Raw genomic sequence first — 144,179 nt, 5'->3', positions numbered from 1 at the left:
CAGTTCTAATTGTAAGTCTTTAGCACAAAATTGGAAAAACAGATTCTTCCTTTTTGGTAAAGAACTTTGTCTCTACCCAGACTGTGTCTCCAATAAATCAAGAGACTGCAGGAGATTTATCTCCGACTTTCCAGCCCAGCCTGTTAAGTTCCAATGCCACTCCAGTGCTCAAGAAAAGCCAATGGGGAGAAACCCAGGTGAGACCTGACTGCAAGTTTGAGGCTTCTCCAAATTCTGATCCTTCATATCAGCCCACACGGCTGTTAAAAGTTCTGCTACTTTTTTGTCTCCTTAGCAGAATCCCTCTGCCTATGGCAAAAAACAGTTCTCAGCCCATACACAGACTTGGCAGATGGCCCACGGAATAAGAGTGGTTGCTAATCTCCACTCACACAGAAAGGACTCCTTCCCTCTCTCTCCCTCTTTCTCTCTCTCTCTCTCTCTCTCTGTGTGTGTGTGTGTGTGTGTGTGTGTGTGTAGCTATATGTGTATATATTTGTGTGTGTATGTTTGTGTATGTGTATGTATGTGTATATATATATATGTGTGTGGGTATTGATATGTGTATGTGTATATATATACATACACACACACATACATATATAATGTATTAGCTGTTAGAGTAGGAGGAAGATTTGTTCCTACCTTCTATATCCTGCAGGGTTGCACTCCATCACATCAGGTAGAAACTGGTTTATGAGATTAATTTTATTAATTCATTCAACTAACATTTATTGCTAACCATCTATGTGCCAAGTATTGTTCTAAGTGCTGCAGCTATTTTAACATTCTTAGTCTTAGTTCTACCATTTAGGGAGATGTAACATTGGGACTGGAACCAGTTTCTGCATGGGAGGTGTATCAAGAGTTCTGTTTTGAACAAGCTCACTCTGATATGCCTATTAGGCATTCAAGTGGAAGTAAAATGCACGCAGCTAGATACACAAGTCTGTAATCTGGGGGGGGCTCCACCAGAATAAATTTTGGGGTCATGAATATATGGATACATTTCAAAGCCCTGGGTCTGAATGAGATCATCTGGGAAATGAGGACCGTAGGAGAAGTTTTCCATGGTACTGAGCCCAGGGAAAACCCAACATGTAAAGATGCAAGAAGACAAACCAGCCAGCAAAGGAAACAATGAGAAACCAGCCAGTGAAGGAAGAAGTACACCAAGGCTAAAGTTTAACAGAAGCCAAATGAAGAAAGCATTTCAAGAAAGGCAACGATCAACTGTGCTGAGTGCTGCTGAAAGAATAAGTGGAGACAAAAATGTGGCCATTGGTTTGGCAACTGGTGGCCTTAAAAAGAGCTGTTTCAGTAACGTGGTAGGGCCAAAAACCTGACTCAACTGAGTTAAGGAGAAAAAAATGGAGGTAAAGAGGTTGTAGGAGGAAAGGTCCCCTTGGCCAACCCAGTTCTTCCCACTCTTCCTTGAAAAATGCACTAAGAATTTAACACCCTGAGATAAGGAGGAAGTGTCTGAAACAATCTATGCTATCTCCTTATTCTGAAACATTTGTGCTCATCGAGACAAGTGGTGCCCAGGCTATATAAAACCCAGGGCAAAGTACTTTTAGGGTCACTCAGCTGTGGTCCAATGTGAAGTACATGCAGACAAGATTCCAATCACCTTGGGCACTTTCCTAGGCCTTGAGAGAGTAGCTTACCATGGATCTTAAGCTTCTGTTTATCCTTGATGCCAATCTTTGAGTAATAAATCAGCTTTTCCTGAGGAAAAAAAAAAAAGATTGTGGTATGATCTTACAATGAAATACTATACAGCAATGAAAATGAGTAAACTACTATTACTAGCAACCACAATTTTGAAACATAATGTTGAATCAGTGAAACCAAGCAAAAAGGTATGTCCTCTACTATTATTGTGATAGTAATGATCTGTGGAAAGGAAGTGGGGTTATGACTTGAACGGAGCATGAGGGGTCTGAAGGAAGGCTGGAAATGTTCTATTTATTTTTATGTGAGTGGTACTTAAATGGGCGTGTTAACTTTGTGGTAATTCAACCTATTTTCATGTATGCTCTTTTTTAGATATATACTTTCATAAATAATCTTTTATTTAAATATGCTTAAATACTTTATTAAAATAATTTTTAAAAATTTATTAATGTAGTTTTTATGTTTAAAACAAACAAACACCAAAAGGCCCTACAGGGAGGAGCTAAAATTGACTTCATGGAATGCAGATAAGGGAGGATTTGGGGGAATTATACCACAAGAGAAATGGGGAAGATTTGGGGGCAGAGGAGCTGCCTTCCTCATCATTCACCAAATGATGTTTAGTAGAAAGTCTAAGTCACCTGCGTATACTGCCAAGCCTCCATGTCTCCTTCCTACCCTCCTGTTTGAGAAACGGAAAATCTCCATGTTTCTACCACCCCCATAGTTCCAGTAAAGGGTTTACAACTGAGGGATGATCCCTAGAGCCCACGTGCCCTGGTTCCCTTGGAGGAGACTAACCTGAAATTCATTAGTCTCTTGTGGCTAGTTCAGGTTGATAAACGCCCACAAAGAAGTTTTACTTTCGGCAGAGAATTGCAAGACTACTCCCAGCAACAACTCTTCCCACAGCTGAAGCAAAGTAAGGGGGCAGCTGTCTGAGGAGTGATCTCTCCTCACCAACCCCGATCTCCAGCAACAAATCAGAAAGCAAGCCACACTGCCATGTTCTAGAAGCAGCACTCTTTCCATATTCCCAGAACATAGGCATCATCTCCTTGGGTACTTCAAAAAGCTAACTCCCTCTGCACTCACACTAGAATCTGTAGGATTATCAGATTTACAGTGAACGTATCTCCATAGTTCTTAATATCGAGGCTCCAGATTTTCAGTTCCATGAAGGATCCTGCTGTCTTGCTCACCATTGCGTTTCCAAAACCTGACCTGTGGTAGGTATTCAACCTTTGTTGAATCAATGAATAAAAGGAGGGAGGAGAAAAAAGTCATTTTATTAGGATATAGCCTTGAGAAGGACTAAAGGCCTTTCCCCTGGTTGGAGAGGCTCCTGCCTTTCCCTGGAGTGACCAATGGCCAGACTTGAATCACTCACGGACCTGATGTCCTCAAGTTACTTAATTGACTTTCTGGAACTAGAAACTAGACTCAGGCTCATTGCTCCCTAATTCTCTCCCTGCTACCAGCAATATGATGCCTGTCATCTGGATTCAGGACATCAGGATTTAGCAGAAGGAGCAGAAGGTCATGGCCAGCTTGATGCCCACAGTGCTTGACTTCACCTTTGTATCCCTTTGCTCCAAAATAATCCATCTAAGTTTATAAGCACTGGATCGGGGAGCCATGTTCTCTCAACTTCAACCCCTCCCTCAAAGCAATTAAATTAATACTTGCCAGTTGCTCTTTAGTTTATAAATCTGCAAGATGAATTTAACAGACTGGCTGATGGGGTACAGGCTATATTTTTAGACTTTTTTTTCCTTTTCCTTTTTCCAAGAGCAATGCTAGCACTCCAGTAATGCACCATTTGATATTTTAGCATTTCAGATATTTTACAGTAAATTACTTCAGTTTATGGCACTTTGCTTCCTTATATAATTGTTATAAATAACCTTCAAATGACATAAAAGCCATAAACATTGCAAAACTGAAAAGTAAATTATAGATATTTCAGTGCATACAAGTAGGAACTCAAACACGTTAAGGCAAGCGAGGAAGGTAAGTTTGTTTGTTCTCTCCTTCCCTAACCATCCATCTCATATTTCCACAATAAATAATCCACAGTAAATAAATGCCGAGGAACAGAAGGGATCCTTAGCATACTTTCTGAAAGACTCAAGTGGCCCTGCAGGTGGAGGCTGGCTCCAGAGCCAAGGAGCCAGAGATCCATGCTCAGAGAGGCTGCGTTTAAGGATGCTTTATGGCTGCCAGGAGGATTAAAAGGAGAGCAGGACGGAGACTCAAGAAGGGGTTTGCACCAAGCAAATACTCAGTCTACACCACACTCCCCAGGGTGACTTAGAGGTGCTTGCAAGGGCTTGCTGAACTTCAGGCTTGCCCATACATCATCATCAGTGTAATCGCTACTATTTATTGAGTGCCTGCTCGCCGTGTCATGCCAGGCACTTTACAAACATTTTCTCATTGAATCCTTTATCACACAGAAGATGTGTGGCAGAGGAGGACACAGGTAGGTAGGAGTTTAAAGGAGAAAAGAGCCATTCGATCTGACCATCACTTTCATAACAGACCTCAGTGGTGCTAAATGATATTCTATCTGTGTGTTACATAATTGAAATATTACTTTATTCAATGTAGATATATAAAATATGGTCTGATTTTTGTCAAACTTGTTCAATGTTTTATCATTTGCTTAATTAACAAAGAGAGTCAGAACATGGACGTGGTTTGTGTTGTTCTCAAACACTGAGAAACTTTGGTTATATCCCGATTTGACACATGAGAACCCTAAGGGATCACAGAGGTTAAATTACTTGTCTGAGATACAAAAAGGTGAGGAGGGAAGGACATCCACAGCCAGTTCTGTCTACTTCTGAAGCCTGCGACCTTTTCTCTGACGTATGTGCTTCAAGAGAAACTGTCTGAGGCACCTGCCGTGTGAGTCCCCTTTGCACAGTAGGGCTGAACTGTCCAGATCACTGGAATGAGGGGCACTCTCTAATGGGTGACAGTCTGTGCCCAGAGTCAACCAAAATTTGTAGTCAGGGTCCGGTCTCCTGTAGAAAGGCAAGCACCCTTCCCTTCACCTCTGTAGCATCATAGAAACACACTTAGGAAAGACAATATCTTAGACTCGTAGAATGTCAGAGTTGGAAATGACTTGCGATTTGTAATGGGTGTAATGTGCTTGTTTTACCGATGAAGGAACTGAAACCAATAAGACTGATTTGCCCAAGGTTATACTGCATGTTAGTAGCCAAATTAAAATTCAGCCCCAGAGCTTCCAACTCTTTTTGGCCAGTATGTTTTATAGTATACCTTCTAAAATTCTTCTTCTCTAGAACATCTAATACACACTCTAGAATTCTTTCTCTAGAATATCTTCTTTAAAGTGGATTTCTTATCTGTGACACATTTTTTTCCAGTGGATAATGTGTTTCTTTGGCCCAAAGATGTAAATAATTTTATATTGATTGATGAAGCATTTCAAAATTTTTGTACTTAAAAATTGTACAGAAAACAAGTCTTATAGCATAAGTGATATTTAACTGGGATTATTTCTTAATTGGCTCATAAACAGCCTACCTCAAAGCCACCAGGTTGACTGGCTCCAAAGAAAACCAGAACCATAAATCTCCAGCATACATGTGCCATCTATATATACTCAACCTTGAACCATTTACTTCAACTTACTCCTGGCAGCCAGCCCACCCCACCCTCAATATTCCTGACTAGGACTGATTGCTGATTTCATCACACTCATCAGCTTCATTGCTGGTTTTTTTGTTTGTTTTTGTTTTTTTTTTTGTTTTAAGACCAAGTCTTGCTCTGTCACCCAGGCTGGAGTGCAGTTGCATGATCTCGACTCACTGCAACCTCTGCCTCCCAGGTTCAAGTGATTCTCTTGCTTCAGCCTCCCAAGCAGCTGGGATTACAGGTGTGTTCCACCACACCCAGCTAATTTTTGTATTTTTAGTAGAGACGAGGTTTCACCACGTTTGCCAGGCTGATCTCGAACTCCTGCTCTCAGGTGATCTGCTCACAGTGGCCTCCCAAAGTGCTGGGATTACAGGTGTGAGCCATCACACCTGGACTACTGCTGATTTATGTTTGTCTTCTGATTTGATGACTTACACTGTTGTTTCCCCGACTACGGTCTTGTCTATCATGAACAAGTATGTCCACCTCTGATAACCCTCATAACACAGCCAGAGGATACTTGGGTAAAAACCCTTTCTGCAACCACCTGGCCTCAAAACCTCTCACATCTGTGCTTCAGTTACAGTCTGACCTCTAGTTAGCATTAGCTCAACTGACCAAATTCCACAGAACCAGAAAATCTTTCTGCTCTACCTATCCCACTTCTAGTATTTTATAACAAAGGATGTTATGGTATATATACTATAGACATGTGTCCTCTGATTTCTAGCATTCGTGTAAACTGCAATCTAGACATAAACACTGTAATTTATGTGAAATAATGTATTAGTCAAGGGGAAGCTAACTGCTATAACAAACAATTTCAAAAGTCACTGACTTAACACTGTACAATTTTATTTCCGTTTTATGAAATATTCCATTGTACGTGTTTCTGGTCAGGCAGTTCTCCTGGGTGGCTCTCCTCCATGCAGTGATTCAGGGACCCAGAATCCTTGCAATCTGTGACCTTTCCATCTCTTGCAGTCCTGTGCTGTTTGCTCATATCCAGCCAGCAGATGGGGTGAAGAAAATGTGTGATGAGATGTGCAGAGTGTTTCATAGCCAGGCCTGGCGGTTACATCCATTTGATCTGCCCACGTTCTACAGGCCAGACTCAGTCACAGCAGAGACTGGGAAAAGAGGTCTAGCTATGTGCCCAGTAAGAAAAGAAATAGAACTTGAGGAACACAGAGAACTCTCAATTTAGCAGAAACTGCAGGGGAAGGATGGTTACTTGAACACACAGTATGGTAGGTAATGGAAAGTTATGTTTAATAAAACACAAGTAACTTAAGGGATACAGATACTCTTCAAAATGGCTCTGAATGTAGATTCATCTCAGAGGTTGATGAATTATGTTGAAGAAACACTTGTGCATTTCAGATTACTAGCCACACTGTGTAGGAGACAGAAGTAGACTCCACCTCTTTGCTAAACGTGGAGAACATTACAATGGCTTTAAACTTCTACTAGGGATTATGTTACATGGTGAAAGAGTCTTATACTCTATTCATACAGTTTCAGGGAAGCCTCATTGTCTTTGCCCAAAACCAACTGGAAGAATGGTCTTCTAATGCAGTCTCCAGCAATGATCCAATACGCCAGTTAACATATGAGATTAGAGCCCAAACCCATAAAAATGGCGATTACACTCTCTGATTATTGGTTTATTTTTAAGGAAATATCATGAGTGGTCATGTACTGAGTGAAATTCAGGATTACTGGTCATTCTCTTCCACTCAAATATATTCACTCCTTTATGGCCACTTTCGGTGGTTTTATGGTTTCCCAGGGACCCCATTTCTTAAATGGAGAATAGAGAAATTCTTAGCTTACCAGCTAACAATTTTTGGGAAGTCATAAGAGCTGGCTTGTCAGTGGACACAGATCATGTATGCTTTGCATTGCATGATCTCTGAGATTCCCCACAAGGGCAAATATTCTATAAGGCAAAATAACCCCTGAGAGGGTGATACTCAGTCTAAAAGCCAAGAAGAGAAAACCCTAATATAGAAGAGGGAGGGAACTGTAAACCAACATTAATATGACAACATAACATAATGAACACAAAGTGATGTTGGATGGCTGCTCTCTTTCTGGGTAACCAGATTAGAACTGTCTATTAACGTCTCATGCCTGTGATAATCTGGGAGACTTTTAAGGAGAAACAATTACTGGTTCAAGGCTCTTATGCTGGCTATGACACTGCTTCTTTGATATCTCCCAGTCCCATGAAAATGCCTTGATATGAAGAGGCAGCTGTGAGATCTTCTGGCTCAGCCCCCACACTATTTGGAAATGTGGTCTAGAGCAAGTGGACCTATTGACCTTGGTGATGATGGTGATGATGATGATTATGACGATGAAATCAGCTTCTCTTTAACATGCAGCTCCCAGGGAACTTCTAAAAATACGATTTTTATTTTTAAGACAGCAACGGTATTTTCTTTGTTTGTTTGTTTAGAGACAGCGTCTCACTCTGTCTCCCAGGCTGGAGTGCAGTGGCACAATCACAGCTCAGTGCAGCCTCAACCTCCCAGGCTCAAGCAATCCTCCCACTTCAGCCTCCCAAATAACTGGGACTACAGAAGCACATAACCACACCTGATATATATATTTTTTAATTTTGTAGACATGGGGTCTTGTTATTTTGCCCAGGTTGGTCTTGAACTACTGGACTCAAGTGATCCTCATGCCTCAACCTCCCAAAGTGCTGGGATTACAGGCATGAGCCACTATGCCTGGCCAAGAAAATGAGATATTAACATAAAATAAAAATGCTGAAAATAAGCCAATGTTCCATCCAATAGGCAAACACATAACAAATATATTTTTTTAATCAACAACTTCAGATATTTAGAAATGACCATATATATTCCGTTTGAGACTTCTTTTATATTAAATATGTCCATTCTATTGTTCCAGGTCTCATGACATAATTTACAATATGCATTTACTTATCTCTAGTCCTCCTCAAATGAGGTCCCATGAATAACAGATATAGTCTGGCCATTTATTGTAGATATAGGTTTTAATTTCTCTCCTTTAATACTAGACTTCTATTAATAGCGGCATAGTATGTATCTGCTTTTACTGATACGGTCAAAATTGGATAATTTCTACCAAACAAGGTAAGACAATTTTTACTATATTAAGCAAAGTTGTTTCTTTTTATCATTTAGGGGAAGGAGAAGTAAGCCTCTATAAACGTTATCTTTATTGTATAAAAACAAAGAGAAAGGCATCTTACAGAGGGGGATGTCAAGAAGGACAGGTTCAGCCAAAATCCTACATCGCTATCTATTCTGTCCCAATCTTTGCTACGAACAGGCAACATTTTCTCCATCTTATTTGTATAAAGTAAAATGAAAACAGTGTCAAGAACCTCATTCCAATCAGGCTGTTTTCTCTAAACCACTTGTAGAAATTCAGGAGCCCCTACTCCCAAGGACCTCAAAATGGGATGCAATTTTTGCCTTTTATAGGCAAAGGTGTGGAAATTGGTGTAACAAAAAGTAAAGTCCCTCTTGTTACTGACTACAGGAATCAGACAAGTTACTGTCTTCTTCCTTCTCCAAGCCTTCATTTTTCCATCTGAAAAATGAGAGAACGAATCCCAGCCCTATACCAGTACCGTCCAATAGAACCTTCCCTGATTAACGGAATGTTCTGTATCTGCACTGTCCAATATGGTGGCCACTGCACCCTGGAATCACTTAAAATGGGATTAATAAGATTGATGAACTAAATTTTAATTGTTTTAATTAATTATTTTAATTAAAATAAGATTGATGAACTAAATTTTAATTAATAACTGAAATGACACATGCAACTGAAATGCCATATGGTGGCTACCATACAGGACAGCATCAATCTGGATCTTCTTGTCGAATAAAATAAGTAAATTATATCTGTAAGGGTATACGGGTCATCTGAAGGGTGTTTTATGATAACTTAGGTGCAGAGATTTGGCTGGACTGAGAGGTCATATGATCTCATCTTCTCCATTTTGTCTCTTAGTTCTACATGAGGCCTCCTGACTTTAGAAGAATGAGATTCTACTGTGGAATTCATCTCTAATTGGCTCTGAGTGCAGCTTCTCTCCAGGCTTTATTTTCTTCCTCTATAAAAAGCCAGGGGCTTGTTTAATTTTGCTGACGTCTTTCAATCTTAACTACCTGTGCACCCTAAGGAAACATGGATGAATGAGAGACAGACCTTTGGAACACAACACACACACACACACACACACACACACACACACACAAACACACACACACAAGCAGAAGAAAGCTAGAGGGCTGGATGTTGATGCTGTGGCTGCCATGAGTCAGAAAAAACCTGTTACTGTGGGAAGGGCAGGGCCAGAGGAAGAGAAGAGTAATAAAAACATTACCTGCACAGGATGGTCTCTAAGGCCACCTGGAGGGCCAGGCTGCAAGTGTATGCAGAGGCCCTGAGGGGCTTTCTCTTTTGCATATTTGGCCCCTTTAATGGCTGGAGACTGTGCCCTGCCTGAACCAACGGGACCCCGAGAGATATCCAATGTGTCAAGCCTGTTGCTCACCTGATAATCCCCTGGGGATGCCAGCTGGTAGTGCTACCTTCAGGGAGGAAAAAAAGGAATAGCTACTCTCATCTACAGAAAAGCAATATTTTGCCTTTAGAGTTCTTTTTTTTTTTTTTTTTTTTGAGATGGAGTCTCACTTTTTTGCCCAGGCTGGAGTGCAGTGGTGTGATCTTGGCTCACTGCAACTTCCACCTCCTGGGTTCAAGCAATTCTCCTGCCTCAGCCTTCCGAGTAGCTGGGATTATAGGCACACACCACCTTGCCTAACTAATTTTTGTATTTTTAGTAGAGATGGGGTTTCTCCACGTTGGCCAGGCTGGTCTCAAACTCCTGACCTCAGGTGATCCACAGGCCTTGGTTTCCCAAAGTGCTGGGATTACAGGGATGAGCCACTATGCCTGGTCTCTTTCTACTTTTAAAACCTCTCTCGTTCCCTCTTTTCCAAAATGAAATCAAGTCCTCATGGAAACCCAATGGGCAGCCATTAGTACCTCCATTGTCAGATAAAACAGTCATGCATGAGGGAAGAGCCTCTGCCAAGGCCACACATTGGCCAATGCAGAGACAGGTTTAGCAACCCCCGCTCCAAGTGCCCGAAGCCCTGGTCCAGTGCTCACAGTGCTGCAGCACGGGGTACCACAGCAACCTTCCTGCTTTGTCTCAGACATGGGTACCAGGAATGTTGCTGATGGTGGCTGTGCAAGGCCTGGAGGCTGAGCCACTCACCCTGGCTTCCCTGGAGGAAGTTAGACAAGGAACAGGGAAGCAGTCCTTCATGATGCCATAGGTAAGACCTGGGCATGGTTGTGCTTGGGACAGAGTTTGGAGAGGAACTACTTGGCTGTGTTTTAAAGAACGGGCAGAGTGTTCATGCCAAGACCCCCATGGAACTGGGGAGAGTGAAAACCCTCCATTCATTCTTCCTCAGCCCCTGCTTGCAGGCATCTCAGCATCCTTCAAGCCAGATAGATGAATCTAAGCCTCCAGTCTCCAGGGCTGCTTTTCCAGTCCCCGCCTGGCCTCAATAATGGCTGTAGTCTTTGCACTGTCTGAATCAGCAGGGCCTGCTAAATGCATGGCTGGGGACTTCTGATACTAATGGCTTTGGATTCAGTTCCAGGAGCTATCCCCAGCGGGGATCTCATTCTTGCTGTGCTGGGCCTGGGTGTCTCTTGGGCAGATTAGTTTTTGATGGGGCAGGTATTGCACCATTTCCATTAAGTACCATAATGCAGACATCATTATCGGCAGGTGCCCTGACCTCTCCTTGCTAATGAGTAGCCATTGACATGTAAGCCATGTAAGCATTATTCCCCTTATGAACCTTTTTCCTTGCTGCACCACCCCCAGCCCTGTCCCCACACACCCTTGTTCCCCCTCCCTCTCTTGCTGGATGGACCCAGGACACTAGAGAGCTTGAAAAGAGGATGGTCAAGTCACTTAGGTCCTTAGAATGATGAAAAAACACTGACCCAGGAGTCAGGAGACAAAGGTCCCTTCTCAGGGGACTGGCAGCAAGACACTCATCTTCCTGGGTCTCTGTGGCTCATTATTCAAATGGGTCTAATAATGCTTACTCTACCTACTTTGCAGGGATATCGTAAAGATCAAATGAGACTAAAAGTAAGAAAAAGTTTTGAAAAGTTAAAAGCTCTGGAGGTTTAAATGGGATTTCTTTTAAGCCAGTTGTAAAGGAACGCAGCATTTAAAAAGTACTCAGGAAAAGGGGAAATTGGAGGTAAAAAGGAAATCGAGTGTTTTCCGTATCTCTGAAACAAGGTAGGTCTTCCTCATGGTATCCCTGAGATGAGATGAGACACTGGGTACCTATCTAATGGTATCCCTGAGATGAGATGAGATGCTGGGCACCAGCCGTTCACACCTTGGTGTCCCTGAGTAGTCACATGAGAAAATGTGAATCCTGTTGCTCAGGCAAGTAGTTTAATGACAAGTCTTGTCCAGATCTCCCTCTGTGACAAGCAGGGTGTCTAAGAAGAGGATGTGGCACCAGGGTGAGGATCACTTGCTTGCGAGCTCAGCACGAGAAGCTGAAGGGATGATACCAGTGAGTAGCAGCACCTTGAGAAAACGGAACCAGGCAGGGCTTCCCACAGAGCTGACCATTTGAAGCCACCATGAAATGAGGGGTCTCCAGGTTTAAGAACATGGTGCAAAAATAAGGAAACCAGGAGAGAAAGCCAGTAGGACTTCCTGACCAGGAAAAACTTGTGCAGTGGCTTTCAATGGAGTGGTGGAGGGCTTCCGTTGGGTGGGAAGGGAGTCTTGAGGTCAAGACTTGCCACTGTGACCAGGCTTGGCTAAGATCATTGCCAAGATGGCAGGAGGGGGACATTCTCACTGGCTCACTTTCTTCAGGGCTGGGACATGGAGATCAAGGAAAGGAGGATCCTAAGGAGTAGAAACTAAGGCAGAGGGGAAAAAAGGAGAAGAATGTCATCGGGACCAACCTGCTAGGTATTAGGCAAAAACAGCAAAGGGCTTTAGCCTTTTCAAGGCAGTGGGGAGAATTCTTAATTTGCATGACTCAAATTTCAAATCAAGTGCAGTCCATAATCACCAACTTTTCCTCCTCTATGTTCCAATGTTGTGCTAAAAACTATGGCAGGTGCAGAGATAAGTAAGTGATAAAATGTGCTCTAAAGGAGCTGATAAAATATTTGAGCAAATTAAATATTTGAGTCACATTTTATTTTTATTTTTTAAATTGTTTTCAGTGGAGAAAGAGCTTAATTAAAAAGCATTTTAAAGCAAAAGTAAATTTCTATTATAACACATGAAATGCTACTTAATGAGATCATCAGTGATAGAAATCTTTGTGAGCTAGAATGGCCCAGGAATGATTTACTAAAGGACTTGAGTAAGGTTTAGAGTTAAATCCAGTGTGAACAATGGAGTGAGCAATGAGGTGGAGGCCAGGATGCATTTTAGTGATAGAGGAATAGATGAGAATCATTAATACCTTCCTTCCCCTTCTTTCCTCCAAGTCTCTCCCCCCTCTCAACTAAACTAACTTCCTTCCCTTCTTCATTCCTTCCTTCCTTCCTTTCCTTCCTTCCTTCCATCCATCATCCATCCATCCATCCATCCATTCTTCTCTTCTCTCTAGCTCGCCTGCTTGCCTTTCTTTCCTTTCCTCCCTCCTCCCTCTCCTTCCCTCCCTCCCTATCTCTCTTTCCTTTCTCTCTTTTCCTTTCCTTTCTCTTTCCTTCCTTCTTTTCATCCATCCTTTTCTTCTGCCTAGCTTCTCTCTAGCTCACTTGCCTGCCTTTCTTCCTTCCCTCCCTATCTCTTTCTCTCCCTCTTTTCTTTCTTCCCTTCCCTCTTTTCCTTTCCTTTCTCTTTCTCACTCTTTCTTTTCTTTTTCCTTCCCTTCCTTCCCTCCCTCCCTCCCTTCCTTTCCTTCCTTCCTTCTTTTCATTCTTTCCTCTTGCACTCGGTCTCTTTTGCTCTTGATACATTCAATACCATCTAAGTCTTCTCTAACTCCATTAGGGTTTGATTTCCCCTTCAGAGTTCCATTTAGCATCCATCTCATTCATCAACCCTTGTCTCCCCGACATCTCAGCTTCCAAGTTAGGACATCTCATTACTGTTACCTGCTCAGCACTAGGGAGACACACATCCACACATCCCACCCGGCTGCATCCTCTACATGATGTGTGCACAACATCAGTGACACTTAACAAATGTTCAATATGATACATTACCCTCTTCCACCCCAAGGGATTTCAGAACAAAGAGCCTAATGCAAGAACTGCCCCTAGAGACACATATTTGGAACTCATTGCGTATGAACTCAGACCCATTAGAATGCAATCTCCACATTAATTTTTTTTAAACAGGACTCTTAAAGCCACATGGTGTTAAAACTGTCTCGCCAATAAGCCACACTAACCAGCTCATCAATTTTTCCCCAGCCCATCCTCCCCACAGGCAGTTCCACTAGTAGTGAAATGAGCATAATCAATGTGTGCTTATTCACTGGCTCGCTATCATTTGTGGATTACCCACCTCCTCGACGCAGCAGTTGATTCTGCCTGTGACCTGCTGCAGGGGCTTTCTCTGTCCTTTAGCACCCTGGCCAGACAGTGGGTAAGGAGCTGAGAGGGCACTCAACATCAAGCCATTAGTGGCTTCAATGAACAAAAGAATGGCAAGGAGCAAGGCAAGGGTACTTGCCTGCCAAGACAGGGCTTGGGGAGCAAGGATGGATCCTCCTACCACCATGAGTAACTAAGACAGAGCTGGTAAAGATTCCTTTCAGTGACTCATTATCGCCAATGAACTTATGCTGGTTGGGATAAGCTGTGTTGGGGAAACCAGGTAAAAGGTGGATGTGTAAAGGTGAAGGTTGAAATGTGAACACTGGAGAAGCTTCTTGAGCAATGTAAACACAGATACAATTGCTTATGCTCAGATACAAATGATATTGCCACCACCACGTCTCCTAGTACTTCACCAGTTCCCCTGGATAGGGCAGAATTCAGTTTTTTCAGGTTTGCTCCATGAAAACCTCTAGTGCACTCTGGCAGGTTATGGGTGTGCGAGGAAGACTTCCAGAGCTCTGGTTCTGGCCTATTTTATTCCTGGGGAAACCAGTAGCTGGACCTGGCTAGCCACCAGTAGGAATCTAGCATCTCTTCCACCGCATAATCAGATTCTTCAGGGTCTTGGCCAGGAATAATAGTCTCTGAACTAAGCTTTATGGAGCTTTATATACTAAGCTTTATATACAAAGCTTTATATACTAACCTTTATATATAAAGCTTTATATACTAAACTTTATAGGGCCAGGGTCAAAGGGCACAGGTGCCATCATCTCAAAGAAGCCCAAGTGGCAGTCCCTTCAGGAGGCAGTGATGAGTTTCATCTCTTTACTCCTTTAGCATGAGACTGAGAGTCAGGCAGCATCTCTTGCCCAGATGCTCTTCAGCGTGGCTATAGCCTATCACAGTACAACTCCTCCTGGCCTTCAGCCACCAACTGTTATTCTGCAGGACTTTCTGAACAGCACTCAGATCGTTTAGGTACTGACAAACTTCCAGGACAAAGTGCCCTATGGTGGTAGAAAATAGAGAGGCGGCAATGAGGCAGAGCACTGTTGCTACGAAAGGTATGTACCATGCCAGAATGCAGTGAGCCAGACCATGCCATCAGTGATGCAGAGGCTTAGTGCCAAGTGTATTTTATTAGAACCATATAAACAAACTCTAGTGCTCATCTCTCTCTGAGTGTTAAGTTGTAGATAAAAACCTCAAGGACTCTGGTTAATATTCTCCCAAACCAGTGTCCACGCTCAAGGCTTCAATCTACTGTCAGGCAGCTTGACAGTGCTTGGAGACAAGGGGCCTCATCTATAAAGGGTTGCAGCAGAAGGAATGAACAAGGACCAGCGTGCGGGTTAAGCATAGCGTTTCCAGGAGGATATCTTACAGAATATTCTCACATCTACCTAAGTTGTGGGGCAGGCAAGGGGAGGTAGGCAAGGAACAGGAAACCATGTCCTGGATGTTTAGGAACTGGGAAAAGAGTGCAATTTTACCTTGTGTTTAAGGAAACTCTTCTGGTGGAAAAATACAGAGAATCCAAAAAGTCACTATAGGCCTTGTAGACTGCTGGTAGACTGCCTGTGACCATCCATGGCAAAGTGTGGGACCCTCAGGCTCTTGGACAAGGCCCCTCCCTGACATCAGAAATCTTTAGCACCCCTGCTTCCCCGAATCTCCAAGGTGTCTCTATGCCGCATAAAGGTAACATTGTACTCAGGTGCTTACGTGAGCCCGTGCAGGATCTTCTCTGTTAGAGTTGCTAGGTCTCCCGAATCTCTCTAGGGGAAGAAGTCCCCAGAGCTGGTATTTCTCCTCCATCCTCTTATTCTGTGATATAGTTTGGATGTTTGTCTTCTCCAAATCTCATGTTGAAATGTAATTTCCAGTGTTGGAGGTGGGGCCTAGTCGGAGGTAATTGGATCATGGAGGTGGATCTCTCATAAATGGCTTAATGCTGTCTCCTTGGTGGTGAGATGAGATCTGGTTGTTTAAGAGACTGGCACCTCCTCTCTTGCTTGTTGTCCCTTGCCACGTGATGCACCTGCTCCCCCGCTTTGCCTTCTGCCATGATTGTAGCTTTCTGAGACCCTCAACAGGAGCAGATGCTGGTGGCACGCTTTCTGTACAGCCTGCAGAACCGTAAGTAAGCTAAACCTATGTTCCTTATAAGTTACCCAGTTTCAACTATTCCTTTATAGTAATACAAAAATGGAGTAGCACATTCTGGCTCCTGGGTCTGGATATTATCCAGTTAGTTTGGGTTGCCTTGTGCCAAAGAACTGTCAAAGTCCAGGAGGCCTAAAAGATGGCCACTGGGCCTGGAAGTACAAGAGGTCCCAGATCTTCTTTGTCCCAAGTCTTCCTTGGCTGCAGAGGTATGAGAGTTGAAGTAACTCCCACAAGCCTCAAAGATGACCTGGAGTGTGAATAGCTCCACTGGGGAACAGGAGCTGATCTGGGGCAGAGGGAGATGTGAGGACATCTGGATGTTCTGAAGCTGAGATTCCTCTCAGAGTGACCTCGCTCCTGCCACACGGTGGGACAGCAGTATTCCTTGGTGCAACGAAGACCAAATCTTCTGATTTATTTTGCAAGAGAAGTAACAAATCTTTCTTTTTTAAGTTGGAATATTGACTCTTCACAAAAACTTATAGGTGGTGGTAAACAAAATCTGTTTTCCAAGTGCACACGGCCCGCAGGACCTCAGCTGGCAATATCTATTTAGAGAACACAAAGTCATATTGAAGGAAACAAACCAAACCAGGATTAGGGTCGAGGAAATGATGGTCTTAACAACATCAGCAATAAAAATAGGATTTTTGGTTCAGTATATAAGCAGAGGACATCCAGCAAATATGCTGGAAAACCATCATAGACAACTTCCTCAAACAGAATCTTCCAATGACTTTTTATTTATTTATTCTTTATTTTTGCTGTCCCTTATATAGCTTGCATCTTGACATGCATGTATCTTTATAATACATTCCTTATCTGGGAGGCTTGATTGGACTTGCAATGTCTTGGAAGATGAACAGGACCAGGTGGTCATTTGCAGATAGCTCAAACTCCCTGCAGGAAGGAGGCTTCCCTCGCATGGGCCATAACACACAGATATTTATACTTATGCTTCAGTATGTATATGTGCATACGTATATAACTATTGTAAAAACACACATGCAAAGCCACCAGCCAGCCATAGGCAGAGTTATGAACTTTGAGCTGGCTTGTGAATTGCTCCATAAAAGGAAAAAAAAAAGGAAGAAACGTTCTGAGGAGCAACCCAGAATTGCAGCAAAGCCTGGTGATATCCGCTTGCATTTGAGATCCCAAATGGAATGGAAATTAGCAATGAGGCAGCAGCTTTGGAGTGGGGTTGGGAAACACAGTAGAGGCCTCTCTTCCCTGAGAAATGAGGAGGCGGCCTGGGTTTTGCAGCTAATCATGAGATTGTTTGTAGTAGGCAGAGGATGGAATGTCTGCTTTTTTTTTCCCATTAGCCACCCTCAGAAGCCACCCTGCTGAGTGTATCAGCCTTCCCAAGCCTAATGAGGCCCTGACAGAGGGAATCCAGAAAACTATTGGGGAGCCCAGGCTTTTACATTCCCTCAATGGCGCATCATGAAGTTGATTTATGTCAAGCTCTGCAGAGATAATTCACTGCCAAGGCAATTTACTAATCCTTTAGATTATGCATTTTGTGTGTCACCCAAATTGGCTCCTCCATGCGGCGTGGCACTCGGGACCGTAATTGGTTTGTGCATATTCCAATCAGGAAGAAGATTCATAAACTACTGTTGAGGAAGAATGGATCACTTGCTTTTGACTTTAATGCAGAGAGGTTGGCTCCTGGGATTTTGGAATAAATATTTGATCTTTAAAGATCATTTTGTAGCTTGTAGGCGTCAACCCAGCCAGGTTTTTAGTGTTTGTTTATGGTTTACACCATATGATTCAATAAACTCTGCCGGAGACACATGTGCATAATTAAGTTGAAAAGCCAGCCCCAACTATACTGCAGGACTTGCTGCTCAAATCACAGTTTATGCACCAAATTCTATTTATTCCTATTGAAATGTTCTCCCCCACACTCAATGACTCAGAATCTGGATGACTGCATGGGCATCTCTGTTTCCTTTTTGACGGCAGTCTGTCTCCTGATGCGAATGTTCCTCACACGGTCTTCCCCATTATGCTAATTTCCAGTGGTAGATTTAAAAAACACAAATGTCAGCATCTCCCCAAACCATTAAATAGGGCCCCTATTTCAGATACAGCCCTTACTACGTTATGCTTAGTATCAATATCACACAAATGAGAAATGGGGCAGGGGGGTTATTTACTATTCTCATTTCATAGTCTTATAGGATGAGGTCTAAGAAAAATAATAGCTCATTCTTTTTTGTCTTTTCTTCAATCAAAACATCATAATAGATCCTTCTTACACAGTAGTTCCTACGTTCTAGGCTCTGTTCAAAGTGCTCTGCCAAGATCAGTTCAGTTAATCTTCACCCACAATCATATAATGTAAGTACTATTGCCCTCTATGAGGAAACTGAGGCACAAAAGGTTAAATGAGTTAAGCTGGTTTCTATGTTAACCAATGTGCCATATTGTCTTTCAGGCACATTTGTATCACAGGACCAAGCAATGAAAACAAACATCACACAGTAAAGCACAAACTCTAATCACCTTAGCTTAGAGTTCACCTTACTTTGCAGGTCAACCTCAAGAATGAGCTCAAGAACATGCTCCACCAGAGCTAACAGTTTCATTATTAGAAAATAAAGGTTCTGAATTAAGTTACTCTCTTCTGTTTACTCTTTAAGAATAGAGCACTTTCTGGCAGGGATGGAATACATCTCCTTAAGAACTTATTTATAAGATCCTAGTGAATATTTTCTCAACTTAGATGAAACGAGGAAAGTCAAAACCACTCATTCATCCAACAGATATTCATTGAGAACCTATTACCTGCCAAGTCCTGGGCCAGCCACTGGTGACCTGGTCATGTATAAGACACATCCCCTGTTCTCAAGAAGATCCTATGGATGGGATTATTTCTCCCAGTCCTGGCTCTGTCCAGGACCTGAAACCAATGCTCTGGAAGCTGAACCAGTACTGGAGAAGAAGAAGACAAGAACAGGAACCATCTGAGAAGAGGAGGATGACTTCTAGTAGTGAGTGCAGTTTGCCAATGTGGATCCTAAAGCTCCAGGGGCCAACCCTACTCATTGTTTGGTTTGTCTCTTTTGGGAACTTGTCTGAACCTCCTCACAGATGACTGCAGGGAAAATGAATAAGTGTGAAAGCAAGGCAGTGCAGACACCAAAATGAGGAGCTGCCATTCCATCTTCACTGCCAAATATATGCAGGGCAAAGGATCTGCAAAGAATAGCAATGTCTGCATTGTGTATACAGAAAAGAGTCATGGAATTGCAAGAGCAGGTGACATTGTCTTTCTCTCTCTCTCGTCAATATTTCTCTCTCCCCTCTTCCTTTCTCCTTCTCCTCCTCCTCTTCCTTTTTCTCCTTCCTCACTCTCTTCCTTCTTTGCTTTCTCCCACGTTTTTTCTTTTTTCACTTTCTAAACAAGCAGCTTTCCTAGATTCTGTGTACTCTACCAAATTTATGAAATTCCGCTGAAGATTATTTTTTATATCTGTAATATTTCCACATGACTAATTGCATTTAGTGAAAAGCTGACACTAGACAATTTCTTGGGCTCATTCAATGTTGGATTTATTAAAGCCCCAAATCATCCATCATCTCAAAATTTGGCAGGTTATGTTTATAAATAAATTAAATTAACAAGTGTGTGCTGTGCTGGGTATTTGTGTGTGGGAGGGGATGCAAATACAGACATGTAGACGCCCATCTATAGCTGGGGATCTGCTCCACAGTGAAAACGCCCTGACCCGCACAGCCTCGAGTTAGCTAACGCACAGTGACTTTTTCAAAAGAGATGAACTCAATTCGTAACTGAGAACTAGATCTGATTTAATCAGAACGCCCAACTTTTCAATCCAAAGGTAGACTGCATCTCACTGGCAAGTGTGATGTAATGAAAAACAATCGGCCTGTGGTTAAAGTTGCACACAGCAGCCAGGAGATCTGGGTTTTAGCTGTGCTCTGACACTGACTTCCTGTACAGACTCAGCCTCACTTTCTCAGTTTGCGTTTTCGTTTTGTCAGCTGTGAAATAAAGATGCAAACACTAGTAAGGTCATGAGCTGAAAGTTCAACAGAGAGAAGAAGGTATCTAGCAAAGACAGGTCAATATGAATGCAGAGAATGAATGGTTAGTGCTTCTTTACATGTGTTTACCCACTGGTAATGGGGAACAGTATCTTTTTCTCATAACTGAATTGACAGACATCAATGCAAAAATGGGTCCTTACCTTTGCGATGGACACATGTGACGAACTGAAATATCACTTTAAAAAGCTACCTTAATGGGTGTGGTGCCTTAGGGAGGTCAAGAAGAGAGAGGTAGAAGATGAATGGCATAAATTAGCAAGCTAACTAATCATCCTCATTTTATTACCAGGAAACATAGGGTAGCTTCTTCTTACTATTATTGATAGTCTTAATAATAATCACCATCTCCGCCACCATCAATAATATTTCATCAGCAGAAAATATGGGGCAAATAGAGATCTCATGATATACAGAGGAAAATAAAAACTCTACTAGGCAGAACAGGCTATCTTTACTAGACATTGCAAGTGTATTTCACCAATTAATTGCGATATTTATCCAGATCTGGCAATAGCAGTTTGAGGATACAGTGTTAGATTGATGCTATCACTGACTGTTATGGAACCCTAGGATTAGAAAGGACCTCATAATAACATCTCGTCCATTCCCCCATTTCATCTAAACTCAGGATGGCAAATATATTTTAATATCACATGCCACTCTGATTGATTGACAATGACTGCCTAGAGTGCTTCATTGAGAAGTGTTTTGAGGCTGCCTATGAGCTCCAGGAGAGAGATGGCTGTGATCAATTAGGTGTGTCTCCCATGAGCACTCATGGGAAGATTAAGTGCTCATGCCATATCTTTGCCATTCTCCAACATCACTATTCTACAAAACAAGAATTATTTTTCTGACTGTAAAGTTACTCTTGAAAAGACCCTGTTTCTGTCTAGAATTCCTATTGTATGGCTTTCATTTTGAGAAGATGCCTCTTTATGTAAAACTTCAGTCCATTAAGATACATTTAACCTGAATTTCTCTTGCATAATTCTCAGTGAGGATGGAGTATCCCTGGGCACATATGCCTCATGAGAACAGAGATTGTTTTACCCAGAGATTGTTTTATTTATTTACGGGCTCAAAATCCCAGTGTTAGTGTCAGGATCTCCAGCACATTCTGGGAGCTGCCTGTATAAATCTTGGTAGGGTTGTCCACTTAGATGTCTCTTTTCTTATAGGACTGAGGAGGCTTTGGGGAAAAAAGTGATCCTAAGGAAAGAGACAAAGGGACAAATAAGCTTAGTCTAGTAAGAAAGCCTTAGAGGTTGTTGAGTAGGAATGACTCAGAACCACATGATACTTCCCTTTACATCTGTCTCCCAACCCAGTCCACCATAGACTGTTGTCTGAATCCTGATGGCTGGGGAAGGAAAAAATTTGATCTGTGAAATCAGGGTTTCCATTCAAACTCTATAAATTACTGGCACACAGGAGTTCTTCATTGATCCCCCATGTGACATGCAAAATACAAACGGAAGAGAGGTATTTTCCCTCTTTCACGACAGTGTTGGTAAAACTCCTCAATAATCTCGCTGATCCTAACAGAACAGACGGAGCACTTACTGAGAGGTTGTGATGCACTAGGTATCAGGCTGAGTGTTTACATACATTTGATCCTCACAGCAACCTTATCAAATAGAAAGCACTGTTACATAAGGTCTAATGTAGTCCAGGTAGAAAATGGCAAATCAAGATTTGAACACTGGGTGATGGACTCTATGGCCTGTATTCTTGATGCTGCTCTCCTGCTTCCAGGAGTGGGACCAGCAGAAGTAGAAGTGCTATCCAGTGGGTGGGTTCTGCTAAATGGGCTCAGGTGGTGGTAGGGAAATCAGTGCTTTGCAGTGTTTGCCCATTTCTGTGGTGTACATAGGCCACCATGGCCATTGTCTAGCTACCAATGTGAACGTGGAGTCAACAGCACATTCAATTAACTCTCTGAGCCAGCTCCTGCCTGTCACTGTGTCACGTGGCCCTAATGGCACACCCTGAAAAATTCTGCACAGGCAGTGGATGTCAGCAGAAGAGAGGCTGGTGCTGTAGGAAAAGGCGATGTCTGGCATCAGCCTGAAGGCAGCCATGGAGAACAGGCTAAACACACTGTATGCCAAGAAAATGGCAATTGTCAAACACAGACACAGGGATCTATATAAATCTCTTATTATTTAGAGGAGAAACTGAGGTCCAGACAGAGAAAATGACTTGTCCAGGTACTTTGTGTGATAAAGCTTGACTTGGAGAAAATGAGTATGTTACTTACCAGGGATTTCTTTTTTTTTTTTTTTTTTTTGGTCTCTTCATACTAAAAAATCTCAGGAGGTTTTTAAGAGCCTTTTTATAGTTTCTATATAGTTTGGGAACTCTGCCAGCCTCCATGTATTTTCCATACTTCTCTTTAGGTCTCTAAGTTGCACTGTCCTCAAATGGACTCTAAAAATCTTACTAAGCAGAGGATGATGGGAAAACAGGAATCCCTGCCAGTTTTTGGCCAGAGGCTATTGATTCTACACATTGATCTAGGCTCGGTATCTGGCTTTCCAGGCTCCAATATTACATCTCTATAAGAGAGTTTGAATTTCTTGGTTCTCCTCTTAAATCTACATTGTCAGGGCTTCCTGCCTCCAAAGCAGGACTGCATGCCTCGCTGCACCCAGCTACTATGGCCCAGACTTCCAATACTGTGCTAGATGAAATGAGTTAGAGACTGATTCAGACTGACTTCATTCAGGGGCTGGTGATTTCTGAGATGGAGTCAAGCCCTTAATGTATCCTGCTCCTGCTTTCCCAGTCTATTAATTCCTCTTTCTTTCCCTCCAGTACTGTGCCCTCGACACAGCTGGTTGCAAAAGAACTGGAGCGAGAGGGAGAAGAGAGGGAACAGTTAGTTTAAAGGAGCTGATTGGATGTGTCCTCACTGGAAAGAGACAGGCAGAATAATGGTTCCCCCGAGGTGGCTGTGCCTGATTCCTGGAAGCTATGAATGTGTTACCTTACATGGCAAAAGAGACTCTGCAGGTGAAATTAAGAGTCTTGAGATGGGGAGATTATCCTGGATTACCAAGTGGCCTAATGTAATCACAGGGGTCCTTATAAGTGGGAGGGGAAGCAGAAGGTCAGAATGATACAATGAGAAAAGACTGGAGCTGCCGTTGCTGGCTTTGATGCCGAAGGAAGGGGCCATGAGCCAAGTCATATGGGCAGTCTCTAGAAGTGGGAAAACACAAAGAAAAAGATTCTTCCCTAGAGCCTCAGGAAAGTATGCAGCCCTGCAAATGTATCAATGTTATCCCAGCGAAACCCAAGTCAAAAATCTCACCTATTGTATGGTAATCAACTTGTACTATTTTAAGTCTCACATTAAGATAATTGTACAGTCATGAACTTATGTGGCTTTAAACTACCAACTTTGTGATAATTTGTTACAACAGCAATAGGAAAGTAAGACAGGAAGCAATGACTTCAACTCTTGCACAAGATTTAAAGTAAGTTTTGGGCTATGCCCTCATTCTGCTATTGGCTTAGGAGTGGAAAGGAAGTTGTCTGCCACTCAGCCAGCTCTGTTATTTTCTTGGCAATGTTTTAAGACTCCTCTCCAGAGAGATTTTCCCCAAAAAACTGCACAGAATTGAATTAATCATAATCTTAGTTCGTGGAACACTCATTTTTGGCCTATGCATGGTTTCCTTTTTTTGAGACGGAGTCTCGCTCTGTCTCCCAGACTGGAGTGCAGTGGCGCCATCTTGGCTGACTGCAAGCTCCACCCCCTGGGTTCACGCCATTCTCCTGCCTCAGCCTCCTGAGTAGCTGGTACCACAGATGAGTGCCACCACGCCTGGCTAATTTTTTTTTTTTTTTTTGTATTTTTAGTAGAAATGGGGTTTCACCATGTTATCCAGAACGGTTTTAATCTCCTGACCTCGTGATCTGCCTGCCTTGGCCTCCCAGAGTGCTGGGATTACAGGCGTGCACCACCACACCCGGCCAGTTTCTTTGTTTTCTAAATTAGGATTCCAATATTAGAGTGGCTAGGAACCCTGGCCCAACAGAAAATGATGGAAAGCTGGGCATAATGTCTACCGTGTGCATTTCATAGGCTATTTCTTTTACCTAACAGATGCCCTAACGCTTCCTAGTCCAACTTGTAACCAGGAGGTCCCTCACACAGGAAACTTCTTCATACTGACGGACTCCCTTGTAGTTCTTGGGTGACTTGTATCCAGTTTATGCCTGCTGGACCATCGCTCTGGCACTGGGAGCCTGACCATGTTTTCTCCCTGGTGTCCCAATTAACCCCTGGCTAGGGTAGTCCCTGGTTCTTCAGATTGAAGGTGCAAATTCAATGTACAGTAGGAAATAAGTTCAATAATTTATCATTACTTACAGACCTGGGGAGGGTACAATGAGCTAAGAGGATCCATTTCTGGGTCACAAAATGCAAGAATGAAGAGTCAGAGAGACAAAGAGAGAGTGAGAGAGAGAGAGCACCCAGTTTGCTGGGTGAGAAACATGTCTTTGAATTCTTCTCTCTGGCCGCCAGCTGGAACCATTTGTGTATGTTCCCTTCCTAACATGTCAGCAGCAACCTTTACTCTATTGTTCCCATTACATGTTTTTATTTAGTTAGCTAGTTCTGTTTCATAGCCTGACAAGCACTTACAAATCCTCTACCCAAAACAACCAATAACTTAGCTGCAGCTATGTGGGGCCCCCATTCCCATTCCACACTAGAAGTGACCACCATTCTGAATCATTTTTTTTTTCACTTTTGGCTTTCTTTTTATAGAGTTTTATTGTATCTCTATATTTTCCTAAACAGTAATTACTTGTTGATAACTTTATAAGGATGTCGCGCTATGTTTAATTGGGATTTATTTTTGGTTAACACTAGATTACTGAGATGCATGCATATTGTTATGTGTCACAGCTACAGAATATTTCACTGAATGCACACCTTACCCATTGTCCCACAGATGAGCATTTGGTTGTCTCCAAGTGTTTCTTTTGTGAATGGTGCTGTTATGACTATTCTTGTCCATGCCTCCCGTGGCACATTCACAAGAGTTCCTTTTAGCAGTAGATGTAGAAGGGCAAGCTCATGAAAATCCTTTTGCATAGATTTTGGATACTTTAGGGCCAAAGTTAATATGGCGGCGAAGGGGGGGGGTCACTGGGTGTTCTTGCTTAAGATGGAAGTGGCTGAGGTTGAACAGCTAAGACAGTCAAAAAGGCAGGGGAAATTACCACGGAGTCAATTCCAAGGTCTCAGTCATATTACAGAGGCTCGCTCCAAGGCGAACGGAAGTAGGAATTCCATTTGAGAGTGTCCAGAATGAAGAAATAGGTTTTTTGTTTTTTTGTTTTTGTTTTCTTTTTTTGAGACAAAGTCTCACTCCATTACCCAGGCTGGAGTGCAGTTCTGCGATCTCCAGTCACTGCAACCTCCGCCTCTTGGGTCCAAGAGATTCTCCTGCTTCAGCCTCCCAAGTAGGTGGAATTACTGGTGCATGCCACCACGCTCGGCTAATTTTTGTATTTTTATTAGAGGCAGGATTTCACCATGTTCTCCAGGCTGGTCTCAAACCCCTGACCTCAAGTGATCAGCCTTCCTCAGTCTCCCAAAGTCCTGGGATTACAGGTGTGAGCCCCTGTGCCTGGCCTGAAACAGACACTTTTAAGAAAGAGTGGGGTCTTCATGCTAAGGAGAGTGAGGCCGGCAGCACTTTAGAGGCAAACCCTACGGACCTCTTCATCCCTCTTGTCCCTCAAAAATTTTATTAGGAACTCCTATGCATCTGGCTTAATTCTAATCACAAGGGGGCTTAAAAGAAGCATGGCGCTCATTCACTATTTGCAGTATACTCTCACGGTAGTTTCTACCTAATAGGGAGGCCAGTTCTCTAGTCCTCCCATTTGGGAAGGCCGCAAGGAAATTTCTTATTAACTATCTCATGTTCAATGTTATATCATCAGGGCACCAATGAATGAGAATCTTTCTTTGCAGGCTTCCAGTCACCCATCTGTCTCCCATTAGAAGCAGCATCTGTGGGCATCAAGGGCGTGATAATCCGTGAGCAATAGCAGCAGGTACTGCGCTTCCGTGCAGGGAAGATGCATCTGGACAGGAGCACATCCTGCCCACTGCCCTCCCAATCACCCTCCCAGTGACCAGAGCCGACCCTGCCTCTGCTGCAACCCCACGTCATGCCACACTTCACCGTTCTGTGAGCTGATAGCTGGCTTCCCTCTGTTGTGGTTGGAGCAGGCAGAGGCTTCGCAGAAACACAGAGGCTACATGACTCTGGAAAGCCATGATTCTCCGGGGAAGACAAGAGATTGTGGTCACTGCTGCTCTAAACGAAATGCTTTTCAGTGCTTATATCTTTCTTTCTCTTTATTCTCTGGCCCCCTTGACTCTCAACTGCTACTCCTGCCCCACTTCCATTCCTCCCTCAGACCTGCCATGTCCTCACCTCAGCAGCCAGAAGCGACCAGAGACCCTGAATGTTAATTCCCCAAAAGACGCCCATGGAGCAGGGATGACCATCCCACCACTGCTCCCGCTTGGAATGTCAGCAGCCACCGTGACAGTTCTGGGAAACTGGGACCAAACTAGGGAGGGCACTGTCAGACTTGCGAATATTTTTTCAAACAGGGGATGAGAACAGATTTGGGGATGCTTTTTCAAACAGGAGAAAAAGGCTCCAGGGACCTGGGCTATTTGATCAAGTGGGAGAATTGGAAGGGTTTGAGTGCAGCCTCTCTCCTGGAAGCTGGGTGGCTGGGGGTCTCAGGACAGCAGATTGGAGCTGCCAAGAGAATGTTGAACTTTGGAGAAAACTTCTGGCTTCTGGGCTCAGTCTGTGATGGCAGCTGTTCTGGGATGACCCCTGCACACCTCACCCCTGCCATCCTCCCAATGCCCTTCCCCACATACACCCTTTGAAGATGACAATGTGTGGTGTTTTGTGGGTTCAAGGAATGGGAAATCTGAAAAGAGCATGGGATATGGCTCCTGATCATACCCGTCAGAAATCCAAGCATAGGAGTAAGATGATATGCCAGAGACTGAGCGTTGCTTAGGAGCAGAGAGAGGAATAGGGAGGTCCCAGCCACCCAGCTGGTGTGCTCTTTCCTGCTTTTGACACCTGGAGAGCTCACAAGGCAGTTTTGCTGGGGAACAAAGCACCGCTTCCTATAACGTGAAGAAAACTACTAGACACTGCACTTGTGTCTCAGGCACTAGAGACAGAGAGACCCAGGGGAAAGAGATTTGGAGCCAGGTGTGAGAGAGGGCACAGGACAGGAGATCGGAGCTCTAGATCTTGTTCCTTCCACAAATATTTATTAGGTGTCAACGTTATGCCAGCACTTGGCTAGGTACAGTGGCGAACAAAGCACTGGGTGGCAGCACTGGGTTTCCTCCTGTGTCTATGGCTCTGGCGATCCCAATCCCTCAGGAAGCTTACAGTTTAATCAAGGAAAGGGAGTCACTGAACACCCATTCTGTGCCAGCCACTGCTAATGGTGTCATAGCCTTCACCTGACAAGTGTTTACACCTTCCTGAGACATAAACTTATTCCAAGAGGTGAAAACTGATGTAAGACACCCAGCTAATAAGAGGGGAGTGAGCAAAGCCAACCAAAACCTGCCTGATATCAAAACCTGGAGAACATTCTAGCCAATCCTGAGCAGTATTTAAGGAAGTGCCATGCAATTTGTGAGTCTAAAGAAATGAACAGGATAGAAAAATCTAGCAGAGCACATATACAGGAAGCGTGAGAACTTCATAGATAATCCCGTAAACAAGTCACTGAGTGTGATTCTTAATTACTCCTGCCTTGGTTTCCTCACCAGGCCCTGTCCCATTCCTCCCTCCCAGCACCCTGCAATCTGTAGATCTTGATAAGGAGCTTTATGCCCTCTATAGACTGCCCATCTAGTATTTCACCTGGACATACCAAGATTGGGAGGAGCATTACGCTGTCATTATAGAAAACTAGGCTAGCACTCAACTTCCCAGGCTGATTCAGCTGGTTTATAATAAATACAAGGCAAGAACCCAAGTCTCTGATATCCTAATCCAGAGCTCTTTCCACTAACCTGGAATGTTTCAAAAGCCCTGCCTTGCATTTTAGCACATGTCCAGTGAACTCGTTCCTGTCCTACGAAGGCTCATCTGTCTACTCAAAAGACCTAGGTCTCAGCAGGTACAGTGCCTATATATTAAATGTGTCCAAATTCTACTGCTTGGTAACCATTTGTGGTAGACTGAAAACCATGGCCACAGTCTTCTGCAGCTCCTACTATCAAGAAGTAATATCTGTTTTCCCACTCCTTGAATCTAAGTTGTCCTTGTGACTTTGACCCATAGAATGTGGTGGAGGTGATGTTATAGAAGCCCCAGAACCCAGGCATCGTGGGTCCTTACAATCTCTACCTTCATGTAACCTGAGGCCACCATGCTCTGAAGAAGGATGAGAGGATGTCTGAAGGACAGGAGGCCCATGGACCGAGACAGACCATAGAGACAGAAAGGTCCAGCTGAGTCCCCAGGCCTGTAGGTAAAGCCATCTGAGATGAGCACAGACCAACCTCAGTTGACTCATACCCTGCTTTTTATTGTTATTATGATTTTTGCTATTTTAAGCTTTTTGACAAGCATACCTCAGGCCTTACTTTGCATCTACCCTTTCCTGAGTCCTCATGCTGGTACTGCCATTGTCTAGCCGAGGGACTCAACAAAGCCAATTCAGCTCCTTGAGCCTTTACTTTCTTACCTGTATATTGTGGCTGATAATATTATCTACCTCGTGGGATAGTTTTGAATATATGATGAGATAATCCACATGGAAATGATTTGTAAACTATTAAACAATATAGAAATGAAAAGCCTGGCACTACCACAGGACCTGGAATATCCCACTAAGATCACATGATCAGAATTTATGAGAGTTTTTCATAAACTAACTGACAGCACTACTGAAGGGAAAATAAAGAGAGCTCACAGCCAGGAACTATTATGTCTAAATCCTTAACACATCAAAATTACAGGCTTTTATGCATGATTCGGTACAACCTAAGACCCTCTCCAGGAAATGCCTTGTGGTCAGCAGGGTAGGCGAGGGTTTATAACTTTCAGGTGAGACAGAGAGAAACCACTGAAATTCAGCAGGAGAGAGAAAGGAGACCCTTATGATTATAAATTAGTAAATATCAAAACAGCTATTTGAAATGGAAAGAACTGCGGATATCATGCATATGAAACGGTTCAGTGTTTCTTTAATACAAAATTAGAGATCACTCATTTTTGAGACCTTAATTTTTTCCACTGACTAACCCACAATACTGGCTTATTAGGAAGGAGCTGATTTCATCATCATATCTTTATTTTTTTCTCCTGCTCTATTCTTTATCTTTGATCTGAGAAAACAGGCTCATTCAAGTGCTCCTGTACAGCAAACCTTTTCATGGCGCAGAATTAGAAGCAGATTCCATCAACTAACATTACTTTAGACCAAAGTGAGACTAAGTCTGTTTCCTGATTTCATGGGTTCAAAGAGGTCTAGTAACTTGCCCGTGGTCACATTGCTAGTTAATAGGAAAAGGGTTCAACAACTAGGTTTTTGCCCACTCGGTTGGGCCACTGTGGAAGAAGAAGCATATGACTTCAGGATTTCCAGTTAAATGATGAAAAGAGCAGGAATACCACTCAGGCAGAATTAGGACCTGTCGTTTCCTAACCAATTACTACCTTGATTCTGTTAGCTTTTGTCTGGGAAGGCAGCAGAACACTGTTTATGGTGAGAATGACTAATTTCATACACAGTTTAACTAGGTGGTTCAATCAAACTGTTCTTTCCTATGAAATTTGATGGTGGGAAATGATTACCATATAAAAAAGGTTTCACTCTGTTTGATTGAGTGATTTCTATAAAACGTCTATAGCATAATTTCATGGCTGTGAACGTTAATTTCACAACAGCCAACTGTAATTGGGTTCCCAGGCAGAAAAACAGAGCCCTCTCATCTACAGATTTTGCCTTTCTTGTGTGGGGTTGGGTGGAGGAGGGGACATGGCAGGCAGGGAGTGGAGGGAGGTGGGAAGGGAGAATGGATGGAACCTCACTTGAATGTGCAGATAAAAGTTTAACTTTCTGCTCTGAAAACTCCTGCAATAAGAAACAATACATTGCAATGCTGATTTGCTCCTGTAAGTGATGAGGAGCTGCAAACGCAGGCTCAGCTGGATTTATTTATAAGGGAAGAAAATTGTGCACCGGATCACTCAGGGAAACTGACCATATTAAACATGACAACATTTGTACAGCTTCTTGCCTGCCTCTCATTTCCTTGGAACCTCTGGGTCTTACTGGTAGGGGGGATACCCCTAAACCACGGGGCTGAGGAGGGCTCCTGGCATCTGACGTCCACAGCACTAAGGGACCAGAGGGTGATTCTGAGCAGATATTTGCCTTAAAAAGCTAATCTCCCTACCCAGACTGTACTGCCTCCCCATTTTTCTCCTGCCTTTTAAATACTGGGGTAATTCACCAGGAGAGATGGAAGAATAAATTCTGATTTCTGCAGACAATTTTGCCCACAGAGAAATGCCTAACTTATAAGGGCAGTTTGTTGTCGTTGTTGTTGAATTGGGTATATACCAGGAGGGACAGTCAGACTCAGATATATTGAGGAGATTCAGACCCATGGCTTCTGCAGTGACCTCTAGAATCCTGTCTTCTCCCCCACTCCTGGATTCACTGCTCTTCTTCATTGCAGTGGAGCAGAGCGGCTGGAGACTGAGGATGAGCCTTCAAGGGGTCTTGAAAAATCCCTTGCACAAAATTATGTCCCCACCACTGTGAATAATTCTGTCATAAGAGCATCATTCCCTGGAGTTTAAAGTAATTTTTGGTTTGGAAGAATTGTTTTTCAGATGGTAAACATCTCTAGAAAAAGCAAAAACTGTAAACCTTTCTTGGTTAATTCTAGGTCCCTAAGAAATGAAACCCAGGACCAAGACGTGGTTCTGGGGAGCTGGACACTCAAATCTGGAAACAATGCACTAATAACAAGGATCTGGGCAAATGCCCAAAGGGAATGCCATTCAGCTCCAGTTACCTGTTGGTGTCCCAGGGCCAGTGGACTCTTCCCAGCAGCCCTTGGCTACCTATCTGGAGCAACTGGGTGCAGGTGGGGCAGGGTGAAATAGGATGACTCCTCTCTGGTTTCCAGCTGACCTCCGCTTGTTCTCATCAAGCAGTCCAGTGGGACATTATCCTGAGGGACGCTCCCGGCTCAACCGCCTGAATGGAGAATTCCACCCAACAGCTTTCACGGTGCCTGACCCTCCTGTGTCGACAGACATCTGCAACCAGGGAAGGTTTGAAACTCTTCCAGCCCCTCCTCTCCCCAGTCCTCCTATCTTTCTCATCTATTGTCATTGTTGGAAGTGAATCCTGTAAACAAACTTTATGTTTTTTTAATCTACAGTAGCCCTAATTGAATTGTCTTGCTGCATTGTTATGGAGAAACAAGGGTAATTTCCTGTCAGTTATTGAGCTATTTAGCAATTATTTTTTATCATTAGTTTGCAAATTCAAACAGCATCAAATTCTGTTTGCCGAGTTAAAAAGGCATGGCATCACAGGGTACTCTTTGCAGAAGCCAGGCCCATTTTATTTAGGCATTTTCAGCCACTATCTCCTTCCCTCCTGCCCTCCTCCCAGTCCCACTAGTCTGCAGCAGCTTCTGCAGGAAAGGTCAGGGCCCAGAGGAAATCTGCCTAATGGGTATTTATCGCCCATTGGCTCCCTCATTAGCTACTACAGCGAGCTGTTTCCCATGGGAGTGAGGGCCCCAGCAGGGAGCTTGGAGTTGGCATGTACATCTACCACCCCTGGAATTGGGTCACCTGGCAGGCCAGCTTCTACTAAATAGCTTGGCAAGATGTGGACGTTAGCATTCCACATGGCAGCTTTCTCAGTCTGCTCTCTCCGCTTACACCAAGATTGCGTCCCTACTTCAAAAGACATTTTCTCCAGCACTCAATCGCTCATGGCATTCGTGCGTAAGAATGCCGTAGACATGGTTCCTATCACTAGGGACACAGACGTGGGCTGCAGAGGAACATGAGTGCAAGCAGAAAACAGTCAGGAGCAGGCAGTTTTGCAAGGGAAGGGGTGACATTAAGCAATTCTCACCAAACTTTTTACCTACAGTACTTGCTTTCAAGTGCAATTATGTCAGATGTTCCTTGAAGACAGCCCTAGAGAGGACAGGGGTCACAAAGTGCACTCTTCAGTGACACCTGTAAGAACTGCTACTATTTCCTTGTCTTGGTGATGGGGCTAAGAGGAATTTGTGGTCTGAGGGAGCTACTATTAATTTGGTATCAAGTGCTAAAACCACTGCTTTTTCTCCCACCCACTGCCTTCGTGAGTCATTGGGAAGCTGCCTGGTTGAATCACAAGGTCCTCTGTTCTCTCTACCCCACCACCCACAGCCCTCACTCTCAAAGAGTCAGTAAAATGCTTAGTACATGTAGAAGTTGACAGTATGAGAATTAGCAAGGAAGACAAGGACAAATGGTAGTGAGAATGGGTTCGTTCTTTTTGCTGACTCTTCACGATTTCTGTGTCACAAATTTCTCCAACATTTAGCACCTTAAAACAACAAATATGTATTATCTCATTGTTGCTATGTGTTAGAGAAATATGGTAATTTGGTTGGGTGTCTTTGGCTCAATACTCAGGAGGCTGAGGTTGAAGTCAAGCCCTTGGAGGCTACAGACTCATGGAAGATTGACTGAGTTCTGGGCACCTACTTCTAAGTTCACTCATGTGGAGGTGGGCATGTGGTCAATCCTGGTACCTCGTTCTAAGGTCTTCTGTCTGGACTGCCTCATAAGAGGTCAGCTGACTTTTCCTAAGCTGAGCAATAAGGAAGAGAGCAAGAGAGGGTGCCCAAGAAAGAACCCACATTCACTTTGTCACCCAACCTCAGAAGTGATACCCCATCACTTTTCCCATTGTCTATTTGTTAGAAGCCAGTCACCAGCTCCTGCCCACACTCAGAGGGAGGGGCTTGAACAAGGACATGAATATCCGGAGGTGGGACCACTGGGAGTCCCCTTAGAGGCTGCCCACCATAGTGACCTTCAAGAACTCAATGGACCTCTGGATTTTACCCTCTTATTTTTTTCTTTCCTTAATTAACTAATTTAACAGTAATTTATGGAACATCTATCACACATAATGCTTGCGGTAAGTACCATGGGAAATTCCACACTTAATAACAGAGCTCCTTACTTCCCTGACGGGGCCCAAGTTTATGGGTAAGAAAGGATGAGTCTGTCCACAAGCATCCCAAAAGTAGTTTGAGTGCTCAGCAGAGGAACACACGGTGCCCCGGTGACCCTAAGGAATGAAGGGATTCTTTGGAGGAGTGAAATCACGGAAATCATGCTTCACTCTTTCCATTTCACAAACAAGAAGAGAGGAAGAAAGAATGGAGGGAAGAAAGGAAAGATAGAAAGAAGAAAAAAGGGGAAGGGAGGGAGGAGTGCAGGCAGAAAGGGAGACAAAAGAAAATTGTGCCAACTTTAGCTTTCTAGATTCATACTTTTTTCATAAAAGTATTTTAGAGACTCTCCACTACATTTTATATATAATTTACATATATATATTATATATATATATATTTTTTTTTTTTTTGAGACAGAGTTTAACTCTTGTTGCCCAGGCTGGAATACAATGGTGTGATCTCAGCTCACTGCAACCTCCACCTCCTGGGTTCAAGCAATTCTCCTGCCTCAGCCTCCAGAGTAGCTGGGATTAGAGGCATCTGCCACCATGCCCAGCTAATTTTTTCATTTTTAGTAGAGATGGGGTTTCATCATGTTGGCCAGGCTGGTCTCAAACTCCTGATCTTAGGTGATCCACCCATCTCAGCCTCCCAAAGTGCTGGGATTACAGGCGTGAGCCACCGCTCCTGGTCCTCCACTACATAATATTTAATAACTTAGATGGCGTTCAAAGTTTTCCAACTTGTTCTTCTGTTACATTCCCCCACACTGCTCCCCAACCCCCTACACAAACACTTAAAAGGTAATAAGTAATAATTGATGGATCCAGGATTTTAACCCAACCCTGCCAGTCTCTAAAGCTTAGATGGTTTCCACCATACTACCCAGCTCCCCAAATCAATATAACTTGACAACTAGTCACGGGTAGTGGGAGAAAAGACTAGTTTGATGGTCGCTTCAGAATCTTCACGTGGAGTGAAATCAGGAAACGGTAATGCCCCTGGTGGAGGTAGTGAGGTTAACAAGGATAGGGTGTAGAAGAGGTGATTCTGGACTTAGCACTTTCCGATTCCGACTAAACCTTTGAAAGTTATGGCCTGAGGTGAGCGTGAGCTTGGAAACTGTGGAAGACTTTCAGAGTTGTTTACAGAAGTGATAACTAAAGTTGTAAGAGTTGTTCAACTTTCCAGTACTGACTAAACCAACATTGATAGTTTATAGCTTACAAACTATATTTGTGACTCACATATAAGAGACCATAAAATGGTTAAGCAACAGAACCCCAAGTGACTGCATTAAGCCAGACATTGTTCAATATAAAACAAGAGCTAGCCATGGAAAAATTACCTTTCAATCATCAGAGGACTCTTTCTAGTAGAACTCAACCTGGAAGGGGTTCTCTTCCACCAAAAGACATGGAAATCCATATGAAACTTGATACTACTTCTAGTGGACAGGCTCTAAAATGGCCTCAAGCGATCCCCACCTCCTAGTATTCACACCTTTAAGTAACAAAGAGAGACCCCATCTCTACAAAAATAATTTTAAAATATTAGCTAAGCATGGTGGCACATGCTTATGGTCCCAGCTACTTAGGAGGCTAAGGTGGGAGGATCGCCTGAGCCCAGGAGGTAGAGGCTTCAGAGAGCTAGATGTGCTAATGCACTCCAGCCTGGATGACAGAGTGAGATTCTGTCTCAAAAAAGAAGGAAATATATAGAGCTATGAAAATGTGTATATTTAACATCACGGGCATTGCTGAGTTTGGCCCATGTACCACAGAAAACAGAAATACTGAATTCTCTACAATTAAACAGCCCCAATTCAAGGCTATGTATGTATTGACATGATCTAAGGCTGAGAAATGAAGTAAAAGGAAAGGATTCAAACAAAATTCCAGAAAATCTTAAGTGAGAAGAATTAGAAATAAAACCAGAGTATCACTATACTTACGTCTAATTATCAATTAAAGTGTGTGGTTCATATAGCAAGAATCCCAAAACCAAACTGTAATGTCTGTCTACCATGAGGTGAGTATCTCAACAGCAATCAATTATATTATCCTGGGTATGATATTAAAAAAGAGCTAACCTGTGTGTAAATGCCTACTATGTGCCAGGCAGTTGTTCAAGGACTTTACCTATCATCAGTGACCTCATCAGGCAGATCCAATTATTATCCTCACATTGCAAATGAGGAAATTGAGGCACGGAAACTTTAAATAACTTACCCAAGCACCCAGCTAGGGTGACCAGGGTAGGGCCAGGATTTATACATGTACAGCCTTTGGAATTCATGCTGCTAAAACTATGCTGAGATACGTTTCAGATGAACCTCTTTGTGGAATGGTGAATAAAGGAGCTGAAGGCTGTAAGTGAAGGACACTGCTTAGCTTTCCAGGGAGTGTAAAAGACAAGAGAAGAGTTCACCCTTTGGGAAACCTAGAGGGAGGATAGGTTGGACTTCTATTACTTCTCCAGATCTGCTCTTTGCCCCTATCCACCCAGCTCTGTGCTCTGGAAAACTGAATGGTGTGAAGTGCAACAACTTTCTCTCTCATCTCGGCTTCTTGTTGGACTTGGTAAACAGGAGGCCAAATGAAGCAATGTGGGAATTTGTTACCAATAAAAGGCACCTCGATTCCTTGACTACCACAACACTAATTGTGTAATTTTCTTTCTTCTCAAATTGTTTATTCTGGTTCGTCAAAATTTTGACTACAAGGCCAGCTACGTATAACCCATTTTCCTTATCAGTACATATTCCCTAAAGGAGCTATTTCACTTCTGAGCATTATACAAATTAACAATTACTTTCAACAGCATAAATACAGATAATGTTAGCTTCCCCAGGGTCACCAGAGAGCTGACATGTATGAACTGCAACAACTTTCTTGTCCTCCGGCTTTCTGTTTAGATTTGGCCAAGGGGAGGCCAAATTAAACTGTATACGAATTTATTACCAATGAAAGGCACCCAAATTTCAGCAGCGGTAACAAGGGGAGGCCTGCAGTTCCCCCTTTGTTGGGTCATTGTGGATTGGTTGCATCCCCTCTAGAAGGTCTGTGCTCCTGTCTGGCAGCTCTGTCATATAGCTACCTGCTCCAGGACCTGGTAACCACTCTCTACCTCTGCTCCTTAAGTCCCATGCTTGGGAGCTAGTTCTGATGGTATTGTACTATCCCTCGTGGGTCCCTTAACCCTGCACCTTTGTACATTTTAATACAATCCCTTTATTAAACTCCCTTCTCTCCTTTGAATGTGTCAACTGCCTTCCACTGTGACACTGGGTAGGTCTTAAGGTTTACCTACCACATCCAGGAACCTTGCCTAGAGGTTTAGAAGAAGAAAGATTTCAAAAGTAGCACTGTTCAGTATTGCCCACATTATCTGCTCATTCTGCCCCCTGGGTCTTGAACCAAGCTCTCTTGGAGAGATGGACATAGGGCTCTAATATGAAAAGGTATATTATCAGAGGTGAGTACGAAAAGAAAACGAGGCGACCTGGCGGCCAGTTGGACAATTGTAATAGGTACTCAGGGGCACCTTGCAGATAAGCCCAGCGCTCTGTAAATATAAAAATTAACATTTGTAGAGCTGTTTCTCCAGCTCTTTTGCTCGAAAGGACTATAAACCAGAGAATACTGTCATTGTGACCAATTTCCCATGATTATGCTCTCAATTAATATGACCCAGGGGAAACTAACATTATATGTATTTATGCTGTTGAAACTAATCATTAATTTGTATAATGTTCAGAAGTAAAATAGCTCCTTTAGGTATACTGATAAGGAAAATGCATTATACATATGTTGACAAGAAAAGCCAAATTCAAAAAAATATTTGAAGAGGTGTATTCTGAGCCAAATGTGAGGACCTGTGACCCAGCCTCAGGAGATCATGAAAACAAGACCTTAAGGTAGTTGGGTTACAGCTTGATTCCATAAATTTTTGGAAGACAGAAGTTATAGAGACACAAATCAACACATATAAGATATACATTAGTTTGGCCCAAAAAGGTGAGATACCTCAAAGCAAGGGCTTCAGGTCCTAGGTGGGTTCAAAGATTTCCTGGCTGGCAAACAGTTGAGAGAGTTACGTTTTGCCTAAAGAGTTGAAGTCAGCATAAAGAAATGCTTCAGGTTAAGATAAAGGGGGTTGTGGACTCCGAGGCTCTTGTCACGTAGATGAGGCCTCCAGATAACAGGCTTCAGAAAGAATAGATGGTACATGTCTCCTATCAGATCTTAAAAGGTGCCAGAGACTTAGTTAAATCAATCTTGGATCAGGAAAAGATCTGGAAAGGGAAGGGGATTCTCTACGAAATGCAGTTTTCCCCCACTCAAGAAATGATTTTGCAGGGCTGTTCCAAAATGTGTCAAATAAACATATTTTGGGGTAAAACACTTTGATTTCCTTTAGAGCCTATGTGATGTTATACCAGAGGCAGGTTTGAGTTGGTATCTTAACGCTACAAAAAGTCTGTTTAGTCAGTCTTAGGATCTCTGTTTTAATGTTAAAGCTAGTCAGTTGTGTCTGAACCCCGAAAGAGAAGAGATTATAATGAAACATGTCTGATCACCTCATCCCTTCATTGTTTCCTGTCATGGCCTGAACTACTTTTTCTTTGTAATCCCCTTTGGCTGAGAGGGGAATCCATTCAGTCAGCTACAGAGCTTAGAATTTTATTTCTGGTTTACACAAAGCTGGCATTTTAGTCAAACTTCTAATGAACAAAAATAAACAGTTTGAGAAGAAAGAGAATTAGATAGTTGGTGTTATGGTAGTCAAGGACTTTGGGTGTCATTCACTGGTAATGGATCTCCACATAACTCATGTGAAGAAAGGCCAGTATTAGTTATTCCATTGAACAGCAGGAGCTGGAGCATAAAAAGTGTAAGGATCAGTTCAAGTTCATTCAGAAATCCTTGACTGTACTGTCTCAGTCTCACTCTGAAATACATTTTTATAGGCTAAGGGTCAGCAGACTTCAACCAGCAATCCAAATCTACCTCCATGCCTATTTTTATAAAGTTTTATTAGAACACAGCTACACCCAGTTGTTTACATATTATCTATGGCTGCTTTCCACACTATGTCAGAGTCGAGTGGCTACAACAGAGACTGTACGACCCACAAAACCTAAATTATTTGGTATCTGGACCTTTACATAACATATTTTGTGACTTCTAATCTAGACCACTGATAGTTTTGCTTCTTCCTGCCCTTCTTAAAATTCTGATGACAAAATATCAAATAGTAACCTTCCCTTTCTTCCTTCTTCCCCTTAGACCCTGTAGAGATAGATTATCTGTACACTGTGGAACCGGACTGAACAACTCAAAAACAGCAGGAAAGAAAAGGACAAGATCTGTGTCCACCTAGTTCAAAAGGAAATGATTTTACTTTCTCTAAGCTTTTGTTGGTCACAAGAATCCCTTCACGCTCTAAAACTATAAACGTGAATAATCTAAATTATAATTTTTGTAAATAACTACTGCTGTGTGTTATGAAAAAAATGACTTCTTTTAAAAAAAATTACTGATAGCAATGGAATAATTGTCTCAAAACTGCCCTTTCAGAGGAATCTCCCTACTCATATTCCTACTCATACCAATATCATACCCAAGGCAATAAAACTTTCTCCTGCCAGTGATCTAGAGCTAGAGATCCCATATGGATAAGAAAAAAGCTATGAAAAAATAGTTATAGAAATAACTCTATTATAATAAACTTTATGTAAAATTTGAAATATGAACTATACATTTGTAGACATGCATATAAAACTATATATATATTATATATATTATATATATATGTGAGAAACATAAGCATGGAATTTCAGAAAGAGGTTGGTTGGGGAAGGAAAGGGAACATGATCTGGAATGGGTATGTGGGAAACTTCAACTATAACTTTCTAATGGGCAATAAATACAAGATATTTATTTTTTTCATTCATTTATTCATTCATTTTTTTCATTTAAACTTATTGTATACTCATTTCCCGGCACGCTCTACCTCAGCCACGCTAACCTATAAGCTTAAACTATTCCTTATTTCCACTTTGAGGATTCTTCTCCGGCAATTTTCCTAACACCGCTATCCAATCTGCAAACTTTTCCCTTATCCTCTTCCTATCCCTAATGTTTTACATATTTCATGGTATTCCCAGCACACAAACATTGTTTTTGGTTTTGTTTTTTTTAAGCAACTATCATGCCTGTTCTCTAAGGCAACATTAGGCTCCTAGCAAAGAAGCTATAGATGATAAACTCTTCAAAAGAATGGGCTCTATGTTGCACATGTCTGTAACGCACATAGTGACTCTTAGATTTTGGATCCTCAGCAGAGAATGATAGTTTAATAGATATTTTACAAGTGTTTAAAATCTCATTAGATTATGGCTTTGGTCCCCTCCCCTTGGTTCAATGGGTTTGGTACGGCCAAGGCTTCAAGGGCTGCAGATGTCCACAGAAGCCCAGTTGTTGCATACAGTCCTCAGGAGACGATCTCTAGAGGGAATAGTCCCTGTGCAAAAGAAGCTTGGCCAGGCATGGTGGCTCACACTGGTAATCCCAGCACTTGGGAGGCCAAAGTGGGTAGATCATGAGGTCAAAAGTTGGAGACCAGCCTGGTCAACACAATGAAACCCTGTCTCTACTAAAAATACAAAAATCAGCTGGGCGTGGTGGTGGGCACCTGTAATCCCAGCTACTTGGGAGGCTAAGGCAGGACAATCGCTTGAACCCAGGAGGCGAACGTTGCAGTCAGTGGAGATGGTGACACTTCACTCCAGCCTGGGTGACAAAGCTAGACTCTATCTCAAAAAAATAAATGAATAAAAAGGAAGCTTCCTGGGGTTGCTTGGCTCCATTTTGTGTCCTTCTGTGCTTGGTCCTTCTGGAAAATAACTCTCCAGAGAGTAATGATGTCAGGGAAGATGGCATAATAAGAAGCACCAAGAATCCATCACTGCAATAAACAAAAATTGTACTGACAAAAACTGTTTGAACTATTTTGCAGAGATGGAGTCTATTTGAATGCTTACAGCATCCAGGGGAAAGCTTGGCTGGTAAATTGCAATTAATATCCGTCAAGTTAAGCCTCTAGTTCTATAGTGGTTAGCCATCCCAACTCCTAGCCCCAGAGTAGATAGCTTTGGGCCCAGCAACCCACATTCCTGGTGTGGCTAACTGAAGCAAGGGTGGGCAAGAAGGACCTTGTCCTCCTAGTACTGGGATTCTGTGTTTTGATTACTGAGATGCAGATGTAGTGGCTGGCTGGACATGGTTTCAATCTCCACAAGATGAAGTGGTTTCCAAAGAATGTAAAGGAACCTGATTTTTTAATTTGATGATTCAAAAACATCTGTTTATATGGGGAAATATAGAAAGCCACTGTGCACGGCCAAGGAAGGATACGGGCTCAGAAAATACAAATAAGACCACAAACTTTCACCTCAGGCTGACACAATCTGTAACAATTAAAAACAAAAACAAAGAAACAACCAACCCTGGGGCGAGGGGGGAGAAATGTATTTCCAGTGTTACCACAATATAAGGTTCAAACATTTTTCTTTCAACAATAACAACAAAAATAACAACGTTAAGGCATACAAAAAAGCGTGAAAATATGCTCCATTCAAAGGAACAAAATAAATGAACAGAAAATACATCCAAGGAAGCCTAGATGTTGGATTTACTAAATAGAGATTTTAAAACAATGATCTTAAAAATATCAAAGAGCTAAAGAAAGAGTTGGACAAAGACAGGAAAACAATCTGTTAACAAAATATAAATGTCGATAAAGATATAGAAACTATAAAAGGGAATCAAAATATTCTGGAGGTGAAAATTACAAAAACTGATATAAAAATATACTGATTCAAAAGTAGATTTGGGTAAGCAGAAAAAATAGCAAATCTGAAGAGAGGACAATTGAAATTATTGAGTCTTAGAAACAGAAGGAAAAGAATAGAAAAATAAATGAACAGAGCCTAAAGACCTATGAGACTCCATCTCATGAATGAACATACTCATTATGTGAACTGGAGAAGAACAGAAGGGGAAAAGGGCAAAAAGAATATTTAAATATATAATGGATGAAAACTTCCCAAATTGGACAAGCCGAACAAACGACAAGTAGGATAAACTCAGAATCACTCACATCAAGGCACATTTTAATCAAACTCTCAATAACCAAAGACAAAGAGAGAATCTTAAAGGAAGCAAGAAGAAAGCCACTCATTACATCTAAATAATTTTTAATAAAATTATTATTCATTTATCATCCAAGAAACTTTGGAAGCCAGAAGACCATGGGTTGATACATTCAGAGCTTTAAAAGAAAAAAAAAAAACAACTATGAATCAAGAATGTTACGTACGACAAAACTGTCATTCAAAAATAAAGAAGAAATCAAGACATTCTCAGATTTTAATAAAAAGGCTGAGAGAGTACATTACTACTAGGCCTGCCCTTCAAAAAATTATAAAAGGAGTCCATCAAGTTGAAATGAAGGGAAGCTAGACAGCAACTGGAAACTGTGTGATGAAATAAAGATCTCTGGTAAAAAATAAGTACGAGCAGTTACATAAGCTACTATTATTGTAATTTTGGTTTACAAATCCACTTTTTATATTCTACATTATTGGAAAGATAAATTCTTAAAAACAACTGTTAATCTGTTACAGAGCACACAATATGTAAAGACACAATCTATAACACCAATAACAGGATGAGGTGAAGAGTACAACTGTATAAGGGCAGAGTTTTTGTATACTATTAAAGTTGCACAAACAAATCAGTGTTATAACTTTAGGATGTTAAATGGAATCTCTATGGTAATCACAAAGAAAATATCCATAAAGTATATACAAAAAGAAATAAGAGAATAAAAATGTTTCAACATTAAAAAATTAAACACAAAATAATGCAGTATAGAGGAAATAAGGGATAAAAATGCTTTAAGACATGTATAAAATAGCAAAATGGCAGAAGTCCTTCTTCATCAATAACTACTTTAAGTGTAAATGGATTAAACTGTTCAATCAAAAGACAGAGATTTTCAGAATAGAGTAAAAAATAGGAACATGACCTCACTCTATGCTATCTATAAGAGGCTCAATTTACATCTGAAGACACAAATAGGTTGAAACTGAAAAGATGCAAAAATCTAGTCCATGCAAATTGTAACCAAAAGAGAGTTGGGATAGTAATATTAATATTAAATAAAATATTGGGAGGCTGAGGCAGGCAGATCACGAAGTCAAGAGATCAAGACCATCCTGGCCAACATGGTAAAACCCTGTCTCTACTAAAAACACAAAAATTAGTTGAGCATGGTGGTGCATGCCTGTAGTTCCAGCTACTCAGGAGGCTGAGGCAGGAGAATCGCTTGAACCCAGGAGGTGGTTGCAGTGAGCTGAGGTCGCACCACTGCCCTCCAGTCTGGCAACAGAGCAAGACTGTTTCAAAAAAACAAAAAAATTAAATAAGGTAGACTTTAAATCAAATGAGGTAACAACAGACACAAATAAATCATATATTAACAAAAGGTTCAATACAGCAGGAAGATATCACAATTATAAATATTTATGGACCTAATAACAGGATGTGAAGAAATTGGAACCTTCTTGCACTGCTCGTGGGAATATAAAACGGTACAGCCACTGTGAAAAAGTTTGACAGTTTTACAAATGATTAAACGCAGAACTACTATACGACCCAGGGAGGCAGGAGAATAGGGTCTGGAGGCAGAGAACCTAAAGCAGATTTGCACTCACTTCCTAGAACTGAATGGAAAGGAAAACCCCATCTCTCCCCACCTAAGTAAGGAAAGAATCAGAGGCTACTCCTTTTGTAACAGCCACCTTTCCACTGCGTCACAAATGAAAAATGGAAAGCAACTCTAATCAGTCCCCTTCCACAACCAATCAGACTTGGTCATAGGCCAAGTCTTTACTTACAAAGGGTGTAACAACGTAACCAATGGGAAACCTCTAGAGGGTATTTAAACCCAAGAAAATTTGGTAACCAGCCTTCTTGACCCACTTGCTCAAGCCCACTCCCACTCTGTGGAGCGTACTTTCATTTCAATAAATCTGTGCTTTCTTTGCTTCATTCTTTTGTTGCTTTGTTTGTACATTTTGTACAGTTCTTTGTTCAGCATGCCAAGAACCTGGACAATTCGTAGTCAAGAACCTCCACCAGTAACACCAGCAATTCTGCTCCTAGGTGTGTGTATGTATGTGTATGTGTATGTGTATATAGATATAGCTCCAAAATATATATATATATATATCTAAGATATATAGAGAGAGACCTCTAAAATAATTGAAAGTAGGGCCTCAAACAGATATTTATATGCTAATATTCATAATAGCATTATTCATAATAGTTAATAGGTAGAAATGACCCAAATGTCTATTAATAAATGAATAAACAAAATGTGTGTTTTATCTATATATACCCACACACATATACACACACAAAATGGAATATTATTCAGCTGTTAAAAAGGCATGAAATTCTGATATATGCTACAACATGAATATACCTTGAAAACACTGTGCTTAGCAAAAATAAGCCAGACACAAGACAAATATTGTACAATCCCACTTATATGAGGTACACAGAGTAGCCAAATTTATAGACACAAAAGTAGAATCATGGTTATCAGGGACTGGGGGGAGAGAGAATGGGGACTTTGAAAAAACAAGGCATTTTTTGTTGAGGATGATGAAAAATTTCTGAATGTAAATAGTGGAGATGATTATACAACATTATGAATATACTTAAAACTACCAAATTTTATGCTTATGAATGGTTACAGTGATAAATAGTATGTTATGTTATATAAAATAATAAATGGTATGTTATGTATATTTTACCACCATTGTTTTTTTAAAAAAGGTGTCTCTGGAGACAACTCAGGAGCAGAAGAGATAGCTTCACAGCATAGTGGATCACCCCTGATGTGGGAAATGAAAGGTTTGAGGCAGGTGGAGTTTGAGAAAACATTGTAATTGCTTAGAAAACAAAAGTCCTCCTTACCATCCCTGTCCAGACCCTGGCAGAATGTGTACAAAAACACATCTTAATCTGAATCCATCCACAACATACAATAATGATGACACCATGCTTCGAAGAGCTAACAGCAAATCTATGTACAAGTTAATGGTAGAGAACATGCTCTGATAAATTGATTTTTGATACAAAAATCAATTTTAGTGTGGAATGGAAAGTCTTGTCCCCATTCCTGGACAAGTCACCAAAAGATAGAGGAATGATGGAAGATCAACTGGAAAAGAGTGAGTTATAAAGCTGTTAGAACTGGTTTTCGAATCCAGTAAACCTTCCCACCTCAGCCTATTTACGGCCGTATCTCCAGCATCTGGCAGAATGTTGGCACCAGAGACTCAAAAAATATCTCTTGAATGAAGAAATGGCTTCCACTTTAAACTCCTAAAATAGATAATAATATATTTATGCCCATATAGATAGTATTTTATTAAGTCACTTAAGCGTAGCTGTGTTCTTGGTATGTATGTCTTGAATAATTTCCTAATGTAGGAAATGGGCGACACCAGTTAGAATCCTTACCAGGTAGAATGTCAGGGGGTGAACCCCTCTGGATGCTGTTAAAATTGATTGGTTAGGTTCCATAGTAACTGGACTTTCGTCTTTATCTCTGTGCAACATCAGTATCCACTTGTCAATTACAGCTTGCATTGATTCCATCATGAGATTCTTTTGTATATTTAAAATTTAATAATTTTGTTTTCATTTTTATTAAAAACAATCTTTAAACAGTACTGAAGCAAAAGAATTAATTTGTGCTCATGACTGTATATAGTAACAATGCAATGATAACAATGATTAAAGATCCTGAAAGGAAGGAGAGAGGAACAGGAAAAGGCTTCTGTAATGAATAAGTGTAATTCCCATTTACTCTTAGAATTGAAGTCCATTTTAACCATAAGAAGAAAATGCACATTTTACCTATAAAACATTCCATTATTGCTATCTCACCTGCAATCTATGTCATAAAACTTTAGGAGTGAAAAGTTTTAAGCTATATTCAGAAATCAGGAAGATCCTGCATAAACAGAAGGAACAGGTAGGTTCACACAAACAGGCACATATATCGGCAAGCTGACATGTACAAATATAGACACCATCCAAAGAGGGCTGTAAGGAGAAAACCATGTCAAAGCTGCTAAATTATTCATCACCTGTTCTGCAGAGTGAACACTATCACGTAATGATCTATAATTATTAATAAATAATTTAAACTTTAATAGCTCTGAAATGAAATGCTTAATTGCATCACAACACAATTAACGGAATTAGCTGCCATGTTTAAAATGAGAAATTTTTTTGTCAGTCTTTCTCTTTCACATTTTCCTTCTTCCAAATTCTGGTAACCCAGAGAATAAATAGGATGATTAAAGTGTGTGTGTGGTGGGATGTGTGTGTGTCTCAGCATGGGGATGTGTGTGTGTTTTTGTTCTGCAATTCTGGATACTGAAGGCATTCTAGGAAGTAGAGAAGTGGACCTGGATAACTCATCTCTGTCAGTAACCCTGGCAGTGATTTCCCTGCCAGTTGGTGCAATATTTTATTCAGTAAATAGAGAGCACCTACCATGCCCCAACCTTTGTGGTAGGCATGGAGGAGGGGATGGTTTGAAAGGAAAGGAAAGGGTGGTGGCTACAAACACATGTAAGATGAATTCCTGGCCCTTTGTGGGGGTTTGTGATCTCCTGGAGAAACAGTAGTTATTAGATGCAAAATACTGACTCTAGTTTACAAATTGTTGGTAGAACTGTAAAGGACTGAGACTAGGAACATGAAGACAAAAATCACTACGCACAAGACTGAAGTTTTGTAGGCCCCAGTAGCTCATGGGGCTCCAGGTGCCACCCAGCCACTGGCTCCATTAACTTTGTCACTGTAGGACCCATAGTGGGTCATAGAACTCTGAATATACCCACATTAGCACTGGACTTCCAGACTTCCTCTACCTTCCCTTCTTTCTGGGAGTCCAGGCTCTCCCCTCATCTTTACTATATGCTCCCAAATCATATAGGCCCTTTTATCTTGGCAAGCCTTGAAGGAGTCCCAAAGTCGAGAAATGATGAGGAAACTCAGATTTGAGAAGGATAGAGCTCACTGGGAATGTGTTCCCTTGAAAGGGCAGAGTCAGGCAGGAATAGGTAAGCAGAGACTATACAGCAAGGATTCTACTGGGTGGGGCAGAAGGAAAGGCAAGAGCAAAGGACAAGAGGCATAGCAAATGTGTTCTACGGGAAGGTCCAGAGGGTGGCTGAGAGTTTCGGATGTGACATCCACTTCTAGCAGGTTCTGTGCCAGGTGATTTTCTAGGTACTTTATATACATTTACTCCCTTAATGTCTCAATAATCCTATGAAATAATCATTACCACGATCATGACGCCTATTTTACCAATGAGGAAACTGAAGCACAAACCAAACTAAGTGATTTGCACAGCGACACACAGTTAGTTGGCACTGGGACTAAGAATGGAACCCAGTAAGAACGGCTCCTGGGTCCACTCGGTTACATTCTGTGCTCCTCTAAGTTTTAGCAGTCTAAATTTACAAAGGAGAAAATGGAAGTCTACATGAGAAACTTTAAGACTTATCCAAGGCCACATACTATGCAACTCTACCCAAGGGTGACTTAGTCTCAACTCTTCACCGCCAGCACTGTATTCTGTCCACAGCCTTCTTCCCATGTCATCAGAGTGGAAGTGTAACAGTGAAAAGGAGACCCAGCCTGACTAACTTCATTTTGCTTCTAACCATCAACCATTATATCTTTTAGGTGAACTCCTTTTGCTCATCTCTGCACTTAGGCCAAGCTAACTATGGGAGGAATTTAGTTTGTAGTTTAACTTTAAAGCAAGGATGATAATAGTCCTTTCCCCGAAACTAACTCTTGGAGAAATAAGGGTGTACACACACATAACAATTTTATGTTAAAATTTCATAGGAGCATTGTGATCAGACCAAGGATAAAGAAGTTTACCCTCACTGCTGCTCAGGTGTGTGTGGTCATCAGTCACCTTTTGAAATTAACTCCCTCCCGTCTTCCCCTTTCCCCTAACATAAAAGGAGCCTCAAATTAGCTACGGTTCTTTAGGATGCTAGTCTACCACCTTCTCAGTCTGCTGGCTCTCTGAAATAAAGTCACTTTCCATGCCCCAATACCTTGTCTCTCAATTTATTGACTGTCATGTAGCACATAGTACGAACTTTGGACTTGGCTACAGAAGGCATGTGTATGCTTCCCTATCATGCAGCTGTGGGCTTGGTCCTGGGGCTTGTGTTGGCCGATGGGATGTTAGTGGACATGACTCGAGCAAAGGGCTGAAATGTGCTTGTATGGTTCAGCCCACTCATTTGTGCTGCCTTTCTCCATGAGTAGAATATAATCCAGCTAGCCACTTGTTCTAAGAAGTTGTAAGACATGTAGAGCAAACCTGGACCCAGTTCTCTGCTTGAAATGAGAGTTGACCAAGCACAACACAGATGAGTTGACCTACAGTGACCTGCAGTGTCTCCAGGGACCCACAGATCCTGAACCTGAACGAGATATACCCCCGCTGATTGCGTACTGGTGTGCATGGAGTTAAAATCTTATGGTTATATGTCACTGGTATTCTGTGGTTGTTTGTTATGTAGCATTATTGTAACAATGGCTGACTAGCACTGCTCTACCACTCCATCCTCAGGCATTCTCAGATATAGACATTTAATTCTTTTCAATATTACTTACAGTGGTCTCTTCAAGACAAGTTCCCAACCTCTTATTCCAACCAGATGGCTTCCCTCAAGCACTCTGTTGTAAAAATTCTGGAATAACTACAGCATAGCTAACAGTAGAGCTGGGATCTAAATCCATCTTTTTGACTCAGAGCCCTGTATCTCAGCCACTGAATTAGAGACCCCATCAAATATGAATGAACCTCTGCCCAAGTCCCCAACTGCAAGTACCTGCCAAGGGCTTCAGGCAATGGCTCTCAGCCTCGTGATTTATCTATAGTACCTCTAAGTTACTCACAGTTCCTTATTTTACCTCTTATTTATCTGAAAGCTTTTGTTTAGTTCTATGCCTTGACTCCTACTCTTCATCTAGCCCTGAAACACAGCTCAATTTGAGATCACTTTCCATGTTCAGTTTCAGCATCATCTCTGAGATGCAACTTCTAGGAGTCTCACTTTAGTCCGAACACACTTTGGTCTTACGTGAGAAGCTTTCTTGCCTATAAAATTGCTCCTGGCCTGGCTCCTCCCTCATTCATCTAGTTCAGGGATGAGAGATCTTAAACAGACTTACAAGTTCAACTCAAACTCAGATTCTACGCAGAGTATTTAGCACATTGACAACCAAATCGACAACCTTTATGTGTGGCCAAAAGGGTTTTGGGTCATGAAACAATGGGGTAGGGCTGAAGACAGGATAGAGAATACAATTCAGCAGATACTGCAAGAGCCATATGATCTGTCATACTTATGTGCAGGCAAGAACCAAGAGCCAGAAGGCTGGATCCAGATTCTGGAAGACTAGAAGGAGACCATGCATGGCACCCATGAAACAGGACTGGGAGTTCCACCATATTACCCAGTGGGTGAGGCTGGTATGGCTACAGGGGAACTGATCTGGCCAAGGCAGGGGCCAGGGTAAAGATTATGAGAGACCACATTGTGGCAGGGATGTTGCCATCCTGCCTTACTTTTCCACACTGGCCATTTCACCCTGGAAGATGACAGAGGTAGATGGGAGTGAGCCAGGCAGTCTCCAGAGGCACCTGCCTGTCCTATCTGGTCACAACCAGTCCCCACACCGCATTGCTTTCAGCATGGCTGGGATTATTTTCTCACATTTCCATACCCTTTTATATTTCTATTTATAGTGCTACACTCAATCATTTTAATTCAAGCTTTTAGTGCCGAAAGGTAAAAGAGGTTATTGGATTTCTCTTCCTCTGTACCCGTCAGAAGCATATTTCCCTTTCCCTTCTTCTCAGCCATCAATAAATTATTATTATTATTGTTATTACTATTATTATGAAAAGAAAAGTATATGTAGGTCCAAGATTATATCTAATTTAAGGTATGCTTCAAATATGCTACACGTATTATCCCACAAGATCTATTTTCTATCTTTGTTTGTATAAAATAAACTACTAGAGGGTAGATGAGATTTTTCCTAGGGTTATCCTAAGAATGGATAGTGTTTAGAATTCAGTCCTCAGCCACTCTTGAGTAGTTCAATGAATGTAGTTACTACTACCCTGATCCTATTAGACTGCAATTATTCACATAAACAAACAAAATTCTTTTACTGGTATATCAGAACTGGACCTTTGAGAGGTTTTAGTCCAAACTCTTTATTTAGTGGTATGGAAACTGAGGTTAAGAAAAAGAAAGGTTGCTTGGTAGTCTGGAGGTTCCACAGAGCCTCTTTTGTTATTGGGCAGTCGGGGGCTGGTGGGAGAGGGTAGTGTCGTTTTTAGGAGCTTGGCTTTGCATGTAGAAAGCCTAGGTTTGAATTCTACCTCTGACACTCACTAACCTTGGGCAACTCAACCTCTGTAAACTGCAGATTTCCCATTTGTAAAATGGGGCTAAAATGACATCTTTCTTATAGGACTATTGTGATCTTTAAATAACATAACTCATTTAACATCTTTACCATAATACCTGGCCAACTGTAAGATTTTAATAAGTATTAGTTGCTTATGAATAGCATGTAATGTGTATAGGGAAGGGTGACCAGGATGCTAAGGAGGTTGAAACCAAGCCTTAAAGACAAGAGAGTTTTTGTTTGTTTAAGAATGGAGACACTTAGCTTCAAGATAAAAGGTGAAGAGACCACTTTTTTTCTTTTTTTTTTTTCGAGGCAGAGCCTTGTTCCGTCGCTCAGGCTGGAGTACAGTGGCCTGATCTCAGCTCACTGCAACCTCTGCCTCCCAGATTCAAGCGATTCTCTTGGTTCAGTCTCCTGAGTAGCTGGGATTACTGCTGTGTGCCACCATGCTTGACTAATTTTTGCATTTTTAGTAGAGGCGAAGTTTCACCATATTGGTCAGGCTGGTCTCAAACTCCTGACCTTGTGATCCACCCACCTTGGCCCCCCAAAGTATTGTGATTACAGGCGTGAGCCACCGTGCCCAGCCTGAGACCACCTTAACTAAACATTTTAGGGACTATTCTGTTTAAAGGGCTTAAAGTTATTCTCTTGGCTCCAGAGGACAGAGTCGATGCCTACAACTTTGATCAGGTTACTCAATGATTAAAACCTTCAAGAGTTCTTGATTATCTGTGGGATCAAATCCAGTAAATCATTCATGATCCTTGGTGATTTGGCCCTTGCCACAGTTTCCAACCTCTGTTCATATTACTTCCCTTCATGGACTTTGTGCCTCCGTCAAATGGAACTATTCACTCATCCAACCTATAGTTTCTCTTCACATCTTTAACCATTTTGTTGTTGCTTTGCTCTGATTATTTCCACTTATCAAAAGTCTCATTTCCTCTCCAAACCTCTCGACCCATATCCCGAAATAACTTTGCACCCCTGTGGTCTCCCATAGCATTCATACATGCTCATATGGTCTCCTGGACCTTTATACATTAGGTTATTTTAGTTAATGGGTCCCTCACCAGTCCGTGAGCAATGTGAGGATAGGCTCTGACCCTAACCTCTTCCTCTCTGGTTCCGCAGCAGTGTCTGACACAGTCTCTGGAAACCACAGAAGTTCTTGGAGTTGGTTACAGCTGCATTTCCCACTGACTCTTCCAGTCACAAACTTTGATTTGAAGACATTTCCTAAACCTCTGTACCCCTAGCCCTCCTCTATGAACTGAAGTCATGGAACCTACTTTTGGACTTGGGCATGGCTTCTAGAAACTGAATTCCTGCCTTGGCCCACAAAGCCACCCTGTTCAGTTCTTGAGTTCACTCTTTACTCCTAGCTGAGGCCTCTATCCAAGTATTCCTTGACTCTGCCTTGGTAAACCAGGCAGAGGTATGCATAAATTTCATGTGTACCTGCACACCCATTCTTCACTCTGAAAGTATGTCAGAGTTAGATGTGAGCAGCTTACTCATGTCCTCTGTCCCTAGATCCACCTTTAACACCCAGCCCCTCACAAACTACACAAAAGGTGAATGAAGCAGAAGGAAGAAGAAAATACTGAATTGAATAATTTGTTCTTCCTTGGTAAAGAGCTACTCCCCTATAGCAAGGCCTAATTTTATGTCCTTTACCAACTTCCTCTGTGTGTGTGTGTGTGTGTGTGTGTATACGCTCTGCATCATTAATATGGACAGTTTGATCTGGGTCAATATGATTACTGTGATTATTAAATGAGATAATTAATGTAAAGTAGCCTTTACAACATAGTGGTAGCAAGCAGAAATTTCAGTCATGTTAATTTTCTTCCTTACTTTGTCTTCATAGGCACTTCAGACACGTCTCTTATGTAGATGAACTGGTGACTACTGAGTGAAAATGAACTAGAGCCAATGGTTAGGAGTCACATGAAGGCAGATTCAGTTCAATACTCGGAGATCTTCGAAAACCAAAAATTGCCCCCAGAGGAAGGGGCTCTTCTGAACTAATGAATTCACCCATTGGAGATCCTCAGGAAGAGGTCAACCAAGCACTTGTCAGCAACACTGTAGCAGGCAACCATTTTTTAAAGTGGCATTGGTCTGGTGGTCTGCTTCCAGGATTCTTGGATTTGGAAAGGAAAATGAGCCTGGATCATCCAGGGACCAAGGCCCATCTAACAAGAATCCCTGGAGCAGCGTTTGGTTTGGTTACCTTTTTGTATGTACCTATCTCAAGTAGCTGCTCTTCCATAACCTTTAACTTCAATCAACCAAATCTGTCTAATGTCTTCTAAAAGTTGATTGTCCTTTTTTTTGTTTTGTTTTTTGAGACAGCCTCACTCTCACCCAGGCTGGAGTACAGTGGCACAATCTTGGCTCACTGCAGCCTCCGCCTCTCGGGTTCAAGTGATTCTCCTGCCTCTGCCTCCGAGTAGCTCGGACTACAGGTGCATGCCACCATGCCTGGCTAATTTTTGTATTTTTGGTAGAGACTGGGTTTCACCATGTTGGCCAAGCTGGTCTCGAACTCCTGGCCTCAAATGATCCACCCACTTCAGCCCCCCAAAGTGCTAGGATTCCAGGTGTGGGCCACCATGCCCGGCCATTGATTGAACTTTCACATGCTGTGCCTTTTCCACTATCTGACATGCCTTCTCTGTTTCTTTTCATCAATCTTCATTGTACTCTATTGAAGATCCAACTAAAAGTTCTGTCTCTTTGGTGATGTCTTCTTAAAGTACACAGCCATTGCCCTTTGAAATCTGAATGTTGACAAAATTTATGTGGTGGAACCTAATACCCATTGTGATAGTATTAAGAGGTAGAGCCCTTGGGAAGTGATTAAGTCATGAGGGCTTCACCCTCATTAATGGGATTAATGTCCTCATAAAAGAGACTTGAGGCTGGGCACAGTGGCTCACCCCTGTAATCTCAGCACTTTGGGAGGCTGAGATGGGAGGATCATTAAGTCAGGAGTATGAGAGCAGCCTGGCCAATATGGTGAAATCTTGTCTCTACTAAAACTACAAAAAAAAAAAAAAAAAGCCATGCATGATGGCACATGCCTGTAGTCCCAGCTACTTGAGAGGCTGAGGCAGGAGAATCACTTGAACCTGGGAGGCGGAGGTTGCAGTGAGCTGAGATTGCACCACTGTACTACAGCCTGGGTGACAGAGTCAGATGCCATCTCAAAAAGAAAAAAAAAAAGAGACCTGAGTGAGCTACCTTCCCCTTTCCACCATACGAGGTGCCAGCAAGAAGACACTATCTTTGAAGCAGACAGTGAGCCCTCACTAGACATCAAACCAGCTGGTGCCTTGATATTGGACTTTCCAGCCTCCAGAGTTGTGAACGATAAATTCCTGCTGCTTATAAATTACTTAGTCTAAGGTATTTTGTTACAGAATCCTAAATGGACTCAGAAAAAAAAATCTATCACTTTCTATCTTCAAAATAAACCAATCATCTATCCTCTGCTCTGCTCCCCCACGGCTACATCTGATCCCAACTACCATCATTATCTCCTTCCTAGATTACTGCAATGCTTCCTAACAAGTCCCCTTGTTTTGCTTCTACCTCCTGGAGCCAGGCACAACAACCAGAATAATCCTTTTAGAACTCAGAAGGTCATGCCACTTTTTTTTTCTCAAAACCCTGCAACTGTTTCACATTTTCCTGGGAGCCAAAGCCAAAATCGTTCTGGTTCCCTGCAGAACACGACAGGACCTGGCCTCTAGTTACCATTTGGGCCTCTTCTCCTACTTGCTCACCTTCTGCTCTGTTTCAACATTCCCCTTGCAAAGCTTTCCTTAAAACTTCTCATTGTCCATCCCTTCTAACTGAAATGCTCCCTCTACGTCAGTGCAGTCATCATCCCCACTTCTTTTACGTCTTCACTCACCCACTTCCTTCTAATTGAGGCCTATGCTGACGGCCTCTGCTATGAGTTGAATGCTGTGTCTTCCCTAGTCCTTTGATTAATGCTTTGGATCCTAATCCTCAGTGATGGTATGTGGAGGTGGGGCCCTTAGGAGGTGATCTGGTCGTGAGGGTGCAATTCTCATGAATGGAATTAGTACTCTCATAAGAAAAGAAAGAGACTAGAGCCCTCTCTGGGCCATATGAGTGTACAATGAAAAGATGACTGTCTTCAGACACCCAATCTGCTGGCACCTTGATCTTGGACCTCCAAGACTCCTAAACTGTAAAACTAAATATTCATCATTTAAGCCATCCAGTCAACGGTATTCTTGTTACAACAACCCAAGCCAATTAAGGCATCTCCCCATATTTAAAAGTTCAGTCCATCCCTTTATGACCTTCTATTACATGATTCATATATTACGTTTACTTTCATTATTTAACATTTTCTATGTTTAAATGCTGTTTTTCTGAGTAGTTGGTAAGCTTCTAAAAGATAGGAACTCCCTCCTATTAATCTTTTAGCATGTATCGTAGATGCTCAAACTTAAAAGCTCAGTTAAATTTATTGCTAAGATGATATCAGGAAAATGAGGCAGCTGTTTTGGGGTGGTGTTAAGCAAGAAGGATGCATTCTTTGAGCCTTTGGTAGGAAAGCAGGGCCATCCTAGTGAGTCAGCATTTATTGAGCACCTAGTGTTAGCTGACTTCTGCCCCAGGCTCTGAGACAGAACTTGCTAAACCACCCTATCTTTCTGTGAAAAAAAAAAGGTTGAATCAATCATATGGATCATCCAGGGCTTTGTATTTTCTTGTGCCCAAATTTCCCAAACTAGTATGGTTGCATTATTAGTTTGGACAATTTAGTTTATGGACAATTTAGAAACATATGTCCGTAGGAGATGACAAAGATTCTTTGCCAAGATGTTAGTGAGACTTCTCACCCTTCTCCTAGCCCACTGGTACACTGCCTTCTAAAGATTGATTCCGTTTAGTGAAGTAACACTGCCAAATCAGTGTAGCCAGAACTCCCCATCTTCAATATTGGATCACCCTCAATATCTGATCAGGCTCCTCCTCCTTTACCAACTTCCAGGTAATGTCTGATCACTCTGGCCTGTTGATATGGTTTGGATGTGTGTCCCCTCCAAATCCCATGTTGAAATGTGATTCCTAGTGTTGGAGGTGGGGCCTAGTGGGAGGTTTTAGTGTGGTTTGGGGCCCTCTCCACAGTAATCAGTGAGTTCTTGTTTTCTTACTTCACTGGAGAGCTGGTTGTTAAAAAGAGCCTGGTATATCCTACCCTCTCACTTGCTCCCTCTCTGGACATGCGACACATCAGCTTGCCCTTTGCCTCTCACCCCGAGTGAAAGCTTCCTGAAGCCTTACCAGGACCTAAGCAGAGGCTGGGGTCATCCTTGTACAGCCTGCAGAATCACAAGCCAAATAAACCTCTTGTCTTTATAAATTACCCAGCCTCCGATATTCATTTATAGCAACGCAAAATAGACTAATACACCTGCCTTCAACAAGAATTTTGTCAAACTTAGCCAGAATCTTCCTCACTCTTGATATTTCCTCTTAGTAATTTTTCACCCATTGACCCCCACACTGCCTCTCGGCTATAAATTCCCACTTGCCCATGCCATGTCTGGAGTTAAGTTCAGTCTCTTTCCCCCACTACAAGACCCCATGACAGTGGTCATAACTATCACAATGGCCTTAAGTATCACTGAATATTTTTTTCTTTGGCAGAGGACGGTTGTATATTTTCTGAATTGTTAACTCTGGATAATTGTCTGAAATTTCATTGCTATTGAAACCTTAAGTCAAATTCAGTTGCCTGGGGCATATGATCAGAGCCTCATTTAATGAGTGTTGGTTACACAGAGGCTATCGGAAAGATAAAAGTAAAAAATTATTCTGCCTGTGGAAACATGCTTTCATTTCCTGGAAAGAATACACAGCTGTCCCACCTAACTGAGCAATTCTAAAACTGAGAGAAAAAAAGCAGGGGATCTCAGTGGACCACATTCTGTATGAACTTTATCTGCCTTGCCAGAATGCTCTGACACTGCTTCTCATCCTCGCCCACTTTCTGCCTCCAGAGAGTCCTCTCTGCACCAGGATACAGGATTTCTTCCCCACAAAGCTCTGCATTCCAACTGACTTCTTGGTTGCCACAGAATAGAGTGAAGTTTAGGTAAGACAGAGAAGATTACTAATGGAGCAGCTACTTGTATTGCAGAAATTAACATGCTGTTATTAATAATCAGAGGAAACATTTATTAAGCATAAAGAGAATATTTGACATAGACTAGGTACAATAGCTCATGCCTGTTATCTCAGCATTTTGGGAAGCCAAGGCAGATCACTTGAGCCCAGGAGTTTGAGACCAGCCTGGGCAACATGGTGAAAACCTCACCTCTACAAAAAATTCAAAAATTAGTGGGGTGTGGTAGCGTGAGCCTGTAGTCCCAGCTACTTAGAAGACTGACATGAGAGGGTCACCTCAGCCTGGGAGGTTGAGGCTGCAGTGACCCGTGATCATGTCACTGCACTTGAACCTGGGCAACAGAGTGAGACATTTGCCTCAAAAAAAAAAAAAATTGACACAGACACATCACAAAAAGAAGGGCAGTTTCAACCCCATACTTAGTGAATTTACAACTTATGTTCTACTTCTGCACAGCTGCCACTGCAGAACTGCCTGTCCCCTAAGATACAGTCCCAAGACCTCTGACAGTTGTCATTTTGGTTCAGGCAGTCTCTTGTTGAATGGCTCTAAGTTGCTTGACCTCTCTGGGGTTTGTGATTTTGGCTTTATTATTTTTTGAGATGGAGTCTCACTCTGTCACCCAGGCTGGAGTACAGTGGTGTCTTGGCTCACTGCAACCTCCGTCTCCCGGGTTCAGATGATTCTCCTGCCTCATCCTCCTAAGTAGCTGGGACTACAGGCATGTACCACCACACCCAGCTAATTTTTGTGTTTTTAATAGAGATGGGGTTTCATCATGTTGGCCAGTCTGGTCTCGAACTCCCGACCTCAAGTGATCCGTCTGCCTCGGCCTCCCAAAGTGCTGGGATTACAGGCATGAGCCAATGTGTCAGGCTGGTTTGTGATTTTTAAACACTTCGTTTAAATAGCTAACATGCATGTATATGAAAACAAAATGAACCGCCCCCCTCCCAATATATGCAAAAACCTAGTACTTTGCTCACTGACCTGTGAATGCCCACCCTCAACCTCCACTGCCTGCATTCCCCAACTCCCTTTGTCAGATTCAAGGTCTGCATCCAGCTTTCACACTGCTGTCTGGACCTGGCTTCTCAGCTGCCAAGGACCTGACAGGAGAGTCTTGAATTCCTACATGTCTTGCCTGGCAGTTATGATGTCTCCCAGAGCACATTCCATACCACTCTATTTCAAAGTGTATCACTTTATGTTATTCTTATTTCCTGATTTGCTTGCGTTACTCAGTAGACTGTGAGATCCTCAAGGACAGAGAACATGTTTTATTCATCTTTGTTTTTCTTACAGTGCTTATTATGATGTCTGGCCAGAATAGGTCTCAATAAATGCAGGTTGAATGAATGTCCCTTTGAAAATTGCCAGCAGGTACGCAGTCAGTCTTTCAGCAGACTCCTGATGGCTTCCTGTTTTTTTTTTTTTTTTCCCCCCTAAGCCCCTGTGCTTTAGTTCTGGGTTGAAACAGAAAGGATAAGTTTGCACAAAAGCAGTAAAGTGCTTAAATCGATGATTCATATAGCGGCCACTGAGTAAATGCACATTGACGAATGAATGCCTGACAAATGGATTTGCTGACGAATGAAGGAGATTTTATGGCCCCTCCCTGTCTAGAGCCGCCACTTCTAACTTCTTCCTAAGCTTAATGCTGCCTCCTGCCATTGTCCACTTAGTAATCCATGGGTAGACACCTGCAGGCTGATGTGGCTAGCTTTAAAAATACCTTTTCTGTGCTGAGACCACCTGATTCATAAGGGTGACCAAGTGGCTTCTCTGTGTCCTAGGCCATCTGGCACCTTCAGCTATCCTAGCAATCCATGGAACATCTTATTAGTAGGACCAGAATAAAGTCCAGATTTGGAGAGTTGGACACACAGATATACACAAAAAATTAAAGGGCTGCAAGCCTCCCTCAGGTTGGGTGACTTCTCTAAGAAGCACTTCCTATGTGTGTCTCTTAACCCTTGAATATCAGTCAGTCACTAACTCTTTCATCACAGCCTCTTTCACCTACCTCCTCCCTCATCATTCCCAAGGAAAAAGAGTGAGTTCTAATATGGAGACAGCAACAGAGAAACCTGCAGAAAAAGTAACAGAAGCCCTGCATATTCCATCAATTCCACAGTATGACCTCGAAATATGAAAAACAAAACCACAAAGTGCTCTTAATAATTATCAGGCTCTTATCATGAGCGAGGCACAGAGTTTTAAATGTAACATCCCATTTCATACTTTTAATAATCCCTTGGAGTACTTGACATTCTCCCCATTTTGCAGTTTGGAAAAGTAATTTTTAAAGATGAGATGTGTGCAGATGAGAACACTGTTTTGCTAACAGTTAAGCAGGTGATGAAAAGCAAAGGTAAGCCTTGCTTAATAGCCTCATAGTGGCCTCCTGTGCCCTCGGCAAACACTGCCCTCAACTCTATCCTGAGTCACAATACTTGATTGTCTCCTAGTTCCAGATATGAGTACTCTTCTTGGTTGAGTTAGTTTTCTGCTAAGTTGAGAAATGGAAAGCTATTGCTTTTGAAACACACAGCTCTTCTGTCACTGCTACTCTTAGCCTTCATGCTCAACATTCCTCAGAATTCTTGAAGTCTTCTCCCCAAAATTCTCTGCTCTGGAGTACAGCTATCCACCTCCCAGCCCACTCTTTTCCTTGGGCCCCCACACCCAAAGGCCATTTCCTCTAAGGAAGTCTTGAGTTAGCTGGGCCCTCAATTCTAACCCCATTAGAAGACTGGCCAATCTACTGCAAAAATTTCCAATAAGTAGCTGAAAATTTTCTAGTACATAGCTAAAAAGTCACTCCCTTCTAGCTTGTGATACCATATCTAAACCCATAAAACAAATTCTTTACTACTGGGCCTTTTATGCACTATTAACAATTCTTTCAGTATTGACACATCTTTCCTTCAAGCTTAAAACTGTGATTTTCATACCATATGGGCTCAAAAAAGGCAAAGGAAAGAGAGAAGTGGGAAGATGGAAGGGAAGGAGAGAGGACAGGGATGTGAAGGGAAATTCATGTAGGTAACTTTTCCTTTCCTTCCTTATAGGAAAACAGTAATTTGGATTTCTCATTATATGAGCCTCTTATTTTCCTGCACAAAGTAGTTCTATCTTATTTGTTCTGGATTAGAAAAAAGATGCTGCACAGCCACACACCCTGCCAGCTTGGGATGCAGAAATGATAGGGGACTATCTCAGCAACACAGCGGGAGGAGTGCATGTCGGCAGAATGCAATCAGCCAACATCAAATCCAGTGAGGAAAACTCGAGTTAACAATGCCCCTCTGCTTGCGAAAATTGTAGTGGCTGGAAAGGAGAAATGCATTTGAGAATATAGTCAGTAATAAAGTGGCTTCACTGGGAGGCAAGTTATGAGAAGAGAGACATTGTTGAGTTAGATAATAGGATTTAAGGTCCAAGGGTCTTCCTGACAGAGACAAGGAAATTCAAGGTGGGAGCTGTCACTGGGAGACAGTGTGGTGCAATGGAAAGAACCCAGGCTTTGGACAGACTTGGAATAAAAGCCAACCCCATTGCATTTGGTGGACTAAGCAAATTCCTTAACTTGTATCAGACTCAAATTCTGGGTCTCTAAAATAACGACAATAATATTTACCTTGGAGGGTGGCTTGATGATTAAATGAGTTAATATGTGAACAGTTTCCACTAAATATTAGTTGTTGAATAGATGTGCCCTTATTTTCCCCCTGAAACTGGCATAAATGTTGTTTTCCCACCTTAGCACCACGTGAGACAGAATTGCAAAGTAGAGAGATGAAGAGTTGGAGCTAAAGAAAAACTGAAAGGCATCTAATTCAATCCTCATCTTATAAAGGCAAAAAGAAAAGTCCAGTTTAGTAACATGGTAGAAAACTTCCCAAAACCCAAAGTGATGAGTGTTTATGTGTAACAGTTCAGACAGTAGGAGACCCGAGGGACTATTCTGGGGCAGGAGGTCCCTTCCTCTTTCTCAGGCTCCTTTAGGATCCCATGTCCAGCACAGAAATCCTATTGTTTCTGTAGAAGCAGTTGATGTGGCTACAACTCATGCCACTTTAAGTTTGGATGGTGATAGCCATCCTTAGGATGAAGTTGGTCTCAAGATACAGTGAGTTATTTTCACTTCATGGTGCTGGGACATCACATTAAGAGATCTGAAGCCACTGTTCGGAGCCAGCTTTGAAACTTACAAGCTATGAGACCTCAAATAAGTTGACTGACCGCTCTAAATCTCTTCTGCAAATTTGGAAATAATCATATTACCAACCTCACAAGGTTTATTTTAGAATCAAATGAGATCATACACGTATCAGAGATGACAGGTGATTTTTTCCAAATTGCAGAAATCTTGTAAATGATAAAGTACTGTGCAAATGCCATCAGGATAAACATTTTAGCATGAAGCTTGATTCAGTGTCTAACGGCAAATCAAATGGCCCAGAATTTCAAACTTTAGATCGTCTTGATGACTCTTGTTTTAAACAATAAATGAAATACTTGTCAAAGAAGAAGAGACAGAAAGAAGCAAAACAATTCAATGATTTCTTTTATGCCCACTAAGAAGCCTATTTTGTATCCTGAAGTGTATTTCAACACCATCAGGTTTTGTTCTCTGTGTTTGTAACACACCTGGCACATCCCTAGTCCTCAAGGCACTTTCGAGACAGATTGAACCTCCTGTTTTATTGCTCTGGCTGGCTCACCAGCCACTGCCCTTGTCTCTTTATTGCCCGAGGAAGCACAGGTGTTCCTGGGTCCCACGTAGGCTGGATCCTCCCGTGAGACCCACTGACCAAATAGTTGGCCCATACTGAATTCCCCAGACCATGGGTCATTTGGGGTGGAAGGTCACCCCTCCCAGTAAGGAGATTGCAGTGGTAACAGGTGTTAATAAATGCAGGTCCATGGCCAGCGGCTGGCTTGAAGCATTTTATTAGGCAATCATATATTTTCATTAGTGATGGTGATGAAGCACTTAGGTTTTTATGGGGTGTTTTAATGTTTCATTTTGCCACCATACTTTATTATCACGCCAGCCTATAGCCTGCTGGGGCAGGCCTTGTCCGGTCTTTTCTTCTGTGCAGAAGGCCTTGCAGACATTTCCTTTCCCCAAGCTTCAACCATAAGATTACCTCCCATCTGCTTAAGGAGACAGCAGGGCCATTAAAGGCCACGAAGTCAATGACAAACCCAGCTCATAATTTTTATGTCCTTGTTATAACCTGACACCCCCCAGAATGTTATCACGAAGTTAATGGTTTAAGTGAAGCAGGAACAATCAAACAGTCTCACAGTGGATGCCTGGCTCTTGGTGTGCGACACGGACTAGGCTGAAACTGCTTGGGGAATAGGAGGCGGCAACTTCTCTCTGCTACCTATAGAAATGAACTGAGAAATGTAGTGTTAGAAAGGTCATTGGAGGTTATCCAATCACCATACCTCCTCTCATGTGACACATGAGAGACTTGGAAACTAGGTTGGAAAGTGACCTGCCCAAGATCACACAGGATGGAAATTCAGACTTCCAAGTCCCAGATCAAGGTTTGTCTCCTGGGCAATGCTGTCTTCACAGTCAGGCAAGGTTCAAGCTCTGAGCTTCAGGAAGCTCAAAAGAAGCAGTCTCCATCAGAAGCTATCAGAGGAGACCTAAAGGATTCACCAGTTCATCCACCTCCGGGTTTTGCAGATGAGGAAATGGAGCCTCTGCTGCCAGTCTAACCAGTTCCCAAGCCAGACAAAAAATACTGTCTACTCACAAGGCAACAAGGAGCCTGGCATGACTGGGGCCCCCATAAGGAAGGTGATCTCTTCAAGAAGTACTTGCAGTTCCTACTACAATCTTATCTCAAAACATCTGCAAAATTCTATTTCTGTGCCACTGTGGGTTACATATAAAATTACAGATGAGTTATGGCAAAAACGACTCGGCATTTTCTGGACTGTGGCAAATCAAGACAGCCAATGCTTTACAGTCAAAATAGCAAGGGTTCAATTCCTGAATCTACCCTGTACCAATAGGATGATCTTGGTTCTCAGTTTCCTAATCTGTAAAATGGAGATAAAATCCTCCACCTTATCCACCTTAACGTATTGAGAGAATTCGGCCAGGCAATGTGTGTGAAAAGTTTTGCCACCAGCACAAAACCACAAAATACATGGTACTTACCATAATTATTATAATCACATAGAGAGAAGAAAAGAATTAGGATTGCGGTATATGTGACTTTCAGATCCCCTTCATAATCAATGGTTTCTTTCATTGTTATAGGCTTAAATGGAACTATAATGGACATGAAGAAGTTATAAGAGCCCTCTGACTTTGCAATCTCTGTAGCTATGGATACACAAATTCTCACAACACAATGGTTAAAATAAGTTGGTGATGGTGACATTAGAAAAGGAAGCAGGGCAAAATGGAAGGTTGATTTTCAGAAAGGGATCCAAGGTGAATGCATAAAAGAGGAACTCAAGGCAGCCATGAAAGGAACTCCTTTGTTCTCCTAAGCACTTAGCACAGAGTTCAGTATATGGTCAGTGGTCAATAAATGTTTGTGAAGCACTGAATGAAGCAGTTGGGGGGACCAGGAAAGATGTCCCTGTGCTCTTTCCAAAAGGGGTCTGCAGAGAAGAGGGTTGGGAGGATGCCAGGAGAGGGTCCTTATTTCCCTGTACAGCAAGAGCCCCAGTTGCTAATAGGATCCAGAAGGAATCAGAGCTGTCAGAGCTGCTACCATATGTTGCACTTATATCAGGGTAACTTTTCTACAACACCCCAAGACAGAGAGTTCCATAAAATATTTTCTGGAATCTTTTTTTTTTTTTTTTTATACTTTAAGTTCGAGGGTACATGTGCATAACATGCAGGTTTGTTACATATGTATACTTGTGCCATGGTGGTGTGCTGCACCCATCAACTCGTCATTTACATCAGGTATAACTCCTAATGCAATCCCTCCCCCCTCCCCCCTCCCCGTGACAGGCCCCAGTGTGTGATGTTCCCTTCCCGAGTCCAAGTGATCTCATTGTTCAGTTCCCACCTATGAGTGAGAACATGCGGTGTTTGGTTTTCTGTTCTTGGGATAGTTTGCTAAGAATGATGGTTTCCAGCTGCATCCATGTCCCTACAAAGGATGCAAACTCATCCTTTTTGATGGCTGCATAGTATTCCATGGTGTATATGTGCCACATTTTCTTAATCCAGTCTGTCACAGATGGACATTTGGGTTGATTCCAAGTCTTTGCTATTGTGAATAGTGCTGCAATAAACATACGTGTGCATGTGTCTTTATAGCAGCATGATTTATAATCCTTTGGGTATATACCCAGTAATGTGATGGCTGGGTCATATAGAACTTCTAGTTCTAGATCCCTGAGGAATCGCCATACTGTTTTCCATAATGGTTGAACTAGTTTACAATCCCACCAACAGTGTAAAAGTGTTCCTATTTCTCCACATCCTCTCCAGCACCTGTTGTTTCCTGTCTTTTTAATGATTGCCTTTCTAACTGGTGTGAGATGGTATCTCATTGTGGTTTTGATTTGCATTTCTCTGATGGCCAGTGATGATGAGCATTTTTTCATGTGTCTGTTGGCTGTATGAATGTCTTCTTTTGAGAAATGTCTGTTCATATCCTTTGCCCACTTTTTGATGGGGTGGTTTTTTTTTTCTTGTAAATTTGTTTGAGCTCTTTGTAGGTTCTGGATATTAGCCCTTTGTCTGATGAGTAGATTGCAAAAATTTTCTCCCATTCTGTAGGTTGCCTGTTCACTCTGATGGTAGTTTCTTTTGCTGTGCAGAAGCTCTTTAGTTTAATTAGATCCCATTTGTCAATTTTGGCTTTTGTTGCCATTGCTTTTGGTGTTTTAGACATGAAGTCCTTGCCCATGCCTATGTCGTGAATGGTACTACCTAGGTTTTCTTCTAGGGTTTTTATGGTATTAGGTCTAACATTTAAGTCTCTAATCCATCTTGAATTAATTTTCGTATAAGGAGTAAGGAAAGGATCTAGTTTTAGCTTTCTGCTTATGGCGAGCCAATTTTCCCAGCACCATTTATTAAATAGGGAATCCTTTCCCCATTGCTTGCTTTTTTCAGGTTTGTCAAAGATCAGATGGCTGTAGATGTGTGGTATTATTTCTGAGGGCTTTGTTCTGTTCCATTGGTCTATAGCTCTGTTTTGGTACCAGTAACATGCTGTTTTGATTACTGTAGCCTTGTAGTATAGTTTGAAGTCAGGTAGCGTGACGCTTCCAGCTTTGTTCTTTTGACTTTGGATTGTCTTGGCAATGCGGGCTCTTTTTTGGTTCCATATGAAATTTAAAGCCGTTTTTTCCAATTCTGTGAAGAAACTCATTGGTAGCTTGATGGGGATGGCATTGAATCTATAAATTACCTTGGGCAGTATGGCCATTTTCACGAAATTGATTCTTCCTATCCATGAGCATGGTATGTTCTTCCATTTGTTTGTGTCTTCTTTTATTTCACTGAGCAGTGGTTTGTAGTTCTCCTTGAAGAAGTCCTTTACATCCCTTGTAAGTTGGATTCCTAGGTATTTAAACATTCAAATTCAGGAAATACAGAGAACACCACAAAGATACTCCTCCAGAAGAGCAACTCCAAGACACATAATTGCCAGATTCACCAAAGTTGAAATGAAGGAAAAAATGTTAAGGGCAGCCAGAGAGAAAGGTCAGGTTACACACAAAGGGAAGCCCATCAGACTAACAGTGGATCTCTTGGCAGAAACTCTCCAAGCCAGAAGACAGTGGGGGCTAATATTCAACATTCTTAAAGAAAAGAATTTTCAACCCAGAATTTCTCATCCAGCCAAACTAAGTTTCATAAGTGAAGGAGAAATAAAATCCTTTACAGACAAGCAAATGCTTAGAGATTTTTGTCACCACCAGGCCTGCCCTACAAGAGCTCCTGAAGGAAGCACTAAACATGGAAAGGAACAACCGGTACCAGCCATTGCAAAAACATACCAAAATGTAAAGATCATCGATGCTAGGAAAAAACTGCATCAACTAACAAGCAAAATAACCAGCTAATATCACAATGACAGGATCAAGCTCACACATAACAATATTAACCTTAAATGTAAATGGACTAAATGGTCCAATTAAAAGACACAGACTGGCAAATTGGATAAAGAGTCAAGAACCATCAGTTTGCTGTATTCAGGCTGGTCTTAAAGTTCTGGCCTCAAATGATCCACCTGCCTCAGCCTCCCAAAGTGCTGGGATTACAACATGGCCTCTTATTCACTCTTGATTAGGATGGATTATATCCTCATATAACCACCAAGGCATTCATATTTTAACATAGCAGTCTACAAGAAACAAAACCAGTAAATGCCATTTGTGCAAAAATAAATAAGCTATATACTCTTGAGAGCTTCATACTGGTGGTAAAGGTGGGTCTGTAAACAGTCATTACCAAGTTCTCATTGACACAGAGACTAATGGCAGAGCCACTAGTGAAGGTGAGGGTTTGCAAGATCTTAGAAAAGGGAATCCTGAATGGAATAACTTGCTTTGATTTTTATTTTCCTAAATTGCACCACTAACTGATGTCTAAAAATCACCCAAACTATTAATAACTAGTCTGGATTATGTACATGACATTTATTTATGTGTTCTGGCCCTTTTCACTTTAGATTCCTTTTTCTGGTGAAGAAAGCTTCCTCTGCCCTAACTGGACCTGCAGCCTAAACTTCAGATTGTCTTTCACTCTCCTGACCTACACACGCAAGAGCCTTTCCTTTACCAACTAGTAACTTTTGCTTGATTTGAAATATGCTTTCCTTCTCAATAATTGATCCTCAATGTTTGATCAGTCCTTCCTTGCATTCCTTTCTCCTCTCTTTATCTAGGGTTAAAGCTACTTCCTCTCAATCCCCAGACTAAACTTATTACCTCTTTCTCTAAAATGAAGATGCAAGTATTTGTTTTGCTCAATAGCTATTTTTTATTTTACCATTAAAACCACAAATCCCAAGCCTGCAAGCGTTATGCAAATAACGTAAATGAATGAGGAAAGTCACGTATAAGACAATACAGAATGGAAATCTACAGAGCATATGTCCCTGGAAAATGTATGCCCCATCCAAAGACATTTTTTCATATCATGCACCCCAAAGAAAACACACATGCTGACTGTCTGCAGGCTCTAAGTCTGCTACACCTGGAATAAAGCATCTGACGCAATCATTGCCAAGGGGCACAATAAACAGCATTCTCATTTATTATCAAGATCTGTGTCCTGTACGTGGCCAAACTGCTAAAATGACTATGTATCATAGGGCCATGCATGGTGGCTCACGCCTGTAATCCCAGCACTTTGGAAGGGCAAGGCAGGTGGATCACAAGGTCAGGAGTTCAAGACCAACCTGGCAAAGATGGTGAAACTCCATCTCTACTAAAAATACAAAAAAAAAAAAAAAAAAACCAGGCGCGGTGGCAGGAACCTGTAATCCCAGCAACTCAGGAGGGGAGGCAGGAGAATTGCTTGAACCCGGGCAGCAGAGGTTGCAGTGAGCCGAGATCATGCCACTGCACTGCAGCCTGGGCAACAGAGTGAGACTCTGTCTCAAAAAGAAAAAAGACTATGTATCACAAAAGTTAAGATGAAAGTTGTATAAATATTGTTGAATGTATATAAGCACAGAATAAGACACATGTTTCAAGAACTCAGAGAAAGGAATGATTCGTTTTGACTAAGAGATCAGAGAGTTCCCACACAAGCACAACTCAAAGAAACAAAGATCTATGTGCTCCATCAACTTCTGAAGATATTGGTGGTCCAAACATATTATGGTTATATGTTCATTTTCTCTCCATCTGATATAGTTTGGATGCTTGTTCCCTCCAAATCTCATGTTGAAATATGATCTCCATGTTGGAGGTGTTTGGGTCACGTGTGTGGATCCCTCAGGAATGGCTTGGTGCCTTCAAAAATGAGTGAGTTATTGCTCTATTAGTTCATGAGAGAGCTGGTTGTTTATAAAAGCCTGGCCTGTCTCTTGCTCACTCGCTCACTATGTTACACACCTGTTCCCCCTTCACCTTCTGCCCCAAATAAAAGCTTTCTGAGGCCTCACCAGAAGTTGAGCAGATCTGGGTGTCATGCTTGTATGGCATGCAGAAGCATAAGCCAAATAAACCTCTTTTCTTTATAAATTACTCAACCTCAGGTATTCTTTTATAGCAACATAAAACAGACGAACACAACATCCATCTTCTAGGTAAATGTGAATCTAGATGGCATTTACTTCAGTCTTCTCTCATAACTTAGAGATAATATATATGCCATTAGTTCCATTGTACATTTCTGTCTCTGATGCTCTGTCTCTAATACTCTTGAATTTCAGTAACTGTGTCCCAGTAATGTGTTGAATTTCATACACATTGCTTAAGTCTCAGCCATTAATATTTACTAATGTTAACATTCTTTATCGACATGGCAATTAGCATGGTCACAAAACCTATCACTGAGGCAACTGGTGACCCCATCACCTAAGTGTAGAAAGATCAACACGTTCTTATTTACTTCTGCAATTGTCTGATAAACCTTCAAGGTGTGACTACTTTTTAATGGAAAATGTTGGAATAGAGTCCAAATTTCCAAATACTTCCATGGCAAGTTTCTCAACATTTTATTAAAATGAGACTCTCTCTTCAAGTACCCGTATTCCCAGCCCAAATTCCTAGTTTATCCTACTGAAAAGGCAAGTAAATAGACAAATGAAGTCCAGTCACCAGGAATCCTGCTTTCTAATCTGAGGGTACAACTGCCTGTGTATCTCAGAATTGTAAATAATCCAGTGACCCACATTATGGCATACATTCACTCCAGAATTTGTTTCTTTAAATAACTCAATTTGTTCACGTGGAGTGTTTCTCTCCCAGCTCCCCTCCCTGGAATATCTTACAGCTATTTACAGGGGTTTACCTACTTTGGGTTTGGTTCAACGTGCCCTTGATTCACATCTGTGGTTTAAGCCAGATAACAAAGATAGGTCTTAGAGCGAGAGGATGTGAAACCTTCACATGCCTCCGTGTGTGTGTAAATACTACTGACTGTAGGTAAGCATAAATGTCAGTGCATTCCTGAGAGCTAATTCTGCAAAATAAACAATTTGGAATAATAATAATTATTATTTTTGCAGTGCTTAATACTTGGTATGCTCTGTCCTGAGTACTTTAGATGCAAGATCTTACTTAATACTCATAACAACCCTATAAAATAACAATCATTATTTCAATTTCAAAGATTGACATTGAGGCTTAACAGAGTTAAGTAACTTGCCCAAGGTCAAGTAGCTAAGAAGTGGAGAGGCTAGGATTAAATCAAAGTTGTTATGACCACAAAATCTGAGTCTTAGGTACTGTACTTTCCATTTCTTGGTTCCTAATCCTAGAAGAACTGGCTATAAGTTCACTTAGACTTGAGGGATCTAGACCCCAGGGCTGACCCTGAGATCCTGCAGGTTCTAGAAGGTATCTACAAACTGTGGGGCTTTTAACTGATGGGTTCAGAGAGACATCCCATAAGATTTCCAAAGTCTGTGGAAGGACATGATTATTTGGATAAGTATTGTTTAAAATACCAATTTACTCACTGTAATATAAAAAATTAAGAAATTATTCTCAAGTGATATTAATCAAAGGCTTATGATATATCTCTTAGATATAGGACATTATGATACAGATATATATGTGTGATCATATTTTGCAAACAAAAATTGAGAATGTGTGGCTGGAATGACAATATCTTTATGGGAACAGGAAGTGTCCAAAGAAATTCAAAACTGCTCCATAAGGTAAGATGCAAAGATGTATTAAGACACGGTCTTCACTGTCAATGAGCTTAGAGTCTAGATGAGAAAGTAAAGTGCAAACCCATAATAATCATGGACAATCTTCATTAGTAGATTAGAATCCACAACCTGAATATATATATTGGGAAATAGCATGTCCGTGGTAAAGATCAGTTAAACAAGACCATTAAGACCTTTTAAATATTGTTTTGTAATAAACCACTTAAGTGAAATATTATAGATGTACAGTAACATAAATAAATCATAAGTGTAGATTGAGAAATTTTGACAGAAAAATAAGGCCCATAAAACTACTGCTCTTATCAAGAAATAGACTATTTCCAGCAGCCCAGAAGCCCCTTCAGATCCCTTCCCTCTCACTAATCCCTTTCTCCAAAAGTAATCACTGTCCTGATGTTTACCACAATAGAGATGATGCCTTTTTTAACTACATATGCATAAAAATCTAGAATATGTATAATTTTGTGTCTGGCTTGAGGCTCAACATTATGTTTGTAAATTCATCCACATTGCTGCCTATAGTGATACCTTGTACATTTTCATTCTCATATTGTGTTCCATTGTATGACTTCTACCAAAATTAATCCATTTGACTGTCAATATTTGGGTTATTTACATTATCAGGTTGTCGTATATATTGATAGTTCAATCTTTTTTTATTACAGAGTAGTATTCTATTGTATGGATGTACCACAATTTGTTTATCCATTTACCTGATGATGGACATTTGGGTTGCTCCCAGTTTTTGGCTATTACAAGGAAAGCTGCTATAAATATTCATGTGCAAATGTCTGTATGGACATATGTTTTCATTTCTCTTGGCTAAATACCTAGGAGTGGAATAAGTAGGATGCATAATAGGTGTGTGTTTAACTTCTTAAGAATCTGTCAAATTATTCTCCAGACTGTTTCTATCATACTAGATTACTACTAGGAGCAGAGGACAGTTGCTTCACATTCTCATATATGCTTGGACTTTAATTTTAAAGTTCAGTCATTTTAGTATGTGCATCAGTATCTTGTAAGTTTAATTTTCACATCCATAATGATAAAGCTTTTGAGTAACTTCTTATTTGCGTGTCATTATTATATCCTCTTTAGTAAAATGCCTAGTTTAGCACTGAATTTTTTGTTTTTGAATTTTAAGAGTTCTCTGTATAGACTAGATACAAGTCCTTGGTTGAATATTTGATGGCCAAAATGTTCATTTTTTGTTTTATATTTTTGGAAAATTTCACTGTTGTGAACACTTGAAAATACAATTGATTTTTACATAACAAATTTATCTATCAATCTGTGTAAGTGCTGGCTTCATTAATTCAAAGTGTCTTTATAAATTCTTTTTAATTTTTAAAATGTATTTCATATCATCTGTGAAATATGACAATCATGCCTTTCCTCTAGTCTTTATATTTTTAATTTTTTTCTTTTCGTATTGCATTTGCTAAAAATTCTTAGAATCATATTGAGTAGAAGTAGTGATGTTTGGCATACTTTACTTATATTTTCATATATTTTTAATTTTTACCATAAGTATATTTTATACATTTGTTGTAGATTATTCTGTATGGTATTAAGAAACATTGCTTCTGTTCCTTGCTTAATAAGAGATTATGATGAATGTATGTTAAACTTTGTTAAATGCTTTTTCTGTGTATGCTAAGATGATCAAATGACTACAAAGGGGCACAGCACAAGTCTGGGATAATGAACTGTTCCATATCCTGCTTGCTGTTTATATGACTATATTTGTTTGTAAAACTCCCATCACTGTACACTATAAAGGGTGAGTTTTACTGTATATAGTTGAGTGCAATAAATTTCTTAAGGTCAACCATGGATATTTTTCCCCTTCTTTGAAAAAGTGAACCTAAATTTTCTCAAATTTCACATGATGGTGTCACATCAGTAACATTACACATTTCACTGGCTCTTACCCTGTGCTGCTTGCCTTATAACTCAGCTCCCAAGAAAGTCCCCAGGTCCTCTTGAAAACACTGCTTCCACGAGGCTTTTTGTGCACCCTCTCCTCCCCCGACAGTGAAGGCTTCACAGTAAAGTTGCCAAATTTAGCAAATAAAAACACAGGATTCCAAGGTAAATTTGAATTTTAGATAACGCACAAAGAATTGCTTTAGGGACATGCTTACGCTGTCTGTTACAGGGCTGCCCGTCTTCATGGTGGAATAGCTACGGAAGCTAGTGCTGAGGATGGGAGTCAGCATTCTTCTGCGCTACCCTTGGGTCTAGGGGCACACAATTTCGTGTCTCAGTGGCACATAGGTTTTCAGTAAAGCAGCAGTTTCTATGCGTCTCATCATCCCGTCTCCCTGACACGAGGCATAGTGAGCCTGTATGCCCCACTGGAGACACCATCACACATTCTTCATAACTGTCGTCCCTGAAGATGAATGCTTTGCTATCAGGTCAAAATGGCCCTCTGGTGAATTTTCCTGGACCAGTGGGCCATTTTGTAGACGAGATACATCCATACATGTCTGAATTTAGGTAAGTCCTCCACTGGAAATCCCACATATCCAACATACACAATGACATGGTTCAAAACACAGTTTACACCTTAACTGCATTAATTTTTATGATTGGCCCCTCTGTGAGTCTGAAAAGCAGACCATTACAGATGCAAATGCCGGAAGAAGGTTAACACTGGAAAGGGCATCCCAGCCAAAGCCATTCAATGTTGATTCTGTCTCTGTGTAAGATAATTTCTGGTGGCTCAGGCAGCCAACCATGGTGAAAGCTGAGAACATGAAAAGGGGCTTTCAGTGACAGTTTATCAAACTGAGACCAAATACAAGCTGAGCTTTAAAGATAGGACAGACTTCAGGCCTCTCCAGTGGCAAGAGACCAGGGTCTCTGTATTTATCATCTTTCCCTCTCTATTTTGCTGTTGTTTTCTACTGGGTCAACTTGACACTTGGAACACTCCTTTCTTCCAGGGCTTTGAACTCAATAAACATCTCAGAGAATTTATGCTGATCTAAAAATCATATGCATTTCACTCAGCGATACCTTTCCTTACTTGGACCACTGATTGCAGCTAGCAACGCCTTAGATAACTGTGGCCAAAGTTATTCTCCATGCCCATTTCAGAAAGCTTCTGAGACCCAGTAATTTCTGGGAACACTGTCATCAGTGCCCCAGTCTCACAACTATTATTCTTCCTAATATCCCCACCAAGAAACTTCACTACAAGGTAAGCAGGGGTTCAGTCGTGTGTCCTTCCATCTCAGACTTAAGCGACCCAAAGGTTTTCATAGCACTCGGAGCGTGCAGGATGCTTTCCCACTATCATCTCATTTTATCCTTACCATCCTGCAAGGAGAGAAGTGTTATAGGTATTTTTTAAATTAGGGGTTCAAGATTCAAAGACCTTAAGGTCAAGGTCAAGGTCAGTGCTCAAGGTCAGTGATTATCAGAACTTAACGCTTGTGCTTTGGGCTCCAGATGCATCCTTTTTTACACCCAAAAGGAGGCCGAAAAGCAGGAATCAGCACCTACATTTTGCTTGGCAACTGCAGTGTTTCAAATACATTTTAGTCAACATTTTGAGATTTGAAGAAGTCACGGACAGCCCTGGACTTCTTCTTACTTTTCAGAAAGAAGATTTGGTGATGTCAGGCTTATATTCCTGCTCATTAACCATTGGCTGGAGCTACACAGCTTTCCCCTTTAGTCCAGAATACAGGCTCCAGTCTGGGACTGCGCTCACCACTCCTTATGGTCTCCCTGACACTGAGAACAAGTGTTAGCTGCTATTTATTATGATGTTCTGTCAGTTGATAGGAAAAGAAACATTAAAATAATTTTTTTTTTTTGCATTCTTGATTCTATTGCAATCAGGAAAATGACCAGTGAGATAGAAGACTTCACGCTTCTAAGAAAATGAACAGAGCTATTTCTTTATGTAAGGGAAGGCTAGTCTCACATGTTTAACCTGAAAACCAAGTGTGTCTGTGGCAAGAATGTATCCAGTCACCTTTTCATTTGTCAGGAAGCTGCCTGGCTCCCGTGAGCATTTGAGCTTGCAGTTCTCACACCACCCCAGGCTGGCTGCTTCATGAGCAGCTGAAAGAGGTCCATAACAAGCCACTAGGTCTCCTGACTCCACATCAGTCAGTTACACATCGACTGTGACTCATAGGACACCCTTGCTCACAATTATCAATGGCTTCCCATTGCTTTCAGGATCAAGTCCAGATTCCTGGTGTTAACAATTATGGACCCACACTTACCCTCCTTAGACTCCTGCTGGCCATAAGCATCTCCAAATCTACCTGCAATGCAATTTCATTCCATTCAATGCAATGCATATTTACTGCATGCTTGCTAAATATAAGGCAATATGCTTGGCCCAATGGGAGGGAGAATGCGATGTTCCTCGCAGTGTTTGAATTCAGTAAGTAAGGGCAAGTCTCAAACTCGAAGAATGGAAGTGAAGGAGAAGGTCATGAGCATTAAACAGGGATGTACTTTAGGTTTAGAGGAGAAAATACTACTTTTAACTGTCCTGGGAATCTCTCCCTTCCATCTTCTGCTGTTCCTTGACGTGAACCTGAGCCAGTTGGTTGATCATTCAATAGCCACCCAAGGCCTTGTGTAATCCCACCACCACACGTTTGCTATGTTGAATGAACGGTCCTTTCAAGCAGCTTTTTGCCTTTCTGCCATTACTTTGGTCTGCCTACCCCATTATCCTTCCCTGATTCCCTCAGCCCACAGTGTCCCCTGCTAGCTCCTCCCAGCACAGAAAGGAATACATCTTGGTCTGGATTTCGAGTTGCCTCTTAATGGCATGTGCTGGGCCTCCCTTCCTCAACCCAAACGGAAGCCACTGGTGGGCACAGAAAATGTTATGTGTGGCTTCGCCTCTTTAATACAGAAAACAGACAGTGAACCCAATAAAAACATGTTGGCTTATTAATCATTCTCACAACGAATCCCCATAGACACAAACAGCTTCAACGCTGACTGAGACAGCGTTTTTTCCAGGGTTCTGTCTCAGGCCAAACTGACATAACAACCCACCAAGCTGTTCTGCTAAAAATAAACCTCCGAACCTCAGTAACCACATATGGCGTGCATCTTCCTTGGGCCTCATAGGCTCTGGAGCTTTCATTTGCTAGGATAACCAGAATGTTGTGGGTGCTGAATTACAGCTATTTCTGTGACTTACTCTGTCTTCGTGCTACATTTTATCCTGCTGTGGGCAAAACACTAGAGGGGCAGTTTCCTTCCCCTTTTTTTCCCTCTCTTGGACAAGGCTGCAGTTGAGCTCTAAAATCCTAAGCTAATTTGAAAGGGGGATGTCACATGGTTTGTGTATTATGGGTCTGGAAAAGCAGCATACATACAAAGTGACATGAAGCAGGAGATCAAGGCAAGCCATACTACTAAAAATGTCCTTTGTGTGTAGCTCTCACCATGGGACTTTCTTCCACGATGCTCAATCATATGCTAAAAAGCAAAGGATGCTATGCAGGACTGATTTCAAGGAAGATGAGCACATAACATCCTAAAGGAAAGAATTCAGGGAGAAGAAGCTGTAGAAGAGTCAAGAACCATCCTGCCCTGAAGCCATTAGGGGATAGAAAATGAGAGAACCCCATGGAGGCAGAAGCCACAGGTGCAATGAGCTGTCCTTGGTGGTCTAGGGGATAGATTCAGGGACTCAGGGGAAGCCATTTGGTTGTGTCTATAAAGGCCCAGAAACACCCTGATATTTGTCTACTTTTAGAGTTAATTTAAACCATGGATCTCAGATCGAAGGCAGTCTCCGTTTCCCCATTTATAGAATGAATGATTAAAGTTGGACATTGTATTCTTTGAATCCAGGGATGGAAAGAGACTTGATTAAGGTGAATGTGGCTATTACAATCTTAATGTCTGTGGTCCCCCAAAATTCGCAAGTAAAAATCTTACCCTCTTTCCAAGGTAATATGTATCAATAGATGGGGACTTTGGAGGTGATTAGATAATGAGGGAAAAGCCCACATGAAAGGGATTTGTGCTCTGATAAAAGAGGCCCCAGGGAACTTGTTTGCCTCTTCCACCATGTGAGGACAGTTAGAAGGTGCCATCTATACACCAGGAAATGGGCTCTCACCAGACCAAATCTGCTGGTCCCTTGATCTTGGACTTCCCAGCCTCCAGAATTATGAGAAATAAATTTCTGGTGTTCATAGCTACCCAGTCTCTGATATTTCATTAAAGCAGCCTGAACAGACTAAGACAGTGGTAGGGATGGTAACACTCATGAAATGTTTTGCTGGCTACCTTGCATTTCGTAACCTTCTGCAGTTGGTGGGGCCTCATAATTATCTCTCACCAATGAAATGTGAGTCTTCATTGCTTCCAGATTGAGGCAGCAAAAAGCTCTTATGCTATTCTCTAGTCTCTCTCTTCCCCTGCCAATGCAACCAAGAGGGCTCCCAGATGGTGCCGCTACAATATGGCGGAACCCCTGCCTGCCTGGGTCTCTGAGTTACTGCGTGGAAGAAAACCCTTCCAGCTTACTCACAATGGACATGTGGAAGGATGAGAAAAAGATTTCTCTTATGTTAAGCCACTGAAAACCAGGGAATACTTGTTATTGCAGCAAACTCTAGTCTCTCTTGACAGCTGCAGTGAACTAATGACTGGCAGCCTGGAGGACAGAATTCACGTTTTCAAGAAACACAATTCCAGGGATGTCACATGGGAGAGAAACCAAAAGGAAGTAATCTCCTCCACTCAGACAGGAGAGGTCCTTCACTAATTCATTCATTCAGTCATTCACTTGCTCCTTAATCAAATTAAACCCACGTTCACTGAGAATCTGCTGTGTATCTATACCAGGGCAGAGGATACAAAGGTGAATATGGAAGACTGTGCAACTGTGCTCATAAGTTTATGATCTGGCTGGGCAGGGAAGGCAGGTGTACAGACAAGGGAACAGCAGGCAGGAGAATCAGCCTTGTAAAGGCCTCTGAGGATGGTGCTGTGAGAGTGTTGTGGAGGTTCCGAGCTGCTTCAGAGCAGCAGGCAACGCTTCCCAGCTAATTTGTCCCAAGGGGTAAGTAAGATTTAGTCAGGAAGGTGGAAAAGGAAAAGATACTCTAGTAGGTAGGAACAACGCTTAAATGCTCAGAGGCCCGAAAGAGCAGGCTCATGTGGTTTCTCTGGAGAGGGAAGCAAAACTCAGATACTAATGAACTAAGGAGTTTGCATTTTTATCCCTTGGGCCATGGGGAACCATTGGAGGATTTTAAGAGAAATTACAGTGGGGCACCTGTCAGGAACTCCTTGCAAGACCAGACGTATGATGAGAAGAGTCTAAACAAAAATGCTAACAGAGGGCACAGAGAGGCAAGGATGTTTCTTTTCATTCTACAGTACTTATTAGGGAGAGCTTAGGCTACTAGGTTATATCAGGGGAATTTCTCCCTTGGAGAACAGCCAAGCCAGCCGTTCTCCAGCAGGCTTTAATGTGGCCATGCCCCAGGTATCATAAATGTAATGGCTCAGAGATCCTGAGTGTCCTTCTGGCTCCCTTCACCCAGGCCACAGTGGCTCTGCAGAGATGGCCTGGAAATAATGAAGCTTACGAAAGTCTCCAAAAGCAATCAAATGTGTTGTCTCCCGGTGCCGTGTCCTGCTCATTAACTTATTGTGGAGATTCATTAATCCAGTGTAAAACTGTAATTAAAAATAATCTCCTTTTCTTGGAGAAGTCGGGAGGGAAGGGGTTCAGAATGAAGCAGCAAATAACCAGGCCGATTACCACAGTCAGAACATGATGAGAGCAATTCACCTTTCTCTCCCTTTCTGTAAATTTCTCTTTATTGAGGAAGCTGCAGGCTCTCGTACTGAACAATTTTCCTTTAAATAAGTGTGTTTATGGCTTTATGGTGTTTCAATTCCCATTCCCCCCTCAGTCTCATTTGCTTCTCTGACCCTATCTGAGAGGTTGGTGGGAGGCTGTGGTGACCCCCATTTGGCAGACAAGGAACTATAGTCCAGGAACAAGTGAGCATATGCAGGGTTTACACAGGTGATTCTGGGGGAGGCCACACCACCGCACCCCCGAATCTCAGTCCAGAGCCCCATTCCACTTCACCAAACTAGTACCAAAAACTCAATGGTGGTCTCACTGGCACTGCAGGGTGAGGATATGGGCCTGCAGCCCTGCTTCAAGTTGGGCACATGCAGAGACAGAATCATGAGCAAACGCATGTGGAGAAACATGGGCTATGGGGTCAGGGAGATATCGTTTGGATCCTGCCTCCCCAATTTGCCAGCTATGTTACCTATGACCATCAATAAATATTTCTGTGTGTCAGTTTTCTCATCAGGGAAATGGAGCTATGAGTCATTCAACAAATGTTTACTGAGCAGAGAGAGACTGTTCTAGATGCTGGGAATCCAGTAATGAATAAAACAAATGTTCTCCACTAGTGGAGTTTATACTATAATATATTGGTTAGAGAAGATAGGTGTTATCTGTCTCACAGGGTTATTTTAGGGATTAAATCACATAACTTTGCACAGAGTAGATGCTAAAGAAATGTTAACCCTTTGATCTGCAATGTCTCCTCCCACAGGATTGTTCTAAAATGAGCTATGAACAGGGGAGGTCTCTTTACTTTCCATGTCACCCATTCCCTTTCTCCTGGAGTCCAGCTTCCTCCCCAGAGCCTGTGCCCAGGACTTGCAAGTACACAAATCCCTTTCAAGATGACCCAGACATGGGCATAAGGTCAGCCCACTTACAAGTTAATGGAACCACTAGTAAAGAAAACCTAGAAGACTTGAGGAGTATTATCTGGAACTTTGGACTTTCAGGTTATGTGAAACGCCCTGGGGATCTAATTTGATGCTCCTACCTCATCTGCAAATCACAACATGAAGGTGGGCATCTGGAGCCCAAAGGCAGGTGCCCCACTATGACCCATCAAGATCATAGATGGAGGAGCTGAATGGAGCATTGGGAGAGTCAGTGGTTTTCAAGCTGAGCTTCTGGGAGTGCTGGGGGCTTTCTAAGGATCTTTCATGGTCAGGGAGGGGAAAGACCAAAGAACTTGGAGCTGGCTCCACTCTCTACCTCAGTCTACTTCAACCAATTTTGCAGACCAGAGTTCCACAATGATTCTGTTGGGGCCCTGACGTTCTAACTTCCCAGCCGGGTTATTCCAGCCTGGACCTTGACATTCTCCCTAAAACCCAATCGCTGGCAGATATACAGTCACAGAGCACAGATGGCAGACTGGAACCACAGCTCCCACGACTGCAGCAGGTCGTTATACAGAACCCTGTCTTCGCACCTGGGATTAACTGTGAATGCCCAAAGTCTTGCAAAGTGGTCAGGAAGTTTCCTGCCCGGCCATGGGTGCAAGATTCTACTATCAAGGAGTGAAGCCTTTCACTCCATCAGGTGAGCTCAGACTGAGACACAGAAGCCCCTGGCAGAGAGCACCAAGTGCCAATGACCTTGTCTTTTCTCTGAGGCCAGGAACAGATGAGGATAACATGAGATGTGTTCCTGACTGAGGAAAGATGCTCTGGAAAAAGCAAGGAGAGAAGACACTGGATGCCCCAAAGACAGAGGCCATTGCTTAGCACTTGGATCCTGACAAAACGCTTCCCCTATTATCTCTGGAAGAAAATTGACCTTCTCAACGATGCCCTACATGGCATATTTTAATTCACTAAAGGTTCATTTAGTCTCTAGATGTCCCCAGAGTTCAGCAAATTCTGGGAGATACAAATACACAGCAGACACAGACCCTTCTCTTGAAGAGTGCAGCTGTCCATCAGAGGACAACATGAATTTGTGGAAGAGCTAGAGATTAGCTGAGGCATTCTTGCTCGGCAACTTGCTCTCTGGTACCTGGGGGAATTGATTCAACTTCTGTGAGGTTTAGAGACAGTTCCAGTAAAGAGAGAATAACCTGAGCTAGCAGTTACGGAGCACCAACATGCCTCATCCTTACTATGCAAGATTATGCTGGATGGTCACAAAAACGTGGTACGGAAGATACTACTATTATTGCTATTATTATTGCCACTTTATAGAAGAGCAAAAGGATGCTTTAAGGGATTAGAGAGCAGCCTAAGGTTGCCTACTTACGGATAAAGGGGTAAGCATCACACCTAGATATACTGTCTCACAAAGACTCAAAAATATTTCCAATGAGTAAGCCATTGTACATTCTGAAAGATAAAAATCAAGACAGCTTTGCTAAATCCCAGTGATAAATACAGTGGATTTGATTCCCATTTAACAAGGGAAGGAGGTTGAGAAAAGATACTAAAATGGCTTGACCTCCAGCTATGTGCCTGACACTACACAATGCCACTTCTATGTATTATCTCACTGAACCCTCACCCCAGCAATATGTGAAACAGGCATTGTGTTTTACAGGCAGGAATCAGAATCTGAGCAGAGACTTCACCCCTGATCCCACAGGAGGAAAGACAAAGTGCAGAGATTCGATCCTAGATCTGGTGGTTGATACGAGTGTCAGAGGCCTTGGAACCAGAGCGACTCCATCTTGAACGGGGGCTTGGTAAAATGAGGCTGAGACCTACTAGGCTGTATTCCCAGAAAGTTAAGTCACGGGATGAGATAGGAGTTCAGCACAAGATACAGGTCATAAAGACCCTGCTGATAAAACAGGTTGTGGTAAAGAAGTCAGCCAAAACCCACCAAAATCAAGATGGCAATGAGAGTGATCTCTTGTCGTCCTCATAGTTCGTTATATGCTAATTATAATACATTAGCATGTTAAAAGACACTCCTACCAGCACCATGACAGTTTACAGATGCAATGGCAACAACAGGAAGTTACCCTATATGGTCTAAAAGGGGGAAGAACCCTCAGTTCAGGGAATTGCTCACCACTTTCCTGGAAAACTCATTAATAATCCACCCCATCTTTAGCATATCATCAAAAAAAACCCATAAAAATGGCCAACCAGCAGCTCAAGCTTCTGCTCTGCCTATGGAATAGCCTTTCTTTATTCCTTTACTTTCTTTATAAACTTACTTTCACTTTACTCTATGGACTTGTCTCGAATTCTTTCTTGCACAAGATTCAAGAACCCTTTCTTGGGGTCTGGATTCTTTTCCAGTAATATGAGGACTTGTTAATTTTCACCCTTGGTGCTTTCTGCAGGGAAACCAGAAGGAATTCTGTGTATTGTCTAAAGATCCAGACAGGCAGTGAAGGCTTCCTGGAGGAGGTAAGGCCGAGCTTAGCTTTGATGCTTAACTGGTGCTGAGGTGGGCAGTGCAGGAAGGGAGAGCATGCCATCCAGTTTCTATGCCCAAGCCCCTCCCTCAGCAAGAAGGCTGGCGGTGAACCACAGATGACTCCGTGGCTACCGGCAAAGTATTTCTGAAGGCACTACTAGCAAACAGCTTAATTGCACCAGGCAATCCTTGCCATCCTTTCAATAGACAAATAGCTTCCAAAGGCGGCATTAATTGGAGTGGTTTAAATAGCTGTTGTTTATTTACTATCACAGAGCCGGCAACTGTTTGAGCACCCAGTAGAAAGGCCTGCCTGAATCTCCGCCCCTACCCTCTTTTCCTCACCTCCCCATGCAGCCCAACAAGACCCTCCAATCTGACTGCCTCCTCCTCCCCTCCTTTTGGGAGCAGTGCCGGATCAGCGTTTTTATTTTATGTTGCCTGATTTATCTGTTCTGGGAAGCTTTCATTTCAACTTGGAGAATGTTCAAAGTAAAGCTCACCCTGTTACAGACTTAATTGGACCATATTTCAGTCCCAGTGCATCTGTTCACTGTGGCTTCCTTATCCTGGGTCCATAAACTTTTATTAAGTTATATATCAGGGAATATACATATATATTCCACTAACATGTTTGGGATCTTTTTTCTCCTTTTCCTTTTCTTCCCCCCTTCTCCTTTTATGTTGTTTTTATTTTCACCACTGGGGAGGAATGCCTATGGGCTCAGAGGGAGATGGAATAGAACTTACTAGATTTCCCTATCTTTGTTTAAACCAGAAAGGACAGGGTCACATTAACCTCAATTTAGTACAGCGACTAGATGTCTGAGTCGGAATTCTGCTAATTTCCATTCGGCTTTTTGGGTGTGTTTGATATGCTAATTCTCAACACCCGTCTCCCCAACCTCTCCAGGAAATTTGCTTTTCAATAGCTCGGCTTAAGCCGGGGAGGGGAGAGAGATAAGGGAAATGGATAATTTTGAAAAAGAAAACAGACTGAAAGGGGAACAGCAACAACTGTGTCCTCAATCCTGTTTAGTAATTTGAAATAGCATTTTAAAATAGATGCGAAATACCATGCCACCTGCAGGGAAGACGTATCTCTGCCCTGGGGCCCAGGGGCTTCTGGATTTGACAGTCTGCGTTGAGTGTTCTGATTGGTTGACCTGGGACTGACGTCACAATTGTTCAAATTTGCTGAAACTAAAATTCCTTCCCTTGAACGTTATCCTCGATCAGCTCTAGTCCTTGGGCTAAGACCTTTCTGAACCAGGCGACAGAGGGAAATAGAGAAAGGTTTTCTCAAGAGAAATTCTGGGAAGCCACTGACGATCAGAAAGTGCGCAGAGTGGCCAGGGTCATTGGGGTCATTACGGTCGTTACTGGCAGTAATGACGTTCGCTGGTTCCACGTGATAAGAGCTTCCTGCTTTCCAGTGTGTGCGGCAAAACTCAGATTAAGATTTTGGTGCTGGTGTCCACTGAATTTTAAAAGCTCATCAAATTCCCAAGACCGGGTGCAACCTTTTCTAGCATGACTCTAACCTACATCTAAGCATCAGTCAAGCCCGTTGCATCCACAGCTCAACTTCAGGCCTTGGGGAGCATTTTTCTAATGGATTTCGAGGTCTCAGTGTGCCTTCACCAGGACATACTGCTCCACTCCTGCATGCCACCCCTACGCATTTACTGATCTTCTTAAGTCATTCTCTAGTTTTTTACTCCCTCTGTCAGCACCGTGGTGATCTTCACGTACTGTTTGTGCCTGGAGCCTGGCGCAGGAATCTGCCATTCACATTCAGAAGAGCTCCTCCGGTTCTTCCTCAACAATATCTTCTTGGATGCCCTTTATTTAAAGTTTGTAAAGAAAGGAGGACTCATGGGATAATCAGGCAGCTCTGGGATTGAATCCCAGCTTCACCATGAGTTCTGAGGCTTTAGACAAGTCATTTAACCTCCCTGAGTCTGGGTGAAATGGATATAATTTAATTACCCTACAGGGTATCTTGAGGTTTAGTGATAGTGTATCTGAAAGCATTTAGTGCAGAGCCAGGCTCGTGGATACATTAATAATAATAATATTTTATTAAGAGTATCATTATAACATTACTGTTATCATGACCATATTGTTTTGTTATTACTATGATTATGTTATATTCTTATTTTACTATTATAACAGCCATGTGTCGCAAAACATTTAGTCAATGATGGATCACAAACGTGACAGTGGTCCTATAAGAGCTCACTTCCTTGCTCCTGCTTTCACCGTGTTATGTGTCTGCTCCCTCTTTGCCTTCGGCAAATTTAGTGTAGCCTAAGTGTGCCATGTTTATAAAGTCTACAGTGTTGTACAGTAGTGTCCTAGGCCTTCACATTCACCCACCATGCACTCCCTGACTCACCCAGAACAACTTCCAGTCCTCCAAGCTCCATCCATGGTAAGGACCCCATACAGGTGTATCTTTTTATCTTATACCCTATTTTTACTGAATCTTTTCTATGCTTAGATACACAGATACTTACCTCTGTGTTACAATTGCCTACAGTATTCAGTACAGTAATCTGCTGTACAGGTGTGTAGCCGAGGAGCAATACAGAATATTATACAGCCTAGGTGTGCAGTAGGCTATACTCTCTAGGTTTGTGTAACCACACTCTATGGTGTTCAAAGGATGATGAAATTGTCTAATGGCAAATTTCTTAGAACGTATCCCCATCACTAAGCAACACATGACTGTATTATTATTATTATTATTATTTTTTTTTTTTTTTTTGAGACGGAGTCTGGCTCTGCCGCCCAGGCTGGAGTGCAGTGGCCGGATCTCAGCTCACTGCAAGCTCCGCCTCCCGGGTTCACGCCATTCTCCTGCCTCAGCCTCCCGAGTAGCTGGGACTACAGGCGCCCGCCACCTCGCCCGGCTAATTTTTTTTTGTATTTTTTAGTAGAGACGGGGTTTCACCGTGTTAGCCAGGATGGTCTCGATCTCCTGACCTCGTGATCCGCCCGTCTCGGCCTCCCAAAGTGCTGGGATTACAGGCTTGAGCCACCGCGCCCGGCCGACTGTATTATTATTATTATTATTTTACACATGAAGAAATTGATTTAAGAGTTTCATTCCTCCAATGTCAATTTTAGAATTCTGTTTACTGAAAAACCTAAATTGTGGATATGCCCAAAGCCCTGTGTGAGGTATTGGAGATAGAAGATGAACACGGAGTTCCTTCTGACTAGAAATTCTGGGTGTAGTGGTTGAAAGGGACCAGGTAGAGGGAGTGTGAGGGAGGGAAATTAGGGGGTGGGGAAGGCGCATGAAAGGAACACGCTTCATCCATAAACCACCACAGCACCATAAGTGCTCTAAGTGAAATGCATTGAAGCATTTGGGAGTGTAGAGGAGGAGTGGCTACCTGGTAGACTGGAAGGGCCATCTGAACAGCCGTGTTACCACAGACGGGTTTTGATAAAGGAACATGTGTTACCAGGTCAGAAATGAATAAATGGCATCAACAACAGAAATAAATGATATATACAAAGGTCTGAAGATGAAGGACGTATTACGGACTTGCTAGAAATTCAGTGTGATAGGAGTATTGAGAGTGCAAGTATAATAGAAGTGGCTACAAGGTGAGGTTGAAAACCCAGTGTATTCGTTATCTATTACTGCTTAATAAACTGCCCTAACACCTAGCTTAAAGCAACAAACTTTTATCATCTAACAGCCTCTGTAGAACAAGAATTCAGGTCCACTTTTATCCTAAGGAGGCTGCAGTTGAGGTGTCAGCCAGGGCTGCAGTCATCTCAAGCATCCATGGATGTGAGGGGAATGATGTGCTCCAAGCTCATGCAAGTGGCTGTTGGCAGGATTCAGTTCTGCACTAGCTGCTGCCCTGAGACCTCCCTCAGCTCCTGGCCATGTGGACCTCTCTATGGGGCAGCACCCAACAGGACAGCTGTTTCCAGCAGGGTGAGTAAACAAGAGATCAAGAGAATGATCTGGTGCCAGCAAGATGGAAGTCAAGATCCTTTCTAACCTTAGACATGATGTCCCCCTCTGTTTGCCATATTCTGTTTGCTAGAGGAGTGTCCCTAGATCCAACACACATTCCAGAGCAAGAGATGACACAGGGGGTAAATACCAGGAGAAGGGGACCAGTGGGCCAGCTTGGAAAACTGTCCACCATGTATAGGTGGGGGGAAGTTCATAAAGGAATTTATATGCTTGATGAAGGAATTTATGCTTTATTTTAAGAGGCATAAGAAGCTGCTAAAAGAACTTAAGGGATAGGGAGTGGAGATTGACATTTTTAGGTTAGTTCACTCTTACAAAAGTGGGGAGAGAGGATTCCAGTGGGAGATGCTGGAGGGACAAGGCTAGTTGGAAGCCTGTGGGATTAGAGGGAGGAGATGACGGGAGCTTGACCCAAGGCAATGAGAGAAGAGGCAGAGAGAAGGGTTCAGGTTGCAGAGCATTTCGTAAGCAGAAACAATAAATCTGTGTTGGTAACTGACTGGGGAAGAGAAGCATATCAACCTAACTCCAGGTGGATGAACAGGATACCTTATCCATATCCAGGGAGAATATGGCCAGGAAGCACTGAAGGATAAGCAGTTCTGGAGTAGAAGCGAGCAACAAATATTAAACTCTGGACTAATCTCAAATTCTCCAGGTTGTGGCAAAGCAGGAATAGAGCTGAGGCAGGTGTGCAGGTGCTTCCTTTCCAGCCTCCTATTGTAGTATCAGTGAGCTCAGACACTGGACACAGGTGATGTGGGCCCAAATCCTGGGGCCGGTCCTCACTGATGAGGTGACCCAGGGTGAATTACTGCCTTGTCTGAGTTTCTTTAGTATAAAAGGAAAATTGTGCTGGCACTTACCTTATAAGATCATTGTGAGGATTAAATAAGATAATATGCTTAGCACAGTCTCTAGTATCTGGCAAGTATTAGCTAGTATGAACAGTTTCAGGCATTGTGGCACTGTGTGGGTGTCTCTGTTATGCTGGGGTTCATTTTTAGTACCCTCTAAATCTTACCACATGTTAGTGAGGCTTGGTGGTGCATGCCTGTAGTCCCAGCCACTCAGGAGGCTGAGGTGGGAGGATTGCTTAAACCCAGGAGATTAAGGCTGCAGTGAGCTGTGATCATACCACTGCACTCCAGCCTGGGTGACAGAGCGAGATCTTGTCTCAAAAAATAAAACGAAATAAAACAAAATAAAAATCTTACTATATACCTACAGATGAGCTAGGTACTTTAACTACAGTTAAGTTCATCCTCTAGCCCTGGCCTTCTCTGACAGCTGTTGCATATTAAAAGCAGTCACTTTTAGTTAGATCTCTGTTTCTGTTGTGTTTTGAGTGTTTTTGCCTCTTTAGACGTTGGTGTCTGCCACTCCTATCTTCAGTGAGGGAGAATTTTTAAATGTCCTCTCTCACACTTCCCTGCCATCCACAGAGTCCAGAGAATCTTCTAAATGGCAAAGAAACGCCTTCTTTAAAAACAATCTCTTTGTTGCTTCATTTATTCAACAAACGTGTGTTGAAGATGGATTCAACAAATGTGTATTGAAGATGGACTGTGTGCCCAAGGCACCCTGCAGGCACTGGGATACAACAGGGAACAAGACAGATGGCTCCTAAATCATGGGGCTTACGTTTGAGTGGGAGAAGTGAATCAGATAAAAAAAAAAAAAAAGAATAGTGCAAAGAAGGAAATAAACAGAGTGCTGAGATTGAGGATGGCCAGAGGAGGCCTTTTTCAAGGGGTGGCATGGGAGCCAAAGGCAAGAAAATCTAGCCACCTACAGAGTAACAGGAGGGCGTTCAAGGCAGAGGGAAGCCTAAGTGCAAAGACTGAGGTTGGAAATGGCTTAGCATGTCCTAATAATTGATGGAAGTCCATGAAACAACTCTATTCAATTGAAACAAATGTGATCCATATATGTGATTCTAAAATTTATTTTCACAAAAGAGATAAAATTAATAATATATTTGACTTCACCCAATATATCTAAAATACTATCATTTAACATGCAATCTATTTTCAGTTAGTGACTTTTAGAAATACTTTTATTCATGCTAGGTCTTCACATTTCAGGGTGTGTTTTACACTTTGAGCAAATCTCAGTTGCAACTGGCCAAGTTTCAGGGAGAATACAACCAGAAAAAAGTTGGTCATATTCTCCCCGAAACTTAGTCCAATGCACACATCACGTGATGCTCCCTCACTTACTGTAGGGCAGGGATATGCAGAATGACCTATCTACATCCCTAGAGTAAGTGAGGGGTCATCACAGGCACTGAGGTTGAGGAGATAGATGGACACGCTGGTTGTGCAGAGCCCCGTGGAATGTGGTAGGGAGGTGGGGGTCAGTCTCAATGTAGTGGAAACTACTCAAGCTTTCAATGCAGACAATGATTTCTGAAGGAGCAAGGAAGGAATCCGAGACTTTAGGCAGGAGGTTGTTGTAACAGTGTTAAGTGAGAGATGAGATGATAAGGGCTTGAACAAAAGCACTGGCAATGATTGTAATACTAGCTAATACTTAGTGTTAGTTTCCCAAAACTTTTACAGGTGTTGTTTTAACCTTCGCAATGACCCTATGAGGAAGGTATAATTGTATCACATTTTCCAGATGAGAAACTGAGGCAAAGATAGGAACACATAGGAATTGGAACTCAGTCTGGAGCCCTGCTCTCGGTGTCCTACTGCTTTTGTGGCAGGCAAGAGGACCCATGTGAATGTGTCTGTCGGAGGAAGAAGGACAGAGAGCTGCTGGTGGTTGTGGGTGGAGACTGAGGAAGTAGGGGCAGGCCTCTGTGAGGTTGTCCACCTTTCTTGAACGAGCAATCTGGTAGATGCAGATGTGTATTATTGGTGAGACAGAGAAAGGAGAAACTGGAGAAGCAGCAGTGTGAGGGGTGGGAATAGAGCTGATGGTGCAGATGACCAGGCAACTGGGGCATCAAATGGCAGTTGAATCTGAGGTTCCACTGTGGAGAGGTCTGGCCAGAAGATAGATTTGGGAGTCCTCAGTATGTAGACGGTAATGGGAAAAGGATGAGTGCACTTTGGGAGAGAGAACAAACAAAAGAATCGAGGCCCTAACCCTGAACTCTCAAGATCTCCCATGTATAGAGGTGGGGAGAAGCATCCAGGCAATAATGGAGCCTGAGAAGCACGACCAACTCTTGCATTGCTGTTTCCCTATGTCCACGTGCTGTTCTTTCCACCAGATACCCTTCCTTTCCTCTGTCTGCTCACCTCCTGCTCATCTAGATCTACTCCAAAAATCATCTATCTCCTCTCAAGTTTTCTTCGTACTTTCTGAGGCTAGGTTGGCCATCCTCTCCTATATTCATCTCTTAGGGATGCTATAATAAATTATCACAAACATGGTGGTTCCAACTGCAGTTTAGGAAATTTAAACAGAACTGTATTCCCTCGCACTTCTGAAGACTAGAAGTCTGAAATCAAGGTGCCGGCAGGGCCACGCTCCCTCTAAACACTCGAAGGGAGAAGCCCTCCTTTCCTTTCCCAGTTTCTACAGGCTTCGGATGTTCCTTGGCTTATGACAGCATCCCTGCAATTTCTACCTGTCTTCACACTGCCTTCTCCTCTGTGTCTGTGTCTCTTCTGTGCGTGTCTCTTATAAAGATACTCGTCACTGGATTCAGAGCCTGCTTGGATTATCCAGAATGAGATCCTTAATTTACAAACACCTGCAACTGCAAATAATAAAAATTTGGTATTTGGTAAAAATACCAAATAAGGTAACATTCCCAGGTTCTGAGGTGAAGACACGGGTGTATCTTTTTGGACCACTGTTCCACCCACTACAGGTCCTCTGAGCTTGCTTATGAGTTTGTAGCCACCTCCAATACAGGAAGGAATAGAAACACATCACTGTTTCCATTCCAACTAGAACATGCATTCTCAACAGGGGCAATGTCTTTTCTAAGGGGGAGAGTATTGCTGATGAGAGGGAAAAAATTATATATACAGTATACAAGCAAATACACAGTATGCCTGTGATATTAAAATGTCATGGGGAGGGAAGTTAGGAAAATATGTCTAAGAAGGCTCTGGAGATGGGGGATGTTAAGTTGATAATGGGAAAAAAGTTTAAGAAACACTGCACTGGAACAGTGTTCCTCAAAGGTAGGTACCGTGTTATACTCACCCCTGTACAAGTGACATGCATACTCTCACCCCCTCCATGAGCACACACACTCACACTCCTCTCTCTCTCTCACACACACACACACCCCGCTCCAACAGCACAGATCAGGGCTCAGCACAATAAAGATGGCATGGAGGCATTAATGACACACAGATCTGCCTTCCTCCTGCTCTTAAATGTTTCCCTTAAAGTTAAGCCGGAGTGGCCAGTACATCACAGGGCAGAGTCAGGTCTGCACCTGGCCTCACCCTCCAGTCCATCCACCCTCCATCTGTCTCTGCCCCACAAGTGTATGATGGAAGCATCCTAAATTATGGACTTTAATAGGCGTCTATTTTACAGCCTAAAGTCACAAACTCTAACGATTTAAAATATCACTACCACAGCCATCGCTCCTTTCAGAATTCTACATATTTAAACAGAATTTCTGTTCCCAGAAAAAATTCATCTTTAGAGAGGAAAAGGGAGGAATGGGGATGGGAAATCCTTTGATTTAAGGTTTCATCAAGAAGAAGACAGTGTGGAGAGAGCCTTGCTCAACATCAAACGGGCTCCAGTGTCGTGAATGTAGCTAGGCAGAGAGCAGGGCAAATCAGAAGATTTAAAAGCCTGAAGTTTAAACATCACTTTTGTTTTTCCAGACCCTAGACATTAATAATACCATTGTGCAAATTGTAAGTCTTGCGTATTTATGAGATGGGGGAAATCAAACATTTGCCTCAACCAACTGATTGCGATTCTGAAGGCAGACATTTCTAAGTTCTCTTTCTTCGAGACCAGTTCTCCTGGTCCTAAGAATGGCATTACCTCTTTATAGTGGACACCTCCTCAGCTGCCCTGCATGCTGTTTGATTATCTGTCCTCCAGCATCTATTTGACTTGCTTCTTCCCACAAGAAGGAAACTGCCAATGCCCTGGTCCATGTTCTCATCACTATTTTCCTGAAATGCAATTATTAACTGGCCTCTTTGGTTTTAACTTCTTCTTATTTTTTTTTGAGACACAGTCTCTTTCTGTTGCGCAGGCTGGAGTGCAGTGGTGCAGTCTCAGCTCATTGCAAACCTCAGCCTTCCGAGCAGCTGGGACTACAGGTGTTGCCACCATGCCCAGCTAATTTTTGTGGGGTTTTGTTTGTTTGTTGTTTTTTGTGTTTTGAGACAAAGTCTCGCTCTGTTGCCCAGGCTGGAGTACAGTGGCCAGATCTCAGCTCAATGCAAGCTCTGCCTCCCGGGTTTATGCCATTCTCTTGCCTCAGCCTCCCAAGTAGCCGGGACTACAGGTGCCCGCCACCACGCCTGGCTAGTTTTTGTATTTTTTAGTAGAGATGGGGTTTCACCATGTTAGCCAGGATGGTCTCGATCTCCTGACCTCATGATCCACCCGTCTCGGCCTCCCAAAGTGCTGGGATTACAGGCTTGAGCCACCGGGCCCGGCCAATTGTTTGTTTGTTTGTAGATACGGGATTTCACCATGTTACTCAGGCTGGTCTTGAACTCCTAGCCTCAAGTGATTCACCTGCCTTGGCCTCCCAAACTGTTGGGGTTACAAGTGTGAGCCACTACACCTGGCCTTAACTTCTTTATTCTTTAATCCATCCTGAATATTTCTCCCCTATTCGTCTACTAAGCTATCTTTTTCATTATGGCACTTCTTTGTTCAAGAATCTGTACTGGCCCCCTGCTGCTTATAAAATAAAGCCCTAATTCCTCAATTGGAGTTTCAGGGCCCTCCATATGTCCTGGGATGTGTCCCATGTTCCCTGCTCCTGGGTACTTTCCCGATTCCCTAACCAAGCCAGAAGCTTCCCTACCCTTCTTCTCACACCACCCTCATTCACATCTCCAGGTCTCTGCTCCTGCTGAGTCATCCACTTACAATGCCTTCTCCTTTCTTTCCATTCACTCTTCTCTTTCCTATCCTTCCAAGACCTGCTCAGATCCCACCTTATTCATAAGCTTTGGAGTTGCCAGCCCACCCTGAGAAGGGGAGGCTAACACTAAACCATGCCCTGCCCCAGTACTTCACACACACCATTCATCAGGGAGATTCCTAACTGGCAAAGAAATGAGCTAATTTTATATGACTTGTGTCCGTCACAGTTCTATACAAAATGGTAGGAAATACTGTGGTTGCTTTGATCATTTATCATTACCATTAGCAGAACTGCATTAGCTACCAGTTATTAAGTGCATAACTATAGGTCAGTTTACCTATGAATGTATATCCTTTAATCCCCCCAAGCAGCCCTGCATGGTAGTGATATCTAATCTGGAAATACAGAAAAGAGGCAGACAATGGGGAGGAAGCATGCATATATTTATCTCATTCCACCTTGGTCCTTGGCTCAGTATGGAAAGCTTCATAGTTATCTCACTTGATCTCTTTCCATTCTATCATTAATAACCATGTATTTTGATCCTATTTTTCAGATAAAGAAACTAAGACTCACGGGGGTTAACAAGCTGCTCAAATGCAATCACCAGTGACTAGTGAGTGCAGAACTGAACACTGAATTCACGTCTGTCTGACTCAAAAGTTGCACTTTCCACTCTCTGTGCTCCTGCAGATGGGCAGCCATTGCTTCATGCAATACATCCCCTTTTCATCTGTAGAATGGGAAGAATCACTCTGTATTTTCTCAGTTTTTCTCTAAAGTGGAGATTGTGCTTGAAAATCTCTAAAGCATTGTGTATTAGCTTTGTTATAAATACCACTTGGCTGGTGCCTTGAAATCCAGACCCATTCATTCAAGCTGCACAAAACACCACAAAGCCAGAAAGAAGCCTCACCTACTGAGACCTGTCAATATCTCTTTCAAACAGTAAACAGCTTGTTGGAATACTGCTTACCTCTGACTTGATGGCCTATAAACTGAGACAACTGTGCCCTCCATTGTACAGTACTTTAAATGTATCTTGAAGTCTTAACAAAAGTGTATTTAGAATGCATCTAATGTACAACTGTGCGTGTGTGTGTGCTAAATAAGCAACTAGACACATTTTAATCTTAATTAGAGTCACTGGTAAAATATGGTGTCATAAGACTTAGTGCACCAGCAACAGGAGAAATCAAATTCTACCCATCAACACACAGAGAACAAACCATCGGAAGGATATTCAAGAATTCGAACGGCAATAGACTCTACCCTTTTATCTCCTTCTCGCTTCACATGTTGTATTAGTCCATTTTCACACTGCTATAAAGACACTACCCAAGACTGGGTAATTTATAAAGAAAAGAAGTTTAATTGACTCACAGTTCTGCCAGGCTGGGGAAGCCCCAGGAAACTTACAATCATGGCGGAAGGGGAAGCAGGCACGTCTTTCACGGCAGCAACTGAGAAAGAGTCCATGAAAGTGCAGGAAAACCCACCACTTATAAAACCATCAGATCTCATGAGGATTCACTCGCTATCAGGAAAGCAGCATGGGGGAAACTTCCCCCATAATTCAATCGCCTCTCTCCCTTGACACCTGAGGATTATACTTCAAGATGAGATTTGGGTGGGGACACAGAGGCAAACTATATCAAATGTGGAGCTAAAGATGTTAATGCACTGGTTTTACCATCCCGTGTTAGTCTGTTCTGCATTAGTATTCAGAAATACCTGAGACCCAGTAATTTATAAAGAAAAGAGGTTCATTTGGCTCACAGTTTTGTAGGCTGTACAAGCATGGCACCAGCATCTTTTTCTGGTGAGGGCTTCAGGAAATTTCCAATCATGGAAGAGACAGCCATTCTAACACACTGTAAAAGAGGAGGAGCAAAAGACGGGGGGCAAGAAAGATGCCAGGCTCTTTCAACAACCAGCTTTCACGTGAACTAAGAGCGAGAACTCACTTATCACCAAGGGGATGGCACTAAGATATTCATGAAGGATCCACTCCTATGAATGAACACCTCCCTCTAGGCCCCACTCTCAATGTTGGGAATCACATTTCAACATGAGATTAAGAGGGGACAAACATTCAAATTATATCACATCACCACTTGCTTCTTCTTATCTTTCTGTAGGCAAAACCATTCACACACACAGGAAAGTGTGGCCTATGACAGTGAGTTTCTTAACTCTTATTATTTAGCAAAAACTCCTTTCTTTTCAAGTAATATCTAATGTGGGATCTTAGCATATAAAACAGAGAAAATAATATTTTGTTGTATATATGTATGATTTACATTTTTATCAGTCACTTACTATAAATTCAACCCAATGATTAATTTTTGATGAACACAAAAACTTGAAGTCAGGATTATGGATGACAAGAGTGTAGTCATATGCATCTCAAGAGCCAATTCCTATATTTTCTTTCGGATGCATAGAACACAAAAACTTGAAGTCAGGATTATGGATGACAAGAGTGTAGTCATATGCATCTCAAGAGCCAATTCCTATATTTTCTTTCAGATGCATAATATTGAAAAAACTCTAATCTAAAATGGATAAGGAGTGTATGTAGTTCTGAATTAAAATAAAATAAAATAAAAAGTTTAAAAATGATGTTGAGCTACAATTATACTCATTAGTGATTTAGCCATAGGAATTTCAAATGCTTTACAGAATACAGGGTGACAAGGTTTATTCTGAAATCTTCCCCAAAACATGTTAGCCTAGCAATCCAACTTTACATGCAACTAGGTTCTCATGTATTATCATTTGGTACATAAAACATTTGAATTGTGTGTGGTGTGTGTGCGTGTGTACATGGGCATATATGTGTTTATTTCAGGTTGAAACAGAATAAAGTAAAACTTTCAAGAAGTGGGAATCCAATTAATGTGGAGCTTTTGAGTTAATGGTCTCCACTGAACCTTAAAATTCTGGACAATACAATATGAAAACACTGATACTAAGGTATGGAGAGGTAGCCAAAATGGGTCTGAGCTTAGTGTTACCAAATGTGGGCTACTATACCAGTTTCAATCTCAGTGGTCCACATGCAGAGCACCATGACACCATAGACCCTCAAGTCATCAACAAATGTGAAGTAAATGCAATTTGTCCCTCAAGCAAGACAGGACAAATTGTACAAAGATGCATCCACCATGGGTCCTGATCATGACACTTCTTTAAAACCATCAGTGTGGCCCCCAATGCATGCATCAGCCTGTCTCAACTCTGAATCTTGCTACACAAGCATCTTCACAATCTGGCCCTGGCAATAGCTCATGTTGTGACCCCACTTATGTTTGCCCTCTTGTCCTCTGAATTTATCTTCTAATTTATCTTCATATACTTTATCATTTAAGCAACTTCAATGTCCTTTTCTCTAAATAAATTTTCCTAACCCATCCTTACCATAAAATCTAGGCAGAAATATTGTTGGAGTAGTTGTCTTCATTTATTATTACAATTAATAAATTTGTGTTAGCCACTTTTATTAAGTACCTACTACAGTCCAGCTTACATATAAATTTTTGTCCTTTTATTCTCCCAGGCAACCCTGCATGGTAGCAATATTTAATTTTCTTAAGTTCAGGGTGATTACATAACCTAGCCAGATGTCAGGCATGGACAAGGCAGCAGTCTGCTGACTCCAAGTTCTGCCATATTTTCACCTATGAAGGTGTTTTCCTTTTCTGAACTTATGTCTGCTAGATCTTAGTACATAGTTCTGGGACAACTTTATCAAGTTGTATGGCAAGTAAGTATTCTCACGTTGTTCGTCTCCTTCATAAAATTCTGTGAACTTTTTGATGGTATAAATGATGTTGAAACCAAACCTGTAGGTATGACCCATAGTTATAGCTCAAAAAGTTGTAGAATTTAGTCTAAATGAATAGAACCATAAAACTGGTAGCTCAAAGCGATACTCTCATTTATTTACCTACCTCCAGGCAAGAATTACAAAGAATCTGTCCTAGATAAACAATATTCCTGCTTTTAATGATTATGACTGTGTTTTAGTCCTAAGACTGCTTTGGGGTCAAGATAAGCATTTCTCAAAGCGAGGTATTACTCAGGGGATGAAATAGGGTTTCATGTCCACAAATATTTAGAAAATTCTGCATATCAAACTAATCCTATTGGAAATATTATCCTTAGCCTATTAAAGACTCTAAGAAGAAAACCAATTAGCCCTGTTCAGCCTAGTATTTCTCAAATTTGTATGCATATCATAGAATTTTTTCAGATAACACCTATTAGTAGTCCTTGTATCCAATGTTCTGCAGAACCTCTTTTGCAAAGATTAGGTCTGGCCTAATTTTTTATTGATTGACATTCTATCATGTTCTGAAAAGGCTTTAGGGTGCTGAGCTGCACTTCAGTTTTCATCCATTTCATCTCCACGATCAGTAGGGAACTGAGAACCATTTATTTCCTTCCCTCATAAATAAGAGGACTAGTTTTCCCAAACCTTGGTTCATCAGCAGAAAGCTCTCAGGGTCATTTCACTTTCCACACACATTTAGGATTTGTGGCATCAGAGTGATCTCAAGGGAAATTAAAGCCATAAAAGCCCCTTCCATGTTAAACAAACAAAGTCCATTTAGGAACGGAGGAGTTAACTCTGGCTTCTATGCCTCACTTGAGCACTGGCTCTCAGATGGGATTTTCCCACCAATTTTTGCCAAGTAAGATATAATATAGCATGTCACTCTTCTCCAGAATTCACATAAGCTCATAGATTCTCACAAATTATTTAAGTGATTTTTCCTAGAGGTCAAGGGAAATATATACAAAATCATAAGTCATGGGACTTTCTACAAAGTCTTCTGTTATATGTGTATAACACATTGTGGATATGGTTTGGCTATGTCCCCACCCAAATCTCAACTTGAATTGTAAGTCCCAGAATTCCCATGTGTTGTCAGAGGGACCCCGGGGGGAGGTAGCTGCATCATGAGGGCGGGTCTTTCCCGTGCTGTTCTTGTGACAGTGAATAAGTCTCCAGCGGGTGCACCATCTAGGAAGTGAAGAGCGCCTCTGCCTGGCCCCCGTACCATCTGTGAAGTTAGGAACGACTCCACCCAGTGGCCACACCGTCTGGGGAGTGAGGAACGCCTCTGCCTGACCACCCAACCATCTGGGAAGTGAGGAGCGCCTCTACCTGGCCACCGTGCAACCCGCCAGGTGTGAAGTGGCAGCCTTGCGTGTGATCGTTCTGCACTCCCTAAGTATGCATTTTCCACATTAAAATTTACTTTTAAATTAAAAGTTTTAAATTGGGGAAGATAATAATAATAATAATGTCTCACAAGATCTGATGGGTTTATCAGGGGTTTCCACTTTTGCTTCTTCCTGATTTTTCTCTTGCTACCACCATGTAAGAAGTGACTTTCACCTCCTGCAATGATTCTGAGGCCTCCCCAACCATGTGGAACTGTAAGTCCAATTAAACCTCTTTTTGTTCCCAGTTTTGGATATATCTTTATCAGCAGCATGAAAATGAACTAATATATATTGATATATATGTCAATGCAGTGACTTCATCAGAGGACAGAGTGGATATCTTGAATTCCAAAACCTTGACTTCCTCTTTCTCTCCCACACCTATGGCCAATGCAGTAGCAAGTCCTGAGAACTCAGTCTTCAAAATGTATTCATAAACAGACTGCTCTTACTAATCCATCATTGCCGCCTTTGTCAATCCTCTATCATCTCTTGATGACCACTGTAACAGCTTCCTAAGTGGTCCTCCTGCTTCCACACTTGTTCTTCTGCAGTCTATTGTCAATTCCTATGAGCAGATGATTCTTTCAAAACTTAAGATAGACCATGTAACTCCGTTGCACCCAAGCACCAAACCTACCATGACTTCTGCCTCAGAGTATAAGCCAATGTCATCACGACAGTCTACAAGGCTCTGTCTAGACTTATCTCTGACAACCCACCAGATTCCCCTGCCCAGCCAGCTTGGCCTTCTTCCTGGTCTCTGAGAATGCTAAGCATGTTTCAGCCACAGGAACTTTGCATTCACTACAGCCTCAGCCTGACCTGCTTGTTCCCCACTAAGTGTGTATATATTACTTTCTTGCCTCTGTGAACCCCCAAAATTTGAGACAGGTCTCAGTTAATTTAGAAAGTTTATTTTGCCAAGGTTGAGGGTGTGAACCTGTGAAACAACCTCAGAGGTCCTGATCATATGTGCCCAATGTGGTCAGAGCACAGCTTGGTGTTATACATTTTAGGGAGACAGGAGACATGGATCGATATATGTAAAAATGAACATTGGTTGTCTGGAAAGGTGGGGAAACTCCAAGCAGGGAGGGGGTTTTCAGGTCACAGGTAGGTGAAAGACAAATAAATGGTTGCATTCTTTTGAGTTTCTGATTAGCCTTTCCAAAGGAGGGAATCAGATACGCATTTATCTCAGTGAGCAGAAGGGTGACTTTAAACAGAATGGGAGGCAGGCTTGCCCTAAACAGTTCCCAGCTCGAATTTTCCCTTCAGCTTAGTGATTTTGGGGGCCCAAGATATTTTCCTTTCACACCTCCTTCAAGTCTTTGCTCAAATGTTACCCTCCTATCAACCTCAACCTTACCCTCAGGAGCCCTCACCCTCCTCTGCTGCCTTTCTGAAATACTTGCCACCTTCTAAGATACCATATAATTTAGCTAATATTCTATTGTATTTGTTTTCTGTTCCCTTCCCTTCCACACACACTAGCATGATGAAGGCAGGAACATTTGCTCATTTGATGCTTACCTAAATCCCCAGAACAACTGCATCTTAGATGATTAGGGCTGGACAAGAGCTTTGAGTGAGTGGACAGAAACTTAGAGTGAGTGGGCACTTTGGAGATTCCCAACCTGTTTATACAACTCTGGGGTTGGGCACAGGTAGTGATAAGGACTGGCGAGTTATCGTTAATATTTCTTATTGTCAAAGGTACTCCCCCATCTATCCATTATGAGGCTACAGGACACCCTGAAGTGTCATACTTCTTTGCTTCTACTTGAAGTTATCATAGCTCAGTGTGTTAACCCTGATTATATAAGCCTGATCAGAATCTCTGTCTAGCAGTTACAAATGCCTTTGATTTTTAGACTTGGGGAAATGAATTAATTATCATGTAATACATGCAGATTGGTAGACGTTTTTGAAAACATGGATTCCATGGTTGGGGGAGGGGCAATAAATGAGGGCAAGCCATTGATCTCTTTCAATCCTTTGTGCAAGATGAGGACTTTGAGGCTCTGGGAGATTAAGTGACTTTCTCAAGGTTACACAGCTAGTCACTGGCAGAACAAGGACTAGAACCCAGTCTTTGATTCCCAGCCCTATGTTAGTACGATCAAAGACACAGTTTGCTGCAGAGGAGACATATATATGCTGTATATAACATTTGCATAACATATTACACTAAAGACGGCATCCCAACTGAGATTCTCAGCAGGAAAATAACAATTATTTAATCAGGGTTCTATTTAAACTTTTATTGTGAAGGCTAGGTTAAGATTCACTGGCTTGATTAAGGGTGCTGCCTACACATGGAAGTGTTTACTGAGCTCAGCTCCCTGGAGTGAAATTCAAACAAACTTGTGACATCCAAAGCACATTTTCATGTCCTGAAAGCCATGAATATCTTTATTGAGAGCCACATCTTCTTCTTAAAACAAACAAATGGGTATCCTTAAGGATAAACTATAAACAGAGTCTGCCAAGACACAGAGTCCTCTCTCTATGCCGACAGTGGCATTTCATAGCTAGTTTTAGTCTGTAAGCCTAATGAATATGAATATACCTAGATACACAAAATGAAAAGCTTCTGTGTATTCAAGAGCATTATCATATGCATTACACTATTTGATCCTTAGAATAATCCTGCAGGATTGGAAAAGCAGATATTATTATCTCTGTTTTAAACATAAGGGAGCTGAAAGCACTCAGGGGGTTCAAAGATCTGCCCAAGGTCTCCCAGCTTATTAGAGAAGGAAAACACTAGAATGGGAGGGGGCATTTATCCTCATGCACCACACTGCCACTTACAGTGCAGTGCTTCATTACGGACAAAGGGATGGGGGAGGAACACTGCATAGTATTTCACTGTCCCTCTCCCACTGATAAAACCAATGACCTGAGACTTGAGCTCAAAGCAGGAAATGGTTTCCATTTTACAGAGCAGGAAGGAACAGAGAAGAGACCCTCCAGGATCATCCAGTACTGTGGAGGTGAGTTGGAAGTATAAGGTGAGGCTGAGTTCTGTTCTGGCACTGCTGCCTTCTGTGCTTACCTGGGGCATTGTGCTTGGTAGCTGAGCTCTGCAGGCTTGGCTGGGAGCTGAGCTCTTACTGGGCATGTGGTCTTGGGCCAGTTACTCCCTACTCTGAATCTCTGCTTCCTCATGGGTAAAACAGGGCTTGCAATACTTACTTACCTGCTGGCATTTTTATGATGAACAAAGGAGATAAACCACCCTGGAAGCCTAGCTCTGGGTCTGGCAAGCAGTGGAAGCTCATAAATAAGGGCTCATTGACCTTTGTGGGTTCATCATCCATTTATCCGATGTGTATAGGGGATTTTCTGCATCCCCAGCCCTGGGTTAGGCGATGCAGGAAGAAAGCAGAAACACAATCTCCTCGCTGAAGTCTGGATATAGACGTTGATGATTCAAGACTTAAAAATCCCTGGCAAGGCTACTAGTATAAAGAATTATAAAGAAAAGATCACCCTGTGATCAAAATATAAGTAAGTAACGTTGCCATTCTCAGCAGTACAAGAAAGTAGAGGAGTTATTTGGGGTCACTAGACCCTGACACCTCAACCTCTATCCCCAGATCACTGAGTCTGGCCCTGTATATGAGTGAGAACAGGTTCCTATCCGCACCTCTTCCACCTGACCTTTTGTTGCCACTTCTAAGGAATGTCAAGGAAGGACTCTTTCAGCCATTCCTCTTTGACCCAGCCCTGATCTAGTCTTCATGCCTAGGTCTCCAGAATTCCTCTGCAAAGCTCCTCTGCCATTCAGTGCTCAGGCCTCCTCTGCTCCAGGCCCCAGCTCCAACACATGCTTCTGTCTCACTGGCTTTCACTTGTCCTCTCTCCTCTCCGGGAACTGAAGTTTCTTTAAACAGACAAGCAATTACTGGCATGTTATCCGCACTCGACTGTGTGTTGCTACAACACCCGCTGCTGTACAGTAGCAAGCAGCTTGATAATGGGACGTATTTAAGCTGATTGCCACTGGAGATAAGTGATGCCTCTGAAAGGATGCACTTTTGTTAAACTTCTGAAGGCAGAGGGGATAAGAAAAGTTTTATTATATTTTCTCTTTAAAAAAAAAAAAATAGCAGCTTTTTTGAGAATAGCTACACCTCCCCCGAGATTCTCATTTCCGATTAGGCTATCAGGTATATAGTGCAATTGGAGGCTTGGCTTCCACCGGAGCCTCTGTTTGATAGTCAGGCCTTCTGCAAGATCCTCCCTGAATGGCTGATACTCCTCACTGACACTCCTTCCTTGCTAGCTGGCTGGCTCTGTGTCCTTGAGGACAGCTCTGTTAAACTCAGGCCTCTCTCTCCTCTTAACTACTCCCCTTCCCCTTTTCTCTTTCTCTTCCTATTTTCTTCTTCACATCCTCTCTGTTTTCTCTCTCATATTTTTCTCCAGCCTGTGTCCCCCCTTCTCCCCTCATCTCTTCTTGTCTCTACCCTTCTCCCGCTATCTTTCCATTTTCCATAGTCTTTCTGACTCTCTATGCCTGTCTCACCTCCATCTCTTTCTTCCCCAATCCTAGTGCAATTGCTTCTCTGAACTCCCTGGGAAAGCTAGCCTAGGGGAGGCTGTTAGGGTGCTAGGACTGTGAGCATTGCTTTTGCAGAGCAAGAAAACATGGCAAAATCACATAGGCTGTGTGATTTGCTCACCAAGAGCTAAATCTGAGGAGGAAGACAGGCGGTGCAGGGCGGAGAAGAGCTTAGTAGGTTGCTGGAAGTTGGACTAAGGGGATAAAGGGGGAATTTAGGGAGAAGACAGCTGAGTCAAGGAGAAGCAAAAGGGAGCTAGAAAACAAAATGGAGATGTTGGCAACAATTGCCTGATGTCAGAACAATAAGGAGAAAAAATTTCATTAGTCACAGATTGAGCTGCTTTCCAGCCAGTCACCACTATACTGTTTGGATACAAAGGTACAAAGGAGAAAGCAAAGCGCCAATCAATCTCTTAAAGGGGCCACTTGCTGGCATCTAATATCTGGGTAAGTAGCAGTGGGAGACAGGTGATGACCGCTTTACTGTGGGTTCTTTAGTCAGTGAGTGGAGAGGAGCATCTTTATAACACATTACACCTCATGGGGAGTAGGGAGAAATTCAATTAGGTTTGAATGAGAAAGGTAACTTGAATATCAATTAATTGTCTAATTGAAGATAATGGAGACCTGGGGGCACCCTGCCAGGTTGAGTCCCATACCCAAATCCAGAGATTTTCTCAGGGATTAAAGATGCAATTTAATTACGCATTTCTATTAGATTAGATGCTGATTGCATTCGGCACTCTGAGTTAATTACATAGTTAATTACCCAGCCAATAACTCCCCTTTCCTAATAACCCTACTGGATGTGGGCTGGTATTGCGCAAGGGGGATCCCGCTCCTGTAATGGGAGCCCTGGGAGCCCAAGGTAGAGAGAGCTGCCTTCAGCGAGGGGACATGTGAATACTAATAGGGAATTATACTAATTGTCCCTTGTTCTTGATGAACAGTAAATTATTCTAATAACATTTACCATTGTATTCATTTATTATCTAAGGGTAATTAGCAATGAAGGGCTTGTGGGGCCTCTCCTGTGGCACAAACAAGGCTGCACTAACCGGGATTGTCTTCATTCCCCACGTCAGGCGCCTCCAGGACAGCCTCCCCTTCTTCTTGCTGTCCTCGACCCACCTGGGACGTACCTTTGCAGTTGCCAAAGTACTTTCCCGTGGCGCATCTTCTTTGATTGTAAACTGAGCTATGACGTAGGTTTCAGTTTTCCCATTTTATTATCTAGGAGGCAGAAGGGGCCTTTGACTGGGAGGAAGGGCGTCCAGTAATTTGTCCAAGGACACAGGGCAGGCAGAGGTGGGGTTTCTCACTGGGGTCTGGGTTTGGCCTCAAAACTTCTTGTCCTGTGCACTTCAGGGCCTCTCAACTCAAAATTCGTCTTTCTAGTATGTCTTTATCCATTTGGGCTGCTGGAGCAGAGTGGGTAGACTGGATGGATTATAAACACCAGAATTTTTTTTCTCACAGTTATGGAGCCTACTAGAAATGCAAGGTCAAGATGTTTGGCATATTTGGTGTCTGATTAGGGACCACTTTCTGCTTCACAGAAGGCTGCTTCTCATTGGTTCCGCGTAAGGTGGAAGGGACAAGAGGTCTCTCTGGGATCTTTATCTATAAGGTTGCTAATCCCATTTGTGAGGACTCTACCCTCATGACCTAATTACCTCCCACAGGCCTCACTTCCTAATATTGATAATTAGACATGAATTTTGAGAGGACACAGATGTTCAGTGTATAGCAGATTTTAATTCAAGGTTGAGTGCATTTGAGTTTTAGGTAGAGATAAAACAGAATTCAACACATCCAGTTGGCTGCCTGATGGCACAACTGCCAAGACTGAAATACTCATTATTCTCAAGATTTCTAGAAACCATCTTTCAACTGGATCACACAGGGACATGGAAGGGCATGCATGGAAGGGGCAGTCTCCTGTCCACCTGCCTACCTGCGCTCACTCAACTAGGTCACAAAAGCAGCACCCCTAGTGAAACTGACAACACAGGCTGTTTCATCTGCCATGACCACTGTGTGTTAGAGAGGGAATTAGAAAACCTGTCATCAGGCCACGGAGAGAGGAGAGGAAAAGCCTGCCCCACAGCCTTCCAAAGGTTTCCTATAGGCAGTAAACATCGGCAGATACCTAGTGAGGCAGGCCAAACCAACCCAGGTGAAATGGTAAACAAAAGCATATTAATGATCAACCAACCAACCAACCAACCAAAAAGCAGCTATGGTTTCCAAATACTTCATTCCCCTCCACTGACCCTCCACTCAACACGTTTTTTAAATATGTGATACTTTTGCTCATGCCATTTTTTCTACCTCTGCCTCACTATCAAAGTAGCTCTTATGAAATCATGTCTTTTGATGCAACATGGATGGAATTGGAGGAGATTATCTTAAGTGAAATAACTTAGAAACAGAAAGTTAAATACCGCATGTTCTCACAAGTGGAAGGTAAATAATGTGCATATGTGGACATAGAGTGTGGAATAATAGACACTGGAGGCTCAGAATGGGGAGCGGGTGGGAAGAGGGTGAGGGATGAGAAATTGTTTAATGGGTACAATGTACACCATTTGAGTGATGGTCATAGAAAAGCCCAGACTTCACCACTAAAAAATATATCCACGAAATAACCTGCACTTGTACCCCTTAAGTTTATACCAACAAAATCAATCAATAAATTAAATAAGTATTAATAAAAGATATCTCTCATTCAAAACTCTTCTCTGAAAGCTGTCCTGATGCTGCTCTTCTTTCTTCTACCTCTCTCCCTTTCATAGGGTGCTGTCTCATGCAGCACACTGTAGCGTGATGTCTGCTGACATGCCCACTACCCCATACAGAGGGAAAATATGTGAGCCTGTCGGCTTTTTCTTCTCCATCTGTGTCCAGCATGGCCTCAGCATATGGAAGTTACTCAGGATGGAACTTTCTGCTTTGCTGTAGGTATTTGGAAAATTGGATATTCAATCACACAGCAGGCTTGACTAGCCTGGGATTTTCCTCATTGAAGTTTCGACGGTACTGTTATGGCCAGCACAGCCACTCCTGGATGTAACTCTAGAAGGGATTTTGATGGTCAACAACCTTTCATAGCTCTGCAGTCTTTGGGCATCAGTCACCAGGGCAGTGTTGGCAAGCAGGTGGTTGAAAGGGGGGAAAGGGGCTGTCCTGTGTGAGGTGTTCTTCCATCACTTCCATCTCCCTATCTAGGCTCTCTACCTCCCTCCTGAACCCCCACAAGGCTTTCCAGCTTCCTGATGCTGTATACTCCCTGGGTACCCAAGCCTTTCATCTGTGTCCTCTCAGCCTTTCTCCCAGTGAACTCCATCCACGGAATAGGTCCTGATGCTGAGGATTCTGTTTTCAAGCTTTTCTACCAAGACTAACCTCCTCAATGCCCTATAGGGCAAAGTATCCTGCTTTCTGTTACAGAGAGTCTAGCAGTCTAAACGAAGATTTAGCATTCATAGTTAACAAAACCTCAGAAGGCTCAATGCATTCTTTGCATTTGAACAAAAGCTCCTTCAAACTCCTTAACTGCCTGGCTCTCACTTAAGGGTGGTACCACCCTTACGCTTCATATACAAATGGTTCAGGAGTTCTGGATTGTCACAATGACTGGGTGAGTCACTATCATTTAATGGGCTAAGAGCAAGGATGTTCAATGTTTTGCATCGCAGAGGATAGTGCTGCACGATGAATTGCCCCACGCAAACTGCCGAGAGCACTTGTTTAGAGATACTGCACGGAAAATACCAACTGCAGCAGAGTCCTGAGATAAAGAGGGGAGGTGCTCGTTTTGGGGAACAAAGAGCCTCCTGAGAAGTGGCTGCTTATCCTTCATGTACCCAAACCTGCCTCACAGCCTTCTCTAGTCTCCCTTGACACTCTATTCCCGGGCCCTGGTCCTGAGTAATGCCAGGTGTAGGTCTGAAGATTGGTAGGACCCATCTCCACTGGTGCGTGGTCTCTCCAGCTAAGGATAGAGTTGGGAAAAGAGACTCAATAAGCTCATGCTCCTTCTCACCTAACTCTGTTCGTGGCCTGAGCAAGGCTCCCACAGGGAGGGCAGTCTCATGTCAGGGTAATGGGGTGGGCCACTGCAGTTGCTAGATGTAGCCCAAGGGTCCCCTTCAGACCAGTCATGGATGTTTTAATGGCTCACTTGACCAAAGGGGGCACACAGCAGCTGTGCATTGACTCTTCCTCAGGGAGCCCCCAGTCATTTGGGAAAAAAATATATATCCATAGGGAGACGTTTTACTTTTTCTAGGGGGAAGGCAGAGAGAGGACTCCTAATTGACATTTCAAGTATGCATGTTAAAGCTATCAGTCTGGAGGTGGGCAGCTGGACCATACCTCCTCTGCCCCAGGGGCCTTTCCAGATGGATGGGGTATGGGCTCAAACCCGCTCCTCTACAGGTGATGGATGAGGCAGCAGAACAGAAGACAAAGTACTCAGGGTCCTTGGTTTCGAGCAACTGAAACTCAAACTTGCCAAGAAAGGAATTTGTCTGCAACGTATTGGGTACTTCAGCGATTCGTCAAAATGCAATTAAGACCAGGTTCAGAAAATAGTATAGAACAAAGAGAAACTGGGAAGCCATAGCCCAAATCAGACCACACGATAGCCGGAATCAGACCTCCACTGCCACGGCCACCCAGCGAGGCTGCAGGCTGCTCTGCCACACTGGACACTAGGTGTACCACAGGCTCCAGCATCATCCCAGTCCCTAGAGAGACCTCATGCTATTGCCATCACCACTTCCAAGGCAGCCTCCCTCTTGTCCTCGCTTGTTTGTGCAGCAGCTCACAAGTCAGATGGATGCATGTGATTGGCCAAGCATGGGACAAATCCCTGCAGTCTATTTCAAGGGAGACTGGAAATGTGCCTGGTCTTTTCAGCTTCTGTAATAGAAGTGGATTCTGCCTTCTATGGCAGTACATATGATAGGAGGTACACCAAATATTGGAAAGATATTCAGTTGCTAGGCTGCCAAAAATGGGCAAATATTTACTGCCCCAAAAAACCCGTAATGGAAGTGGCTAAAGAGATGGCTATTACAAGAAATGCATCCAGATCAGTCATGAAGTAACATCACAGGTATTGATGATGAAGACAAGAAAATATGGACACAAAATAAAATACTAAATTCTGGGCCCTCAGGCTGAGACAACTGAGCACATTAAGATTTTCTTATCCTCCCCTCACAGATTCTAAGAGGACTTAAATTAACTAAAATCACTTGCCTACAGTGACATTGCCAATTAGGAACAAGCAGAGACTAGAATCTACCACCCACCACCATGCCGCAAGCACAGTTCACCAGGTGCCCGGCCAGCTTTGTTGGTAAACACTGCCCAGTCCTGTGAGACACAAGCCCTGAGCATCCACATTGAGAGGGTACAGACTTCTCCCTGAGTGTGTTGCTTACATTGAGCCAGTGTAATGCACATAGATGAGCTGAATTGAATTACTCTTCCCAGTTCTTCACCCTTCTGTGCATCCATACCTTTCCCACAGTCTCATCTTGAGTCTTGCATATTTCTACTTGTACATATCTCTTGTGCCTCAGCTATCACCATGAGAACATGCCCCACCTAGCAAACTAGCTCAAGCAGACTAACAGACAGGTAGAGCACAGCTTTTCCAGCAGAACCCAGCCAGATCAGCCAACCACTAGCCAAACTGCAGATGGGCAAACAAAAATAAGCCATTACTCTTTTAAGCCACTAAGTTTTATGACTAGTTTGGAATGGATTAATTACCAACCAATACAATAAACCTTAGATTCTTTTTTTGGTTTGTTTTTATTTTTGTTTGAGATGGAGTCTCGCTCTCTCGCCCAGGCTGGAGTGCAATGGCACGATCTTGGCTCACGGCAACCTCCACCTCCCGGGTTCAAGGGATTCTCCTGCCTCAGCCTCCCAAGTAGCTGGGATTACAGGTGCCTGCCACCATGCCTGGCTAATTTTTGTATTTTTAATAGAGACAGAGTTTCACCATGTTCCCCAGGCTGGTCTCGAACTCCTGAGCTCAGGCAATCCACCTGCCTCAGCCTCCCAAAGTGCTAGGATTACAAGCGTGAGCCGTCGTGCCTGGCTGATAAACTTTAGATGCTTTTTTAAACACCTGACTTATTGTTTAGAATCCAGCAGCCTGGAAATCAACCCTCTCCCAACACATTCACAAATACACACACGTATATGCACACACTTGTTCACACCCATGTATACACACATGCACGCAAAACACAACCAGGAAAAACCTTGAGTTTGCAGCTCCTATTCTATCTAGAATTGTAGGAGCTCCTATGACATACCAGAAACCACTCTGTACTTGGCTTCCTAGCTTTCTCTCTCTACTTCCAATCCTCTTAGCATCTCTCTTGCACCTTTCATTCACTGCAGGTCCAGGACCAGAAAGACCTCTACTCTCAGCCATAGAAAGAAGGTGAGGAGAACGGCAGGTGTCTACAACCGTAATGTGACCAAAGATCTCCTGTCACCTACATGTAAACAGCCAATGATTTGGTCACTGAAGTTGGGTGGCTACTAGGAAATGCCAAGTGCTTCCCAGTATCCCCAGAGGTTTCTAGATAAGTGGGTCCTGAGGGGTCAGGACAAACATCAACATGGACATGCCACAGAGATTGACACTGCATTGTGGGGAGGAGGCCCAGAGTGTAGGAGAGGAGAGGGAGCCAACCAGAAGACAGCCCCATGCTGCTGAAGATAGCAAGGAGACAAATGAACAAAGCAGTGTGACATCTTAGTGGCGCAGGCACTCCTGGTTGTGGGCTGAGTGGGATGTCTGGCGTATGCATTTTAATGTCACAGAGAACCTACAGCTCACATGTCTGTTAGATATGGGCTTGAAATGAACTCCATAAACACTGCAACATCCCACCACCTCTGTGTCTATAGCCATGCTCCCTGGTGAAACCTTTCTTTTGTTTCATCTTCCCCTGCTAACAGCCTGAGTCACAGGTGGGTAGGAACCTCATGCCAGGCTCTGTGGATCCTGGAGAGCTGGGAGGCTGAGAGAGGATAAAGAATCTCCTAGTGATGAGAGCACGTGATAGCTGAACCCACCCCAAACCTCTGGGAGCTCTGAACCGTGAAGGGAACATGAGGAACATATTCCAAGGAAACACTTTATCACTGAGAGACAACATATTGATCACGGATTCCGGGCAGCTGATTTCTCAATTTGGGATGCAGTGGACGTTTTAGTAAATTCCTTTCCTGCTGGGAAGATAGAGATCCCAGGTTTCTGAAAGCTGGCTGCAGAGGCAAGGCAGCCGACAGATTTCCGCCAGAGGACAGGCAAGGTGGGGCTGGGCTCAGGCTGACCCTGGGACTCTGATCTGGTGTTTGAAAGAACTTTTGCTAGAGGAAACCTTCCTACTTGACTCAAGTTTCTGCTGATTAACAGGCATTTTGTACCTTACCATTGCCTTTCCATACATTATTTATTCCAACTAAATCCTCTAAACATTGTGAGGTCCCTCCTCACTTGCTAAACATTTCAGACTATGGGGTTAATATGGGACGTGACACTGAAAAGCAGAAATGAAAATGAGGGATCAGTAAAGGATGGGCTAAGAGATGATGGCTCCCAGCTGCTAGTACTTTCTCTCTCTAGGAGGAAATGCTTTCTATGGGTCCTGGGCAGGAGAAATTTAAGAAGTACACATGCCATTTATGAAATCATGGCTGCAGCCTAGAGGAGAGACACTGATGGTAGAGGCTCAGGAGATGGGAGGCCAGCACTCAGTCAACACAACCACCTCCCTCTACACCACGGGATGGGGTGGACCTGGGACTGAGATGTGCAAGTCCTGAATCTGAGACTTGCTTCTACCAGAACTGTCTGTGTGATCTTGGACAAGCTGCTTGATATTTTAAAGCCTCGGTTTCCTCACGCATGAAATGAAGGGAAAGGACTGAATGAGACTGGCCTTTAAAAGGCTCATCCAAGGACTTTAAGGCCCAGAGAGGTAAAGTGATTTGCCCACAGTTGAACAGCAAATGGGATTATATCTCAGGCCTGCCTTTAAAAAAAAAAAAAAAAAAACAGTTTCATTTTACTTTCACCAGGCCACTTCTTCTGATTTGGATGGTTAGAGCTGTTAGGTCCAAATGCTCCTTCTGAAAAAAAGCATTTGTTTAGGAGTCAAACAGGCCTTGGCTCAAATCCTAGCTCTGACACTTAGTAGCTGTGTCACCTTGGACAATAGATTTAACCTCTCCATGCCTCTCCTTTCTCATTAGCAAAATGGGGCTATCAAACCTGATCTCAAAAAGTCATATAATAGGAGATAATGCATGAACTCAGCACAGTAACTGAGATCTATTAAGCTAATTATGGAATTTTAATAATATTCCAAGCAATACTCTGAGTATTTTACATAAATTATTTCATTTAATCCTAACAATCTCTTATGGTAGGAACTGTTACTATCCTCATTTTTACAGACAAGAAACCTGAAGAAGCACGGAGTAGTTAGGTAGCAAGGTAGGTAGGTAGCTTACCTAAGGTCACACAGCTGGTACTTGGAAATGGCAAAATTTCAACTCAGGCTGTCTGAGGAAGCACCTCACACTGGTATGCTGTCTTGTACTGACTATATCCAGGCAGTCATGATTATCCCAGGAAGAGGCGAACCTGGGAGTAAGGATCCTAACTAATTCTTCCTGCTGCTTTTTGCTTCTTCTCTTTTCACCTATCTTTGTGTTGAATCCTTATCATCATCAATGAGAAGAGTTAGAATTAGAAAAAGGACAATCCCTAAGGCCATCAAACACTATAAGTTATCAAAGACCTTGGGTTTGGTCAAAACTGAAAAGGCTTCCACTGGAGCTGTCCTATGTCTGGGAGTAATTTACGCGATTAAGGAAGAAAAACAAGCTGTGAATGAGTGATCTGGCAGTTAGAGAAATTAACCTAATATGCGGGGCTGAGCTGCCCTGTGGTATCTGGGGCAGCTGAATCATTCAATGCCTGGTGTCCAAAGGTCATCAAAACCAAGCATGCAATTTGGCAATGCAACTTCAGAACCCCAGCAGGTGATGGCATCCTTGGTCTAGGCCTGGAATGCCAATAACAGTAACTACTGTTGTCATTCTAACTCTCCGTCTTACAGCAGACCTTGCTAGCTGATCACAGCACCATTTTCTGCTGGGTCTAGATATGGCCTCAATATTGTTCCCACCTACCTGGATCTGGCCCTTGATCCAGAATCACAACAGATGTGAACAGAATCACATCTGTTACCTTTGTCCTGAATGTTTGGGAGTAGCAGAAGCAGAGCCTGATTGCAAGAGTATAGCTTGACTATGAGCTTAGGCAAGGCTGGAAACTCCAGGGCAGAGCTCCCATTCTTCTAGGGAACTAGAAAGAAGACCAGGATAGGTTTGAGGATAATATGCTAGGAAGAAGTAATATGAAGGAGGCAACTTAGACAAACAGGGCTAAGACTCACCTAATCCATACTGATGTGCTTAGATAGCAAGACCTGCCTTCAAATACTTTCCAGAGGGCTGGGCTAACATCCCTGATGTATACTTGCACCTGTCCTAGAGAAGGCTCATCTGTCAGCTGGAGGTATCAGCCAACCTGACGATAAGTATCTAGGGTAGACAAGGTAGAGAAGATGTACCATGAGCTGATGTTGGTACCATGGAGACATAACCATGCCCAGAGGTCTAAGCCTATTCCCAGGTCAGCCACAGAACCCACTCTCTGGCAATAGGAGATTGAAGGGCTCAGCCGAGGTGTTGGCATGCCTCGCTGTGGGGATAGCAGACAGTTACAGCGGAACTGAGGTGGCTCTGAAATTTGGGGCAGCCTTTGCCATACAGAAGTGAGAAGTGAAGTTCTTTCTAAGCCAGTGGAAGCCAGTCAGTGATTCAGAACATGGACTCAGTTTGATCCTGGTACCTAGTGACCTGAGTAAGTTACTTACACTCTCTAAGCCTCACTTTTGGCATTTATAAAAATAAACAATTCTAAAAAACTTGTCTTAGGGTGGTAGTGAACCTTACATGAGATAATTATACAAATGCTTAACACAGTACATATAGTGTTTAAGTATTTCTATCAGTGAAGACTGTACAGAGAAGAAGGTCGTGGAGATGACAGATGTGCGCGTGTATTGAGCATTTACTACATACTCACAGATCCTACAGAGACAGGGTCACTACACTCCACAAGGGGGCTACACGGAAACAGCGCCAAGGGAGTGTGTTAATAGAGCATGTGGGGATTCAGGAAGGAGTGTAAGGTAAGTGCCTTTATTGAGGGTCAGGTTGGAGAGCAGCAACGGAATTTCATTGGTGCATGTGAATGTCACTAGGTCACAGTCAGGGGTGTACAGAAAGGACTTGTGGCAGAGGTCAGCACCCTGGTGCAGCTGGCCACCTGGGCAGGGTGCTCACAACCAGCTTATGGAGATATTAAGGCAGCGGGAAAATATGAAGTTTTGAAATTTGCAAGACAACATTATTCAACTATTTTACATGTGTTACACATTTAATCCTTACAATAACAACTAGAGGTTGATTGCACTGATGAACATCATTGATGGACTCCCTCCATCATTATATTTTGTAACATGGCTTTCTGTCCTAAAAAAGATGGAGTCTATTTCTCTACCCTTTGAACCTGATCTGAACTTTTGACTTGTTTTCACCAGAATAAAGTGGTAGAGTTGATGTGTCAATTCCAAGCCATCCATGCATTCTGTCTTTTGAAATCCTGCAACTGCTGTGTAAACAGGCTGAGACCATCTGGAACACGTCTTGAGCCCAGTTGTTCTAGTTGACACCATTAGACAAGCCTATAGCCAGTTAACCTGCAAGCATGTGAGACGGGCTCAGACAAGATCAGCAGAGCCACCTTCCTGACCACTGATGCATAAATGAGACCAGAAGATTGACCCAGCTGACCTGGAGAGTTATAAGAAATAATAAAGATGTATATTTCAAGCTAGCTATGAAGCTTTGAGACAGTTTGTTATACAGCAATCACAAGTGATACACTCAGTTTATGAAGTTGAGCAAAAGAAGTTTAATCAACTTACACAAATCACCCAGTTAGTAAGTGGTGGAACCAGGGTACAAACTCAGGCTACTTAGTTCCAGAATTTGCCCTCTGAATCAGTGTGTTACAGCAATCCCTTAGAGATGCCAGCTTCCTCCTCTGCTATAGAAATACATGAATGATTCCCACATTTCTAAAAGATTGTTTAAGCAAGGATGCAACCACTTCTTAGAAGATTTCTCATTCTGAGGCAGTCAGACGGGAGTTGGAGGTAACTTATCAGTCCTTGCTGTAATCACACAGTCCATTCAAGAGACTGTCAAGGTCTCAGCCTGCTGGATATCAAGCACTTCATATTTACTAGTGAATATTTACTACTTTATATTTGCTGCTTTAATTTACCATTTTATATTTTCTATACTTAGAGAGTTGTACTGCCTTATACTTGATGGCTGACGCACTGCATTAATTGGGATAATCTAGGCCTAGCTCATGGCAATAAACATTCAAATCTCAGTGGCTTGATACAACAAAGGTTTATTTCCACTTATATCACATGTTGATGCAAATCAGGTAGCCATGCCTGATAATCCCTGAGAAAGAGCAAGAAGACATGTATAAGAAACAGGCCTGGGAGTGCCTTACATCCATTTGTCCACATTTCATTGGCCAGAAAGTAGACCCAATCTAACCTCAAGGAAGGCTGGAAACGTAGTCTTCCTGTGTGCCCAGGAAGAGAAAATGACATACCACCTATGGCACTGTCTCTGCCAAAGAGATCCCAGGCATCAGCTTTGCAGATGCTCAGGACCTCTGGTGCTCCTCTGTCTGCCTGGGTCTCTGCTGCCCAGTGGAAACGCTGCTGTCCCAGCAGGCAGCTAGGCCTTCACTTCCGGCTTAGCTCCTGCCAGTTGTCCCTGAAGCAGACCCACTTAGAGTCTGACTTTGCTGAGCTTCCAGGTCACAAGTCAGACTTACATTAGCACTCCAGTTGCCTTAATTTCTAACCTGCCTCCCATGCCCCGTCCCATTTCTTTGTTAAGGGTCTTCTTCTAACACTGAGGCTTCCAGGAAATTGACTTGATGAGGTCATAGGTCCCTCCCTTCCCCATCTTTAAATGCCTAAACAGACACACAAAATATTTCACTGTATTTCCGAGGGCTCACGGCTCAGCAGAGAGCCACCAGGTAATGATGGTCTGCATGAGACACCATCACCTAGCTCACCTGCCTCATCTTGTGGGTGAAGCCCACACTACTTAAGAAATTTGCTCAAAAGCAGAATGCTTTTGCTCTTGGCAGGAGTAATGGGGACATCCATCCTAGCATTGAAAGACAGGGTTTTTGGGCGGAGGAGTCCAAAACGCTGGGCCGTTGCCCCACTCCCACGACCCCTTGTGTCACCAAGCACACCACGTGTGGAAGGGGCCTATGGAAAGTGGTTCTGTATAAGCCTGGTGAGTGTTTAGTAATATGCATGGGGAATACTGACCCTCTTTCCTTCTCTTTTTTTGAGGCCTGCTAATGATATTTCTTTCTTGAAGTTGTCCTTAGAGTGTGAGCTGATTGCTGCTGCCTAGAGGGAAGTGAGGCGAGAGGACACACAGGTGCCCCTGGAGGACAGGGAGGGGCTGGGACCACAGAGGACCCCTCAACCAAGAAGATGAGGTATTCAGTGGGGAACAATGGAGAATAACTAGGGGGAGGAGGAGGTGACAGGCCTGTTTCCAAGGAGACACCTCACTGCTTTCCTCCCTACACACCCATTGTCCATCATCCAGCCTCTCTCTAAAGACACCAGGCCTTCCACCCCAAGGCTACTGAATGCTATTCAAAGCCAGGACCCCTTCTTCCCCTCTGGCCTCACTGACGGACATCTGGCCTTAATCTAGGTCAACAGTGGATCTCCCTCAACCATGGTGGGGAAAGGGAGGCTTCACACATGGCTCAGGATCATTTTTTTAGGGGGGAGAATTAGGCTAAAATGAATAGTAAACACAAAGGGACAGGAAGTGAAGAAGAAAGGGGAGTGGGAGGACAGGAGGAGACCAAGGACAGATGATGTTTTGTTTTAGTGGTAATGGTGATATCCATAAGGGGAAAGGCAATTGGCTGGAGCTTCCTGAGCTTGCGAATGGGCCTTTTAAAAGCTAATCTCATTCAGTCCTCAGATCCGTTTCACACGAGGAAACTGAGGCTTTAAACTATAAAGGAACTTGTCCCAGATCACACAGACAGTTCTGGTAGGAGCAAGTCTCAGACTCAGGACTTGCACATCTCAGTCCCAGGTCCATTCCATCCCATGGTGTAGAGGGAGGTGGTTGTGTTGACTGGGTGCTGGGTGTGAGTATGAGTTTGTGTTTAAGGAACCAGCTTGCAGCAGTACAGAACCTTCCCCCAGCCACCTCAGGAAGCCCAGTCATCTTCCCCCTCATCTGACTCTGCTTCTTTCCAAACAAAAGTGTGTGATCACTGGACTTTTTTTTGGTCCTATGATGACAATGTTTTGTGTCGCTGTGTGCATGGGTGTGTGTGTAGCAATCGGGATGATGGTGGAGTTGGCTCAAGGCCCAGTGTCAAGGATGGATAAGAAGTAGGGCAGCAGATAAAGAGAAAAATTACTGATGCTTCTCCTTCTATCCTAACTCAAAAAGACTGCAGAAATGTCAGGAACAAAATGTCCTGAGAGGCTGAAGAAACAAGGTGGAATCTGTAAGGACTTAATTACAGTTGCTCTCATCACCGCAGCCTGAAAGGCCTAACAATTTCCTCCGGAACCTGGATTGTTCACTGAATGATAGAGAAAGACCAGAGGGAGACATTGGCAATGGCATCCCTGTGTGCTCTTGCCAGAGCCAAGAGCCTGTGCCAGCTTACTCTATTATTTATCATCTGGAGAGCTTTTCAGGAATGTCAAGGGCTTCATTATCTTCTGATTAGCCTCGAGCTCTGGCAATTCCAGGAGTGAGGTCAGTTCCATTTCAGGGATGGGATAAACAAAGGCACAGACTGAATGACTTGGAAAACACTGGCTCGAAGGTTGCACTATTTTAAAACATTTTTTGAGTACCAACTACGTCCAAACAATGGTCCCAAATGTCCTTTATGATGCGCGTTGGCGTTAGAGCACAGGAGCTGTACTGAGCAGTGTGGTGTGCTGACAAACAACCCTAGATCTCAGTAGCTTCAAACAGCAAAGGTTTATGTATTTGTTTACTTATTTTGTGGCTTTATTTGCCCATTGCAGGTTGTCTGAGAGTTGTGCACCCCATTATTCTCATTTTAGGACCCAGATATTGCACTATTTGAAATGTTGCTGGCCACTGTGGTGGAGAGAGAGCTTGGAAAATTACATGTTGGCTGTTAAGGTTTCCACCTAGAATTTTCACAGGTCACTTAGCTCACATGCCATTGGCTATACCTAACTCCAAAAAGCCAGGCAGGTGCAGTCCTATAACACGCCCAGAGGAAGAATCAGTTGTGTCTGTGACTAGTACTGATAACTATCAAAAGAGGGCATATTTCTGGGCTACAGAATCACAGAATAATAGAGATGAAAGAAGCTAAGAGATCATTCAATAAATCTGTCTTAATTTATTGAAGACGAAGGTTCAGAAAGGACATAATGTGCTCAAATGTGCAGTTATTGCTTCCTTGCTGAAAATCCTTCAATGTTCTCCATCACTCTTGGGATAAGGAACACATAACCCACGATCATCCAACAGGGTTGGCCCCTGCCTCCCCCTCCAGCCTCACCTCTTCCTATTCACCTTCTTGCTCTCTAACCTGGACACAACGGCCTTCTTTTTATTCCTCGTATGTGCATCATCCTCCCACCTCAGGAATTTGGTTCTTCCCATTCCTTCTCCACAGCTCTCATCCCCTGCCCCTTCCCCTGGTAGATTCTTATCTCTCCCTTCTCATCTCACACCAAATGTCACCACCTCAGGGAAGCCTTTTCAAATTCCCAGACAGAATCAGGCTCTCTCATAGACATTTGTACTCCTCCTCCGTGGATCTTATTAGGGTTTGTATTTGTATATTTGGATGTGATAGGAAAGTCTTCCTTCTCCTCTAGCTAGTATGTAATCTGCATGGATGCAGGGATGGGGTCATGTCTGTATGTTCACCTTTGTGTAACAAGAAGGCCTATGGACAGAGATACTGGCAGTTACTCTGATCCTGTTTCTTAAACATGCACAAGGCGTTTAAGTACCGTTGGTTAAGTACATTTCTATTTAACTGAGGATGCACACAGCAGGGACAATAGAAATCAGACGGTTGTGAACACCACTAAGCCATGAGCTGATATTAGGTCGGTGCAATTACTTTTGCACCAACCTAATAGAAGGGGGGGCAAATTTCTTATTCACCTCAGTATCCCCAGCACTTAACAGTGTTTGTCACTGGTAGGGGCTCATTAAATGTATGTTTGCTGTTGAGGAAGAAAATAAACTTTATCTGAGGTGAGTGAGCCTGCTCTAAATTACTAGGCCCAGAGAGGAATTAAAATGAGACAGCAGTCCTCTTTCTAGACTAAATGTCTCCACCAATAGCTATAAATTAAAATGCCATGTGCTGGACACCATAACTCATATCCTAGAGTTCAACAATGTATCGCCAATCACTAATCAATGTTATTACTGTAAAGCATTGAGAATTCCTGACAAAAAACTTTTGTAATCAACTCCTCTTCTGATTCTTCCTTTTTCTTTAAAAACCTGAGCCACTCCTTTGTTCTCTAGAGTGGTTTCCAACACAGTCTGGACGTGTTCCCAGGCTGCACGCCTCAATCTTGGCCCAGATAAACTCTCTACCCATATTAATTTCACCTGTTTCTTTCTTTAAGTCAACACCATTGTCACTGAAATCCAAAAAAATAAAAGCCAGGAGGCAGGTTTTCAGCGAGAGTGTACTGACGAGTGTGAAGTATTCTCCTTGTACACACTGCGGGCAGTGGTCACAAAGGAGGCAGGTGCATAGCTGGTGCTTGGCCAGTGGAACTGAGCTATTGGTACATAATATCTACCCAGCCAGCCTGGAACGTTCCTCCCTGTATTCCTTTGGGCTACAATGTGATGGATTGCAAGTGAATTAGCTAGTATATTGCAGGTGGTTAGTTGATTTGAATCACCATTAACGCTTTGGATTGCCATTAGCTTTTTATCACCCATTATCACCTCGGTGTGAATTACTAATCAAAGACCAGGACCCTGAGGTAAAGGAACAGGAAGGACAGCTACGGAGATGGCAGGATGAAAGCAAAGGGTAGGTAGGAGCCGTGAGTAGGAGCTGGGCCTCCTTGATTTGAGTGGCCACTTTCTAAATACCTGGGGCTGGGAAAGAAGAAGCAGAGGCAGAAACACACAGCACCAAGTGGCGTTCCACTCGCCATCTGCGCAGGCTCAGTCTGAGGTGGGAATTAGAGCCTATTTTGCAATGTTGGCTCACACACAGCATGACCAACCAGATTTCAAATCATAGCCCTTTGCTAAGAACAATGAATTTATCTCCATGAATCTCCTTCCTTAAACCTTTATTGCAGTGGGAAATACAAAACATTTTAACTTGAGCGTCTCATCTTCCCTTCCAGCTTCCTCTCTCCTCTCCTCTTAGTGCCTCAACCTCACGGCTCACAGAAAAGCATCTAGTGCTTCCATGTGCCCCATAATTAGTCCTGCCTTCCTGACGTGTCTCCCTTATCATCTCTTGTACACAGAATGGGACAGTAAATTTTAAGTGTCAACATGATTGAGCTATAGGTTGCCCAGATATTGGTTAAATATGATTTCTGAGTGTGCCTGTGAGGATCCCTTGATGAGATTCACACTTGAATTGTTAGACTGAGCAAAGCAGAGTTCCTTTTCCAATATGGGTGGACTTCAGCCAATCTTTTGAAAACCTGAAGAGAATCAAAGGCTGAGTGAGAAGGAATTCTTTCTTTCTGCCTGTCTTTGAGCTGGGACATCAGTCTTCACCTGCCTTTGGACTAGGATTAGGACTGGAACTTACACCACCAGCTTTCCTGGTTCTCAGGCCGTTGAACTCAGACTCAAATTTATACCAGCAGCAATCCTGTGTGTTCAGTTTGCTGGCTGCAGATCTTAGACTTTTCAGCCTTCATGTCTCTCTCTCTTACACACACACGCGCACACACACACACATTTTATATCTATTGTTTCCAATTGTCTGGAGAACCAGCAGGCCACTGGTGATGGCAGGGCTGACCCTGCCTTCCTACTAACCCTGAGAGCAGTGGCTGATTATTTTCAATCTGCAGACTTAGCCTGGTCTACATAGAGAATAAACTAATCCAATGATAGATCCTTGACCAAACCAGCATCTAGTTAGACTTACGATAGTTGAACACATTCATCTCCCAGTGACTTGGAGATTTTCTTCTACCACATCAAAGCTTGACTTTCTTCCAGGCTCATACTCCAGTTCCATTATGGCCCAGGGGCCTAACTTGGACCCTTTATTCAGTATCCCCAAGTTTGGGTCCTGATCCTTGCTTTTAGACATTCCTAGTGCCCATGTCCCCACTCTTAAACCTGGGCTAATTCATCTCTGCTTGGAGAGATAATCGAAATGGGATTTTTCTATGTGGATCTTCTGTAAACAATATCCACAGCCTTCCTGAGTTGATCCTTGGACTGACATTAGATTCTAGTCCCTGGTTGCAAGCCTAGAATAACCAATTTCTGGACAATCCACTACTTCTACTCCAGCTCCACACAATCCTGTAGCTTTTCCTGGCTTCCTATCCCAGTGTAGCCAAAGACCTGGCTTTATCAATGTATTGTCATATTGGAATTAGATTTAGGGAAGTTTCATTTTCTTATATTCCTGGAAAGCTTAAAGGAAGATATAGATTTGGTTGACGAGACTTTGTTTTACCATGGGAAAAAGCTCAGGGGTGAGACTGGACTTTTGCTTTTTTGTGTCATTTTTTTAGCATGTTTGTTACAGAGCTATAATTACATACAGGAAAATGTATAGATCTCAAGTGTACAGTTCAATGAATTTTGGTCTATCTATGTAACTAACACTTCAATATGTCATGTAACCAAGACCTCAATCAGGATATAGAGTATTGCCATCATTCAAAATTTCCCATCCTTTCCCTTCTACTCCCTACCACTCCTCTCTACACCCAAAAGGCTATCATTATTCTAATTTCTATTTTCGTAGATGAGTTTTGCTTGTGGTTGAGCTTCATGTAAACATTATCACACGTAAGTACAATTTTTGCATCTGGCTTTAAAATTTATGATGTTTTTGAGACTTATATATGTTGTGTTGTGTATTATTAGTCCATTCTTAGTTGCTGGGATATATCCTATTATATCACTATATTACAATTTAATTATCCACTCACCTGTTGTGGACATTTGGGTGATTTCCAATATTTTACTATTATGAGTAACACTGCACTAAGTGCTCTTACACAAGTCCTTTTGTGGATATATGGTGTTACTTGTTTTGGTAAACATCTAGGGGTAGAATTCCTGAATCATCATAAATTCCCAAATGGTTTTCCACAGTAACTGTACTATTTCATACCTCTACAAACTACGTATGAAACTTCCAGTTGTCCAACATCTTCTTCAACATTGCAAACTATTAATTTTATCAAAAACAAAAACGATAAACAAAACCAAGCTTCTGGATTTGTTGACCTTTTGAATGTCTTTTCATGTCTCAGTCTCCTTCAGTCCAGCTCTGATTTTGGTTATTTTGTGTTCTGCTAGCATTGGGATTTGTTTGCTCTTAGTTCTCTACTTCTTTTAGTTGTGATGTTAGTCACTTGAGATCTTTCTAACTTTTTGATGTGGGCATTTAGTTCTATAAATTTCCCCCTTAACACTGCCTTAGTTGTGTCCCAAAGATTCTGGTATGTTGTATCTTTGCTCTCATTAGTTTCAAATAAGTTCTTGATTTCTACCTAAATTTCATTATTTACCTAAAAGTTATTCAGGAGCAGGTTATTCAATTTCCATGTAATTGTATGGTTTTGAGTACATTTCTTACTCTGGATTTCCAATTTGATTGCTCTGTGGACTGAAAGGGTGTTTATTATTCCAGTTCTTTTGTATTTGCTAAGGGGCATTTTACTTCCTATGATGTAATCAATTTTACAGTATGTGCCCTGTGGCAATGAAAAGAATGCATATTCTGTTGTTTGGAGGTGGAAAGTTCTGTGGCTATCAAGTTCATTTAATCTAGTACTGAGTTCAGGTCTTGAACATTTTTGTTAATTTTCTGTCTCAATGATCTATCTAATATTGTCGGTTGGGTATTAAAGTCTCTCATGTTAGCAAGTGCGTAGTAGAATCTCATTTTGATTTTTAATTCTCATTTTGCTGGTGATTAAAAATGTTGAGCATCTTTTTATGTGCTAATAGTATATACATTTGCATATACTAATAGTATAAACAAGATTTTTCTATATTCTATTTGTGTATACAAGTTTTTTTGTATCTTTTCCCTGTTTTTATTATCTTTTTTATTATTGGTTTGTAGGACTGCTTTATATATTCAAAATAAAAGGTCTATATTACTATTTTTTTTCCTCCTGGTCTATGGCTTCCCTTTTATTTATTTTTTTTCCTGTTTTTTGTTTTGTGTTTCATTTTTTAATTGTCATTTTTGTTAAGAAAAAGTTAATTTTGACAAAATTTAGTTAATTGTTTCATTTTTCTTTTATGAGCTTTTATTATTCTAAGGAATCTTTGGCTACCCCTAAGTTACAAAATTATCCTGTGTTTTTGTCTGGAGATAGTTTTTGTCTTTACATAATCTGGCTATAAACAATCTTCAGTTAATTTTTTTGTATAATGTGAGGTCTAGGTCAAACTCATTTTTTTCTTATATAGCTATCAAGTTGACCTAGAACTGTTCATTAAAAAGACATTTTTCCCCATTGAATTGAATCATCACTTTTGTTAAAAATAATTTGACCTCTTACACATGGATCTATTTCAGTTTTACTGATCAATTTGCCTACACAAATGTGATTATCTCATTGTCAAGGTTATTACAGCTTATTAGTCATTCTTAAAATTACGTATTTATTCTCCAGCTGTTTCATTTTTATGAATATCTTGAATATTATTTTGGAATTCTATATAAACTTTAGTATCAGAATATTTATTTTATAAAAATATTTTCTAGGATTTTGCTTGGCACTGTTTGGAATCTACAGATCAAATTGCAGAGGACTGACATTTTCATAATGCTGTGTCATTCAACTCATGAGCATGATATATCTATTTTTTAAGTAGTATTTAATTTATGTCAGTAACATTTTGTTGCTTTATAGAGGTCTTTTACATCTTTTCTTAAATTTGTTTTTAAGAATTTTATGGTTTGGATGCTATTATACTGTTAATTTTTAATTTTTTCTATTCCTAGTTGCTAGTATATAAAACATAATTGGTTTTTGTATATTGATCTTGTATTCTTAGATGTTGCTGAATTTACTTGTTAGATCTAGTAGTTTTTATTTTCATTTTGTTTTCTTGGGAGATTCTTTTGGATTTTCTATATATACAATTATGTCATCTGCAAAAGGCATATTTTACTTCTTAACAATGGTTGTACCTTTTTACTTTTTCTTGTCTCATGTCATTGGATAGGATCTCTAGTAATATGTTGAATAGAACTGGCAAGAGTAAACATCATGCCTTGTTTCTAATCTTAAACATTTTAAATATTTTTCTATTAAAATGATGATAGTTGCAGGTTTTTCATAAATATCCTTTATCAAATTGAGGAAATTCTTTTATTCTTTTATCTATTATAAATGAGTGTTGAACTTTTTGTGTACCTTTATGCACCTATTGAAATGATCTTATGTGCTTCCTTCTTTTTTTGTTGTTGTTATGATCTATTACATTCATTGGTTTTCAACTATTAAACTAACCTGACATTCTTATAACCTTCACTTTGATGTATTAGACTTCTTATATAATTCTACAAGTTGATTTGCTAACACTTAAGCATTTTTATTTCATGTATATGTTCACAAGAGATATTAGTGTTTAATTTTATTTTCTTGTCAGGTCCTCATCAGGTTTTGTTATTACAGTGTCCTCATAAAATGAATTGGAAAATTACTCCTCCTCTGGCTTTTGTGAAACAGTTTGTGTAAGACACGTATTTCTTTGTAAAACATTTAATTGAATTTACAAAATAGCCAGTTGGGCCAGAAATTTTCATTGTGGGATTTTAAATTATTACTTCAATTTCTCTATAGATCTAGGCTTATCCAGGTTGCTCTCTTTTTGTCAGTTTTGGTAAGTTTTGTTTTAAATGAAGGTTTTTCATTTCATATTTATTGTCAAGTTTTTTTTTAGCACACAGTTGTACATAATTTCCCCATATTCTATCAACATGTGTAAGTTTTTTGGTGACATGCCTTTTTTAAATTTCTGATTGTTATTTTTTTTTCCTCAATCTGTCTTCTTAGGGATACTTAACTTTTTAATCTAATTCAAATAACTGAGTTGAATTTCTTAAGGTTTTTTTCCCTATGTTTTGTCTCTATTTCATTGATTTCCACTCTTTATAATTTTTAATCTTTATAATTTTCTTCCTTCTGCACACTTTGGTTCAATTTGCTCTTTTTATTCCATTTTATTAAGGTGAAAACTTGTATCAGTGATTTTAGACTGTTATTTTCTAATAGAAATAATTTAAAATACAAATTTGCCTCTTAGCAGCACATTAGCTGGATTTCACATATTTTAATATGTTACCTTTTATTACTGTTCAGTTCAAATATTTTTTACTTTTTCATGTATGATAGTTTTCTATTGCTGCTGTAACTATCACAAATTTAGTGGCTTAAGACAATACATATTTATTTTCTTACAGTTCTGGAGGTCAGAATCTGAAATCAGTGTCATTGGTCTAAAATCAAAGTGTTGGCAGGCCAGCACTCATTCTAGAGACTCTGGGAAATAATTAATTCCCTTGCGTTTTCCAGCTTTGACAAGATGCCTGCATTCCTTGGTCTGTAGCCCCTTCCTCCATTTTTGAAGCCAACAGTCTACCATCTTATCTTCTCTTCTGATATTTGCTTCTGTTCTTACATCTTCTCTGACTCTAATCCTTCTGCCTCCCTTTTAAAGGTCCTTTGTTGTTACATTGGGCCCAGCTGGATGATATAGGATAATCTCCCAAGCACAATACACTGAATCCATAAAGTTACTTTTATCACATAAGACAATGTATTCTGGGTTTTAAGAATTAGGACATAATAGACCTCTTTGTCAGGCCATTATTCCACCTATTCGCTATTTCACGCCATACTCCTTCTTTTCTCTTGTGAGTTCAAAATATTTCCCGATTCCCCTTGTGGCTCTGTTAGAAGTACGCTGTTTTGAAAAACTTAGCTACTAACACAAATACCTGGATTATTTGGAGATCTGCTTCTATTGAACATTTAAGACCTTGATTTTCAGTTCCTTTTCTCCATTGCTTCTTCTTTCCATGGCTAGGAAATTTTGTTATGTAACAGAATAACTGCTGAAACATTGTAACATTTCATCATTGATGGAACATTTTAGAAGTTCATATTTAGCTGGGTTAATTTTGAAGAGAAAAATACATTTAAAGTTTAAAAGCATACATTTTAATAAACTAAGGTTATATTTCTAATGGAGGTTATATTTCTTTTTTTTTTTTTTTTTGAGACGGAGTCTTGCTCTGTCGCCCAGGCTGGAGTGCAGTGGCCAGATCTCAGCTCAATGCAAGCTCCGCCTCCCGGGTTCACGCTATTCTCCTGCCTCAGCCTCCCGAGTAGCTGGGACTACAGGCGCCCGCCACCTCGCCCGGCTAGTTTTTTTGTATTTTTTTTAGTAGAGATGGGGTTTCACCGTGTTAGCCAGGATGGTCTCGATCTCCTGACCTCGTGATCCGCCCGTCTCAGCCTCCCAAAGTGCTGGGATTACAGGCTTGAGCCACCGTGCCCGGCCTTTATATTTCTAAATATTAGACAGACAATTTGAGATAGATGGAGATTCTACCTCAATAAGGAAATCTATTAGAAATTATCTTCCAAGATCAATTATCTTCCAGGATCAATTCTAAATCTATTATATTTTACTTCTGTATTGTCTAATGTATGAATGTTCTTGGCTCCTGTTAAACCCATGATGTGTATCTTGATGCTCAGAAAGCCTGGTTGTCAGTCCAAATGGAGGTTCACCAACTAGATAGAGGAGAAGGGAATGCATGTGTCTATCTAAAAATACTGTTAATGTAATGAAAATAATGGCCTTCAAAAGTGAGATTCTGGGGAATTTCACTAATAGCATCTGGTCTAGGTGAGGGAGTCCAGGTTATCACTTTAGACTAATGGAATGAAGACTATTTTAAAGTTATAAAGTGAATCTGTTAGCTTTTATTGCATCCGAAGCATCTGAAAACTTAGAGACTTAAAATAACAGCCTTTTATTTCACTCGTGATTTTGCAGACCACCAGTCAGTGGAATAGAAGTTATTCATGGGCCTGGTAAAAATTAAGATACCAGGAAGTCTTATTTATCTATCACATTCTCTAAGTTGACTTTGAGGTTGGGAAGAAGTATTGTGTTGGTGCAAAAGTAATTGCAGGGTTTGCCATTACTTTCAATAGCAAAAACCATGATTATTTTTGCACCAGCCTAATAAATACTCACAAATATCACTAATCAATATAGTCTTGACTAAAAAATTACAAATACTTATTGGGGTCCTGTAGTATATATATTTTGGCTGTACCTCTAAGTTCACTTTCCACCTTGTCTGGCATGACTAGGAGACCAGCCTTGATGAGCTATTGTCTAGCTAAGGTGTCCAACTGTACCAGTTTGACTAATTGGAGTACTGACAGTTCTGCATCTCAAGAAATTTCTGAGTTTCTGACATACTGGGACTATCGGTCACCTTATTCCTTGCCTGCTCCCTCCTTGTTGGGTTTGGCCATTAGAAGCTACCAGCAGCAGATTAGAGGTTGGGAGCAGATTAAAATTGTTTTTTTGTTGTTGTTGTGTTTTACCCCTGGGCTCCCTCCCTACTGAATCACTGTTCATTGACCCTTACCTTTTACCAAAGCCATGGTTTTTGTTGAGTGGCCTTCTCCAAATAGCTATCTTTCTAAGGTTCTGCCAGCCACGACCTGTTCCTTCAGGCCCAGAGGTGGCAATGGCTCCTCTGACCTGCTAGACGGGAAGCTTCACTTTCCCATTTGCTTCCTCAAATCACCTGTAGGTCTTTGTACATCTCCCTTTATTAAATTCACCTCAAATTTGCGAAAAATGCTACTCATTTTTGAATGAGATCTGATTGACACTGGTGCAGCCTCCTAAGACCTGTGCTTGATACTGTGACACATATAAGAAAGGTCTAAAATATGGTTCTTATTGACAACCCAGTGGGAGGAAATAATGTGTAATAAAGTCATTAGAAAGCAATGGAACAATATCCAAGCCTCAGTTCTCTTCAGCTGTGAAATAAGGGGATTGAACTCAAAAATGCTTCAGAGATTCCATAAAGCAAGAAAATATTGTCTTCCAAAATGTTTATCTCATTAATCATCTTTATCGCTGTCTCACTGGTATTTTATTAAGCATATAAAAAAAATTTCAAGGTAGTTTCTGGCTCCAACACAGTAAGACTGCTGACTTATTAATAAAGTGCTAGATTAAACACAATGTTCAGGGCTAGCCAAGGAGAGTAGCATGCAGAGTTGGCTTGACATTGTCATGGATGGTGTCAATGAGAAGACAGGCAAAACACACTGACTTTAAGGCTGGGTAGTCTGGAATACAGAGAAGCCAAAGAGATGAGGACATTCCAGGTTTAAGGCAAGACTATGAATTAAAGCAAGACGTGAAAGAAAGTCTTGTGGAAGGCAAAGAGTCAACGGAGAGGCTAATGTGATTTGTTCAAGATAGAATATCATGGGACTGAATTTCAGGAGCCTCCAATGCCAGGACATTTGGAGAGGCATAGGTGTCCTGTTGTCCTAGGTCAAACAGGAAAAACAAGCCATTCTAAGAGTATAAGATGTGAACATAATCTTCTCCCTTCTTAAGTGGAATTTTGTTTCATTGTGTGTGTTTGGTGAATTCAGATAAAAATAATAGGAGGTCACAGCTCATATGTTCCCATGGAAGCAGAGAAGATCTCCGGATGAGGCTCCCAGATGGGTGTGTTATTTTTAACAGAACCAGTTTGGGGAGCCATTCCTTGAAGGGATACCTCAATATTAAGGTGATTTTTCAAATCTGTGACCTTCAAAGGGCCTGGGTCTATCATTTAGAAAGACCCTACTTATCTCTACCTGTTTCCTAGAAGAGGATTTCCATAGCAGGGAGGTTCCCTTGACAGAGTTATTTGGTGACTGTTAACACATTTGCACAATTAACATGCCATTTAGGTGTAAATAGAAATCAGCTCAGGGAAACACATAATTAAGTAGCAGCAACGTGCAGTGGGTTTTAAAAGGGCCACCAGTGAGGGGTTAATCCCCTGTCCTTGCACGACACCAAATGCATTAATAGCCATGCCAGACAGAGGCCTGTGGAATCGCCAACTCCCAGAATGCAGCGGGGAGGCCAGTATTGTGGAGTTACTCTCAGGTGACACTGTTTGAATGTCATTTAAAGTTCACTTTCATTATTTTAATTGTCACTGTAAAAATTTCCCATTCAGTACTGATTATGTTCTAAGAGAAATCAGAACTTAAATTCCAATCAATCATAATTGAACATGTTGTTGCAAGTGGCATATAAAGCTGTGCCTCAGATGTGATTAAGACAAGTATTAGTTACTTGTGAAAAGCTGCAGGGAGATTTAGGAACAGGCAGGATTAATTCTGAATAATTTGCATGGCCAAGGCTATCAGACAAGGGATAGAAAGGTTTTATAGGTGCCTCGGCAAGTCCAGCACAGGGCAGGGCTGCTACTTCGAGCTCAGCTAGGAATCAGCAGGAACAGGAATGGCAAGAGGCAGCTGCCTTGCTTCAAGGCTTGGACTTCATCAGGCAACCTCGGATCTGGTCTTAGATCTTGTAGTTACTAAGTGTAGGGAAGGCACCCAACTTCTTTGAGTCTCAGTATCTCCCTCTGTAAAATTTCTGCCCTAGAAATTTTAGAACAAATTATCTTTTAATTACGATCATGTAAAAGCTCCTTATAAACTCTAAGATGCTCTTGAGTGCTAACTTAAATTGTGATCAAATGTTGGCTACAGAACAGGGATGACCTTGGTCCAGAGGTGGACCAGCTAAGCACCATTTGGGTGGAAAGAGGATGGCACTAGTGTGGCCCTCAGGAGAGCAAGCCCAAGACAATGTGTCTCATTAAGGAGTCATTAGGTACCAGGGTCAGAGTCCTAGCCAAGGTTAGTCACCACTTTTCCTGTCTGTGTCCTTTTCTCCCCATCCCTGCCCAGGTCCAGCTGTGCACATGGACATGGGCTTGAGGGGCTAGCTTTGGATTCTTTCATTGCACAGAATTGAGAATTAGGCATAGAGTATCTTGTCACAGAACTGGCACAAAACTCAAGTCCCTTGAATAGAAGTGAAATGAAACTCACAGGCTTGGGAGTTGCGCAGATCTATTTGTTAAATTTCTTAATCTCGTAGGCCCAATATTTGCATCTGGAAAACAGGGATGAGAGGTACCTCATAGTGCTGTAGAAGGATAAACCCAGTACCTAACAAGCTGCAAGCTCTCACAAATTGTAGCAATCACTGCAACCCTCAACTCATCAACAAAACTTTAGGATTTGTTCAAGGATTTCAAAATGGAAGCCAAAGACCAGCACCCCTGGTTGCTGCTTCCCAGAAGGCTTTTGACTGATGAAGTGGCCATGAGCCTACAGTCCCTTGGGTCTGAACCTAGACCCAGGGGTATAGAAGGAGAGAGTGAAAAGCTGTTAACAGTTCTGACTTCTTGCTCTACATTCCAGCATCAGTGGTTCTTCTCACGGCAGGAGGCAGGACAGAGAGCAGAAATGACTTCCCTGCCTAAGAGGCACCAACAACCTTTGGTTCCAGAACCTCCCAGAAAGAGGAGAACCCCAACGTCTTTCCTCCCCTTACCTTCACATATAAACCAATTTTCTGGGAAAGAAAAGTCAAGGGAAATGTTAGGAACCTAATAAAGGTCTCTGAAAACAATGTTCCTCCATTTGAAAACTAAACTATGTCTTGAAATGCATTAACTCTGTGGGGAAATAAATGTAATAAACCAAATTCAATCCCTGACAAAATTTGTTTTCTTATCTATGTAAAATCAATATACTTGTTGCAATTATGTCTTTCAATAAATCCTCCCAAAGTCTTATTTTCTCATAAGATTTCCTGCTGCACTTAGATTCATTGCGTTTATTTTCCATCTAGAGAAATTGTTTCTTGCATTTTTGAGCCATCCGGTTTCCTTGAAAGACACTGAACCGAACCCTCTGCCCCTCTTAGCTGCTGCTCCCTTCTGCAAGCGCTGTTTAGGCGACAATTACTTTAATTGCATTGTGGTGCGGGGCTGGGATTTGCACTGATGAAAACAGTCCTCTTGGGTGGAGGGGTGAATTTTCCGGCCAGAACTGGCCTGTGCCTGCTCCTTCTTTCCATAGTTCTCATAGCGCGATGTGGAAAACTGCAATTCTTTCCTCTCTAGGATGTGAGCACGTGGCCATTTTATTAGGGGGTGGATAGTGCTGCTGCAGTGAGTTCTTCAAATAGGAATATTTATTTTATTTTGCAATGGATATGTGTGTACTCTTGGGTCTCCTATCCCTCCCAAGCTTAGAGGAGTTGGATCGCAGCATGCTAAAGCCCAGAGAATCTCACACCCAGAAGAGTCTGTGCACCCATTCCACCAGGCCCTGGTGTGGAGGCAATCCTATGAGTAAGGTGTGCCAGCAGCTCCCCTGATACCTGCACACAGTAGTCCTCACTAAAGAGATTGCTTCCCTCCCTCTCATTGCAGAGAACAGGAAAGTGTTTCAGAGAAGACTCATCCCAGTATCAGCACTGCACTTGGATTGGTGACTCCAGATGCAACGTCACATGTTGTATAGTTTTGACACTGGTCTCCAGGCAGCTTCATGACTTTCCTTTCTCTCCTACTTTCCCAGGTCAGGTTGCAGAGGCAGAGCCCTGTCTCTCACCATCTCCTACATTCTCCCCAGGTCTGTTTTCCATAGGTCCTTCCTTCCCTCCCCCACTCCCACCTGATCCTCTCCTAGGGACTTGCCCCAGTCTCAGGGGAGGAAGCCAGAGCCCGCCCAGCCCTCCCCACCTGCCCGATGCACTCCAGGGCACATGCAAATCAGCTACTGGTTTCAATGATTCCAGAGTGATTGCAAAGACACCGAGCAAGCACTTGAACCATCTCTCTCTTGCCAAATGCTGTTGATAGTGACAGGACAGGAAAAGGCTATCAGGCCAGAGAAGTCCAGCAGGCAGTAGTACAACTTGAGGAGCGGAGGAGACAGGAGATGAATCAGCTGCCAGAGATACTGGAGAGATGGGAGACTTTGACTTATTTATTAAGCTAAATTATTTACACTGAGGAGTTAGCTGCTCTGAGTAATTTATCTCGGGTTCCAAGTCCAAACAGCACATTGAATGGGAGTGGTTGACCCTAGCCAGTAAAAGAAGACTCAAAAGAATAAAAACAGAGAGCGTGCTCAAGTGCTCAACCCTTCCTTGTCGACCTCTGTACCTCTGAGGGGAAGAGGAGGCTGGCAGAGAAAGGGGCTCTGGGGGTGGCCTAATGTGCCACCGACCACAAAGGAGGGCCACCTGGGCTGGGTGGCTGCTCTCCTACTCCTCTTTGGTGATTGGAGAGTATGACTTAGGCTGCTAGGGGCTACAAAGTCACCAGGCTAGAGGGGACCAGGAGTGCCTTCCTAAGATGTGACCAGAAGCTGCAGAGGACTCAAGTCACATCCTGCAACAATGAGGGAAGCTCATTTCAGTATTTGTAAAACTCCTGGATGGGATCCCCCTCCCCACATAGGAAGTTAGTAATTATCACTGGGAGGACATTTGCTATTCACCTCTTTTCAATTATTCACCAGCAGGAAAGGCCAGAAGTGTAGGGAAACCAAAGCACAGTTAGCCGGGACTTCCCCAGTGTGGGAGACCCAAGAATTTACTGAAGACGGGACAACATGAAGGCACCAGGTGTCCCTCCTTCCAAACTCACCCAAAGCCTCTGAGTCTACTGCCATAAAAAGCCAGCTGGGTTTCAACGGAAATTTCACCACGGGTTTGTGCTTGAACATGGAAGTGGTCATTCTACCATTGCTTCAAGATCCTTTGGGCTGGATGCAGTGGCCCAAGTCTGTAATCCCAGCACTTTGGGAGGCCAAGGTGGGCAGATCACCAAAGGACAGGAGTTTGAGACCAGCCTCGCCAACATGGCGAAACCTCGTCTCTACTAAAAATATGAAAGTTAGCCGGGTACAGTGGCGCTTGCCTGTAATCTCAGCTACTTGGGAGAATCACTTGAACACAGGAGGCAGAGGTTACAGTGAGCCGAGATTGTGCCACTGCACTCCAGCCTGGGCAACAGAGCAAGACTCCATCACCAAAAACTAAATAAACAAATAAAATAAAACAATTTAAAAAATTATTTGAGTACTCAACTTCCTATTAAAGAAAAAAGGAAATATATTTCCTGGACTAAGTCCTGTGTGTTACAACAAAGTGGGGAAGGTCCCAGGCCCCAAGCCCCAGCTTTGGAACTGGAAAGACTGGGTTGGATTTTTGACTGTTTAGGAGCTGAATGACCTGAAGCTGGTATGGCCTCCATGTCTACATCAACATAATGGCGATGACAACGTGTACCTCACTGGAATGTCTTTAGAATTAGTACGTAAAAAAGAGTCCTCACATGATCACTAGTCAGTATAATGGTGAAGATTACTATTGTTCATTTTTACTCTCTTTGTTAATATTCTTTACTGGCAGCATAGAAATTTCATAAAGATTTTTTGTGAGTATCTGGCTGTCCATACCACCTAGTGGAAGAAACAAACACTTTTAATTCCAGAAAAGCATGAATTTCTGCAATCCTTTCTATTTCTTCCATACTCCTCACAAGGATCTATCTAATACAGCACCTGCTCTCTCCCTGGTGTTGCATCAAAATTGTGCTTGTGAGATACATGGTATCACCTAGATTTTATAGTTGAGGAAATTCAGATGCAGAAAGTCTTAGAGTGCAAAACACTGAGCAGTGATAGCTTTTGTTGTTAAGCCATGAAGATCATGCCATGGAATCTCAGAAAGGTGTGTGTGAAGGTCATTTCTGAGTAGTGGGAATGGACTTTCACTAAGCCCTTTCCCTCTATACTCACTCCTTATGAAAGACCATGCTCACCAGATGGGACAGGTTCTTGTGTTCTTGTGTGGACAGTGTGGAGCTGGTGTCCACCCAGTGAGTCGGATGAACCAGTCCACAGGGTGGCTGAGCCTATGGCATAGGCTCACCAGACAGGACCTGAGAAGGAAATCAATATCCCATTAAAATAACTCAAGGAGTTTTTAATATAAAGACTATTTACAAAGGTGTGGGCACAATTTAGGAAAATCACTACAGATAGCTAGCCCCTCAAAGTGAGAGTTCTGACAGCCCCAGCAGGCCTGAAGCAGCCAGGGAAGGAAGCTGTTCCTGGTACCTGGAAAATGCTGTGTCTGGCAGGACATGAGAGGGATGGAGTCACCCACAGCCAACGCACAGGAAGGGAACTGGAGTAGGAAACACACCTTCCTCTTTCTCTCTTCTCACCGTCTTTAGCTTGAAATCACCCTGAAAATAAGGAAACCACTAATGAACATGAAGGTCTCTGTCCCTGGGTACAGAGAGGGTAAAAAGTGGAGAATGGATCAGGAGACGTTTGCAGAAGGCACCCTGCATACTAGTTGACTGTGTTAACTCACTACACACAAAATGGAAAGCCAAATGGGTTTCCATAAACATCACCCAATGCAGGGCAACTGATTCAAGGTCTCCAGCCTCTCATGTACCTCAGTGAATGGATCAGTTATTTATCTGCCTTTTCTCCTAAAGCTCAGACACTGGAAACTAAATTAACAAATTGGACCTCTAGCAGTGAAACCCCAATGGCCTCTTGTTCAGTGCTCAATCCACTCAAATCATCAGTGCCTCCAACAACACATTTTTGTACTTTTCTCCTGGGGACTTGTGTTGGTAAAATCTCAGGACAGTTGGTCAGTTCAGTGGAGTAAGATGCCTCAGCAGCAACCTGTCAATTTTTGGACAGCCAATTGATTCAATTTTCACTCTTCAATCATTTGTTTGGGGCATGGTACGCTGTCAATTAACACCTTATGTTTGCTCTTCATTCTGGATCCTACACCTAATATCTCACCGACACTCAACTCCCCAAGTCTGGCTGGGCTCAGTCCTAGCCTAGTTCTGGCTAATGCTGCAGTACAGTGGGAACCTTGCCTGTATCCACTAGTGAGATTTAGGATGAAACTTCTGCCTTGCTCCTTAACTTCTTCTGCTTGACAGCCCGATCTACATCTTCAATATCAACCCTTGAGAACTAGACTGTCTAAGTGACACAACTTTCTTTCTCTTCTCCATCTTCATATACTGTGTTATCCAAGTCAATGGGGGCAAGTCTTTTGCTTTGATCTTTACCCTTACTCATTGATTCATTCTGTATGTATGAGAACCTATTCTGTGGGTCACTCCATCCTGCTTAGTCACTTTGCTTGGTAGTCTAGGTTATCCTTCTAGGAATCCTTCTAGGTGACTTTGGAATTCAGTATAACCCTTGCCTCCCACTTATCAGTCTATTGCCCTTGAGTAAACATTTCTTGGGGGCTGACTGCCTGTCAATCTTTCAGTCTTCCAGGTATAAACAGATGCCTAGCCACTTGAAGCTATATTTTCTTAGCTAACTAGAAGCCACTTTCTGCCTGTCTTACAACTGCCTTTATCACTTCTTCCCAACTCAGGTGACCCTTAGGATCACCATTTACAGATGGGCACATCCAGGTCTAGAGTCCCACTTTCTCCTGGTTGTGATGTTTGGCCCTAGCCCTCATCCCTTATTCATGACAGGGAGCCCTAGAGTAGTTCCCTATTTCATAGTCAAAGACTTTTAGGACATTTCTATGAAGACTTGCCGGATCCCCTTCGATTAAAAAAAAATCTGCTATTTTGCTTTACCAACCTCCAGAAAGGTACTGTCTGTATTTCTTATGTATCTTTCTCTTCCATAATCTCTGTGAGGGCAGAGCCAAATTGTGTTCATAGCACTTAGCAAACAATGGATGAGTGTATTAGACTGAATGACTGTCTGCCCTGGTGACTGTCGGTCAGTGGGAACATGTGAGATGGCAAAGACATTATCCAAGTCCTTACGGGTTTATAGTCACTGATACAATGGTCAAGTAGAGACATGGACATGAATGTGCTCCATTAGACTGCATGTTAAAGATAAGTAAATGCTAAGTGAAGGCACAAGTAAAGAACCCAAGATCCTAGAAGAAGAAACCGTTCTGTGTTCAGAAGACCCAGGGAAGAGAAGGATTCCTGGAAGAAGACCAGCATACACTCTTCTCTGTTGTTCTAAAGAAGAACAATGTGTGCCCTTTGGAGGTCCCAGTAGCTCTTGGGATCTTGAGCTGCATTGGTCATTGAATTTTCCCATTCTTTGGCAAAGTTGGTATGAAGTTTCACAAATAGATGTATTCTAAGTGAATCAGTGTTTTTATCAGGTTGTACCATGTTGCTTTCACTGTACTTTCTATACTTTCCTTCCCAAGGCAACCAGTACAAGTGGGTCTGACTTTTCACTACGAGTTCAGATAAATTATTTGCTTGTATATCAAAGATTACCCAGAGAGAGAGAAAACCGAAGGAATGACTCAATAATGTTAGAATTCAGACATGGTGGAATCTGATTGGTATAGCAGGTTCTCATTTTAGAATACAAGTGTTTCTCTCAGCCACTCAGATAACACTAGAGGGAGAATGTGTATAATTGTGCCTTTGTGGAGGGTGGTCCATTTAATGTCACCAGTCATATAGCTTTGATTCTTATTTGCCTTCACTAATCCTGGAAATAACCTACACACACACTTTCCCTGTTCAGAAACGAAAGATCACTTTCCCCTTTTGCTCACAAGACAGATGTAAGAAGGGGGAAGAGTCCTCAGCATAACAAGAGAACGGCTACACTTTCAATATTGGGGAGGGGCATCCACTTGAAGGCTCAGCACCCAGGCGTCACCATGCTCAGAGAATGACTCAGAGTTTACATTTTTATAGAACAGCCATTTCCACTTACCTAAAACGATCTGCATCTAATAATAACAGAGCTGGTTGAGTTGCTGTTCACATCACCCACAGACCATCTTGGAGATTCCTATTTTAAACTCTTTGGCACATCCTACCCAAACACGAAGGAAAATGCCACCCCTTTCCAACAGCTCATTATCTAGAGAATAGGATGTTTCCACTGAAGACTCAAGAACTCTCAAAATTATGGCTCTTGTCTAGGGAAGGGATTCTGAGATTTTCTTTAAGCTCAAGTCTTATCTTCTCCACTGAGCTTTCTCTGACCACTCTAATTCCATTGATACTTAGCTTCGTAAAATTAATTTTCTGCAGAATACAGTTGACAACCATGAACCGCTTTGAGGCTTTGCACATAATGGTGTAGTCTTATTTAGTTTTTATTATGAAATATAACTTTTCATTGGTTAGTCTTTTCTCCAATGTTTTCATAAATCTTTGAGACCAGGAACTGTGCTTCAGTATGTAAATCTTTAAATACTACATAGCTGCATATATCACATTGTACTTAATAAATATTTAGGCAAAATAAGAATACAGGCAGATGTCTGTCCAGTTGGGTTGGAAGCACATCTCTATCTTTTCAATGAACCAGAATTTCACCTTTGTGCTCCATTACAGTATTTCACTCTTTTAACATACTGCCTGGCACAGAGTGGGTGACCAATAAGTACTTAGCAGGTCACTAAATATAGGAGAGGACTCAGAATTAAATGATTGGTTTTTTCCTAACTTCACCCTCAAACAAAAGTAAAACAAAAATCAATTTGCCTCTAGAATTCATAGACTAGGGAAAAGATTCTGAAGGTGTTACTTTTTGTATTCTTCACAAGCAGGAATATCGTTCACAATACCCTGAAATCAATAATCGGATGCTCATTACTTTTCAGAGCAGCTCTATCTAGAGACTCCCTAACTATTAGAAACATCTTCCTATCTACATGCTATTCCTATGTAATAGGATGTCACCTGAGAATTGCTGACCAGAGCCCAAAACTAAAGACAGAAAAGAGGAGTCTGCTTTGAATGTACTGAAAGGAACCTGTAACAGTGGGGCCAGGGACTACCCTCTGAGCTAGTCATGAAGCGGTAGCAGAAGCAGCCTCACACCTGCCCTCCCTGGTCACAAATTCCACATTCCTCCCCACAACCCCTTCTCAATCTACAGAAGCAGAGGCCAGGGAAGGAAGCTGAAGATAACATCTAAATTGTGTGCTCTTGAACTCATTTTCAGCTACCTACCAAAGTAAGGAGTTTCCAAGAGATTTAGTGTAGCCATTAGGAGGCCTGGAATAATGGGCACCAAGCTCTCATTCCCAAACTGAATGTGTATCAAGGGTGACGTAAGTTTTTTTTTTTTTTTTTTTTTTTTTTTAAGAAAGAGTCTCACTCTGTCACCCTGGCTGGAGTGCAACGGCTCATTCTCAGCTCACTGCAACCTCCGACTTCCAGCTTCAAGCCATTCTCATACCTCAGCCTCCTGAGTAGCTGGGATTACAGGGGTGCATCACCACACCTGGCTAATGTTTGTATTTTTAGTAGAAACGGGGTTTCACCATGTTGGCCAGGCTGGTCTTGAACACCTGACCTCAGATGATCTGCCTGCCTTGGCCTCCCAAAGTGCTGGGATTACAGACGTGAGCCGGCCTTTTAAAAATTTTTCTTATTGTAATTCTTATATATATATATATAATATTTGCCATTTTAACTATATGTAAGCGTACAGGTCTGTGGCATTAAGTACATTCACATTGTTGTGCAACTAGCATCACCATCCAGATCCAGAAACTTTACATTTTTCCCAACTGGAACTGTGTTCCTATTAAATACTAATTCCCCATTCCCCCTCCCTCAGCATCTTTTTTTAAATTTTTTTACTCTTGTGGTTAAAACATACAACATAAAAATCGACCTTTTATGTCCATAGTACAATATTGTCAACAATATGCACATTGATGTGCAGCATATCTCTGTAACTTTTTAATCTTTCATGACTGAAACTCTATATTCATTGAAAAGCAACTCCCCATTTTCTCCTGCTTCAGTCCCTACCCACAGTCACCAGTCTACTTTCTGTTTCCCTGAGTTTCACTACTTTAGATAATACCTCATATAAGTGGAATGATTTGGTATTTGTCTTTCTGTGACTGGCTTATTTCACTTTGCATAATGTCCTCAAGATTAATCCATGTTGTAGCATAGGACAAAATTTTATTTTTTTAAGACTGAATAATATTTCATTGTATGCATGTCATGTTTCTTTTTTCCATGCATCTACCAGTGGACTTTTACATTGTGTCTACCTCTTGGCCATTGTGAATAAAGCCGCAATAAACATAGGAGTGTAAATATCTCTTCAAGATCCTAATTTTAACTATTTTTGCTAAATACCCACGAGAAGGGTTGCTGCATCATATGGTAGCACTATTTTGAATTTTTTGAGAAACTTCCATACTGTTTCCATAGTAGCTGCACCATTTTCCACTGCCACCAACAGTGCACAAGGATTCCAATTTATTCACATTCTCACCAACACTTTAGTTATTTTTCTGTTTTATTGTTGTTGGTTTATTTTTTGAGACGGAGTCTTGCTTTATTGCCCAGACTGGAGTGTAGTGACACGATCTCAGCTCACTGCAACCTCTGCCTCCCGGGTTCAAGTGATTCTCCTGCCTCAGCCTCCCAAGTAGCTGAGATTACAGACTTGTGCCACCACGCCCAGCATATTTTTGTGTTTTTAAAGGCGACAGGGTTTCACCACATTGGCCAGGGTGGTCTTGAACTCCTGACCTTGTGATCTGCCTGCCTCGACCTCCCAAAGTGCTGGGATTATAAGCGTGAGCCACCCCAACCAGCCCCGGGTTTTTTTTTTTTAATTATACTTTAAGTTCTAGGGTACATGTGCACAACGTGCAGGTTTGTTACATATGTATACATGTGCCATGTTGGTGTGCTGAACCCATTAACTCGTCATTTACATTAGGTATATCTCCTAATGCTATCAATAATAGCCATCCTAGCTGGTCCAAAGTGCTATCTCATGGTTATGATTTACATTTCCCTAACAATTAGTGTTGTTGAGCATCCTTTTATATACTTGTTGGCTATCTGTATCTTCTTTGGAGAAATATCTGTTCAAGTCCTTTGCCCATTTCTAAAATCTGATTATTTGGGACTTTTTTTTTTTTTTTTTTTTTTTTTTTTTTTTTTTTTTTGCTATTCACCTGTAGGAATTCCTTATATATTTTGGATATTAATCCCTTATGAGAGAGTTTGCAAATATTTCCTCTTATTCTGTAGATTGCCTTTTCAATCTGTCGATAATTACCTTTGCTGTTCAGAAGCTTTTTAGTTTGATATAGTCTCATTTGTTTATATTTGCTTTTTTCGTCTGTGCTTTTGGTGTCAAGTTTAAGAGAAACTAAGCTTTTGTGAAAACTGGACATGAGTACTTTAAGTTTCAGATGTATGTCAATATGTATATAAAGATGGTGTCAGATTACTTCCTGGGCATTTTTGAAGGCAAATAGCTTACTGAAGTAATCTAACACAGGAGGCTGAGACCACCAGTGGAGTCTCTAAAGAAAAAGGTAAGACAACTGCTACCCCAAGAGCAACTCAGCAGTTTCAGAGCCTCCATATGAAAAAGCACTCAGGTAGAAAAGGAAGCAGATGTACTTTAACAAGAGGGAGATTTGGGGCATGATCTGATGCTCCCAGGAAACTTGACTGCTCCTGTCTGAGGGATCCACAGTTACCGAGGAGGGCAAGGTAGAACTGGAGAAATCTAGGTATATGGTCTACACAGAGACCACCACATCATGCATGCCACAAGCAGCAGAAGAACCAGACAAGCTAGGGAGGGGCATGTAGTTAAGATCACCCCTTCCAATATATCTATCCCCTTCTGCCAGGCTTCAACAACAAAAAAACAACCTGGAGAGGGAGAGAGAAGAATAAAAGAACAAACTATCCCCTGGCCTCTGAAGGTCACTTGAGCCAGATCTGAAACATAATGAGGTTTACATTTCACGTGAATTTTACCAAATGAAATCAACAGCATGTGTCATTGAGATTTAGAAAAGAAATTGATTCATTAAACGATGACTGAAGGCATTCATCAGAAAAAAAGAGAAAAAGTACTGTTCAGTATTTGTACCTTATTTTGACTATTCAGGAAACTTGCTGCATTAATATTGAGCCCAAATCAAACTGTCTCTAGTTTCCACCAACTGATCCTGATCTTTCCCATTAAAGACATGATCTGCATCATCTTTCAGGCAAGGGCCCTTTGGTTACCAGAGGACGGCTGATTTATCTTCTTTCAGCTGGATATTTGCCATTATTTTTTAACTGTTCACTTAGGTCACTCTTTCTAGAAATCTCACTGTTATTGTGGTTTTCCTTTGGGTATTCTCCAATTTGTCAGGACCTGTTTAAAATTATGGTAACAGGGAGTGAATCTAGTATTCCTGGAGGGATCTGGCCAGAACAAAGTAGAGGAAAACTATTTTTGGCCTTGATCTGAAAGCCATACTTGCATACAAATTCTGATTAAGTTGGCTAAAAATTAACATTTGCAGATTTCTTACTTTGTGTCAGATATTATACTAAGGTCTTCTCTTGTCCTATATCATTCAGTTCTTACAGAAATTATTTTTGAAGACATTCTCTTTTGGCTAAGATAGAGTAACACAAACCAGATTTATTATCCCACCTAAAATAACTAAAAAGCTGGACTATATGAAAAGACAATAGGAGTAAATATAGGACACCAAGCAATAAAAGGCAGTGTTCTCTTAGAGGCAGGAAGCAAACAAACAGAGCCATATGATTGTTCTGACTTACGGTCTAGAGAGTTCTCAAGGCAAGGCATGGGGAGGTGGAGCCCAGGCAAAGCCTAATGGTCTGAGTTGAGGACGCAGAACTGGGAATCAGGCAAGGATCAGGTGGCTAAAGTTTACAAGGCAGAGATCAGGAGAAGAGAGAGCTATACTTAGAACCTGAGACCTGTAGAAGACTCCTGTTGAGACTTCAACTAAAGTCTCATTTGCACAGGCATTCAAAGAAGAGACTCTAGGCTGGGAAAAGAACCACCTGAAAAAAGTAGAAGGAACAATTCTCAGCCATCACACAGGGCCGGAAAGTGAGAGTGGAAAAATTCATAATTCACCAAGTACTGAGTAGAATGCTAAGAAGGGATTACCTCAGTAATGGGAAAAAATTAGCCCTAGACTAAATGTATTCATGTTTTGAAAAGATCAAATGGTTTCTGTGTAGCGTAACTGTGTCTCAGAACAAAACTTGGGAATGTTTTTAGGAATGAAAAATATATTCAGACCGCCCAGGCAAGGTAGCTTATGCCTGTAATCCTAGCACTTTGGGAGACCCAAGCAGGTGGATCACTTCGGAGTTCAAGACCAGCCTGTCCAACATGGTGAAACCTCGTCTCTACTAAAATTACAAAAATTAGCTAGGCGTGGTGGCACACACCACTAGTCCCAGTTACTTCAGAGGCTGAGACACAGGAATTGCTTGAACCCAGGAGGCAGAAGTTGCAAAGATGCAGTGAGCTGAAATCACACCACTGCACTGAAGCCTTGGTGACAGAATGAGACCTTGGCTAAAAAACAAACAAACAAAAAAGGATACACATATATATAGACACACACACAATTATATGAAGTATGTAAAAAGGAAAAAATTACAACCCATAACAGGGATAAAAAGCAAGCAATTGACACAAAACCAGAAAAGACACAAATGATCTAAATGATGTAATTAGTAGGCAACTACATCAAAACAGGTATTATAACTGTATTAATATGTTCAGGAATCTAGAAGAAAAATTGAACATATTAAGTAGAGACATGAAAGACACAAGAAAGGCCTAAACAGAAATTCTAGAGATTAACAACTACAATGCCAACAAAAATAAAACACACAAAAAACAAAACCAAGCAAACAAGAGATAGTGGATGGGATTTATGGCAGACTAGACATTGTAGAAGAAGAGACTAATGAACTTTAATGTATAGCAATAAAACTATGCCAAATTTAACACACATAGGGGAAAAAGAGATGAATAAAGAATGAACAGAGCATCAGTGAAGCATGAGGAAACTTCAAGTAGCCAAGAGGTTCCAGAAAGGAAAACAGGGAGAGAAAAATATATTTGAAAAAATAATGGCCAAAATTTTCCTGAATTTGATGAAAAGAAGCTCAACAAAATCCAAGCATATTAAACATGAAGAAAGTTACACTGTGGTGTATCAGAATCAAATTGCTTAGAATCACTGAAAAAGAAAAAGTTTTAATGAGCCAAAGTAAAACAACTTGAGACATACAAAAGCACAAAGAGAAAGATGACAGCAGATTTCTCAGTGGAAACAATGTAAACCAGAAGACAATGAAGCAAAATCTTTAGAGTTCAGAGGTGGGTGAGGTAGGGGAATTGGTGGCGAGGGAGACGGTGGCGGGGAGCACAAAACAAAAACTGGCAACCTAAAAATCTGTAGCCAACAAAAATATCTTTCATATGGTGAAGGCAAAATAAAGTATTTTTCAAACATACAGAAGCTGAAAGAATTCATTAACAACAGACCTGCATTATAAGAAATGTTAAAGTCCTTCCAGCAGAAGGAAACAATTTCAAATAGAAAAACATATCAATACAAAGGAATTAACAGCATTGGAAATGGCTAGTATTTTTTTTTCTAATTTAAATCTCTTTAAGAGATAATCAATTGTTCAAAAATAACAATGGGTTTATAATATGCAAAAGTAAAACGTATGACAATAATGCTACAAAGACTAACAGGGGGAAATGGTAGGATACTGCTGTATGGTTCTTATACTGTATATGAAGTGGTATAATACTACTTGAAGATTGTGATAGTTAATGATTTACATTACAGACCCTAGAGCAATCACATAACATTAAAAAGAGTGATAACTTACAAGCCAAAGGAGGAGATCCAATGAAATTATAAAAAATAGTACAAGGGAACACAGGACAAAAGGAAACTGGAAACAAAGAACAAATAGAAAGCAATTAGTGTTTTGACAGATTAGAACTCAATCATATCAATAACCACATTAAACCTAAATCTTCTATACACCCCAATTAAGAGGCAGAGGTTTGATTTAGAAAAAGCAAAACACAACTATATGTCACCTACAAGAAGGCAATTTGATACATAAATACACAAATTTATTACAAGTTTAAGGATGGAAAAATACAGCAATCTAATACTAATTGGAAAAAGAAAAGAAAGAAACTGAATTGACTATATTACTATCAGACAACATAGATTTCAAAGCAAGATTATTTCAACCTGCTAAAGGGGTCAATTCATCAAGAGGATGCAACAATTCTAAATGTTTGCACATCTAATAACAAAGCTTCAAGATACATGAAGCAAAAACTGAGAAATAAATGCAAATTATAGCTGCAGATTTCAATATACTTCTCTTAATAATTGACCAAACAAGGAGAAAGAAAATCCCTAAGGGTACAAATGGCTTGAATAATAAATAATACCATTAAACAACTTGATCTAATTTCCATTCACAGAATGTTCCAGCCAACAACATTCAACACCAATACACAAATTCTCAAGTACACATAGAACATTTACCAAAATTGACCATATTCTGGGCCATAAAAGAAGTCTCAACAAACCTGAAAAGATTTAAGTCATACAAAGTAGGATTTCTGATCACAATAAAATTCAAAGTCATTTATAGAAAAATATCTGGGAAAAAAATTCAGTAAAAGACTTGTTTGCTAACTTACACACTTCCAAATAATCCTTGGATAAAAGAAGAAATAAAAAGGCAAGTTAGAAATTTTTTTAATTGAAGGAAAACAAATATAAGCACAGTATATAATTTGTGGGATGAGACTTGCTATGGTTTGAATGATGATGTTCCTTCAAAATTCATGTTGAAATTTTATTTCAATGCAACAGTATTAGAGGTGTAGCTTTTGAGAGGTGACTAATGTGGACCACTCATGAATGGGATTAACACCCTGTAAAAGGGCTCAAGGTTGAAGGGAGCATCTCTCCTGCCCCTCCACCTTCCACCATGTAAGGATACAGCAACAAGGCACCATGACGGAAACAGAGAGCAGTTATCACCAGTCATCAATTCTGTTGCCTTGATCTTGGACTTGCCAATCCCCACAATGGTAAGAAGTACATTTTATTCTTTGTAAATTGCCCAGTCTAAAGTATTTTGTTACAGCAACACAAATGGACCAAGACAAGACCCAAATGTAAAATATAAAACCGTAAAACTTCCAGAAGAAAATGTAAGAGAAAATATTTATAATCCTGGATGAGTCATTTTTTAGATATGACAACAAAAGCATTATCCATAAAAGAAAAAAAATAAATTGGACTTCAGTGGTTAAAAGGAAAGAACTATTGATATATGCAACAATATGGATAAATCTCAAAATAATTTTGTTGAGTGAAAAAGCCAGAAAAAAAGAGCACATATTACATAACTCCACTTACATAAAACTGTAGAAAATGCAAATGAATCTACAGAAAACAGATTAGGAGTTGCCTGGGGAAAAGGTGGAGGTGGGGAGGGGTGTGAGGAAGGGATGACAAAGGAGGGGATAATTGATATACTCATTATCTTAATTATGGTGATAATTTCATGGGTGCATATGTACTTTAAAATGTATCAAATGAACACTTTAAAAAAGTGCAGGTTATTGATTTTCAATTATACATTGGTGAATTATGAATACGTTCTTTCAGTAAAGCCATCTTACAGATGCAGAATCAGAGCCCCAGGTAAGTAAGTACCATCTCCCAGGTTTTACACCTACATGTGGCTGGGCCCATATTTGAACTCAATTCTATCTGACTATGACATTCTTCTCTAAACTGTTTATTTCCATTGTAGAATGTTGCCGCAGCATTTATGAGGCCCGTATTAGCTCAACACTTGGCCAGACAAATGAGGACTTTCTCAGATGCACTGCTTTCAAGGTCTCAACTCTCCCAAACAGAGCTAATGTAGCTGTGAACATATGGAGGAACGTGGAGCTCAATGTGAGCTTTTGTCAACCCTCTAGCTATATTTTATCCCTGAGTAGTATCAGCCAGTCCTGTAGCTTGCCTCATCTTCATGTGTGATAACTTTGAAATTTGTACCTTTATCCCTGAGTTCCTGGGTTGGACACCCTATGACCAAAAAACGACTACTCCTAACAACAATAAAAACAGGCTAAAAAAAAGTATTGACAGAACCATGGGGAATTCTTCTCGAATAATAAAGCAGATGAGTTTATAACAAGAGAAACCTGCTCAGACTTTATTTCATAAAAACACCTGGAATTGGATAGGAAAACATTTTCTTATATCCTTGTCATCTTTCTCATATCTCAAAGACTTGTGTCTTCTAACTCTTGATTGGGAAAGTGATTCTTCCGTCAGCAGCGTGGCTGCGCACCAGGGAGGAATGTGATCCACATATCCTGGGTGTTGGCAAACTCCAAATATAGATGGTGTGCAGCACATTTGGAAGTTACACTGAGAACAAAGTCAAAGCAACCTGTCTCGATGACTCAGAGGAAGAGCAGTGAGATAGAAAGCCCCTAAGGGAAAAATTCTAAACATACATGCATGTGACCCCCCCCCCCCCGCCGCCCCGGGCTTACACAAACAACTTATCTGGAAAACCCCCAGCCGTTTGAGGTTGCAAAAAAGGCGGGAACCAGCCAGAAACTGCCGAATGTTCAACTTTAAATGTTAACCAATAATAAGCTTGTAACTACTGTTTCTCTGTGACTTGTTTGTACCTCGCTATAAAAGAAACCCTAAAACAGCAGCCGGGGCCTCTCTCTTTACCTGCCATTGTATAAAGCGGAGAGGTCCGGGTTCGAACTCGTAATAAAGCGACCCCGGCTATTTGGCTTTGACTCTGGACTCTGGTGGTCACTTACTGGGGTCTCGCGACTTCGGGCACAACAGCAGTACTCCATAAACATCTACTGTGGGATGAAAACACTGTTTGACATTTTCGATAGAATGCAGAAAAACTGGTTTCCAAAAAAGCCAGGACAAATAATAAAAGAAGTTAAAGAAATAGAGGCAGAAGAACCAAAATGGGACAATGTATAGTGGGATGAATTGAAAACAGAAATGGGTAACACAGAGAAGAATTACAGGAAAAGTTAAAAATAAGCAAGCAAAATTAAAATTTTTCTGTGGGATTGCAAAACTGTGACAGAAAAGAGGAAAATTAAGGAGATATATGATGGCGAAATGCATTGTGGAATCCTGGACGGGATCCTGGAACAGAAAAAAATAAAGAAATATGTAGGAAACATGAAATTTGAGTAACTGGAGTTTGGTTGATAATAATGTCATATACTGTGGCAGG

The sequence above is a fragment of the Trachypithecus francoisi genome, unplaced genomic scaffold (assembly GCF_009764315.1).
Source record: "Trachypithecus francoisi isolate TF-2019V2 unplaced genomic scaffold, Tfra_2.0 Contig01440, whole genome shotgun sequence".
Classification (NCBI taxonomy): Eukaryota; Metazoa; Chordata; class Mammalia; order Primates; family Cercopithecidae; genus Trachypithecus; species Trachypithecus francoisi.
Note: the sequence above shows the minus strand (reverse complement) of the source record.